Source organism: Lytechinus pictus, chromosome 15 (genome assembly GCF_037042905.1).
Source record: "Lytechinus pictus isolate F3 Inbred chromosome 15, Lp3.0, whole genome shotgun sequence".
Classification (NCBI taxonomy): Eukaryota; Metazoa; Echinodermata; class Echinoidea; order Temnopleuroida; family Toxopneustidae; genus Lytechinus; species Lytechinus pictus.
The window spans coordinates 11,648,939-11,793,117 of record NC_087259.1 but is presented as its reverse complement, the minus strand read 5'-3'; the positions used below and the strand labels follow the sequence as shown (position 1 = coordinate 11,793,117).

The window sequence follows — 144,179 nt, the reverse complement described above, 5'->3', positions numbered from 1 at the left end:
AGCATGTTATTATTATTTTTCCTCTAGATTTTTCCCTTTATAAACAACATACTGTTTTTCAAAATGTAGGGAAATGTAATTTATGTGAAAATGTGAGAAGGGAATGCATCTCTGACAGAAATGGACTAATGGGGCGTGGCAAGAAACTTGCAATTGATCGCAAATCAATTTTAGCTCTCATAATCAATTGAAAGTCATGCATTTCATAGCATATTTGCAATCGATTGATGGTCTCCTTCTCGCATCAACAAGTATACATTGATTTGCTTTAATTAAAATTGACCCATCACTGGTATATTTTCAACTGAAATTTGCAATTGATAGCAAATATTTTCTCGCAACACCCCCTAAGATTGTTTTCTTTATGAACATGTATGTAGTTTAAGCAGAGGCCTACTGCTGGTTGTTCTTGTCATCAGTCTAGAACAAAGGAATAATGAAAATGTAAATTTTATTGCCTTTCTACATGTATATGATGCATGTGTATTTATTGCCACTAAAAACTTTAAAGCATATTTCAACATATATAGATCAGGGGTGTGAGAGTTCAGATTTTAAGCTGATTTCAGATATTTTTGTTTTTATTTTCAGCTTAATTTCAGCATATTTTTTACTTTCCTCTGTGCAAAAAGTATGGGAGCTCTTTCTTTTTCGGACTTTTTCAACACTCTTCAGCTTTTTTCAGATCTTTTTATTTGTGACCACTCACATCCCTGATAGATAGAAACAATATGAGTCCAACCACATTTTTATGTATTGTTTCTTGAATTATAATGAACCTTCCATTCTATGAATTTTTGTGATTATATTTTTCTAAGACAGGGAACATAATGCCATGAAATATGTTTTGAAAATTTCTTGTTTTCATAAACTAATATGGAACATCACAAAGCCTGTAGCAGAGTTATTACTTGGCAGTGCAATACAAAGTCTATTTAGCACATTACCGATGTACATGTACTTTTGTTGTATGTCATGTTTAATTTATTAAATTCAATATTTCATGTGTATTATGGCTATTTATGTAATAGGTGTTATATTTTGTTTACTTTGTTGTAAAAATATGAATTAACTCATCAATAATTTATTTTATTCACATATCTTTATTATTAGTTTGCATTCATTGTTACGTTTTGTTCATTTTTTATGATCTCCTACAGACTTAAATATCTGGGATTTCTGGGATATTGTAAGAGATGTCATGTGAATCAAGCAATGCCCCTCTAGTGAAACTACAATAAGCAAGGTCTTCAATAATGTACTTCCCGCCTGGGTCCCGTACCTCTAATTTTAATAGCAACTGATATGTACATTTTTTTTATGATTGATTGTACACGAGTCATGCAATCAGTTGTTAAACATGGTCCATGTTCAATTGCTAGGCTTTGTGTGATGGGGAGTGTTTCATGAAACAAATAGTCATTGATTTTCACAGACACATTTGCTCCGAGCCAATCAGATGCAAAGATTTAAGTAGCTTATAACAATGGTCGTGAAGATCACTATTTGTTTCATAAAATGTTTCCCAAGTATAACCCATAGCAAACACAAAGTCATTGTAGACAGTATGAGCTCCACAAGTCTGCTAAAAACTGAATCTCGGTAGTCTGTATATATACTTGTAACTATTTATTGTTTAACAATGACAAGAATTTTATTTTTTATGATCCAAAATGTGTATGTATGTGTAGCATAATTACATGTATATTTGACACTTGGGAAATAGTGATTTTTTTGTCAAATAAGAAAGATTGAATTTGATATATTTTATGAAAAAAAGAAGAAAATGTGTCCTTCGCAAATCGTTGACTACTGCAGACACAGGGTTGCTTATTACTACTGTCAACTCCACGAAACAGACTCCATACCAACCTAATATATTACAATATTTCCAATTGATGCATCGGTCAAATGGGAGTCTGTTTCACTGGTGTGACATGTAATATTACAGTAAGAGAATTGTGAGAGTGATAATTGAAACTTGAGGAGAACATGAGAAAAGGGAATAAATGACAAGGAAAACTGCTTGTAAAGCCGGAGGCGAAAAGATAGTTGTGACGATGAACTTACAAATGTATATGTTTTAAGAATGACTCAATTATTAAAAAGAAAACACTTTCTAAGTATATGAAAACAAGAAATTAACATAAACAAGAACAAAAATTTGTATACATAGATCTTCCTTTTAATATCTATTTTCTTCATATATCACTCTTAATATGATGACCTTACAAATTTAGTATACATGACATAAGTAAATGCAAGTAATTGCTATAATTACATAAGCTACGATTATGTAGGATTACATCTCCACCAATCTATACTGTAAATCACATCAAATAACATGTTCACTATAATATTTACTGTATTGACAGAGGGCATCACATTGAGGCTTGTTATTGCACATAATGATAATCGTAATGAGATTCAAATCATAGAAAAGCTAAAATCCTACCACACCATCGGAACAAGTTGTAAGCAAGAAATGACATTCATAGTAATTCTATCAATAGATATGCATAGAGGAAACAGATTTTATATTTACAGTACCGGTACTCTTAAAGCACAACATTTGCCATGCTATTGATATCAGAAAACTTCTCAAACTAATGCTAGATCCAATTTAGAGATACCACCAGCCCACCATCTACGGTACGGTAGAAGAAATGATTAAGTATCGGCCAAGTCCCACAATTCCCTACCACCTTTCAGAAGAGGATCTGGGGCCCATTTCATAAAAGACTTGCAACTGTTGTAACTTTGCCATTATGGCAACTACCATGGAAACCTTGATTCTGATTGGCTGCTGAGCCCTGTTACCTTGGTAGTTGCCATTATAATAAAGTTACAACAGTTGCAAGTCCTTTATGAAATGGGGCCCTGGTGATGAATATCTTTAATAAAAGCTGGTGAAGTTGAAATTACAGCAGCACCAGAAGAGTATCTCAGCCCCTATTAAAACGAAACCTGCCATCAATCGCTAGGAATGGAGGAGGGGAGCAGTAAATGTTCCTTAACTCCCCAATTCAATAACAACCCATTTGCCAATGCCAATTGTGGTAATGATCTCAAAATGAGTTCGAACTTAATCAAATAAAATGCCCACCAAAGTGTTTGTATGTACAAAGAAAAAAACAAAGCCAAATGGCTCTGAAAGAGAACGTGTAATTGCTGAGAAAGTGTGCAAAATAACCATGTGATTTAATCAAATGTTGGGTATTTTGCCAAGCAATATTAATACACTGTCCCACATATACTTTTCTGTGTTAGTGATCATAAGTGTTGTCACTATTCAGTTAAGGTTTCATGGTTTCACAAAGTTTATGTTCATGTACCAGATGTAGATCTATGATAATAAGGTGACGACCTTGATTTTAAAGACTTTCTCATGAAATAATTGTGTGCTGCAACCACTTTCTCTTACCTTTAAAGAGTGAAAGTTAAAAATATCAAGTTTAAGTAGCAGTACTAGTAATAGTCAATTAAATATCACATTAATGCCTGAAGAAACTCTGATAGTGTATGTTTATGAACTGATTCATTTTACAATTTGGATTTAAGACTGATGACATTTCATGAAGATTTAACAATCCAACCGAAACCATTGCCTGCATTTAAAGAGGTACATTCAAATTAAGATCCACAAACATTAAATAGATTAGATAGAGATTAGGATAATGTAATTTTTCAGCTTTACATATTGAGTAAAGCAGTATACATCAACAAGTAATATATACTTATTACTATTAGGTATATATATGTTTTACACAGAGTTAGATTTACAGCATTAAAAGGGAGAGGATTATCTGAAAGAAAAATGCCAACAAAAATATCTAAATTTGAATACATTATATAGAAAGCCAATGCTCTACACATAACAATTTTTAAGTACATGAAGTAATAAATACTTTACATCGAGACTCCAAAAATTCCAAAATAAAAATTTACAAAAGCTGATGGAAATGGATACCGGGTATGAAGTCTATAGTTGCACCATAACAGCACCTATATTCAGTGGGTTCCCTTTCTTTCAAAAATGTTTATAATTACATGTATTCCCTAAATTGGGTGTATTTAAGCACTTCTCCAATTTACAAGCATTTCAATATTTCATATTTTACCCGGCCATAAACTGGTCCTAGCAAGAGCCCTGATCCTCTGAGAAAAAAAAAACATGGTTGCCTGGCCAGGTTGCGGAGATGGTGCATTGTATGATGTAGAGCAGCGATGGATCCCAATACATTTTCATGAAATGAAATTTAAAACACCAAAATGCTAACCTTTTACTCAGCTTATCATGGTTGTTTGATTCTTTTTACATATTTTTTTAACGTGACACTAGGGATAACTTGATTTCTATGAAAATCAATGCTGTAAGAGAAAAAAAACATTACTGTTTGCACCATATCATGAATTCAAAGAATAGTGAGTGGATAAAAACCAGTTCAGTCAGCATACATGTACATTACTACATTAGGATGAGATTCTTTTCAAGACTCAAATACAAATATATACATACATGTAAATCACATGATCTCTTTATACCCCTTTGACGAAAATCAAATACATTGCACAAGAGACCAATGATGATTTGGGATATGTGCTATTCAGTTATGTACCTGTACATGTAGTATATTTCTTCAAAGAAAGAATCAACGGGTGGTTTATTTTTTTCTGTTAGCCAAATATACTACCGGTAATTTAAAAAGTGAAATTGTTCAACAGATTCACAATTATTGCAATATTTAAGAAATAGCAACAAAGCAGTAATGTATCCTCAAGAATATGTAAGAATATGCCAAAGTGCCTGTATTTTGAGGTCATCATACATGACTCTTTTTATTTTAACAATTTTTTTTTAGATGATCTTTGTAGGTTTGCATGGTGGAGTTTATAACATGAAGAAGGTTTACGGTTCACCATGTGTAATATGAAGAAGGGAAGGAAATACAGGCAGCAAGATTGAAATGGAAAGACGAGATAGGATGAAAAGAGAAAATTAGAAGTATTCTTTTCTTGAAAGTGAGTGAAGTCCTGAAAAGGACTGTAAACCAGATAAGATGAGCTGAATATGGCTTGAGTAGTGATGGTTTGAGTATGGCAGGTTGAAGTGAAGAGAGCTTACTCAATTTTTTTTTTCATTATAGGTCAGGTTGTGAAAGAGAGAGAGAGAGAGATTAAAACCCTATCACCTGAATTTAACCAATCTAGGAACCATCATAATCCCCTTCATAAGAGCTTTCATCTGCTTTCCATACATCTTGCCCCTTCATATGAACATGAACAAGATCCATAGATTGAGCTAAGGACAGATGGAAAAACTAAGTTAACCGTACGACAGTTACAAGATCTGAAGAATCTTCACTCGGGTAAGAAATTTGGAATGCCTCGTATTAAAAATGGCAGCGACTCGGTGCAATCACCCATTGAAAATGTTTCATAATTTCAAACTAAACCATCTGGATTACCATACATCGGGGTGTGGACACAGCACAGGGAAAAGAGTATATTATGCTGTTCGAGTAGACAAGTAATGATAGAAAATGGGATATTTACACTTGCACGTACTAGGAATAAATAAACCATAGCTCACAAGCAGGTTATATATTATATATACATCATCTACTGTATACTCCTTGGTACACTGTTTTCACACTTTCCATTCAAACACAGAATACAGTTGTAATTTACTGAAACCCATCGGAACTCTACTGGAAATCTACAATGCGTCAAGCTAAAACTCTGCTACTCACACTGGAATGGTTATTCAGAATCAATATCTTTTTTTCGGCAAAAGAAGGAACGAAAGCAACGGAGAAACTTTCTCTCTATTTCCTCGGAGATGGTGATGATCGAGGGATGGAGATCTGTGCGTTGGGTTGGCCACCATCGGCTGGAGGTGATCGTTGGGTGATTCAGTTGCTGCTCAAATCACGCAGATCGGTCAAGAATCCCTCTGGTGTTAGGATGTGAGTTGAACCTGGAGATACAATGAAATAGATACAGATGCAACATCTGACATCAAATTGTAATGATAGTCATCATCAATTAAGACTATCATTAATAATAATAATAATAATAATAATAGCTGGATTTATAAAGCGCTTTTTGCCTGAGGATACAAAGCGCTGCTATTATTACCCCGGATTTAGCTCGAGCTACCATCACTGGCGCTCAGTGCATTCTAGGAAATGATCCTGCCTGGTACCCATTCACCTCACCTGGGTAGAGTGCAGCACAGTGTGGATAAATTTCTTGCTGAAGGAAAACACGCCATGGCGAGGATTCAAACCCACGACCCTCTGTTTGAAAGGCGAGAGTCTGAACCACTAGCCCTCGACGCGCCCATTAAAATCATCACAATGTCGAACTCCATGATCAATACAATTTACCATCGCCACAATCATCAGGACAAGCACTATCACCATCATCCCCACGATCAACACCACTACCGTCATCACTAGCACAATCACTATATACCATCGTCACTACCACCACCATCACTACTACCAATATCACCTCGTCATTACTACCATCATCATCACCACTAGTATATTGAGCCAATAGTTTTGAGGGGGGCAGACATGCCATAGGGGGCAATATTTTTTCACAAAATCAACCCTTTTGATACGAAAATCTTATTTGTGACTCATTTTGACAAAATATCAAGCAAAGAATGATATATTTTGCTCACTTTCCTTCCCATTTTATTTTTTTTCTCCTTTTTTCTTGGTCGCAAAACTTTTTTTTTCTTGGGGGGGGGGGGGGGAGGGGGGAATGGCCCCCAAGCCCCTCATCTGTACGCTAGCAATCATCGCTACCACAATCGCCACAACCAGCATCATCACCATTATGACTACAACTATCAAAGAGTCCCAGCATCATTACATGTCATATTGTGTGGAGCGTTGTGGCCCAGTGGATTAGTCTTCTGACTTTGAAACAGAGGGTCGTCGGATCGAATCCCAGCCATCCCAGCGCAATTTCCTTCAGCAAGAAACTCATCCACATTGTGCTGCACTCAACCCAGGCGAGGTGAATGGGTTCCCGGTAGGAAGAAATTCCTTGAATGCTTGAGCGCCTCGGCAGCTCAGCTAAAGCCGAGGTAATAATAATAGCAGAGCCCGCTGGGAGAATAGTTTTCGGAACTGAAGTGGCTACCCTGGGTAAATATACCTATATTATTATCATTATATTATTATCACAGTCAAGACTAACACCATCACCATTGCTATCATACTAGTAATCATAACTTCCACCCTAATAAAACTTACCAATATAGACCTCCCACTTGTTGAACTGCGGGTCCTTAGAGACCTCGTAAGCACACCTCATCTCAGAGTAGGATACACCTCCGATCACAAAGATGATAAGACGTGGTCCGGTCTTATAGTCCAGGGGGCCACGATCCTTGTGCCAGTTGCCATAGCGAGCACTGGAGTTGAAGAAAATCAAATGTTAATCTTAATAACAAAGATACCACTATAAAGAGAGACGTTTCACTAATGGTTAAGATAATGAAAGAGGCAAACTAATTGCATCATGTGTTCCTACCAAAAACATTCTTAGGCAATAATAATTACTCCAAATTACATTTTGACATTAATTTTGATGCAATACATCTTAACCTAAAATAAACTTAAGATCATGAATCGTATTTAGACAGGGTTGTAATAAAAAACGTTTTTTATTTAAAAAAACAAATAAAACGCTTTTTAATGTTTTAAAACGTTTTAAATCGTTTTAAAACGTTTTTTTCCCAACGAATGATGTAATTTTCTGTAAATCAATTAAATTGTACATTTAATACAGTATGATTTAAGCTCTTGATGTTTTAAATACATTTTTGGAGTATTAGTAAGAGATGACTACAATTTTTTTTACTGAATTTCCAACAGAAAAGAATTTTCCCCCAAATAACAAAATCAAGGAAATTGACATTTCATAAGTTTATTCCTCATACATATGATGTAGTCTCAGGGTTTTTTGAGTCTTGTCAATCTAGGGGTTGAGAAGAATTTGCACAATGTAAGAAAATGACATAATCTATAGACTATAGGCTTTCAATGCTTAATTTCATTTACTCAATATGCTTTATTTCATTTGAATCAATTATACAAATTTTAAGTAATAATAATGATAAAAGTCCGCTTTTATATCGCGCTTAATACATTGGAACGACATGTCTAAGCGCTTTAAAGATTTATTATTACCACAATCATCGGATTCAATCAGTCATTCCCGCACACAATGTATGCACATCCTCCATTCCCTGGGTAGTATTCAAGTCAGTCGCCAGTGAGGCGCACACAGTACTGGACAAGCTACAATGACTTTTACATTCTACCGGGTACCCATAAGTGCATGAAATACAAAATTGGGTTTAAATCTATAAATATTAGGCCCTTGAACTGCTTATTTCTTTAATTGAGGAATTCTGATCAAATTGTTTTTTTAATGTTTGTTTTAGCTGTTTTTTTTACATAATTCTAATCTACAGTTTTGTGGTTACTTTTGTGTTTTTTTGATCGGTTTTTTAATGGAAATTATTGGCAATAATTTTCCAATCATTAACAAAAAGTACAAATATTGATACAGATAAAAATGTTGGCGAAAAATTTGCATTGGCTTTATACATGAAATCACGATATTGAGCAATTCTGGTCTGTCATGCACTTGTAATATCATTGAGCTATTAATGTGTTGATAGCTCCATGGTAATATCATAACCACATATCCATGCATGTATCCAAAAAATAGTCTTGAACAATATGGCATGGCCCTGTTGTGCTTATGGATTTATCATAGAAATTTTTAAGGGGGCCATTACGGTCCCCTGGGAGTGTTAGGGTTAAAGGTCAAGTCCACCCCAGAAAAATGTTTGATTTGAATCAGTAGAAAAAATTCAAACAAGCATAATGCTGAAAATTTCATCAAAATTGGATGTAAAATAAGAAAGTTATAACATTTTAAAATTTCGCTTATTTTCACAAAACATTTATTACAACTCAGTGATGTGCAAATGAGAGAGTTGATAATGCCCCTCACTATTTTTTTTTTTAATTGTTTGAACAATACAATATTTCAATTTTTACAGATTTGATAATAATGACCAACTTGACTGAACCAAAAAATGTTAAAACAATGGTAGTTCCACACATGTTCAGGGAGGAAAAAAAGGTTTGCTAGCTGATTATCTTATACTGAATTAAATTACTTTTCTTCATCTTTACGAAGCGCAAAGTTTCACCTAATTTTGTGTGTACCTCAAGGTTACAATGTCAGTTATACAGTCTATTTGCAAAATATTATTATGTTTGTGCAACACTTCCATTTCATTCAAGTACTACTATTACATATTTGAGCTCATTTTAAATAGTGTTTCTTTCCCTGTCTAAAAGTGAGCACAACACTCAGATGTTTGTTAAAATGAGAATATTCTTAAATATGGATTGATGTGCACAATTGAACAGGAGGAAAGGAACATGACAAAGCAATGGAGAAAGGGAGAATAAGGGGGGAAAGAGAGAGGAGAAAAAGAGTGGTGTTGAGAAAGATATTTAGTTAGAAGAAAATAATAAACCAATTAAGAAATAAAAGTATAAAAAATAAATTCATGTAAAATCACATCCATGCATATTTATAACACACAAGTCTATGAGGTGTTTTAAAACGCGTTTTTTTGGTAAAAAAAACGGGTGTTTTAAAACGCGTTTTAAAACATGTTTTAAAACACACCATTTAAAACGCGCCAACCCTGTATTTAGACATTAATTTTGATGCAATACACCTCAACCTAAACTAAACTTAAGATCATGACTTCAGTCATTCTGAGACCAAATAATGTAAACAAATTAGACAGATTTCTAACTGCAAACAGAAAAAAATGTGTGACTCCCTGCATGCCAGATCAATACTACATTACCCACCCCAGTTCTCAAATCTTCAAATGACCCCAGTGACCTTTCATTTTTGTGCCCCCCCCAAAAAAAAAAATCAATCAGGGCTCCTTGTCTGTGGATTTGTAAGCTGTTAAAACATCCAACACCATCATCAAATTATTGTTTAAGTTTCAAGAACCGCTCTTTTGAAATCATAGCTTACCTCTTGGGTCCAGAGCTCCCAGTGCTTCCGGTGTTGTTCCTGCCCGACAAGAAAGGATAATCTCTGTCACTCAGCTTGTTGGCAATGGCATCCTGGATAAACAAATATAAGAAATAATGAAAAGAAAAATGCTTGGAATTTTGCCATGTACATGGGTCTTTTCCAAGCAGTAACAATGTGTGTGCCTGCCTGCGGATGCCGGTGTTGGATCCTGGTTTCAATCTGGGTTCCCTTATTTTCCAGCAATCGGTTATGTCAACTTCGTCGAAACCTATCTGTATCATAAAATAATTGTGTTCATACACACACTTCATTCTTCACCAAGCCATCCTCTCATTCTGTCACTCTATCATGTGTTTCACTCATGCCTCATTAGCTTAACTTCCGTTTTCATCTCCGTTCCCAGGCTCACCTTCATCATGTCTCCATCCCCCAGACCAATTGTGTAAACACTGACCATACTGTATTACCCAGCTATAAACAGTCCCTTGTTCTCTCCATCTAGTCTATGTACTTCCATTATCACCATGCTACTCGGAGAATATATAACCATGTACGGTGTATGAGGTTGTAGTTTAGTGGAGAATAAAGTCAGTTGTGATTGTGACTCCAAACCAAGCAGTCATGCCTAGTTATTGAGTTGAGATCAAGACAGAGTTCAAGTGTGTATTAGGGTCAGAATCTATATCATTACAATTATCATCCTTATCCTCACTATCATCACCATAGTAACCACCACCAACACCATCACTGTCATCATCATAATCATCATCACTACCACCACCACCGCCGCCATCACCATCATCATCATCCCCATCACCAATGTCATCATTAACATTTTTACTGCTACAATAATAATAATAATCATCATCAGCATCTTCACCACCATCACCAATGCCATCATCATTTTTACTGCTACAATCATCATCATCATCACCACCACCATCACCACTACCACCACCACAACAAATGCCATCATCATCATCATCACCATCATAATCATCACCATCACCAATGCCATCATCATTGTCATCATCATCATTATGATCTTACCTCCATGATATCTTTAATAACTGGAGTCCATCGTGACATCCTGTAAGTCTGTTCTGTTATGCGCTCCTTACGCTGCACGGGCTTGCTCTTACGGCTTCTCTGCTGCTCATAACAAAAGAAAGAGAGGAATATGAATCGAACGATCCTATCTGGAGAAATCCTGAACTGATTTGACTACCATCATATGTCAAAAGAGTCTATCAGGGAATATTTAGAATTAGAACTAAAAATATTTTGATATATATCAATCCATGACAATCGTTTGCTAGTGCCAATGGGGTGTTATTAGGAATCCATTTGTTATCAAATATATACAAAACAGTCCAAAGAATACAACAGGCATTACAATGACTAAGTTACAATGGCATGTAGCACTCTAGCATAGGCTTGAACGCATACATGTGAAAGGTTTAAAAGGATAACTTACATTGTGGATGATCTGTACGCCAAGCTGGGCCATGTTATTGACGATAGGTCTGTCTGTGTCAGGTATGGCAGCATGTTGAATCAGCTTATTCAGATTCTCTTCAGTGATACCCACTTTGCCATCTAATCAAAATAAAATAGAAAATACACTAACATGAAAGATTACATGTCAAATGATTCAGCAAGAAAATGATTGTTGAGAATTTAGCAAAATAAGCATGGCATTCCTGCCAAATGCTGGTCTTTTCCGTGCAATTATAATACACTGCCCCACATGCCCTCATCTGTGCTGATCGTTTTTTCCAGCTTAGATTTCATGATTTCACAAAGTGCATTTTAGGTAACTGTACCAGATCTAGATTTACGATGATAGTGGCATAACATTGGTTTTCCTTAATCCTGTTAATAACAGACGGATGACATAAACCACTTTTACTTTAAACAAGTGGAATGCCTCTGGCAGTCTCGCCTGCATTACACGATTCGATATAGCAGCAGTGCTGACTTTGAAAACAGCTATAGAATAATTATTCACAAAAGAAAACACTCGTATAATAATAAAATACTATGTCCGTTGACCCAAAATGACCTTGGACCATGATCATGTGATCTAAGACATGTGCAAAACATACTTGATTACCCTTATGTCTATGTTTCATGAACTACATGTGTAGATCCATAAACTTTCTAAGTTATGATGCCAATTCAACAAATACCCCAACACGGCCAAAGTTCATTGACCTTAAATGACCTTTGATCTTGGTCATTTGACCTGAATGGTGCACAGGATATTCAAGGATACATGGTTACTCGTATGTCAAAGTTTCATGAACTAGATCTATAAACTTTTTAAGTTATGATGACAATTCCACAAATACCCCCAACATTTCCAAAGTTCGTTGACCCTAAATGACCTTTGACCTTGATTGTGTGACCTGAAAATTGCACAGGATGTTCAGGGATACTTAGTTGCTCTCATGTCAAAGTTTCATGAACTAGATCCATAAATTTAAAAAAAGTTAGGATGACAATTCCACAAATACTGCCAAAATGGTCAAAGTTCGTTGACCCTAAGTGACCTTTGATCGTGGTCATGTGACCTGAAACTCGGGCAAGATGTTCAGTGATACACTATTACCCTTATGTCTCAGTTTCATGAACTAGGTCCATATACTTCCCAAGTTATGACAACATTTCAAAATCTTAACCTTAATTAAGATTTCGATATTGATTCCCCCATCATGGTCAAAGTTTGTTGACCCTAAGTGACCTTTGACCTTGGTCATGTGACCTGAAACTTGGGCAGGATGTTCAGTAATACTTGATTACCCTTATGTCTCAGTTTCATGAACTAGGTCCATATACTTTCCAAGTTATGACATTTCAAACACTTAACCTTGGTTAAGATTTCAATGTTGACGCCGCCGCCAACAGAAAAGCGGCGCCCTCTGCTATGCAGGCGAGACAAAAATGTAGAGCAGGATCACACGAATCTTCTCAGATGCAAATTTTTTTCCCATCCCCACCAATCACTACCCCTCTTAATCACATGTGGGTAACATTACCCTAATCTGGTTTTCTTTCGCCTGTTACTAGCATTCTAGATGAAATATGTGTGGCGTGAAACACGCATCATTCTAATGTAGAGCAGGATCACTGATCCCCCCTGACCATCATTCCCCCTCCCAATCACATGCCAGCAATATCATTCTCTGGTTTTCTTCCACCTGTTCTTAGCAGACCTGTGAAGTGTGAATCAAATACCATTCTCACTAATAATTTGAAGAGGATCACATGAAGCTTATCATACACTGATTCGCCTCCCCCACACCCTTCATCCCCCCCCCCCCGTCACATGTTGGTAACATTATTCCAATCTGTTTTTCTATCGCGTGTTAATAGAAGATACGTGAAATATGAGCAGACTGAAACATTTACCATTCTTACTTATAATGTAGAGCAGAATCACTCGAAGTTTATTATAAATGGACCCCCCCCCCCCCCGTTCCCCACCACTCAATCATCCTCCCAATCACACATCTGTAACATTATTCTGATCTAGTTTTCTTTCTGCCTGTTAATAGTAGATAGATGAAATATGTGCAATATGAGACACCTACCATTCTTACTAATAATGTAGAGCAGAATCACTCAAAGTTAATCACAAATGGACCCCCCCCCCATTCCCGCCCCTCACTCCCCCTCCTAATCACATGTCAGTAACTTTATTCATATCTGGTTTTCGTTCCACCTGTTGATAGTTTTATAGATGAAATGTCCGTGGAACACCTACCATTCTTACTAATAATGTAGAGAAGGATCACACGAAGCTTATCATACGCTGAGATCTTGGCATCAAGGAGGATGGGGACGATGTTGCGCATGTGATCTTTGACCTTCTCTCCATCGTAGTCCATACCCATAGCGAGATCCTGTTCAACGCGTACAAGCTTGTCAACGTTGTTCTTGTACTGATTCATGCACTCCTCTGCAAGCTTGAGTTGGGTAGTGTACTGTGAATGGATGGAAAATTATGCACTCCACAAGATTTACCTTACGTAACATATGTCATTTCACTCAATAGGTATAACCCAAAGTTAAAACTATATGTCTATTTTAAAATTATATGTCAGGCAAAAAACAAAATATTGTCAGGATAGCTCACAAAATTGCCTCAAAGATATAAAAAGTGAAAACTAGATGGATTCTTGACTATGCTAGTAGAGTTCATTCCTCTGTCATCGCCCTGTCAGAAATTTATTACAAACTTAACTTCAACAATAAAAAAAAAAAAAATCATAATCTGACCAGATTTTTCACTTTCATGAGAAAATATAATCCACCAAATCACACTTTTTGGCTATTGCATCTACTCATTACTGTGACAAGATATGACCTCTATGACCTTTGACTCCTAATCTAATTAGTTCTTCTATGCTCTTATCTGCATGGTGTGCTCAGTTCAAAGTTGATGCCTCATACAGATATCACAGAATGAGATAATTTCTGGTATATGACAGCTAAAATCACACCCAAAATACCACTAAAATGCAGACTTACATTGTGAAATCTTAAAATGATATAAACTCCATCCATAAGGAGCAATAGAAGTGTATAACTTTTTGTTTATTTTGATTTATCCAGTCATTTGTGAGTGAATCTGCACTTTAGTTGACACATCAACCTGTGATAGAAAGACGAGTAAAAAATAACAGTGACAATGTGTTCAATACATACCTTCCTTAATTCTTTCTGATACTGCGGCATCTTCTTGATCATCAGAGTCAGATCACGAACACTTGTCTGAAGAAAAAATAAATAAAGCAATACAATATCAATAAAAAAATTGCTATTCTCCATGGTGGAAATCACATATTCAATGTGTGTTGAAAACAAAATCCCAGGATTTGGCTGGAGCAACCTCGACAGAGGGAATTTTAATATGGATAGCTTATTTCATCAACTACTGAAGTAGAAATTCCTGTAAATAAGCAACCAGTGGACCTATGGCATTTCATGCCATCTGAGGGACCTGTAGCATGAAACTAAAAAAAAGGCAGCTTTGGAATTGCATGTGATCGTTTGTGAGGCAGAGTCTTACTATTATGACTATCCATTCTCTGCTTAAGTCAGGATAACAATATCTGTGCTTTACCTGTGGCAAAAGCGCTATATAAATCCAGCAATTATTCTTATTATTTAGTGTCATGTTTGCAAAATTACTGTAGATGCTGGATTAACAACTAAGAGCGTAGGAGTGAAAATTTGTGTTACGTGTGACTAAGCATCTTTTAAGCTGTATGCAGTGCGGTCCTCATGACGAAAAACCTCCATTTGAGAACACTATACCCCAGTTTTTCTCAATGAATTCTATTCTCCAAGTACGACAAACCCTACTGCCCCAAGCATGCAATGTAAGTATCAAAACACCTGTTTCTTGACCTCAGTCCGAAGATAACACAACAGCCCGAGCGCGGTCCGGGAAAACATGCCGCCATTTTTTATTCACTTACTTTCCTTATTTCGAGGTTGATTTTCTTCGTTCAAAATTGAAAATGGACTAACATTGAATTTCTGAATACGATATGCCTTTGAAAACGTGATTAAATATCGAATACAATAATTTCATTCCAAAGGTCCTTCTACAGGCAGAGAAGTCTTACGTAATAGCACAGCTGTTGTTTATCATTTTGTCCTTGGCTCAACGCTCATAATCTGGCCTGTGGGGATTACCTGGCCAAGCGGATGTTGATCAGGCGGGTGTTTCATAAAGCTGTTCGTAAGTTAAGAACGACTAGTGATCCTGTCTTGCGGTAAATGGTACAAACCATTGGCGATGATCACCAGTCGTTGTTAAAGTCGCTCTTAACTTACCAACAGCTTTATGAAACGACCCCCAGGGCTTGGAAATGATTTTTTAGATTTCAAATACAAATTGGGGTCTAATACCGCAGTTTGCAATCTGAACTGCGGTATTTCTGCAAACGGGGGTTTGACGTAATGCCTTGTGATACGAGGATGTGACACAACCCCCAGGATGTGCAGCCCATGAGGATGCGTCATCATATATTTGAGAGGACCACAGATCTCAGGCCTAGAACCATTGTGAGAATTGAGGTTGGGTGAGAAGGATTGAGAGTACACATAGCTGGCTCATGCATGGCGCAAAGCATCACTTTACCCAAAGTGTCACATATATATTCAGATATTCAAAATTAATTGTCATGCTCAAATAAAATAAATTACATTGGCATGAAAATTATATTCCGGCTGTTGGTATACCAAAAAACAAACATATAATAGATAATTACAAGAATAATGGCATTAAATAATATACAATACAAAATTACACAATGTCACAACTAAAGAAATAACACCCAATGATGATGATGATGATGATGATAAAGAGAATGATGACGATGATGATAAAGAGAATGATGACGATGATGATAATGACAATGATAATGAAGGTGATTATGATAATGGTTTTGATGAGAGTGATACTGATCACAATATTATGAAGAAAATGTTACCTTTTCCCCTCCTGATCCCATTTTCTTGCCTTGGGCGAATTCCTTGAACTGCTGAGTCACAGTCCTGGAGCAAGGGAGAATTTTACAACAAAAGACGTCATCATTCATGGCCAATTACGTATGATTTTCACCACAGCCTTACTAAGTCTAAGATATTAGGCTTGCTCAAGACTCCTGCATTCCGGGCTTCTGCTCATCCCCCCCCCCCCCGCCCTAAATCTCTTTCTCAGGCTTACATCATAGCAAATGCTTATATACATTACATGCAAAACCTGAAAAAAAAAAAAACACTGATCCACTTTGACCTCTTCTAATTTGCAATTGATTGCAGCCTAATTTTATGTGGCCAATGATAAATTGTCGGGTTTTTTTTTTGGCATAGGAAAAAAAAAAAATGTTCAATTTACAACTACTCCCAAAATTTGATTATCACATTTCAAGTATTCACCTCACACTCTATCTAACCCCTCCCTCAACTTTACATGATTCATTCTAAACCGAATCCTCATACTCTCTCCCTCAACTAGCTTCTTCCAAGCAGGCAATTTGTTGTTCAATTTTAATTTCGGGGGCTACTTTTTGCAAGTTACTTCCAAAATCTACAATGTTTGGTAAGATTTAACATGGCAATAAATGGGGATTTTCCAGGGATCTTTTTTTAAAAAGTTTCCAGGGGGCAGTTTTGAGCATTTCGAGGGCAGAATTGCCCCGAGCCGCCTGCCATGTATCTTTCACCTGTTTCTAAGTCCACTTTGGTCAGCCCCCCACCCCCCCCCCCCCCCCCCCGGAAAAAAAAAGTTGATGGTAACTCACTGTGATACTACAGCGATGTGCTGATGACGGAGGGCAACCCACATCTCATCTTTGTCATCCATTAAAACTTCACAGTCCGGAGCGCTACCACCCTGCTGCTCGTATCTAAAAACATTCAGAAAAACAAGAGAATTTGAAGATAACACAACAACAGACACATATTAGGAAGATGCTATTAGAAAATATTTACCATTGTTATATTAGGAGTGACAGATTTTAGACGATTGCAATAGTCAAATATGACTGATTGTCATTCAAAGCAAAGAAATAAGAAGATGACAACGCTATGGAAAAGTTGAAAACAATTCATTGCAAGCTATCAATTTTTTTTTCATATTAAAGAAAATCCTGATCATTGGTGTGATTTCAGGTTAAATCAAATATTTTAAATAATTTGAAGACCTTAAAAATCGCTTTTGTCGCTCTTTTTGTATGATAATAAAAAAAACAAACTTAACTCCCAATTTATTCTGATCCTAGTGTGATAATAAAGTTATGATTTCCCCTTTATAAGTCACAAAGCTAGATACGGATTTGAGCCAATACCCTGTACATCAGCATCAATAATAACAAAAACTTATTCATTTCTTTATTTGTTTATTTAGTAATTCATATATTTATTCATTCTTCATTCATTCATTCATTTATTTATTTATTTATTTATTTATCATATATTAAATTATATTTTGTGAAAATGGAAGAAAATACATGTACAATGTAGATGTTTATTTGAATTGAAATTTTTTTTTTTGGTATAATCATTAATTATCTGTATATTTGTTTATTTATTAATTGCTTTAGACATGGTCTCTTTAGTGCGTAAAAGAGTTGCTTTTTGAGAGAGCCCAGAGACATACCTATAGACATCGTTTTCAATGGGCAGCAGGTCATACGCCATAGCTTGGTAGGTGAGCTCGTGAAGGAGAGGGGAGACGGGGTCAAAGCCACGATCGATGACCAGGAGCTGTGATCGACGCTTCTCAGGACCCTCACCCATGCTGGGGTCATCGGCCTTGTAGGCGTCTAGCTTGTTCTGGATCATGTGGGCAAACTCCATGTTACGGTCAAACTCGCTGTTGGGATAATAAACATCAATTCAGATTACAGGTTTGAAGATAAATGAAAGTAGTTGCAGTAGACACTGATTTCATGAGGAAGTCTGTAGAATCAATGTTAGTTGTCATACCATTTTAGATCTAGATCTGATACAGTTACATGAAATGAACTTTGTGCAATTATAACATCTAAGCTGAAAAACGATCATACTGAGGATCACCAACACAGATAAGAACATGTCGGACAATAGTCAAAATTAGAATAGAATTTTGAGCTTGTTTTAGCATTTTTATTACGTACCGACAAATACACACAGAATATCATATTTGCCCTCCCTGTCTATCTATAGATATGGTAAAATTATTGAAAAAATTTGTGGAAAAAATTAGGTCAATGCTCAAGTACAGACTACCATTGACAGACTAGTACAAAACAAGGGACAGTGTCATTAAATTTTCCTACCATGGAAAAATTTGACCAGATTCTTCTTCAGAAAACAAAGGAGACATACCTTCTATAACGGATGGCGGGGTATTCACCGAGTGTTGAGCACAGGGTGGCTATCTGTTCAGCCATGCGTTCTACATACATTGGTCGTGTTTGTGATCGAGAAGGGTTGTAAAACACATTGAAGCTGTCCGGACAGTCAAGAGAGAACACCTACAAAAAGAAATTGGAGACAAGGGATAAATAATTATGAACCTCATCCACAAAACTTTGTACAACCTGCAACAATAAAATCGATCAATATCTTCAATAATAATTATGACAAAATTGGAGAGGTCAAATGTCAAATGTCAACACATAGACGGCATTGTAGTTTACTGCGTGGTCCATGTTGATCTAGCTGCTGGAGTTATTCTTATAGGGTGGGCTATCCAAATACATTTTCATGAAGGGCATTACTTGCAGAGATTCATACACTTGTCGTTAACTGTGCAATACTATTTTGCACAAAGCAGACCAAGAAACAGGTCTGCTATCAAAGGTCAAGTCCACCCCAGAAAAATGTTGATCTGAATAAGTAGAGAAAAATCAAACTAGCATTTTGCTGAAAATTTCATCAAAATCGGATGTAAAAGAAGAAAGTTATGTTTTTTTTTTTTAAGTTTTGCTTATTTTTTTTTACAAAACAGTGATATGCATAACTCAGTGACATGCAAATAAGTCAGTCGATGATGTCCATCACTCACTATTTCTCTTGTTTTTTATTGTTAGAATTATACAATATTTCATTTTTACAGATTTGACAATAAGGACCAACTTGACTGAACCATATAATATTAAACAATGCTAATTCCACATGTTCAGAGAGGAATTAATCGTTGTTTCACTTGACAATGAGGAGAAAATAAGAATATTTTATATTTCATATAATGAAATACAAAAGAAATAGTGAGTGGATGACGTCATCAGTCTCCTCATTTGCATACCGACCAGGATGTGCATATAACTGTTTTGTGAAAGTAAGCGAAACTTTAAAATGTCATAACTTTCTTATTTTACATCCGATTTTGATGAAATTTTCAGTCTTATGCTGGTTGGATTTTTCCCTTTTTATTAAAATCAACTTTTGGTTGGGATGGACTTGTCCTTTAAATAAAAAAGAACAATATGAATTCTGTGTTCTATTCCTACATGCTAGCTGTGCACATAGCCTTTCAACTCGTTGCCCTCCCTTGGGGTTAAGCATTCTATCACAGGGTTTGATAGAAAAAATTGCAAATGCAAGCAAGTCAAAGTCTTAGATGATGATAGATGGAATTGCACCGCGTTACATGACATGACATAGTTTTGACCAATAAGTGATTACAATCTTAGTATTAGGTTACTAATGAAAAATATATTTTAACATGTGAGCGCCAACCGACCATTCATTCACATGTATTTAGAATACTCATGAATATTCATAGAAGGGATTACCTGTGATTCATACGGTAGGAATGCAACGTTGATTTCCTTGAGTGTCTTGATAAACCGTTGAGCAGGGCTCTTGCATAATCTCCCAAACAATGCATCCTCACAAGCTGGGGAAAAAAAACATAACAACATCATGTATCTCATTATCTGATGACAGTGTAGATCCCTTTCACGTGATTGTTAGAGAGATTAACTTTGACAAGGCATCTATTTTTGTCTTACATGCAAAGATACAACTCGTCAGTGAAGATTGGTTATAAGTTAATATCATGGCTCATCATGGTTTCATTCAATTATGAAGATTCAAGGGATTATTTGATAAAACTAACAAAGCACAGCATTTAGTTCGGGTATTTCTTTGAAACAGTCAGCATCAGGACTGGTCTACAAGTATCTTACAAGGGAAGTCCTTCCTATTGTGCTCACAGATTAATACTCAATAGGTTGACAGATTGTGTTGCATGGGTCAGGCTTATAACTTTCAATAATATGTAATTGTCTTTCTCCACATGAACAAATTAAGAGTAAGTTATACAGTATGCTGAGGATGATATTCTTTTAATCTTATCCTAGGTCATGTAACATGCTAGAACAGGGAAAATACTCACTTTCTGTAAAGAAGATGTGAGCATATTTGTACTGAAGAGAGTTGATATCCTTGAAGTCTGCAATCAGCTGCATCACATTCTAAAATAGAAATATAACAGAAAAGGGAACTTTTGTTAGTTGTAAGAAATAGAATGTGCATGTAGGCTTCTTTCGGTGAAGAAAAAATAACAAAAGCAATCAAATGTCCAGAAAATCTATGCATCTGTTCAAATTAGGATATGCATATGGTGGAATTACTTGACTTGGCAGCTCAGTGGTAGAGCACCTGTCTCATTGTGGATTTGATCCCTGGCCGAGTCAAACCGAAGACTCGAACATGGGACCCCCTGCCTTCTCATTAGGCTCTCAAATTTTTAATAAAAGAGAAAGATACGTGTTACAATATGTTAGGCAAGGCCTGCTGGGACCACTAAAGTTGCTACCCTGGGCAAATAAGACTTATAATCATGTAAATTATACTATGTATCTTTTTTCAGAATTATCAAAGATGAACTCAGCAAAGAAATTGTGTATCCAAGAGTCTTGGTTTGGTGCTTCTATCCCATTTCAAACAAGGGCTCATTACATCTAATCCCATAGCATCAATTTCCTTCATATCTTATGAAATATTTGTATTATAAGGTAAAAAGAGTATTCAAAAGATACCTTTTCATTTGGCTGGATGATGTAGACACCTTCTAATCCCTTTAGAGGCTCTCTCTTCTTATTGATGTCTTCCACAACTATAAAATGACAACCATACAATTATAAAAGTTATCATGATCAAAAGCAATTAAGGACTTGTAAACAAATGTTCATACTGATGAAATACAAACACAAGATTCATGAGTTTCTTTTGTCTGATCATGTTTCTTTTTAGAATGTAATTTAAAATTGTCAAAATCTATTTCACATGCCAGAAAAGGAGCAAGAAGTACAAAGAAAGATTTGCATTGGTTAATGTGTTTTGTACTTGTTAAATAAGTATTCACATATGAGTTGTGATTGTACCCTGGAAAACACAAAATCTAAAGGAGACTACATGTAGAGCATTCTTGTACTTTTATATAAAAATATCTTTTTTTTAAGGATCACAAACAATAACTTCTATTAATAACTTTTCCTGTCAAATTAGGAAGAATGTATTTCAAAGCTCTTCAGATCTATGCCCTAGTATTCACCAAAAATGGCTGAAATATTGGGTGAAAACACTGTCCCATACACACATTCATGTGTGCAGAGCAATAACTCACACCAAAATAATTATTCTTGATGATTTTCAGGATTCCAGCATATCATTTACCGATCCGTTTGAGAGAGCTTCTTCCTAAATTTGATCTCAGAACCAAACTTTACATGTATAATTCATCTTTCTTTCTTTAAAAAAAATGTTTCTTATGAAGAAAAAGGTGAGAATCAAGGTACATACTAGTAATGCCTTCATCAGCTAGATCATGCATGCGAACACATGCTGATATCATTCTCATACTCAGCTGATCCAAGACCAAAACCTGAAAGGGGAGATAAATACATGAAAAGAAAAACGAGATGATCTTTCAAGGTTTGTATGGCGGGAAAAGAAAAATTGTTTATAATTTTTAAAGTTTTCTCTTACTTTGTATCAAAACTGCAGGTAAGCCTGCTGAGTTGATAGGAATCCAAACCCAATCAAGTAGTTCTCTGTTACTCAGAAAAAACCCAAAACATTAATCCTCTCAATGCAACGTGTCTTCCTCTGTAGCTAAAGGAATTGGAATACTATGTAAACTAAAAAAAAATCTTACCAGAGAAATCTCTTGTTATGATATATAATACATTGATTTTGCCATTTATTCACTACTGTAACCTCATTTGGGGGAATAGCTGCAAGACAAGGCTTGATCATATACTTTTATTGCAAAAGAAAGCGGTTAGAATTTGTTCAAAATCTGCATATCTTTCACATACAGACCCTCTTTTTTATCGTCTGAAAATATTTAAGATAAATGATATTGATAGTAATACTTTACAAATAGCACTGTTTATGTATCTATAGATATAATTATGACATGCTTCCTCCAGTATTCACGGATTTATTTTCATACAATAACAATTTACACTCATATCCAACAAGAACATGCAATAATATTCACTTAAACAATCCCAGGGCACTATTTGCATATAAAACACTATTAAAGACATCATGGACCTGATATTTGGAATGCATTACCAGATTCACTCAAGCTGGCAAGATCATTCCTTTAAACGAACTATAAAAGAATTGCAATTAAACCAATACCTAACAAATAAAAAAAAAGAAAGTCATTACCATTGTTATAATTATTTTAATTAGACATGTATAAATTAAAAATCAAACAACAAAATGTGTTATTTTCTCAAATTTCATGCTAAGGACCAAGCATCTCTCTTGCCCCCCCCCCCCCCTGTCCCTAATGCACTTGCACGTTTAATGACAATAGATATTAATTATTTTGGCTATTTTCCAGGGCGGTTACGTTTTCAAGCTTTGCTTTTGTGACGACCCTTACAACCATCCTATTTATTGTGTATCAGAAAATACCACTTAATATTTTTCTTTTATGTAAGATATATTTGATGATTTATATACGAAACTATTGTTCATTATCTTGATGTCAAAGTTCAGATATGTATTTTCTTGTCCAGACTTTTGTTATGAAATATGTTGCAAAAACCAATAAATGAAATGAAATGAAAAAGAGATTTTTGTTTTTAAAGTGAAAAAAAAAAGAAGTGGAAAATATTGAACTACTTATTTTTTATTCACATCAGCTGAAACTGAAATCTGATTTGTTGTAAAAAGCATACCGGTACTGTATGAAAACAATTTCACAATTTGTCAAATTTTGACGAGATATGCAGAAAATTCACTGCCACTACATGTACGTTTAAAAAAAACCAATGGAATTACATCACATTTTATGGGACAAGAACACATCAATAGTGTGTAAAGTTGTGTCATTGTGTAACTTATGGTTTATGAAAGTGCATTGTAAAACATTTGTCTAATAATGAAACATCTTCTCCATGGTATACAGTATGTGCATGTACAAATCAGAATCGGATTGTACTTACATTCTGGCACTTCCGCTTTCTGAGTGGAATGATGACATCATTCATAATACCTGGAAAGAGAAGAGATATACATGTTGTAGTGATTAAAAGTGCTTGTATACACAACAAAAAAAGTAAGTCCCCCCTTAAACAAACATCAATAATTTCCGAACCAATGCGAGTTTATAATATATTTTTACATGAGCGTGTAGGTAATTTTATAAGCTACCCTCTGAGTAAACGTTATGGACGTATTTCACTTCATGCTTCAGTGAGCAGTGTCAGAAGGCAAAAATGTCACTTTTCAAAAGTCACAAGCCAAATATCATGACTTTGATTCCATTTTATTGGAACTAATTCCACATTCTCATCATAAAAAAATAGTCAGAAGGCTTGTAAAAGGTACTCTCTAAAAGACGATACAACTTTTTTGGCTAAATTTCACGGTTGAATAAACACAAGTCAAAATTTGCTATAATTTTATTTTTTACACATTTATATCAATAATAAAAATGATAGAATATGATGACAGCTATTTTTGGAAGAGTTTCTTCAACATTATTCATCGTTTCACGGTTCAATGAACATTTATGGAAAACAAAAAATACGATTTTCAAATATCATAGGCAAGTATTGGTTCATTTTGGGAACTGAAAATGATCTTTTCTCAACTTTTTCTTTATGTTCATGACCAATTAACATGCTTCAATGATTCAAAGGTGTTTAATTAAATATCCATGCTTGAATGAACATGTGGAATGCGATTAGCTCTTTTTTACGTTATTGGAAAAAATGCAATTTGTTACTATGGATATCTGTCACAAACCTCCTTGCATAGTTCATTTGATTTGATTTTTATGAAAATCCCGATGTTTAATGCATCAGTGAGCACACAATATTTAAAAATTATGCAAATGAGAAGAAAGTTCAAGGCCTTGGCCCCACTCTGTGTCGTATCGAATGGTTATTTTGGTGTGCGCGCCTTTTGGATAGTGTTACTCTGAAGCCATGTACGAAGTTTCATGAAATAACTATTGGCAGAAGTAACAAAAACCGTCCATGAAACAAGCCCTCATTTCATATTTGTTAAAATTTTGACTTCGTCTCTCATAGACTTGTGTACATTATGGGTGCACATGTTTAAGAATAAGTAACCCCTTATTCAATATGGTGGAACTTTTTTTCACAGCTGTCTTTAGCAATGTCACTTGGCAGTAATGTTTATCAACCTATGGGCAGAATTCTGTGCAAAAATGAAATCGATTTGGTTATTTATGGATGAGTGAGCACGCATCAAAGTGGGAAAACTGGTATTTTCAATGTCACAGACTCATTTTAAAGGGTAATAAAGTGAAAATTGGGGGCAAATTCGGTTTCAAATAAGACTTAAATTGCTATTGTTTTATCATCCATCATTTCTATCACCACACACTTTCCGAACTTTAAACATTTTCATGGTTGAGCGAGCACATTTGAAAACTTAGGAATGAATACTCTTTATACTGCATAAATGTATTCTTTTCCTAACAATTTCTCATGATCAGTTTAATTTATGGACAAATCAGTGGTGGGTCCAGAATTTTAAAATGGGGGAGGGGCCTATAATCGGGGTAACCACCAACATTTTCAAATTTTAACATGATCTCACAAGTTGTAGAGGATACTACCATAAACCCCTATGATGATACGTCACAATACAGGGGCTGGGGAAGGGTTTTCAAAGTGGGGGAAGGGGGGGGGGGGGGGGCTGACCATGCAAAAATCACAATCGTGTGGTCATTTTTAAATTTTTGTACATGCTTTGGAAAAAAGTGGGGGGACTGAAGCTCCCCGCCCAGCCCCCTACCCCCTCGCTTCCGCGGCCCCTGCAATACATTGTGCTCACTCAACCATGAACATATGATATCAAAATTGTGTGTGGAGTGGCCAAATGATGGATATCAAAACAGCATAACACCATAAAATTCACCTAAAGACAACATTTGCCCAACTTTGTATTTGCACAATCTAAAAAATGACTCTTGTGACTTTCAAAAATGGTCATTTTTAATTCAATCTTTAATTACTCATGCATGACTCAACCGATCAATCTTATATTTCCCCAGGAGTTGCTTAATGAGTGTAGAAAACAACCTACGGAATATCATATCTCAAAATAATTCCGTTCAAAAGTTACAGCAATTTGATTTAGGGGGGACTTACTTTTTTTGTTGTGTATATATATGTACCTATACAAAATTTAAAGAGATACATGTACATGTAAATTCAGGCGCATAGCCAGGGGGGGCGGTGGGGGCGGTCGCCCCCCCCCCCCAAAAAAAAAAAAAAAAAAAAAAAAAAGGGAAAAGGGAGAAAAAGAAAAAAGTGAAGGGAGAAAAGGGAAGAAGGGTATAGCTCTTCTTTCTTTTTTGTCAAAACTAAAGAGTAAAAACCTAAACGAGATGTTCTTTTCTCTCTTCATAGAAAATTTTGCTTTCGCGCTCCGCGCGGGAAAAATATCTAAATTGCCTTTCCCCTTTGTTTCCCACACCTTTTTTTTCTACTACATTTTTCCCCTTCCCGGCCATGGGAATCGCATTCTTGCCAGAAATCATAAAGTATACATGGGTGTGAACAGTATGAGAAGTATTTTTTTAATTGCACTGACACAAAATTTCGGCTCTTCTGTTCAGAGCGGGTAAACCTTTATACCGTCACTCAATCACGAAGTCCCTATTTCTTCCGCTTTTCAGCAAGCAATTTTTTTGCAAAGTATCTGCTCAAAGGGGGAGCATTGAACTTGTACGTGCCGTTCTATATGCAAACGTTGGTATGATGAAACTTTATACTAAATTTATATCGCTGCACATCCATCTCCTGTCCTGTTTTGCACCATTGATTTGAAATTTTGAATATCAGAGAAGTTTCTTAATCATACAAAAGTGCTTAATATTATGAGCAAAATTACACTTTTTTTCTTCCAAAATAACTCACAGAAGTTTCTGTGCTTCGCGTGCATGGGAAAGGAAGAGTGCCTCTTCAAGCTTGATTCATCCGGCATCATCCCTTTCACATTTTGAGCTACATTTTTCTTCGTATTATTTATAGAAATATCAAAATAAGAGCAGGTTGAAGTTTAAGAGAAATTTCTAAAATTCAGAGCTTCAACGCCATTTGCGGGAAGAAATATTTCCTCCTTGCATATTCCCGCATCTACTCTTGTTTTGCGAGTTAAAGAAAACTAATGTGGCTAAAGTTTTTACAATCAAATCTGATGTGACTAAGGTAGGCATTTCATACCACTTATGTTAATAAAATGTCTTAGCTTTCGCGCTTCGCGCGGTAAGAGGAATTATTTTGAATTCCTCAATCTTTTCCCATTTTTGGGGTGCTCATCTTTTCTTTTGAAAAAAGGTTTTGTTTCTAATCACAGCAAGTCAAATGTATTCGAATTGATAAGGGTATTAGAGATGCAAGAGACGTCTTCTTTTGATTCAAATTTGATGAGATATCAAAAACTTCGCGCTCCGCGCTGGGGGGGGGGGGAAACTGTTGGCATGCTTCGCGTGCACTTACCGCCCCCTCCAAAATTAAATCCTGGCTACGCGGTTATGTAAATTTAGAAATACATTTTTTTCATGTACATGCATACAGAGAACATGCATTAGCATCATTGCTGGTATATATGTACTTGGCTGCTCACATACTATCAGGCATGCAATATTTTCCCAACAAGTCCTTATGTCGAGTTTTGCTTCATAAATGACTACCAGGTGGTTCACAAATCACGACTCTCGTCTGATTTTACGATCAATAAAATACCTGTAAGCAATATGATCTTTTGACCCCTTGATGACCTTTGACCTTGTCATCCTCATGACATGGACACACAAACATGTATGCTATTACTCAAGGATCATTTGTACCACATATACATTTATAAAAAAATTGATGCAGACATAAAGGAATGAACAAAAAATTGACCTTTTGACCCTTAGATGACCTTTGACCCAAGCACCCGCAATAACAAACATATGGTACCTGTATTAAACCCAAGGATTATTTGAACCAAGTGCAATCAAAATTGATGCATTAAAGAAATGAGAGCAAGTTGAACAAAAGGATGGATATGACCTCATATCATTTGACCGTTTGACCCCTAGGTGACCTTTAACCCCATTATCCTCATGGACACACGGATTGTTATCCAAGGATGAATAAAGAAATAGGAGCAAGTTGAACAAAAACTTTGTAACAGAGGTAACAGACTTTAGAACAGGGGTCCGTTGCAGAAAGAGTTGCGTTTAAACGCAAGTCAAAAAATCAATCGCAAGTCCCAAATGCGCTCTGTTGATTGGTTGAAAATCAAGTTGCGCATGATTTTTAGAGTTACAATTGATTGCAACTCTTTCTGCAACAGGCTCCTGAACAGTGTAACAGGAAAACTGGCTCCTAGGTCTCTGCCGAACTTTGTTCATGCGAGAAAAAATAAAGTGACAATCATCATTAAGGCAATAAGGAGGTGATTTACATGTAGTTTAAACAACGGTCCCAATACTTACACAGTAGGACCTATACATACAATCACAAGATGCATACATAGCTATTACAAGACAAGCCCACAGTACAGTATGTGTAATACCGATAGCAATAAATCTTGATGGAGAGAAAAATTTATTTCCTATGTAGTTTGTAGTACTATGCATCAAGCAAAATTTATATCAGACAGTTAAAAGGTTTTCCAACAGGGGTACTTAACAGAACAAAATCATGTTTTATTGGGTACTGTATGTATTCATTCAACATTAGAATCTGAAAAGTCACTTGCTAGTATTAAGTCAGTTGTGTACACTGTATGTAGACTCTTCAAGTTTCACAAACATGTACATGTACATGTATGTACTCAAATGGGGAAAATCAATTTCACATTGATCAATAGATATAAAACTGCTCCTGAAAATCTTACAATCATCTTGCTTTAGATCTTTGGGTCTTGCCTCTTGTTTTTACTTTAAATGAGTGTACTACAGTATATATAATCCCCATTTCCAATAGTGTTTGACAGTGTAAATTGTGTATACATGTCATGTACAAACACACATTTTTTTCTTCTTCTAAGTTTTAATTTAGCCCAAATTGTTACTACATGTACATGTACTGCTCCCAAGCATGTCTGAAAATGAGTAACAAGAATACATGAAGCAATGAATACTAAAAATCTGGGTGATGATATCATGGCATGCAACCTCAGAAAAGTTACATGTACATGTTAGCTTCATTTGTACTTGTGCAATCTGGCTGGCTTGGCACAATGGCAGATGGCCAACGAGCAAATTATTGATTTTCATACATTCACATGTCATTATTGAACTAGTATTTTCTAAATGCTACTGAAACTTGTCAGACTAGTCTATGGTTGTTTGAGGAGAAATCTAGAACTAAAAAAGAATAAAAACTGTACCGTACTGCTGAGCAAATATATCACGCTCCTCCATGTAGGTAAAAACTTGCTATTAATTATTCCTACATGTACTCTCAATACTCTTTACCATATCATTTTGTGACTTTTGTAAAGAGGGCAGGGTTTGGCTCAATTACAAGGAAATTTGAGTAATTGTATTTGAAATTTTGAAAGAGAAAGTAATTGAATAAATGTAATTGACTTCAATTACTGTCAATTACTTTTAATTACATTCAGTTACCACTGGCGTAAATCCGTGTTGATGGGTGGGGGGGATGACTGAAATATTTTGGCATTTTTTTGCAATCATGTTTTTAGATATGCAAGGAATTGTCATTGATATGTCCACAGTGGCGTACCGTGGGTCACGGCATTGGGGAGGGGGGCACCAGTAAAATTTTTGAATCACTAAGTGAGTGCGCGAAGCGCGCTAAGTTGCCAGTTATACTGACCTAATAGAGACATTTTAAGGACAATGTCATTAAACGGATATGTATCTCACTGATCAAATAATGCGAGCGCGAAGCGCGAGCTGAAATTTTTTATATTCACACCTAAAAAGGGACAATATAATCAAATTTGTGTAATCATGATAGGTACCTGTCTCGCTAAACAATGCGCGCGCGAAGTGCGAGCTGAAAACTTAGATAATTCAGACCTGAAGTGGGGCATTCTAAGGTTTCTTTGTAGGAATTAACTAGGACCATACGTATTTCATTAACCAAATGATGCGAGCGCGAAGCGCGAGCTGAAAATTTTTGATATTCAGATCAGAAGGGACATTTTAAGGACTGATTTTAGGAATTCATGAAGAGCAGACATATCTCACCAATCCACTAGTGCGAACGTAATCAGGGACAGGAAATGTTTCATATATAAGAAGACCTTAACATGGGGCAATCACTTTTGAGTCATGAAAAAGAAGCATATGTCATTACATAAAACAATGATAACTCAAGTGCTAGGAAATATATTTGGTTTATATTGACTTGAAAACGGGATGTCTTAGCACAACAGGATTATATATCTCGTTAAACAGACAATGCGAGCACCAGGAACAATAAAAAAGACGTAGGCCCTGGGCAAATTATGTTTCATAAAGTTGTAATGTAATGTAACATAACATAATTATAATATAATATAACATTATAATGAATATTTTCTTCTTTCCCACTACGTTTCTCTTCCTTTCTCCCTTTTTTCTCCTTTCCCCCTTTCCCCGTTTTTTTTTGTCAGCCGATGGGGGGGGGGGGGGGATGTGCCCCCCATGCCCCCCGTAGTTACGCCACTGTATGTCCATATGGCAAATACCCCTCCAATATTATTATCTTTTTTTACCCCATGATGGTTTAATGGTTTTATTAGAGATTACATTCAAAAATTTTTGACATTCCATCTTAATCCCTTCCCAAAGACCCCAACATTGATGAATTGGAAGAAACAGGGGTTTCTCTTCAATTTTATATAATAAGGACATTTATTCGTTTGGAAATGGTGAAATGGCTCTTTATTTGTATTTTATGATTCAATAATATTGTTTTATTTGTTAACTCTTTAAATGCCGTTGGCAGCTATGCGTGCCCTTAGCCCTCTAATGCCATTGGCACGTATGCGTGCCCAGATAACTTTATTTTTTTAAACCAATTTTACAGCCAGAAAATCAACACCATATTCTCTGTTTTTTATGTTGTTATACTGGCCAGAAATTCACAATTCATTTTATCATATAAAAAATAGTGGTTTACATAGACATTTTTTGAGTAAAATTGTATTTTTGCATCATTATTTTCAAGAGTTGATTTCGGATATTGCTGCGATCTGAATCAAGATTTCCCCTATTGACACGTGTGATATAACGGTTGTGTGTAGCAATACACGTACTTCTATGGGCAGAGCAAAGGCGAATGTGCGAAGACATTCAGCTCGGAATTGACCAATGACCGAGCGGTACGATGTTCCTCACCCAACACTACTCGCCCATTCGCTATTGTTACATGAATATTCATGAGCTATCGATCAGGTCTTTTGCAGGCCTGTATGGTAGTATTCTTGTGTCAAGGCTTTTTTCTGCCTGCAAATGTGCACGGTTTGGGGATTTTTTTTTTTTTTTTGGGGGGGGGGGCAGGGGAAAGGTCTTATACATTGTTTTTAGCATTGTCACAAAATTGTTCTCGTTATAAATATATTAGTAAAGAAGCCTGTCATTTCCAACTCTCGTCTGCGCACTGCAATCATCACACTCATTATTTATTTATTCATTTATTATTGTTATTAATATTATCATTATTAGTATTAGTTGAGAACACCAATGATTGATGCAATTTAATGTGTATAATTCTACATGTTTGTTACGTAACATTTATATTTATATTTTATTTCTGATTGTAAGCGCTGTGATACTTTTTGTGTATAAATAACCATTATTATTATTATTATTATTATAATTATTATTATCATTATTGTTATTGTTATTGTTATTATAATTATTATTATCATTATTCTTCTCTTTCACCTTCTTTTTAGTATAAAAGGGATGGTCCCGGCTGAAAGTATTTATAGTTTTATATACAAAGCAGAATTCACTGAGCAAAATACCGAAATTGTCATCAAAATCGGATAACAAATAACAAAGTTATTGAATTTCAAAGTTTAGTAATATTTTGTGAAAACAGTCATAAATATTATAATTATATATTATGTCATAAAATGATTGTAATCGTATCAATTTCATTTCCGCTGCAGCCAAACTCTCTCTTCATAAACTTAAGATCAGGTAAATAATGGTTCATATTCGTTTGTGTTTTTATAGCCCATACCATTATAAAAAAGAATTATTGATATTGTTACGCTTATTAATATCATATTCAAACTTCTCACAAAAATATTAATTGTTCAATTTTCTCCTCGAATAAAATAGGACGAAGAAAAAAGAGAGTGATAATTAACCCTTTGCGTGCGGGCCCGCGAATCCCGATACCTCTCCCTGCGGCGGAGCCGTTTTGGTACATTGCTGGTATTTGGATCTGTGGCGGTGTTTTCCGAATCAATTGCTAATTGCGCCAAACTAAAGTATTTTCAGGATTTTTACTAAATGTAAATATGAAAGAGCAGACATTTTTTTCTTTCTAGAAACAAAGGTATTGCTTCTCAAATCAACAGAATAGTTAAGAAATTTACGAGGAAAAAGTCGTGTTATTTTGTAAAATCTTCGCTTTTCCCCAAGTCATGATGACCGTTTTGATAGATTTAATTGTGACATACTTAATTTTTGAGAATAGGACCTCCCGCCTTCGGCACATATACGTTGGAATTATGGAATTCATAAATGGCTCATTATAACCATATTCACTTTATACTCCCTTTATGCCAGCAAAAAGATGATGGGTAAATTCCCCTACACGCTGAGCTCTTATGTCAAATGTGATATCATTATACTACTAAATGAAAAAAATGAATCAAGCAAATTTGATAACAACACCAAATAATGTACCAAGTTTGGTGGAAAAAATAAGCATCAAATTTGCATCGGTTACGGAAGAAACCTAAATATTATTTTGATCATCAACAAAATATATGATGTCAATGTGGCAAGGGCGAAATAAAAAGTATGATGTGTGTAACGAAGAAAAAAAAGAGAAAATGGGAGTGAGCGAATCAAGCGAGTAAACGCACTTTTCATGATCTTTTATTTACATAATTCTGTGAATGTCATGCATTTTCCGTAATGCTTTTTTTATTCTTCCTCATTTGTTTTATTAGCGAGAAATAATTTATATCAATCAATGCATAATTTCTTCCGATGTTCCGCTTTCTTTTGTTTCTCCCTTTTTGCCAGCAAAACGATGATGGGTAAATTCCCCTACACGCTGAGCTCATATGTCAAATCTGATATCATATACTACTAAATGAAAAAAAAAATGGATCAAGAAAATTTGATAACAACACCAAATTACGTACCAATTTTGGTGGAAAAAATAAGCATCAAATTTGCATCAGTTACGGAAAGAAACCTAAATATTATTTTGATATTCAACAAAATATATGATGTCAATGTGGCAAGGGCGAAATAAAAAGTATGATGTGTGTAAGGAAGAAAAACAAGAGAAAATGGGAGTGAGCGAATCAAGCGAGTAAACGCACTTTTCATGATCTTTTCACTTTTCATAATTCTGTGAATGTCAATTCTGTGAATTCTGTGAATGTCATGCATTTTCCGTAATGCTTTTTTTATTCTTCATTTGTTTTATTAGCGAGAAATAATTTATATCAATCAATGCATAATTTCTTCCGATGTTCCGCTTTCTTTTGTTTCTCCCTTTTTGCCAGCAAAAAGATAATGGGTATATTCCCCTACACGCTGAGCTCATATGGCAAATCTGGAAGCATAAACTGGATTACTACTAAATGGAAAAAAAATATATATCAAGCAAATTTAATAATTGGAAATGTAAATTGTACTAACATATCGAGTATGTTGATTGTGCATAAGTCCTACTGCATGAATATTGACAATGCACGGTATAAAGAAATTTAGTGGTGTCACTTATATATCATTTGAACAGCAAATAATGTCCATTTAATTTATTATTTCAGGGAAGGGGAAGTAAAAATAATCCTTACTAGATTGATATTTTAATGACGGGGTAATTATAAATATCACAAATAAAGAGGTGTAGAAAATATAATTTCTGATATTGTCGAAAGCAATATCTTACTTTTCTGATAGATGATCAATTACAAACATATTATTTGAATAAACAATCGTAAGGTTCAACAATTTATAAAGATCTAAATTTCTACAAATTGTTAGTAATTTCTACCTTCACACCCCATTGCTTCGTTATTTATGTTCCCTCTTTTATCTTTCAATTTCCTGTATTTTTGATTTGTCAAGGATTATATAGCCTATACATTTCTTCAATCTTAAATCTTATCTTTATCCTTTATTTCTAAATTTGCAAAATAGGCTTCAGCTACAAGTTAATTAAATTATTTTAAACTATTTGTTTTTCTTTATGCTTTTGATAAGTGGAAGTAACAATGCCAGTGTTTGTGCTGGTGGTCGTGGTGATGGAGGTGTGCTGTTTCCCCGTGATTTCATTCTCGACATTATCCATGCCATCTTTACCATCATCACTATCATCATCATCATCATCATTTAGATTACAGGAAATTTGACGCATATTGTCGATGCTAAATGTCTTAAAGTCGAAACAGTGTTGGGGAAAGAGACAGAGGAATCTTAATCTTGATCTCAACGGAGAGAAAAGCTATTGTGCGTATCGGAACCTTTGAAAGTATTCAATTGTCAAATCAAAAGACGCGCGCGTGGCACGATTTCTATGAACATCCTGTGCTAAATTGCTCTCCTCGATAATAGGTCAGGAGGGAGTGCAGATTAGACATTCCTCATGAAAGAGAGTCTGGGGATCTATTGTTCATGACTTGGTGGAATGAACAATAAAAATGCAGTCGCTATCAGACAGGTGGCTACTTTGCTCGCTTGCGGAATGAATGAAGCCTAAAGTTTGAAAATAATCAATTATTCAAAGACATAATATGCAATGGGGCCCTTTTTTTGTCTAAAATTTCCATTATATTTTCATATTCATATTGCATTATATTATCCACACGAAAAAGAATATCCGGCATGTATTGTCCATTCCTTGGCATGTACGAGATGCATAGTTGGCCCAGATTACAGTCTGTAAATTGTCAGAATACCAGTATTATAATGACTGTAATCACAAAATTCTAATTGCGTTATTATTCATTATGTTTATCTTAATTTTGGTTACCCTGGAAGCCGCGGGGGGGGGGGGGGGGGGGGTCTCTTACTTCAAAACGGCTCAACATTAACATTTTTTGACAGTTTAAAAATGAGTGTTCACAAATATCAACGTTCATAATATTTTAATACTTTGCCAAAAACGCCCATATTATTTTGTGGGATTTTACACCCCAAACCTGTTAGTATTGAATCTGTCCGATCCCTCTTTATCTATAATTCAATATATCATCTTTAGTTTTCTATATTTTGTCTCCTTCTGACTGGCAATAACTTTGTTACAGTCGAAAGCCCGTATAGTATGTACGACGAATCGACCCTGACAAAATATGGCCAAACTTTTCACTGATTCATGCTTTAGAACGATAGTTGAGTGGGTCGCAAATGTTTGTTGCCGACACTGGATAGAAATCGCCTACATTATCCAAAACAGTATATAGTTGAGTGCATCGCACACCACAACTCGTATCCAGGTTACGATTTTTCTAAAACATGTTTTGCATTACGACAATATTGACAAGAATTGAAATGACATAAAATTTACACTGCGCTAATAATTTTGTTTCCCCAATAGCGGTAGTTTCGGAATACCGCGCATTCTGAAAAATTACAGGGTCTTGTTTTGAAGACTACACGAATGTAAGGGTACGGTTGGCTGCACTGTGAAGATACATGGCTCCAATATATTATTGTGTGTGTTTGCGTGGGGATCGCAGCTGTGCTGTGATTGGTCACTTGATCGACGACAATGCCCTTTTTTGGAAAGGTCGGTTTCAATTTCGTGTGTATAAACCCTCTCACATTTCAGAGGAAATAACTTGAATAGCAAAATAGTATTTCATTAAAAAGAGCATTATTTTTCATATTTCTGTTTGTTCAATTTCATCAATAGATACGTAATTTGAAAGGGTAAACATTGAACTTTCATTTTATCCTCTTAATTTGTTGGTATCTCTATAATTACTGAGGTTATTTACTCTTTGAAATGTTCATGAAATCATAATTTTCTATGTTTTACTTATTGAAAAAAAACGATGTAAAATATTTCATCTTTTCTCAATTTTTCCGATTGCAAATATGAAAGGTCATAACATGATCATAAAGTTCATGAACCATGCATCATTTCATATGTAGAAGGTTTCATTATACAACGTACGGGTAAAGAGATATGACCGTTTTAAAATCGGTCTCTGCTTACGTTTCGGTCAATTTAGGATTCCCTCGAATATCCCTGGCACTAGAGGGGTATTGGGCATGGCATAGTAAGAGTTAAGCGGTATTTTAGGAAGAATTTTCACCAATAAAACAATTATCTCTTGTGATTTTTTTTTCATTTCTTTCGTAAAAAGTGGGGGGGATGTTTGTACAGGCCATCCCCCCCTCCTCGAAAAGTGGGGGGGATATATCCCCCCATCCCCCCCCCCGGGATTTACGCCAGTGTCAGTTACTTAATCACAATAAACTTACTTAATTTATAATTTAATTTCATGACCTTTTTCATGTCAACTACTAGAGCATCAAAGAGTGAAATACATGTAGGCAGAATCCATGCTCTTTAACATAACCTTCATAATGTCAGTTTCTCTGTAACTTAGAATTATGTCGAAATGTGTGGTACCAGTATACAGAATAGAAATTAATTTATTTCATTTATGACTTTTATAGAAAGTAATTGAAACTGTAATTAGCAAAATTGGTCATTGTAATTGAAAAATAATTGTAATTGAACATTTCTTCAATTACAATTACGTAATTGAAGAAATGTAATTGAGTCCGACCCTGAACCGGAAGGAGGCTCATACTTTTATTTTCTTGTTAGTTACATTTCGATCACAATTCTATTTTTCCCAAATATTTCAAACCTCCTCAATCAGCCTGTCTTTTAGAATGGGCTGATAATGATATTGAGGAAGTTTGAAATTTTTAGGGGAAATAAAATTGTGATCCGAATGTAAGTTGTAACTATGAAAATAAAATAAAATTTGATTCATGACGTGGAAAATGGGTGATCTGGCTTTATCAGGATTGGCAATGTGAACCTAACATTAAGTTATTAACTGCTTAAAATTTTAGTATGAGACTTTGTCAGTTTGCCTTCGGACACCCTACTCAGTACTTCCTCTCAGACTCTTCTCTATCCCCCCACCCCCCACCTCATCCTGAGTTCAGGATCTGTCCAGTAAAACCCCCGGGGGGGGGGGGCACTCGACCAAAAAAGTAGTAGGTATGTGCCGCGGGCGAGACAAAAAACGGGGGCCTTGGAGCGGGCTTATTGTAAAAAGGAGGGTCCTCGGAACGGGCTTCGGAACTACAAATGTTTGTGAAAACGGGGGTCCTTGGAACGGGTCGCCTGCGTGCGAGTGTGTATGCATCCCTATGGAACGTGCATGCAGCTAGCCGGGCGCGCTAGCGCAGAGGCGATGGTCGGAAAGCGAGCTGCGGCCGCTTTTCACCAAATTTGCGACCGGAACGGCGTAACGGAAAATATGCGAAGCCCTGGAGCGGATTTTTTTCTTCTTTTTTTCTCGAGAAGAAGAAAATGCTATGCTTTGGAGCGGCTTTCTTTGTTCTTTTTCTCAATAAGACAAAAATGCTATGCCTCGGAAAGGAAATTGGAGTGTAAAAATGGGGGTCCCCTCCGCGGCACATACCCACTATGCATTATATACTGAGTGCCCCCCCCCCCCCCCCCCCCCCCGGGGTAAAACCTCCCCCCTGCCTCTCTGATTTTCTCCTCTTAATTTTCTTTCTAATTTATCTAATTCTAAACTTCTCTACTCTCTAGATCTACCCGAAATAAATTCACCAATCTTCTTGCAAAATGGCAGGCCTGTGTTAGGCCTAAAATACAAAACTGCCACTATATTGAGCTGCACCATCATCTGGGCATCTATTCCATTGATTCACCCCTTTTGCAAAACACACACATTAATAAAACACACATTCATATTCACACAGCCACACTGCATGCACCGCACCGACCTGGCTCGCCAGCCGAGGCCCCTACCATACCGCTATCTGGCGCTAGCAATGCACTGCCACTGCACTGTGTACTGGTCAGTAGCAGAACGTTCACCGACAGTGACCTGTTCTGGCTATCTCTATAAACAAACGGCGGACAAAATTTATCGGAAAAAGTGCCAATAACTAATCTTAAAGAAACGTCTTCCGAAACATCCGACTTTTAAACGTTGGGAATACCTACAATGTTAAATAAAGGTGACATTACTTACGCTTGTTAACCAACGCCTTCAACGCCATTTTGCTTGTTTACCTCGTACGTGCGCGCAGATTCGTACCAGAGATTAACATTGCATTAGGTGCCAGCGCTGCGCTTTTTATCTTGACTGGTAATGATTTATTGCACTGACTTCTTCTATCGAGGAGATAGAAGAACGCCCGCGCGTTTCTACGAAAATAGAGATGAATCAAGATCATAGAGAATTTATACTAATATACATCTCTATGATCAAGATACATCGAATATAATAATGATATTAATAAGAATAAGAAGAAGATCGAAGAAGGAGAAAAAGAAGAAGAATATGCGCCTTTTATTTTTTTTTCATTTTCGTGACCCGACTCTTGTCTTGTACCTGAATTTTTGTTACATATTTTAGAACAAATATTCAAGGAACATGTTTCATAACTCGTCCACTAGACTCTATAAATCTATCTCTAGACATTCCATCGATCTCCATTTATCTCTATGATCTTATAGTATATAGGCCTACATCTCGACTCGATGTAAATTTGATCTTGAACAGCTTAATTTATTTATCCACCTCTATGACCGCTTTGAAATAGCCATTTTCCTCCATCTCCATCAATATCAGGGGCCGCGGAACGGTTTTCAAAGTGGGGGGGCTGAGCCAAAAGTGGGGGGGGGGGGGGTGGGGTGACCATGCAAAAAATCACAATCATATGCGCGCTGACGTCACAATGGATGAACAAGTGATTAATTAGCTGTGGGTATGAGCTGATTTTTCTCATCATCTGCACTCTAACTGCAGATCCGATGCGTTATTTCATGAAGCTAAGAAAATGGAATTATTCCATGGACCATTTTAAAAAATATCTCTACAATTTCAAAATACTTTACTCTGCAGTGCTGCCAAGAATCACGAATATGACCCCGAGTTTGAATAAATGGTAGAGTGGTTTTGATTTTTTCTTCACATAGATACAAAGCATTCGGCGCATTTTTGGTGTTTTAAAAAGCACATTTGCTCTAATAAAAATGCTGATAGCTTGAAAACAAGCACATGAACCCCTATTTTGTAATGTTTGTACCTCTTAGGTATACCTTCCTCTACAACTTTGCAAATTTTGGTGAAAATGACATGGATTTTGAATAAAGTGCAGCATTTATTGTACTTTTGTAGTTTGTTATTGAAATTTCACATTTTTGAGATTGGGTTTTTGTTATCTTTTACACCATTTCTAAGAACTGACAGTGCTGTTAGACTTAAAATTGCAAACAAATAGCACTATAAATAGATTATCCCTTCTAACGATACAATTATTAACTCTCTTGTGAAATTTGATGACTTTTTCATGTATTTTGACTGAGTAATAAAGATTTAAATTCATTGTAGTAATCTTGCGAGGTCTAAAAATGCCAAATTATTTTGAATGCGCAATTCTTAAGAACATCAATTTGGGTGAACTTTGAAGCTCTATATAGCAAAAAATCAAGCACATGGACCTATGTTAATTTTTGCATATTTCGAATATTAAGGTTCTAAGGTATCTATGTGCAAAGTTTGGTGAAAATGACATGGATTTCACTTTAACTGTGGAACGTCCTTAACATGGGGCAATCACTTTTGAGTCATGAAAAAGAAGCATATGTCACTACATAAAACAAATGATAACTCAAGTGCTAGGAAATATATTTGGTTTATATTGACTTGAAAACGGGATGTTTTAGTACAACAGGATTATATATATCTCGTTAAACAGACAATGCGAGCACCAGGAACAATAAAAAAAGACGTAAGCCCTGGGCAAATTATGTTTCATAAAGTTGTAATGTAACATAACATAATTATAATATAATATAACATTATAATGAATAATATTTTCTTCTTTCCCACTACGTACGTTTCTCTTCCTTTCTCCCTTTTTTCTCCTCCCCCCCCTTTCCCCGTTTTTTTTTGTCAGCCGATGGGGGGGGGGGGGGGGATGTGCCCCCCATGCCCCCCGTATAGTTACGCCACTGTATGTCCATATGGCAAATACCCCTCCAATATTATTATCTTTTTTTACCCCATGATGGTTTAATGGTTTTATTAGAGATTACATTCAAATTTGTTTGACATTCCATCTTAATCCCTTCCCAAAGACCCCAACATTGATGAATTGGAAGAAAAAGGGGGTTTCTCTTCAATGTTATAATAAGCACATAAGTATTTCGTTTGGAAATGGTGAAATGGCTCTTTATTTGCATTTTATGATTCAATAATATTGTTTTATTTGTTAAGCGGTATTTTAGGAAGAATTTTCACCAATAAAACAATTGTCTCTTATGATTTTTTTTTTCATTTCTTTCGTAAAAAGTGGGGGGGGGGGGGTGTTTGTACAGGCCATCCCCCCCCCCTCCTCGAAAAGTGGGGGGATATATCCCCCCATCCCCCCGGGATTTACGCCAGTGAATATACACATTTCAATAACAAATTGTATACAAAAATTATGATAATTTCTCAGCATTTCATATCAAACATAATAAAACATAAATAAGTCATAATGATTAACAGAGTATTTGAAAATTTTCACGTTAATGCCTCAGTCACACGTAGTACTCTGCGATTTTCCTCAGTGCATGCTGATTCCCACGGATCCCTTCCCATCTCCAATTTTTGTCTTACATCTCTACGGAAAAAGATGCGGTCGATACATTTTTGCCTCCACTTGCGGATAATCTCACAAAGCTATACGCGTTATTTCTTCTTTCGACTTGCGTAATCTAAAACTTGCGGACAGTTGCGTATATTTACGGACAGGTTTTGAAGGTTCCAGATAGTTGCGGATTGCGTCGAATAATTACGAACAACGTGGTTTACGAACGTCCCCTGCCAAAACAGTGTATATGTGAAAATAACTTTTCGCGAGTTATTACCTCCAAACGAATGACCCTTCAACATAAGATTTTAATCAATTCTGAACTAACTAAAAACAAATCAAGGTAGACTGTATTTTGCAATAAAAAAAAAGAATGACAAAAAATACAATCACAAATCGATAGCTATGTCAAACATTGGATTAGAAATGAGGAAACGAAGGAAGATGACAAATACAATTTGACTCAAAATGCAGATTATTGAATTGGAAAATGGTGTATGGGAAAACCCAAGGTAAGGCTTGTCAAAAATCCATCAACTGCTAATGCGCAGAACTGAAAGGGGTTGACCTCGATAGGTCTCTCGCCTTTGCCAATACATCCACTGCATATTGGTTTTACCTTTTTCCTGAAGTCATTACATTGATTTTTGTTGTATTGATTGTTTTCTTTTATCGCTAATATATTGTATGAATTCTTGTTCATTTTCCAATGAATATAAATAAAATTATTTTGAACTTGAATTTGAAAATTTCCCCAAGAAGCAAGGTGGTAGGGCTAGGGGAAGGCCAAAAAAAAAGGGTTGTTGGGGGCTCCCTTCCGCAAAAGGACGAGATTGTTCGCAGCATCCGTACCTGTCCGTAAACGGACGCAAGCGTTTGGATGCGAGTACTTGCGGGCAATTGCGAATACTTACGGTGGACGCAAATGAACGCAAATAGACGTGAGGTAAAAATATTTATGGATAATAATGTTTCCAAGCTATACGGATATTTACCTACACTTAGAGAAAGTTACGTTCAGTTACGATGACTTGCGTACGTCAGCATCTGTGGGCCGTGGCGACTCTCTGTGCAAAATTTTGAACTTTTCAGAATTTCGCAGGCTTGGCGCCGTGAGTCTGCATCAGTCACTCCGGGTTACGTCAACTTACGATCCTGCGAATGGCTGCGTCCATGCATGCTGCGTCCAATAATCCGAATGTATCCGTGGCGGACGTAAATCAACGTAAGTGACTGCGTGACTGTAATTTTTGAAATGTTGAAACAAATATATATATGGAAAAAAAAAATTACTTAGTAAAGGCGTAAATTGAAATGTGGGAGCCCGCCATCTTGAGCTTGGAGCTTGAAAACCGAACTACAGTATACGGTGCAATAAAAGAGCCTTATCTTTATTGCACAAATTGACATTTTATTCAGTCATTTTGTTCTCTCTATGATTCCTTCCAAAAAAAAAAACAGTTACCCATATGTAATAAAAAAAATTATATACGAATGTTATGAACGCAGTAGAAAATAATAAATTAAATTTAAAAAAAATAACAGCAATATAGCAAGAGAAAAAGTGGAAAGGAAAAATCAAATAGAGGTATTATACTGTTGATGAAAGTGAAAGTGCAAGTATGCGAGTAAACATGTGAGGGGGGTGGATTATCATTCTGTTGATGGATACATATAAATATTTTAGATATTTTAGGTATTATTGTGTATTTTTCTTTGGAACAGCTTTGGATGAACAAAGCGATGTGCATAATAATGTACATAACTTTATGTCATCAGCACCTTAATGTCTAATTGATTTGTGTGTCATCATTAGTTTTTGATTTATTAAATGAAAGTTTGTGGAATTTCCAGTTGGATAAGAGTAAAAGAAAGTGGAAAGTATCCCTTTTTTGCAGTCCTGCTTTTTTGTATTTAAACATTAAGATTGCGGCTTGAAATGCATATCTGACATTTTAAATGTCGTTAATTGAAAAAAAATGGATATGATTTAGCACGATATTGTTATCCTGTGCATATACGGACCATTTTTTGTAACAACTAAATTGGATTAGGTTTCGTTATACCGCAATTACCCAGAACAATATTGCAATATGATATATGAGGAAGACCAAAACATTATCAGGCAGAAAAGGATTTTTGCCGGTAATAAGTATTTTAATTTGGAAATTATCCCAACACGTTTCGATACAGAAGTTGTTATTTTGTGTAAATGATTATTCCAGGACATATATTCGTCAATAGTTACTCCTAAAAACTTTGGATGTTGGTGTATAAATAGAGGTATTATAATGTTGATGAAAGTGAAAGTGCAAGTATGCGAGTGAACATTTGAGGGGGGGGGGGGTGGATTATCATTCTTTTGTTGGATACATAGAAAGATGTTAGGTATTTTAGGTATTATAGTGTATTTTTCTTTGGAACAGCTTTGGATGAACAGAGCGATGTGCATAATAATGTACATAACTTTATGTCATCAGCACCTGAATGTCTAATTGATTTGTGTGTCATCATTAGTTTTTTATTTATCAAATGAAAGTTTGTGGAATGTCCAGTTGGATAAGAGTAAAAGGAAGTGGAAAGTATCCCTTTTTTTGCAGTCCTGCTTTTTTGTATTTAAACATTAAGATTGCGGCTTGAAATGCATATCTGACATTTTAAATGTCGTTAATTGAAAAAAATGGATATGATTTAGCACGATATTGTTATCCTGTGCATATACGGACCATTTTTTTGTAACAACTAAATTGGATTAGGTTTCGTTATACCGCAATTACCCAGAACAATATTGCAATATGATATATGAGGAAGACCAAAACATTATCAGGCAGAAAAGGATTTTTGCCGGTAATAAGTATTTTAATTTGGAAATTATCCCAACACCTTTCGATACGGAAGTTGTTATTTTGTGTAAATGATTATTCCAGGATTATATTCATCAATAGTTACTCCTAAAAACTTTGCCTGTTTTATGATTTCTGTAACAGGGATACTTTGTCAATGTTTATCGTTATTGCATTGTTAACTGCATGGGTTTAAAGTGCATAAAATGCATTTTGCTTATATTTAAGGACAACTTTTTGAACTTAAACCAGGTAGGCACTTCAGATAATTCTGCATTTAAAGTAAATGTACAATTTCTAGTTCCGTGTGAGAATGAAAAATATTACTATATACCTGGAGGATAAAAGATTATCAGGGGAAGTATTTGATATATCACTGACATACTGATTAGAAAAGGAGCGGTCCCAAAATTGACCCCTTGGGCACACCACATTCGACAGTTTCACACTCATCTTAGAAGGGTAACGTCGCCAGCCCCCACCCTGGAAGCCACCCCCCACGCACACACACACTGCAAAAACTGTGGCGTTGATCGGGTTTAGATGGACTACCGCACCATTGACTTGATTCTGGCGTAAATTGGTTGTGCTATATCAACATCTATGGGTATTATTATTGCAATACTTTGCCTGTTACTTTAACAGTAATTTTTTGGTGTTACGTTCGATCACGAGGGTGTAATTTAACACCTCATGTTGGGCCATCAAGGGATGCGAACTGGTGTCAATAATTTAACACCCGATAGTATGGTGCAAAAAGTAGGTGGACACTGCCTTATTGACTACCTCTCTTCTATCATTGATGTCCCTCTCCCGACAGGCCTATTATGTACTGTTGTCATTTATTTTCTTTTTTGGTCTTATCATATTGCTTATGGAACAAAACATATTGTAAATGTTTGAGATGGAAATAAACCATGTAAACGGAATGAAATGAAATCTATATTTTTAATAGTGAAACATCATTTCATGTATGTCAAGTGCAATCCTTTTTGTTCACCTGCAGAAAAGCATGCCAGAGTCAGAATACACATTGGTGTCCTTTCCGAATAAACAAGTGGATTAGTAAATAAAGTATTACAAGAGTTCATCGCCTACTCATCATTACCAACAGATCGGATAACAATAAAATGCTGGAACAATAACTACCGCCCACATAATGACGAGTCTGAAAGAGCCTCTGGTTAGGCTCTTTCATGATGGTAACCTTGACTTACATGGCCGACTACCATGCAGCCCAGCGATGTATGTCGGCGGTGCCACGGTGGGAAGGGGGGGGGGGTGGGGTTAAAGGTTTGGGAACATGGTATTTTATGTGTGCTAAACATCAGTGTGCTGGTGTGGATTACACTCTAAAAAAATATTGGGTAAAAATGCTCCATGAGGGTAATTATGTGTCCAACCAACATTGGGCATTTCTTTTGGGCATTTTTATTCATCCAGTGTGATGAAAAGTTTGCCCATTCTTAAGTACTTGCTGCTTATATTTTAACCTTACTGGACAATATGCTTCCCACATTGGGTAAAGTACTGCCCCAAATTAGATGGACACATAATTACCCTCGTGCTGGTTAAAATTTTACCCAATATTTTATTACAGTGTGTGAGGTCTATGGAGAGCCTCTCCGAAATGTTTCCCCAAGTTCCCCTTCTCAAATATTTTTTTTGGGTCGCTATGAGAATGCATGATAATATATTGTCATGAAATCGCCAAGTGGAGCTCCTATAACATCATCCCAAATACATTTGCAACTGATTACTATCAACAGTGGCGTAATGATATAACGTATCGCGCGAAAAATATATTATAAAAAGTTGCGATCGAGCGAAGCGAGCGAGCAAAAGGGGTGGGTGCAAGAATCCCCAAGCCCCCCCCCCCCCCATCTGTACGCCACTGATGATTAAATATTTAAAAGTTTCTTAAAACGCTCTGAAAGATGTAATCATTAAAAAAAATGAATAGCGTAAAGGGAATGTGTAAAAGAGCTTAAAAGAACTCCCTAAGTCCATTATTTCATTTCATTTATTGGCTTCCGTTTCACAATGTCGTACATAATAATGAACATAGCATAACAAAGTAAAGAATATTACAAAACATAACATCATATATAACATAATGAGATTTGATAAACACAATAAAAAAAATTAAGCTAGCTCAAATGATTTTTATATTTTAGAGTAAAATGGAGGGACCCCCCCCCCCCCCCCACAAAAAAAAAATGACTGTAACCCCTGGAACTTTCCCGTTTCATAATGTTTTTAAGTGAAATATCTATTCCATCTGACACATTTTTTTATCATAAGAATAAAAACATTTCGGACTTTATGAGATCTATAAGCCAGAAATAAAAAAAGAATGAATAAAAAACGACATATTTTTTCATCAAGAGCAATATAGGCCTTAAAGATAGCCAAACAATTGTGTTGGCCGAAGCAAGATGAAAAGTTGAGGTACGTCTGGTGAGATCATTATGGCCAAAATGAATGAAATTTGAAGACATTATTTATATATATATAAATTATATATAAATATAAAAAGGTGTATTTAGGGGTATATATATATGTATATATATATATATATATATATATATATATATATATATATAAATGTGTGAAGTTATACATGTACTACAGCTTTGGCAACTCTTTTATTTAAATATTGTGTGAAAGAAATGGATGAAGAGAACAATGGTAGGCGTAGCTTAAATCAAGGTTCCCCAGAGCTATCTACCCTTTTTGGAAAAATTGGTGATGCCGAAAAAATGTCTCTGCCGGGAATCGAACCCGGGCCCCCAGCTTTGAACGCTGGGATATGAATAAAAAGGGTAGATAGCTCTGGGGAACCTTGATTTAAGCTACGCCTACCATTGTTCTCTTCATCCATTTCTTTCACACTATATATATATATATATATACCCCTAAATACCCCTAAATACACATTTATAAATCATGCATAGCATAAGCATGAAGTGGCGCGTTTGTGCTATGTTTAGTTGATTTTGATTATGATAGATGGTATAATGCCATTCTATGTTATGTTTACATCATGACGCATAAAGTGTTGTGCAGTGCTTTGATGTTTAATGCTTTGAATACGGTTTCAAACACTGCCTTATAAATAGCGGCCACCCGCCATGATGACAACATCAGACGGTCTATTTGGAAGCAATGTGTTCAAGATCCTGACGATAATGGCCACCTTTCTCGGGACCTTTCTTCAGTGGTCATTTTCCTGTTCCCTTTTATGTACTTAATAGACATGTTTGATTGTCTAGTAATGCTTCACTTTGCCGAGTGTATAGAAACGAAAGAAAATTAGCCTATAAAATATGGTGACATGAAAACAACATCATGAAAATCACAAGAGTGTGAAAGGTCATCGCTGTGCCCCGTGAGCGAACTATAGTATCACGGCTTGTTAAGAAAAATGAATGAAATCAAAATAAAGCCGCCTTGAGGTATGTAGGATAATGAAGGTGTATGGCAAGCCTTTCCTTTAAAGAAAGGAGAGAAGAATTCAATATAATAGTCATTCCCGCTGAGAATAATGGAATATAAACCCGGGATATGAATACCATCATAGAAAACGACTGGCTGAAAGGACGTAAATCCCTATTCAACGGATATACGCATTCTTTATGACTGACAGAGTGTGGATTGATAATAGTGATCATTATTTTGGCAATGAACAAACCGCGATAAAGAATTACGCCAAACCTTGTTCTAGTGGCATATTTTCTTTGTATTGTTCTGTGGATGATAAGAATAGGAATAAAAGATTAAGGAGTGCCATGAATAGAATATCGTTGGAAGTATTTTTTATTTTCAAAATTTATGGAGAATCACCAAATGCAATCACAAAACTGTATCACGTCCCATATCGGGGCAGAAATGGATGTGGAGATTGAGGTCACCTACGAAACATGGAAAAAAAATAACATGTCCCATAAACTCCTGAAACAAATAAGCCCGAAAATAAGGTGATATAAGAAACAGGAACACAATGGGCCGATGTAATTAAGTTAAATGTTGATTTTAATTTCATACATTTCAAAAAAAAAAATTTTTAATATCTATTCATTATCACAGTAGCAAAGATAAGAGGCTTACTTTTCGCTCAGTATGCTGATCTTTACAACAAACTATATGAAATGAATATAAAGATTCTCTTAAAAAAGCAAACACATTTTAACGTCAAGCAAAAAAATATTACTATAAATCCAACTTTGACGACTACAAAAACGTTGGTAATCTTATCAATACTGAATAAAACTAGAAATATACCAGTCCACAAGTTCTTAATATGTGATGGAGAAGTCGCTACCGACTCCCTCCAATTGCAAATGCATTGAACAATTTCTTTGTTGAAATAGGCTCTAAGTTAGCCAATTTTTCTGTCCAATGTCATATAGATTTTAGAACATACCCGAACCAAACTCTAAATCTTTGATTTTGTCTCATGTAAGCATGGTAAGTCAACGGGAAATATGTAGGTATTGTATTAAGGCGTTTTTGACAAGGCCCCTAGTCTATAGACGAATGTTCTCCCGACCTAAAATTGTTAAATTAGTTATTCCATCAATCATTAAACATGTATGTCATAATATTATATGCAACCTATCACTTATTAATGGAGTATTTCCAGAACAAGACAGTATATAGTCACAATCACACAGGTGTTTAAAAATGGGGAGAAAAGAGAGGTTAATAATTATAGGCCCATATATCTCAATTTTTTGTTCAGTTTTTCCAGAAATATTGGAGTGATTTACAAAATAACCTAATTTTCTTGAAAATAGTAAATGTTTTTTGAATCACAATATGGTTTCCGTGGCAACCATTTAACTCAAATTGGCACTCCTTGAATTAACAATAAAATAATTGATTCTTTTAAACATGACTCATTTGCAATGTGAACATTTATTTGATTTATCAATTATTTGATTTATCAAAAGCTTTTGACATTATTGATCATACGATCTTGTTATCAAAGTTTAAGGGATCCTCCAGGTTGAAGATATTCATATGCCAATAAATAAAGTATAATTCACAAAGCAAAATGCTGGAAATTTGATCCAAATAGGATAACAAATATGAATGTTATTGAATTTTACAGATTTGCATTATTCCGGTAAAACAGCTCTAGGCATGTCTTCATGAATATTCAATGAGTGAATTAATAATGACATATTCCCTCTTGTTCTTTTGTATTTTATTATATAAAATTAGGTTTATTCAAACATTTTCTACCAAGTACTAATACAATTGGACTGAAAACTGATTAAGCGCATCAGTTATTTATTGCTGCAACTTATTTCATTATATTGGAGACATATCTTTTATACATATGAACGAATTAAACAGTTATGATTTCATGTGACACCATCAGCCGACCTAATGAATATTCGTGAGACGTGCATATAACTGTCTGCACAAAATATTGCTAAAATTTAAATTTCAATAACATTGTTACTGTTATCCGATTTTGATGAAATTTTCATCATTTTGCTCTGTGAATTTTACTCTATTTATTTAGATACAAATATCTTCAGCCCGGGGTATCCCTTTAATAATGGCATGTGTGGAATTGCATATGGCCCTTTTTTTGTAGTTACCTTTCCAATCGTAAACAATGCACAGAATATGTTCAGTCGGACTACATGACAATTACCTGTGGGGTGCCCCAAGGGTCATTACTTGGCCCCCTTCTTTTTATTTCTGTTTATTAATGACTTATATCGTTCATAAAAATCTTTTCTTTTCTCATATATGCTGATGATACCCCATGATACAAACTTTATATATTCTAATAGAAATCTTGATCGATTGCGTAATCTTGCGAACACTGAATTAGAAATGTTTGCCAATGGTTTAGTGGAAATGAGCTTACAATTAACTATAAAATGTAAGTATATGATATTCCAAAAGTCCACTAGGCATTTTGTATTCGATCACGTAGACTCGAGGTTAAACTGAACGATAACATTATTCTTAAAGTTGAAACGTCAAGATTTCCTGTTGTCACTGTTATCATGGTTTAGGTTAAGCTGGACAAATCATAAATGAGATTGAAAACAAATTAAATCTCTATTCTGTATTCAGAATATCATGTTATCGAACCCCATCGCGAGCTCGCATACTTTGGCAAGGCGTCAATCCACAATTTGTAACACTCCATTCTCTCAACGTAATTTAAGCTAAATGGGTATCCAGTAGGGCGCAAATGACAGTATTTTTCATTATCATTGTTACAAAATGTTAAACAATGATACCTTGTATCGATTATAATAGGTCTATAGAGATACAATTGCAACATTAAATTGTGAGAATACATCTTAACAGTTCGAATTCAACAACATTTTATGCAGTCATTAAAGACATTTTTATTGTTCTTGCCAGTTAATGTATGAATTACAAACGATCCATTTAACAGTTCTATCTGATATTACAAAACACATCTGGGAGTTCAAAGATTTTCTCAAAGAATTTCTTAATGAACTATAGGAACTCCATTTTTTGTTGTCCATATTTCGGAATGCATGACGATTTACGACCATGCAGCTATTTACTTCTTCCGAATAGAAAAGCGACCTTGATGTTGGCTCTTTAAGTTTGAATAAATCAGTATTTTCATTCATGTTGCACGAACTGCAAAATATTTGACCTCTCTGAAAAGAGGCCCTTCTCTATACACATGCACTATACAGATCAAGCAGCCCCTCAATCAACCCTCTCTTAGATATGATATTAACAGATATTAACAATAGCTTAACGCCATTGTATGAAATCAGTGAGGATAACGCCGCCGATAAAAAACAGCCTTTGTAAGAATCCAAAGTTGAGGTGCAACCTGTAGAGTCACAAGGGAGTGTCGACAAAATCACAGACCATAGAAGTGCATGGACAGGGAGACGCGAGAAAAAGGTGCGGTCGATTCTGACTAGTTCACTCGGTATTCGTACTCCGCGGACTTCGTTTCGTTTGGTCATTAATAGCAAGCATCATTGCTTGTATTTCTTTCTGACCAATTAACAAGTCATTAAAATGCAGTCTGCGATCCTAGCCGTGGGCGCTTTGGCATGTCTCCTGATCGGAGTATCAGCACAACTCGATGGTAAGTTGTAATGTCAATTATGTCTCGAAAAGGTTTTTGAAAATATGTTTTTGTATAAAAGTAAAATTATCAAGAAAAATACTTTTCGAAAGATGGTAGCTTTGAAGTTTGAATATGGTTCAACTTCTAATTTAAGCGGAATATACAACAAAAATCAAAAGTTTATCACACACACGAAAGGGTGCGATGAAGAGAGAGAGGGAGATAGGGAAGAGGGGAGGGGGTGCAATTCATGAAATAGGTCTAATATACCAGAAAAGTTACGTAACAATTTCATTTTTATTTCGGCGTTCTGGATTCCATTAATTTTTGTTTTTATTTAAATACTGAACATGCTTAAATGAACAATTTGAACGCAATTTTTACGTTTAGCAGTTTACTCCGAAAAGAGGGTCGGGCCTTTTCCCCAGTTCCACGGTTTCGCAGTACCTGCCCTTCCTTTCTATACTTAGGGAAACTCAGAGATAACAAAAAAAGTTAGAAATGAGTTTACGAACTACAAATAAGATTAAAAAAGAATAAACGGCAGAAAAGAAACCAAAAATTTCGTTTGAATGTATATGTGTCCTTTCCCTTTCATTTATTTGGATCCGGCGCCATTGTATTTACCTTTGAATACCACTTAATTCACATATGGACCAAAAGTGGGTCCAGCAAATATATTTATTTGCAGATTGTCCTTATTTTCAATGACGTCAGTGTCGCCGAAAAAGGTCTGTTATGCCCCACCCCTCCCCCTAATAAGAAATGACGAGCCCCCATCACTTGGCTACATATACGGATAAACACCGTTGTAAACATGACAAAATATTGTTAGAATCGAAACAACCGTAGAAAATCATATAAAGTAATCCGATTCGAAATAATGAATCACATCCGAACAAATAGACAGGAGAATTATCGAAGAGCGGCCAACCAATGTTTAAGATGAGTTGAACGAAAGGAATCGACATATCAACAATTGAAATGTAAACAATAGGCCTATTGAACTGAAACACAGGAAAAACGAAGGTCATTTGCGGTAAAAGGCATCAGCATGTTACTTCGTACGCCCCTCTCTGACGTCCCCGAAACCATGGCATATCGATAAAGACCTATACTTAAAGTTAAGAATAGCAGTCCACTTATGGCGGTATGCAACGGAAACGGGGGCTCTTTACTGGTTAATTATAGGTTGGTCTAAATTAGACCAAGAGTCAGTAAACCTCTTTACTTAGCACTTATTAATTTATTGCTCCTGCACTGTGTGTATTACTTTGGGTAGCAAGCTGTCACTATCTGGGCCAGTCAGTTGCAACCACCTGAACATCAAATAGATCTCCCAAACCCAAGAGGAATTCCGTGACAGGGTCTGCTTGGGACGGCCCTTTTTCTTCTTCCATAATTTGGTTGTCAAGCCATTGCAGTTTTAGGAGCATTGTACTGATGGTATTCCTTGGACATGATCTGCAAAACTTATCCTCCTTTCTTCCTTCTCCTTACTATAAAAGGCCATGTACCCGTCTTTTCCTATATATTCTTACATTGGTGACGCGATCCATGTTAGTGACCCAAAGCCCATTGGATCTTCCTAAGACAGTTCCTTTGGAAGGCACTCCGCTACTTTTAAATCTTAGCTGTCATTTCCCCTGCCCCATTATAGAGTTCAGTTGGAATCGAGGTCTGGCTTTGAGATAACATCTTTCCACTGGACTACACTGGTTCCTATTTCTGGACTTTTGAGACTCCGGTTGAGACCGTTTTACCCATATCGACCTCAATTGTAAGCATGCTTCTAAGATGGGTAAATCTTGGTGTATTCTTCTGTGGATATGGTGGATTACTGGTGACTACTAGTTTGTTTGTTTGCAATATTAATCCACTCCCTTTGATGCCTGCATAACCTTCATTTCCTGGCAGCTTATACCTTCAACTCAACCTCGGCTGAATTACCCTCCAGTGCGGCTGTGTCTCTTGAAGGATTTGTCGTGTCTTAGGTCTGGGAATCTTGCCCTTATTCTCTAAAAAAACAATTTATAGCGAATTTCCACAAGATTAGTGGGGCACTTGTTTTGTTGCTCCAGCATTTCCAGTGACTTTAATATCTGAATAGTTCATGTAAACTTGGCAAGTGTTCCTTTAAATGAGGTTTTTGGAGGCTCTATAATCACAAAATGTTTCAAATCGAATTATAAAAATCGTATCACCCTGTAAAATTTATTAAAGGCTGACACCCACGTATTGCTTACTCATCGACATCGTTATATATTCCTCATAATGTAGTTGACCTTCAACTTGCTCTGTACATTAAACATCAAAATGATAACATTGTTTTCATGCTCCATTGATAATAAGATTTAATGAGACATTGTCAGTTGCCAGCATTTCTGCCTTCGGCAATTTTGTCAGAAACATTTTTTGAGCTTGAGCAATGTGACCCCGCGCGCTTCCATCGGGTGGCTCCATTATTCGAAATATAATAGAATCTTGGTTGTTGAATGGATTCAATGGTAGTCTGTATCGAAGGGCACTTGCTACTGCGTGTGGTGTATAAAGCTAGGCATTTGGTCACGCAGGGGGAAGAGCTAGGATTTTACAAATAGGGTGGGGGCCACTGCTGGCGTAGCAATGGATTATCAGCAGGGGTGACAAAGGTGAGAAGGCAAAGCAACCGAGAGGAGAAAGGGAGTGGAAGCTGATAGCCAACTCACCGTGCCCCATCATGCCCATGGTCGTGAGATGTTACATTTTTTTGTTTGTCTTGCGTGAGTGACTGATCTTCTGCACAGTAATGCAGTTATAATTATTGGGGTTAGTGGAAATCGGAGTGACTACATCCCCCTAGAAATGAAAAGAAACAAACGAAAGACATACACAAAGGAAACAAAAAGAAACAACGGCTCCTCATTGCCCAAACCAGAACTTATTTTATTTAAAAATAAAACATATGTGATAAGCATGAAAAAAGGAAGTGAGAAGGTGAAATTGCTTATTCATTTATTTTGGCATGATGCGAGGGGCAATTTAAGTAACAAAAGGAAACCTTTTATTCAACAAGAAAATAACACAATACCTGTGTATTGGAGGGACTAGGGCGTCGATCCATGTTTCGGAGGGGGGGGGGGGCAACAGTGAACAAATATAAAAAATATTTGGCGCGCTAAATCATAATAATATTGCGGCGCACAAAGCACGCCGATTTTATTTATTTGTTTAACTTTTTCTTAATGTTTATTTGTATTTTAATGCCAAGTTTAATGGCTTTATATTTCATTTTAATGCAGTTCAAAACATACAATGTACTGCATATTACGATTTTTTTTTTCAAGATTATAGGGGGTGGAGTAAATGGATATGTTTGCCCTCGAAATTTCTATGGGGGCGATTGCCCGCCTGCATCTCCCACCCTGATCGACGCCTCTGAGTGGAAGAAACATAATGTCAACTTGCGACTATAGCTTTGTCGTAGATTCGGGTGCAAGTTTTTTTTTTTTTTTTGCAGGTGTTTCTGCATTTATTGAATATTCAATATATGAAACACAGTAATCATAATGAATATAAAGAAATAGAAAAATAAATGAAATAATTACAAATTGCGACGATTACATAATAGAAGAATGATTTACATAGATATACATGTAAGCAATAATATATAAAATAAAATGCAGTGGCTAGCTATCATAAGCAAAATGCTTGAGAGAATAGCAGCCAGAGGAAGGCAGCTACATGAAAATCATTGTAGAGAAAAATTCATGGGTCTATAATAATGATGTCACATAATTATTTGAAATGTTAAGAAAAAAAGGGGGAGAGGGTAAAGGGGTCAGGTGAAGTGGTGCAGATGTTGGTGCACGTGCAGGTGAGATTTTTACAAATACTTTGATACAAGAAACCTTTTTAACAAAGCTTTAAAGGAAAAAAGAGATGTAGCTTGTTTGATGTTATTCGGCAAAGTGTTCCAAACTTCAGGACCGTGATGACGTATTGTTTTAAGTTAGTTTTTCTTCCGAAAGACACGTCATCCATTTTGCATATGAAATATACAGAAACCTGTATATATCACAGCATCGTGGAAATGGAGCATAATTGATTGAGCGGAAATGGAAATGAGGGTGTCGAACATTCTGCTAAAACCAACGCTTGAAAAGTGTAAATCCCACATTATAGCCCACCCCCTTACACATTCAAGGATGTGATAAAAACAATGAAATCATTTTATTATTTACCTGTCTTTTCTTTTAAGTTGATATGCTAAACATTTTTTCGCGATGACTATTTATTGAGCTTTATTTTACATCAATATGAATATTTGGTAAATTATTATTCATCTCAGCCGGGGGATGGCAAGTTGAATCTCGCGAAAGGACATTTATTTTTCTAATACCCTATGGCGAAGGCGGTCGCATTGTTTACGTGTAGTGATATCCTGATCATGAGTCTCTTCGGTACGCATCTTGTCCATGATTGCACAAAATGCTAAGAATTTTCAAATTTCATGTCTAAATCCATCAAAAATCCAAAACTTTCACCCCACGTTTTGTGCTCGTATTTAATATTTTGTCCTAGTTATATACAATACCTTGTTTTTAGAAGTAAACCTCAAATATACTTAAACTTCTGTCCTTGTGACTTCCTCACCCCAAACTACAACAGACCCGCTTTTACCTCTTCGAGTGGCCGATCGGGTAAAGCGTGGATGGAAAATAATGTGTTCGCCTTCATCCTATCGGTAAAGATGAGGGCGCCCCAAGATAAGTTTAGAAACATACACTCTTAAAACAAACTACATTTAATTAATCATGACTATAGATCACTGGGTTAGCTTGGTGGAGCAGTAAGGTAGATGCAGATACTTAATGTTAAACATCGTGGAAAACTTACCATGCTTACGGTAAAAGTTGACTATTTTGCTAATCACATTTCACCGGAGCCCAGTCATTTTCTGAATAGAATATTGCAAAAAATGCGAAAAAGTGATTATTTTTCGTCATTTCATGGAGCTATTCAGTTTAACTATCGTGTTTGAGCATCGAGCTATTGTACAGTAGCTCCTTGGTTTGAGAGTGTAAAGACACTCATTGTGACGACACAACTGCTATCTAATAGTATGCAGCGCTTAGAAACATTTGTATTAAGCGCTATATAAATGTTGCATACTATTATCATTATTATTAATATCATGCTTTTCTTTCTCCTTTGAATTATCGCAGGATGTGATTCTGACCCGTGCGAGAGGGGAGTCTGTGCACCTTCCCAAGATCAATACATATGCGAGTGTCCGGACAGTGGAAATCCTCCATATTATCACGGAGTCAACTGCGAAGTCGGTAGTTTTTTCAGTAAGTGCATAGTGGCAAAATGTTCTTAAATTTGGGTTTTAGTAGGCACACATGTGTAGATTCCTTCAATAAGATACCAAAGACTAAAAAAGGGAATTGTGATTGCCGTTTCTGAATGATAAACTATGGATTTGATTGCAGGAGGAGTCATTTACTTACTCTTTAGAAAGGACTATTACCGATGATAGCTATGTTTAGATCACACATATTCGTATTTATTTCAATGATATTTATGTTTTATTTTCATTATTGATATTCTTCTTTTTCATCTTCTTCTTCTTCTTCTTCTTTACGTAATTGTTGTTATTATCATTACTATAATAATTACAATTATCATTATTAATATTAATATTATTATTATTATTACTATTGTTGTTATCATATCACTTGCATTATAGTATTGTTATCATTGTTGTTGCTGTTATTATAAAAAAAAAAAAAAAAAAATACAATTCATCGAGTGCGTCGTGGTCTAGTGGTTCTGACTCTCGCATTTGAAACAGAGGGTCGGGTGCTCGAATCGTAGCCATGGCGTATTTTCCTTCAGCAAGAAATTTATCCACACTGTGCTGCACTCGACCCAGAGGTGAATGGGTACCCGGCAGGAGTAATTCCTTGCATGCACTGAGCGCCGGTGATGGTAGCTCGAGCCAAAGCCGGGGTAATAATAGCAGCGCTTTGTATCCTCTGGCAAAAAGCGCTCTATAAATCCAGCTATTATTAATTTTAAAATGCTGATAATTTCATACAAATCTGATAACAAATAACAAACCTAATAAATTTTAAACTTCAGCAATATTTTGTGAAAAACAGTATCATGCACGTCGTCATGAATATTCATTAGGTGGGCTGATGATGTATCCATTATAATAACATAAGTTGATATCTAATATATTAAATCATTTGTCAATCCATTTTTTAAAGTACTTTAAGGACAAAATTTGAATAAACACTATTTCGTGTAAGAAAATGCAACAGAACAATCGGGGATGACATCATCAGTTTGCTCATGGAATATTCATGAAGACAGGCTTAGAACATTTCCACTGAAACAATGCACATCCTTAAAATATCATAACTTCGTTATTCATATTGTTCAGCCTTTGTACCAGTTAATGTAAATTCGATTCCCCTTAACGTCACGTGCTCGAGTCTATTCTTTTACGAAGTAAACCCCTTGGTCTCCCTCATTTTAATTCCTTCTATCATGCCTATGGTAGCATTTAGGTAGATTATTATTACTTTCATTGTTAGTATCACGGTTATTATCATAATCATCCTAAACATTATTATCATCATGATTATATTGACCTTTTCTTCTTCTTCTTATAATAATAACAAAGCAATATTGACTGGCCTTTAACGAAGTCTTAGGAAGAACAAAAAAGAAAACTGCGTCTCTAAACTCAATTCATATGATGGTTGTGTTATTGATGATCCTACTGTAATAGCAAATAGATTCAATCAATAGGGGAAGGCGGGGTAAGTTGTGTCACTTTTTGCATTTTGCATGATAGAATTGATATGACTAATAATATTGTAGAATAAGTACCTTGCCTTTAAATTTGATTCTTGGGAAATCTTTTCACCTATATACAACTTTCTATCCCCACGCTGAAAGTCGTTGTGACCTTTGAAAAAAACGATGTCAAGTGGCACAACTTGCCCCACCTGTGGGGTAAGTTGTGCAACCTTCCTGGGTAAGTTTAGCCACAAAAACTATGTACAAAAATGTATGCGGGAAGAACCAGAATGTCATTTTTTAAAATTTACAGTCTTTTCACTTGCTAATTCTCTATAAATACTAACATTCTCTAAAAGTAAAAGAACTGTCATGTGAATTAGCTCTTTTCTGCCTGCATATCGATGGCTTTTTAAGGTTTGGTTGTTTTTTATTTACATTACCTTAAGAATTACCATGGCTCAACTTGCCCCATGTTGGCCGGCTCAACTTACCCAAGTCCGAACTTAATGCAATAATTTCGCATCCACACATTTCTTATGCATCCATCATATAAAAGACTGTGACAAGAATGAAGATCCATACCTGGACTGACAATGTTGTTCTTATGTCTTTATTATAATTTTTATGTAAAGACGTGTGTGTGTAAAAAACACTTATCTATTTCACACTTTTTTTTACTTTTTTGGCTGAAATTCGTATTTTCCCCTCTAAAAAGTACTTTTTGTTCCAAAGTTGAAAACAATGTGGTGGGGTTAAGGGTTATGTAATGGGTCACCAATACATGACACCACCATAATGTCTGACTCATTCATTATTGGCATGGGGTGGTGGCTCAACTTGCCCCTATGCTCAACTTACCCCGCTTTCCCCTACTTTGTAATTATCGGAACTGAATCTACTGATTCACCAAATATTAACATTTCTCACTGCTTGAGTTACTTGAAAGATCATGTTTCTCAATCTATGTATTTTAAACCGATGGAAGAATATGAGATTTTAGTGGTAGTACATAAGCTTAATCAGGGGAAAAGTCCTGGTTATGATAATATTAGTACCATGATTGAAAAAAAAAACCAACAGCTTATCAATGTTACCACTTCATTTTATATTCAACTTGTCATTTGAATCTGGTGTAGTCTACCACATTGCCTTAATTAAGCTAACGTATCACCCATATATGAAAAGATCCGTGAAGATCTGTTTTGTAAATTACCGCCCAGTTTTAGTGTTACCTGTATTTTCGAAAAATTCTTCAACGTCTATTTTATTAACGTTTGCTTTCATTTATAGAAAAAATATAATTTTATCAAATTTTCAATATGGATTTAGATCCGGCCATTCAACCATATTAGCAGTCACTGGCTTCTTAGTTAGATTGGTCAATGCTCTTGACAATAAGAAGCATACCATTATTCTATATCTTGATATTTCAAAGGTCTTTGATTGTATCAATCTTCAATTACTATTAAATAAATTACAACTTTATGAAATTCGAGGGATAGTGTTTGACTGGATTAAGGATTACTTGAATAACAGAAGAAAGTTTGTAAATTATAATGGTTTTCACGCCAGCGAACTTCAAATTTCATGTGGAATTCCACAAGGTTCGATTTTGGGACCTCTAATTTTTAAATATACATTAATGATCATCCTAATGTCTCGATCGAAGAAAAAAATTGCGAATGATACAAATTGTTTTAGTGATCCAGATTTGATGTCACTTAAGATGAACATAGAAATCAGTACGGTTTTTGATTGGTATAAGGTTAATGGTTTACGGGTTAAACTAAATCCCTCAAAAAAAGTTTGGAAATCTGACTTTGATCGATAATCCCTCCTCGGTCTTAGTAAATACCAATGTTTAATTAATATAAATGAATAGAACATTTAACTCTCTTTAAAATGATGCCCTACATGATATGATTATGGTTCACATGGAGGTGCAGTGCCTTGAAATGTGGGGCAAGGTCAAAATTCAAAAGTTGCAAAATGACACAATATTGAAAGTCAATGATCTTTTTTCCGTGGTGATGAGTGAGTTTCCCAGCGGTTTCAGTTGACTTTGATCAATAATTCCTCATTGGTTTGAGTAAATATCAATGTGTAATTAATATAAATGAATAGATCATTTAATTTTCTTTAAAATGGTACCCTAAATGATATGATTATGGTTCACATGGAGGTGCAGTGCCCTGAAATGTGGGGCAAGGTCAAATTTCAAAAGTTGCAAAATGACATAATATTGAAAGTAACTGTTCCTTTTTTCGTGTTGATGAGTGAGTTTCTCAGCGATTTCTTTTAATCGTTTTCATGCACTTTAACATCAGCATTAACATGGAATCAAACTCACCTCTGCGCAAGCAAACACATAACAAACAAACAAACATGCATGGGTATTAATTTCAAACCACGACTCAAACCATATCATCTCACAGAACCATCACTACAGAAACAGGGGCTTAATTTGAATGGATTTTCATCTCTATTGACACAGACAAAGGAATCATGTTTTGTATTGACTCTTCATGACTATTTTTGCTCGTTTTGCAGCTTTTCAATTCAGACCTCATCCAACACTTTTGAATCCTTCTCATTTCATGATGGCATTATCATAACAAGCATGGTATCGTTTTAAAGAAAATTAAATGATCTTTTGAATTATATCACGTATGCATTGTGTAAAACTGGGAGTTGGGAGAAATTAATCATGTTAATGGCCAAACTCAGATTTCCAAACTTTTTTTGCTCGTTTTGCAGCTTTTCAATTCAGACCTCATCCAACACTTTTGAATTCTGCTGTTTTCGTGATGGCATGATCATAACAAGCATGGTATCATTTTAAAGAGAATTAAATGATCTTTAAATGATCTTTTGAACGATGTCAAATATGCATTGTGTAAAATTGAGAGTTGGGAGAAATTAATGGCCAAACACAGATTGTCAAACTTTTTTTGAGAGGTTTATATAAAACATAATGTATGCATTTTACTACTCCAATTACAAAGTATGATAGTAATTATTGATTTTTTTTGTATTACAGAAGCATGCCATGAAAGTCAGTGACGATGTTCATCATAGAGCACATACATAACTTTTTTATAAAATAATGTATTGACAAGTCAACTAGGTGACCTGCAACTTTTGCAAATCTATGTATAAATATACCAAAAGCCAATTACCACAATAATTTTCTAATTGGTACACCTTAAATGATTACATCCATAATTATGATAACAGGAAGTAAAAGATGTATCATAGTATTTATTTCAAAACAACCCTAGGGCAAAAGAGTGTTAGATACAGACTGAGCTCAAGTCCTCTGGAATGGTTTAGATGTTAATAAGAACAAATAATTAGAATCAGTCCAAAATTTCAAAAGGAACTTAAAAAATATATATGTTAAAAACAAAACCCTCTTCATCTGATATTTGAAAGATTGTACTGACCACCCTCTTGCCTTTTTTTTTATACTAGTAGTTGAACTTATGGTTAGTTAGGGGATAACACAGACAAACATATTTTGCTTTTGTATTCCCCTCCATGTACTTGTATATTTTCTTTGTATTTGTTTTCCTTTTTTGTATTCATTTTCAAATGGATGTATTGCCTTTGTAAGCTTTTACCAGTAGGCCCCTTCTGAAAAATAAATTGAACAGGAATTGAAATATACCCTATAATGCTGTCTTCTGGTTCATTTTTTGTCGAAATGATTTTCACTATATTGCTGGGATTCTTTGGATTTGTGTTTTTCAGTATATCAGTTCTTACATATTTCTGAAATCATATTGCAGCTCTTTGTCCCGGGGGACACGTCTTCGAGAACAACGTAACGCGGTCTTACGCTAACATTCCTCATAGCACAAACTGTTTCACCTTAATTGGCATCCCGAACGCAGCGTACATCGAGATACAATTCTCACAGTTTGACATCGAAGCGAATAAGGACGAACTTGCGATCGGGCCTGGTGCAACTGTGGATATAGGGCTCAGCAGTGCCCTCTCCTTGGATAACGACGCTCGACCGGTGAATGGCATCGTAAACATCACGGGATCAAGGGCATGGCTTAATATGTTTACCGACCCAAGTATTACGAGCGGCGGCTACACTTACAGAGTGTGGGCAGGTAAGCATTTTTATCTATTCAACCATATCAGTTCTCAGAACAGGATCTGAGATTCCCGGGAAAGGTCTTTATATTAATATATACGTCTCGGGGTCTATGATTGAAATTACCCGCTAACTGTAGTCGAAGAGAAAAAAATAAATGTCTTCTATACACCACTTGATAATCCTGTCTTTAAAGAAAATTTTATGCGCAAAAGGTTAACCCCAGATTTTTAAATTTCAAAATAAAACAGGGTCGACCCCTCGGCACCCTACTCCATTGCGTATATATGTATTCAACTTTTTGAGGAGCCAACACAGTAAAAATGCTGTTCAAACTTTCCATACAATGCTGCTTGCAAAACGAGCTTTACAATAGTTATTGAACAATTTAACCAAGTGTTTGAACTTGTTAACAACAAAGTTTGATTTTTAATTTCAACCTTTAAAGCTAAATGAACGTAGTTGCAGTAAAACACTGATTTCGTGAGAAAGTCAGTAAAACCAAGGTAAAATATTAATATATCATCGTGGATCTAGATCTGGTACAGTTACATAAACTGAACTTTGTTTAATCATAATATCTAGCTAAAAAACGATCACACTGAAGATCGCCTACACATATAGGCACACGTGGGACAGTGTATTATTATTGCTGGAATAAAGACCCGACGGAAGTGACCGAATCCGCGCTTATTTTGCTTATTTCTCAGCAATTACACAATTTCTTCCAGAATCCTTTGGCACATATTTTTTATTCATACAAACAGACACTTTGGTGATCATTATATTAAATTCTGTAAAAAGTCATTTTGAGATCGTTCCCAAAACTGGAATTTACCTTTAATACATTATTGTAAACCTCTTAGTAAACTTTTAATAACGTTTTTACTTTAAACCGCAGATTTCCGTTTTTGCGTACGGTCGTTTTTTTTCTTGAACATTCGTGGACGGGCATCGGCAAGGTGGAATTGATTGCGCAAGTGGAACTCCAATTTGGTGTCCCCCATGTCGGTTCTGTCCAATATCCATGGTGAACCCTTCGATTCGCTACTTGCTATTTAAATATTACATTTATTTTTGTCTTAAGAAACGTACGACTGCATCCCTGATCCATGCCAGAATGGCGCTACATGTGTGGATCTGATGAACGATTTCGAATGCATCTGTCCATCTGGATATACTGGCAAGATATGTGATATTGGTAGGTACTTAAACAACACTGAGTTGTTTCACATTTTCTTGATAATAAGAATAATAATAAGAATAATAATAATGAGAGCGCATTTCTTGTTTAGCGTATATCACATTAAGACATAACGTACCTGTGCGCTTCCAAAGGACTTTGATATGATTACCTTGAATAGCTTATTAGCTCAGTCTTGAACTAGGCAACTGTTACATGAGATGTTGCATGAGTGGCTTACTTAACTCTTGAATGACGAATAACTTTGAATGACTTTTTTCTTTTTCAAATCGTATTCATTTTAATAGTTGACATCTTGTTTATAGTAAAAATTGTTTTGATGTTGGTGTTGTTGAGCTGAAATTGAACAAAATTGAGAATTGAAGAAATAAAACCCCTTCAAATAACCATTAAACCTATTTAAACTTCTGCGGACTGTTTACCTCGGAAATTATACCCTAATGCGACGTTACTATGATCAATAACTTCTTTTTAAAAAGCCCTAGGGTTAATTTTCATAAAGAATTGTTGTAAAAATTGCAAAATTTTTATAAAAGGTTTCACCAAATGAATTTGAATGATTTTAGTAGCTTAAAACTCTTATTTCAAAATCAGTATCACATGTATTAATAAATGGACCCCGTGTTCATGATATAGTTTTCGGATGTGTTTTTGACTGCACATCTGTGTATCATATCTTATTTTCTCTCTTGACTAAATGTGATACGCAGAGCTTGACTTCTGTGGCAGCGGCCCATGTTTGAATGGTGGCACATGCAATGCTGACAGCAATGGATATGTATGCGATTGTGTCGCCGGATGGACGGGACTAAGATGTGGAACAAGTAGGTCCATTTATGGATGATTACGTGTGTGCATGTAGGTGGGTGTGGGTGTGTATGTGTGTGTGTGTGTGTGGGGGGGGGGTAATAGTACAATTCTCACCTCGTTAATAGTATTTGAAGGGGAAGTTCACCCTGACAAAAAGGTTATTGTAAAAAAAGCAGAAAACAAATATTGGTGAAGGTTTGAGGAAAATCCATCAGAGGATAAAAAAGTTATTAAAATTTAAATAATTTCATTTGTGACGTCATATGAGAGCAGTTTAATCATTTGAATAAATCTCATATTCTCAGAAAATGAAGAAAATTTTTATTGTACCTTTGGTATATCAATACACAAATAATTTCAATCCAGTTCCTAAAAAGAAAGTGAAAAATAAGTCATCAAGAACCATAAAAGAATTAAATTTATGCATTTTATATTACATAAATATGGGGCAGCTGTTTGTTATGATGTAATAAATAAGAAACTTGAATTCTAATAACTTTAATCTTTAATGGATTTTTCTCAGACCTTCACCAATGTTTTATATTATTTTTTCTGTTGTTTCTACTACAAACTTTTCGTAAGGGTGAACTTCCCCTTTAAAACAAACAAAGACAAATGAGATCAAAACCGTGGACTACAGGACAGTATAAACATTCAAAGGAAGATTTGCCAAACCCAGGCCAGGCCAGACCGAAAACAAAGTAAAGATCTGATGGCCGATGTTAATTTGGCATGCACAGAAAGGCATAACGAACAGCTGTTGGTGAAAGATTTCAGATCCTACATTTCAAATTGTGGAATTATTTTGCCAATAATTTAATTTTTGAAGAAATGTTAAAAACCGAATCGGACGATAGCAAGTGGGCAATATTCCCATCAATATCAGACGGTGAATAGTATATTTCAAAATATAAATTTTTGCATTACCTGATTATATTGACTCAATGTGAAATGAAGGCTGCAAGAAAATTGACAAGAAGACATATACCATTAGCCTGCTAGCCTACCTTTTACGTTACGACATTTAGACGAAGAAAAACAAAATCAAGAATTTAAAACATGGATTCATTCGTGTTTAAAGATTATGATGTTAGGGGAAATTCTATGAATTAACGATATGGTAATTTTAGAAAGTTAATGGTATAATAACACAATTTTATCTCTGATTTAAACCACAATAACAAAAATTGAGTGACGCCTCCCCGTTCAATAACCTTGAAGCAAATACATTTCGATCACGTTTTCAGATATCAACGAGTGTGCCAGTGATCCGTGTCAGAATGGAGCGACCTGTGTGGATGGTATTAACGAGTGGGCATGTACGTGTGCAGCTCAATATACTGGAGAAAGATGCGAGATTTGTAAGTCACATAATACACACGGTATCGGGGTTGGTACAATATCAGCACCCCTGAGGTGTTAAAAGAGTGTACACTGCAAAAACTCCGGTGTTGATTTAACACCAGCCTGGAATCTATATATGTCCACACCAGAGAAATGTTAAACAACACCACATTCGTTTTGGTCTAACACCAGATAGGTGTTTATACAACACCAATTAGTATTAAAACAGCATCGGTTTGATTCCAAACTGGTGTTGTTTCAATACTTCTCTGGTGTGGACATATATAAATTCCGGGCTGGTGTTAAATCAACACCGGAGTTTTTGCAGTGTAATTGTGTATATATTCTACACTAAGCACCCTGAACACGGAAAAGTGTGCAGAGATGAATTATTTCATGAAGGTCCTTTTTAAACGTTAAATATCATGCACCCTAACAGGGGCAAATTTGTACCTTTCAGGATGAGCATATTTTGGTGCAAATAATACCCCAAAGGTGCATATTTTCCCAATTAAGGTGCAAGTTACACCATAAGATTGATGCAGGTATTTCATTTACGGTGCAAACTTGAACCTTCATTTCTTAGTGTATATTATATATATATATATATATATATATATATATGTATATATTATATTATACATATATATATATAAACAAAGTGGAAATGTTCTTCTCGGAGTTGGTCCAATAAACAATTAAAAAAGAAATAAAAACTCCGTAATGAAAAGTATTTCACGAATTTTCGCCCAGAGGGCTTTGTCAAGTGATTTATTGATTGATAAATCACTTGACAAAGCCCTATGGGCGAAAATTCGTGAAATACTTTTCATTACGGAGTTTTTATTTCTTTTTTAATTATATATATATATATATATATATATATATATATATATATATATATATATATATATATGGGAATTTGATTGTAATGAAAAAGGAGATTAATAAATTACAAAGAGATGTGACCAGATTCAAGACATTAGAGATGAGGATAAAGAGAAAAGGAAGAAGTTCAGAAAAATGTGAAGTACAAGAAGAGGAAGAAGCAGCCCCATTAATCCATTAAGATTTTAACAACGGGGGGGGGGAAATAAATTTCGAAACGAGGATGAGTATGAAGAAAGTAAGAAAAGATATGGAAATGTAAACAAAATGTTGAAAAGGAGAGAGAGAGAGGGGGGGGGGAGAAAAAAAAATCACACCAATCCCAAAATGTACGACTGAGTCGCCACTGGCCTATGTGCTATACTGTTTCCAATTCAAACTTGATGTAAATATATCTTTCTTACATGGATACAGATATGTAGCATTTGCTAATTTTTTTTTTGCAGCTCTGAACGCATGCGGCATCGCACCATGTTACAACGGAGCAACTTGTATCAACGCTGGGCTGGACTACATTTGTGAATGTGTCCCTGGTTATACTGGAGACAATTGCGAAATTGGTACGTACATGAATTGTGCAACATATTACCATGCACATTATATTGTTTTAAGTATCCATGAATATTATAAAAATTTAAAACTACGGCACGCATGATAAACAAGATGGGAAAGCGTGAAAAGAACATATGGAACACATCAAGTTATGCCTGTGGGAGGATTCGAGCGGATCGACCTCACGAATCGGCAAGTATTTGAATTATAGTTTGCAAACAAGAAAAAAATATCACGCTGATACTGGTTGATTCGAGGGATACCTATCATAAACACTCAGTTACATATGGGCAATTCCATAAAATATGTACGCCCGACCCCTTATGACAGTCTGTAAAGCTGACCATGATTTGGTCAGTTAATGAAGTGAAATGAAACGTGATAAAAAAATGGGGCTCGGATGAACAAAAGGTTGATTATTTTACGGAATTGCCCATATTTTAAATTATGAGTGTATCGTCGGTTACAGCCCGATAGACCGCGGGTCCGATAGTCCGCGGGTCCGATAGTCCGCGGGTCCGATAGACCGCGGGTCCGATAGACCGCGGGTCCGATAGACCGCGGGTCCGATAGACCGCGGGTCCGATAGACCGCGGGTCCGATAGTCCGCGGGTCCGATAGACCGCGGGTCCGATAGTCCGCGGGTCCGATAGTCCGCGGTGTGTGTAAAATTATGATAAGAATATAGTGAGATCCAATGTCATCAAGAGGTCAAACGGTCAATGATACGAGTCCATGGGGTTCTATAACGATGACCGAATGGACAATCGCCCCCTGACAATATTATCCCCATATTTTTATCGTCGGGGACTGTTACCCCCCCCCCCCCGGAAATTTACCCTCTAGACGCCAATTACCCCTAGTACGGAGCCTTTCAAATGCCACTGACTTGACGACATGGCGAGATACTTTATCTTGCCATATCGACTAAATAAGCTTATTATGTCGGCATGGCGAGATACCTGCCAAGTCCACATATAAAAGTTATACGTCAACATGGTGAGATATTTTATCTTGCCAAGTCGACTTGTAACAAGTTATATGTCAACATGGCGATATATCGGGATTCTGGCCGGGACTTGTACACTTCAGATCTCGCCATGTCGACATATCGACTTGACAAGATAGAATATATCGCCATGTCGAAATAATAAGCTTATCAATTATACATGGCAAGATAAAGTATCACGCCATGTCGTCACGTCGATGGCATTTTAAAGGCTCCGTACTAAGGGTAATTATCCGGGGTAATTGTCTCGAGGGTAAATTTCTGGGGGTAACAGTCCCCGGCGGTAAAAATATGGGGATCATATTTTCCTTGAAGTAGTTGTCAGTGGATGATTGCCCTAATTTGGTTATTGTTATAGAACCCAGGCGCGGATCCAGGATTTGGTGAGAAGGGGGGGGGGCCCAAATTTGAGCTGATTCTTGGCGCCCATGTGTACTTTTCGAAAAATTGCGCCCACTCCCTTCCAGCCAGGCTAACTTAAGTGCCTTAAATGGATTTTGAATTATCTTATAATCACATTTTAAAAAGGCAATTAAAGACCACTCTTTTAATGTGTTCTTTAAAAAAAAATCCATGAATATAATAATGAAATATCAATGGGAGCGCGAAGCGCGAGCGATTTGGGGGGGGGGGTTCAATTTGGTTTAATTTCTCACGAGAGTAGGCCCTACTAGAATATTGTGTGAACGGGAGCTGTAGTTTCTTTGCTAGTTGTTTTAGAATAGCCTTCAATAATATTAATGATTGCTTCTTGGGAATAATGCAATCTCGAAGCAATCGACTCATTCTCCTCAATTGTGGCGTATTTATTCAGCATGGGTGCACGAGGGGGGGGGGGGGGGGTCTTGTTGAACTTTTGTAGAGGGCACCAAGATAACAACAATCAATGAAATGGGGGGGGGGGGTAGAAGTTAAAGAATATCTGAGATTTTATTTTAAAAAACACATTGAGGTATTTCACAAGGCCTAAATATATGAGAACGCGAAGCGCGATCTGATTTTTTTTTTTGATGTATTTCATACTGAAAGCCTAATTCCGGGGGCGGACCCAGCTTCCGCAAATGAGGGGGCGAATTTTTTCACCAATATTTTCCCCGATCGGCCGCTCAATGTTGATTTTTTTTTTTTTGGTTTCTTTGAAGGGGTTGTTCCAGTGGCGTAATAAGCCAATAATTTTGAGGGGGCTCGATATGGCGTATCGCATAAAATTAATAAGAAGTTTCTAGTGAGCGAAGCGAGCAAGCAAATATGCTGACATTTTTATTACAAAAATACAAGGTTGTGATAGATTTTGACATAATATTTGGAAAATAATATCATATTTCATCCTAATCCCTTTCCTTTTCTCTCTTTTTTTTTTTTTTTTTTTTTTTTTGGGGGGGGGGCAAAACACCCATGTCCTAACAGTCATTTCCTAGCTTTAATTTATAAACAACATAAATGTGTAATAATCTCATAAGCCCTATGCTAGCTAAAAAAAAAATGAAATTTCATGTATTTTGTCCAGAAAATTGAAAATTCTGGGCAATGTTTGTGAACCTGAACAGAACGCGTTATGTAACTACATAATTACCATGAGCGCGAAGCGCGATCAGAAGTGTTAAAGGACAAGCCCACCCCAACAAAAAGTTGCTTTGAATAGAAAGTGAAAAATTAAACAAACATAACACTGAAAATTTCATCAAAATCGGATGTAAAAAAAGAAAGTTAACATAACACATAACATTTTAAAGTTTTGCTTAATTTTTCAAAACATTTATATGCACATCCTGGTCGGTATGCAAATATGGGGACCGATGACATCACCCGCTCACTATTTCTATTGTATTTTATTATATGAAATATGAAATATTTTGATTTTCTCGTCATTGTCATGTGAAACAAAGTTTCATTCCTCCCTGAACACATTATTTTGTGGTTCAAGCAAGGGGGTCCTAATTGTCGAATTCATAAAAATTGTAATATTGTATTATTCAAACAATAGAAAACAAAAGAAATAGTGAGTGAGTAACATCATCGACTCTCTCATTTGCATATCACTGAGTTGAGCATAGAACTGTTTTTTTTTTCTTTAAATAAGCGAAACTTTAAAATGTCATAATAACTTATTTTACATCCGATTTTGATGAAGTTTTCAGCGTTATTCATGTTTGATTTTTCTCTATTTATTCAAATCAACATTTTTCTGGGGTGGACTTGACCTTTAAATATGCATTCTGGCCTAGTCGAAAAGGGACCTGTTAAGGACGTTTTGCAGTTAGCCATTAAGACGATATATATTTCAACGATTAAATAATGTGAGCGCGAAGCGCGAGCTGAACATTTTTGATATTCCAACCTAAAAAGATGAGATTTCAAACCCCCCAACAGGACGCTCGAGTCATGTTTTGTCAATCATGAAAAAGGATGGGTAATTTTTAGTGTCTTCATAATGCGAGCGCAAAGCGCGAGCAGAAAATTTTTGATATTCTGATCTGAAACTGAATAAGATCAAGCTGCGTATCTATAAAAAAAAACATGCGTGCGCGTGTTTTAGAGTTAGACAGAATCTGCATTCTGAATACATTTCATTTTTCATCATGAAAATCAATAATGCGATCGCAGAGCGCGAGTTGAAAATAATATTTGAAATTCCGATATGAAATGAGTCAATTTAAGCACTATTTACAGCACTTTGTATATAGGGAAATTGTGACGTCGATGTGGATAGCACTAAACTAAATAAATGTGGAGCGTTGTGGCCCAGTGGATTAGTCTTCGGACTTTGAAACAGAGGGTCGTGGGTTCGAATCCCAGCCATGGCGTAATTTCCTTCGGCAAGAAACTGATCCACAATGTGCTGCACTCAACCCAGGTGAGGTAAATGGGTACCGGTAGGAAGTAATTCCTTAAAAAGCTGTGTGCGCTATGAACGCCTAGCTTAGCCGGGTAATATAGGAGCGCCTTGAGCTATATGAGCACCTAACAAGGTGGATATGTGCGCAATATAAATACCCTATATTATTAAATAAATGATGCGAGCGCGAAGCGTGAGCTGATATTTTATTATTATTTTAACCTAGGATCGAGACATTTTAAGCCTAAGGATATTTTGTCATCATATAAGAATGATGACTATCTTCTATTTCTTTTCCTAAAACGTGTCGATATTTATTTATGAAAAAGGGACAACTTAGTTTATTATGAATTCATAACAATTTTATTTCATATTTATTAATCTAATAAGCCTAATGAGTGTGTGAAATTTGTTGACAGTGTATGAGGCCTGAAAACTGGAAATTTTAAGTATTTTTATAATCATGAATAGGATTCATTGGTTGATATATATTTAGCAAATAACGCGAGCGCAAATCGCAATCCGAAATGTTTAAATGGGGGGGGGGGGTGGGAATTTAAGTAGTTTGTTATATACAGTATAGGTGTACATAACTCACCAAAATGCGAGAGCACAGCGTGAGCATAGGCCTTCATTTTTTTTTAGAATCGAGACACCTGAAAAGGAATATTTAGATAATCTTATATGAAATACAAAAAGGCAAAAGGTAGGCCTACATAGCAAATAATGCGAGCGCACAAAATGTTGCAAATGTTGATTCACACCATAAAACGGACATTTCCCAGAGCACTTAAAAAAAAATTGGCAAATAAAACCAAAAAAATGAAAGATCGATGTCCGAGCTGAATTATGTTTTGTATATTGATTTCAAAACTTTATCTTTTGAACTATATTGACCGAGATATGTATCTCATCGAACAGGCAATGCGAGCGTGATGCGCGAGCGAAATTTTAATATAGTGACATTAAATATTAAAAAAAATATTTTTCAAGTCTTCTCCTGACCTTATTTTATTCACTCGTCTTCCTCCTTTTATCTTTCCCCTTCTTTTTGTCTGTCTTTCCCCGTTTTTCCCAATTTATTTGCTCCGTCAATAGGGGGAGGGGCTCTCGGGCCCCCTGGATTCGCCTATGTTAGTAGTTGTTATGATGAACACGATGCATATCTATTAAGAAATGAATGCGAGCGCGAAGCGCTAGCTGAAAACTTTTATAATGATGAAATGAAAAATACATTTTCAGTTGTCAGGTTAGAATATCAAATATTTTCAGCTTGTGCTTCTCGTTCTCTTAAAAAAAACTGTGAGGTCGAGATGCGTATATAACTAAACAATTTATTGATGCCAGCACGAAGCGCGAGCTCATTTTTTTATATACTGACTTAATAAGGACTAAGGTATAACTCCTATTCTAATTGCTTGTCCTTTTTCTCTTCGTTTTCTGTTTCTTACCCCTTTTTTTGCGCCACCATGGGGGGGGGGGGCAAAATCTTTGCCCCGTAGATCGGCCTATGTATGTTGACTTGAAAAACACTAACACTTACATGTAGGATTGATGCAGAGGATGCATACCTCATTGATGAAATATTGCGAGCGCGTAGCGCGAGCTGAATTTGATAATAACCCTTTTTTGTGACCCTGAACCGGATATCTATCTCGCTAAACAGACTTAAAACTCGAAAACATTGTTTTTGTCTATTATCGTAAAAACGGGATATTTTAATTCACCCGCATTGATTTAAGCTTTTTGGGCAGGACATATATTTCACTATAAACAGGCAATACGAGCAATGTTGCGCCCCCAGTCGAAAATGAATTTGCATGAAGCCCCCTAAGTTCAAGGTCAATTTGGCGCCCTCGGTTGAACATAAACTTGGCGCCCCCATGTGAAATATAACTTTGCCCTCCCCCCCCCCCCCTCTGAAACATGTATTTGTCGCATTAAGGTCAAAATTCAAATTAGCGCTCCTCTAGTTCGAACATCAATTTGGTGCCCCGCTAGATCGAACATCAATTCGGCGCTCCCATAGTTCGAACATCAATTTCGCGCCCCCCTCCCAGTTCAAACATCAGTTCGGCGCCCCGTAGTTCGAATGTTATTTTGGCGCCGCCTAGTTCGAACATCAAATCGACGTCCGGGCCAACATCTCCCTCTTTCGTTTCCCATCTCCTTTTCTTTCTTTCTTTTTTTTTCTTTCTCTTATCCTCATTCCCCTTCCTTTCTCTTTCTTTCCCCCTCTTCCTCTCCCCTTTTCTTATGTTCTTCTTTTCCTTCCTCCTCTCTCTCTCTCCTTTTCTTCTCTTTATTTTCCCCTTTTATTATCTTTTTTCTTGTCTTCCTTTCTCCCTTTTCTTCTCTTTCCCCCTATCTTTTCTTTCCCACTTTACTTCTATTTTTTCCCGTCTTTTCTTTCTCTCTTTTCTCTTTTTTCTTCTCTTCCTTCCCCCTTACTTTCTCCTTTTTTCTTCTCTTTTCCTCTATTCCCCTCTCTCTCTCTTTTCTTATCTTTCTTCCCATCTTCCTCTCTTTTTAAATATTATTCTCTTCCTTCCCCTTTTCTTTCTCCTTTCTTTTCCCTCTTCCGCTTTTTTCTTTTTCCCCCTTTTTTTCTTTTTCTTTCCTTTCCCCCTTTTTCTCTTTTATTTTTTTTCTTCTCTCCCTCTCCTTCCCCCTCTCTCTTTTTCTTCTCTTCTTTTCCCCTCTTCCCCTCGTCTCTCTCTCTTTTTTTCTTATCTTTCTTCCCATCTTCCTCTCTATTTAAATATTCTTCTCTTCCTTCCTCTTTTTTCTTCTTCTTTTTCCTCCTTTTCCTTTCTCCTTTCCTTTCTTCTCTTCCTTTTCCCTCCTCTCTTTTTTCTCTTCTCTTTCCCCCTTTTCTTCTCCGGCCTTTTTCCCGTCTTTTCTGTCTCTCTTTTCCTCTCTCTTTACTCTTTTTCTTCTCTTCCTTCCTCCCCCTTGCTCTTTTCTATGGCTTCTTTTCCCATCTTTCTCTCTCTCTTTTCCCCTCTTCCCCTCTTTTTTTTGAGCTGGGGGTGGGGGGGGGGGGGTGAGGCAGTTCCCCCTCAGCCCCCCATGGATCCGCACCGGATAGAACCACATGGTCTCGTATCATTTGACCTTTGGACCTCTCGATGACATTTGATACATCGATCTGATCATAATTTTACACACACTGCGGACTATCGGACCCGCGGTCTATCGGACCCGCGGTCTATCGGACCCGCGGACTATCGGACCCGCGGTCTATCGGACCCGCGGTCTATCGGACCCGCGGTCTATCGGGATGTCCCCGTATCGTCATGACATGTAGGAAAGAATATGCAGGCTTTTCCAAAATAATTTTTCCCCTTGGTGATCATAACATAGCTATGATGACATACAACGCACTATGTCCCCATAAAATGTAATCTCGTTTCGAGCCAAAATTTCGATAATTTGAATTTTGACCAGCACATTGACATCACTTTTGTATACCCCTACATGCCCTATGTATATGGGTATATGGAATGAAATTAAGGCTGATATTGAATAACTATCTTCTCGCTCGTGTCGTTGGTCCTATTTCGCTAAAAACATCTAACTTAATGTTCTGATATTCCCTTTTCTTCCAAAAGAATGGTTTGAAATGGATTTACCTTCAATGGCAAAATTTATTATAATTGCTGCAAAACAGATTATGAGATTTCGAAAGAGATTTTATGCTAAATCAGTGATTTAAAGTAAAAATTTGTACTAATCAAGATAGCAGAAAAGGGGTATTATTAATTTTAATGGTAATTATCTGCCTCTTTTACTATCACTTTTCTTATCATCATCTTCCCCATCATCATCATTACATCATCATCATCGTTGTATCATTATGATCATTTTCCCATTATCATTTACTTTTTACGTTGTTGTTTCTGTCAGCATCATCATCATCATCGTCGTTACCATAATCTTTCTCTCTATATATCTATATACATTTCTCTGTCTCTGCCTCTTACTCTCGTTCGTTCTCGTTATACCTTCTTCCCGAAAATGTTCCACCCCGTATGATCTCTGAATTCACCACTATTTCATTTCCCTCACATCTTTGGCAGATATCAACGAGTGTACCAGTCTTCCTTGTCAGAATGGAGCTACTTGTCTAAATCAAGTCAACCGGTATACCTGCCAGTGTAGACAAGGTTTCACTGGAATTAACTGTGAAGAAGGTGGGTTCTTCAAACCAATACCAGTTCTGGGGCCCGTTGCAGAAAGAGTTGCAATCAATCGCAACTCCAAAAATCAAGCGCAACTTGATTTTCAATCAATCAACAGCGCGCATTTTTGACTTGCGATTGATTTTTTGACTTGCGTTTAAACGCAACTCTTTCTGCAACGGGCCCCTGTGTACATTGCCCTTTATTGGCGACAATTACATTTTGCTTTTCAGTATAAAGTCCATTGTTGTCTAGTAGACTATGGCTTTATAAAATATTTCAACAATCGCCACGATCACGATTTACACCAGATGAAAATTCCTTTGCAAGAAAAAACTTCCTTTTATTTCCATTAACATGATTAACATGGTTAAAAAGGTCACATTTGACTTCATCATGATTTCTAACAGTACCTTTATGGTTAAGATTTTAAGAAAAAATAAGTCTAATTAATGCAAATCTGCATTTAAGAATTCGATCTCCCTTTGTCCCTAACCTAATATTTTTGTCGTATTTTGGAAATGATTATAGATGATTCCAATGAACATCAAATTATTTTATTTATTCGATGTTACAATCTTGTTTAAGAATTTTGAATGATTTCAGTTTTTCTCGCTTTCATTCGACCAGTCGGTTACTGCGATTTGGAGGGGCAATGGTACAATGAATGCAATGATCGTATCATCATCAGTCTTACTTCAACCGGGATGATTCTCGGTCATTACTCCAACAACATCGGACTTCTTACCGGCTATGTAGGTAAGCATTTAAAAACATATACTAATTTATGAGTTTAAAAGAAATATGAAACGGAAGAAAAACATATTTATTCGTCAAATTCATGTTGGTCGAAGGGATGATTGACTGGTATGTTTGCAGTAATGTTTATTCGTCATATATTTACGAAAAAAAATATATAAGGATGTTAGAACAAACTGTCCTTTCGGTAATTTTCCTCCGTTATTGATATGATCAATAAAGATTAATCGATGTATTTAACTAACTTGATAAATGAATGTGTACATGGACCTACTTCAAGGTGCCATATATGACCATGCATGGCGAATATTATTCTATGATATCCAAAGTTCAAATAATGATAATATTAATAGTGATGATAATGATGATGCTTCTGCTGCTGATGATGATACTACTACTACTAATATTAACGACGATGATGATGATATTTAAAGAGAGCTTTGTATGAATGTTTTAAAGCGGGCAGCTGGGCTGACTTACTTATTAAACACAACGAATACATTTTAACCAAAAAAAAGAAAGATAAACCCATACTATATAATAACAAAAGAAGTGAGTTTTAAGTAACGATTGGATATTTTGACAGAGTAAAGTATTGTACTCAATGAATTATTCGGAATGGACAATTAACAAAAGCTGTGAATTTCATTTGTGAAGAGAGTCAAACATAATATCAAAAATCTAATTCAATTTTGATATGATAGCACCGAACGTGATGGTGGGATATGCCAACCAGAACTGCGACTTTCCTTCTTTCGGGTTCGTTGTGTCAACTGACAATGGAAAGTCTACCACCAGCTGGTCTGGACAGTGCCACCTATGCGGAGGGGAAGAAGTCCTCTACCTTACCTGGACCAATACCATGAGGGTCAGCACCTGTATGGACATCAAGACTGCTACACAGTAAGAATAGATTCAATCCGAAGATAAACTGTCAAAGCCATCGGTTTGGGATAAACCCAGTGCAATTCCGTTATGGGACCAGCGACCTCCAAAACCGACAATAAGTCGTCCATTGTTAATTTAGAGAATTTTGTAGTGATAAAAAAAAGTAAAATCCAAGTTTTGAAATATATATTCACAAGAAATTCAGCGAGAGGTTAAAAAAATGAGAAAACAAGGTTTGACGTTCATGGTTCACTCAAACATGCCTTATCCATTGGACCACATGCATGGCATGAGATGTGTCCATTGTTATCTCGGTGAAACTTCCACGAAGTCTGCAAAATATGGTGTTAAAGAAATTATTGTATCTTCTCTTTTAAACAACTTAATGAAAAAGATGAATTACTCTCTCATATTATATAATTTTCTCATTTTGCAATTGGAAGACCAAATTACTATTTTGTTTAAATATAGAGAACATTCTCTGGCGAGTCATTGATAATGATAAAAATAATGATAACAATAATAATAATTATAACAATAATGATAATAATATATGACATTTAAAGAGTTAGTTACATCGTTGGTTTTGAGGTAGATGGTCACACACGGCGGATACTACAGAGACTGCTCTAACAGAATATGTGGATAATACTTGTCAGATTATATAAGGGGGACCCCGTATCCGGGGTTATGTTAAGAGGGCGAGTGCCAATCCTTGACTTCCCCGAAGGGATTCGGTCTTGGTTGGTACCTACCATTTTGCAAGATGTGCCCCTTAAAGGAGTGAAACATATTCTATTTTTTTGCTTTATCAAGTTACATGATATTGACGTTTATTTCCCTTTTTATACCGAGGCCCCATCCCAACCTTTCGAAATGCTGACCGTTGTGGAAAAATACAATTTTAAGTGGATGCAAAGCAGAGAAAAGGCGCCAAGGTCTTGATTACCCCAAAACATAGATGTCCAGAATCTAGTAAAAATATAGTTCTACGGGTCTGTAGGGTAAAGCGGGGATGCACATTTTTCCCCCAGAAACAAACTGCCCTAAACGTGGTACCTAAAAAAATAGCGAAACATCAAACTTTTCATATTGGAATGTAAAATAACTACATGTAGTGGTCATTTGAAACAGGCATGTTGTTTGTAATTTGAAAGCAGATCAACTGACCCTGAAATTTTGACATACACCATGTATAGGCCTACTGTGTTTGTTCTCATCATACTGCATGGTGTAGACCATTAAAGGGATGCTCCGGGCTGAAAATAATATGATGTAAACAAATGGAAAAAATCAGACAAACAAAACACTCAAAATTCTATCAAAATCGGACAAGGAATGACAAAGTTATGGCATTTTAAAGATTTGCATTATTCCCGTGAAACAGTTCTAATATTTAATCAGGTTTAGAATACAAGTGTTTAATGCTGAAATTGTATGGCTGTTTGTCCATAATCTGCGTATGAGCTTATTTCTCGTACGGTCATTTCTATAACAAAAAAAATTACCTAAAAACAGGGCCGTAGCCAGAAGCATTTTGTTGGGGGGGGGTGTACCAGCTAATTTTGCCAACTAAATTTGGCGTGACAGCGCCAACGTGAGCACAGGGGGAGTCTGATGGGGGATGTGCCCCCCCTACAATAATCACATGCTAAAAGATTTTGAATTTTTAGAATTGAATTAGTGGCATTTGGTGAATACTTTAAGGTAAATTATACAAAGATATACAAAGATATTTGCACTTTAAAAATAAACATTTTGGATCAAAATAGAAAGGCTAGTGTGCCGTAGTTGCTAACTTGCAGTATAATGATATACCCTATGCATTAATAATATCAAAATCAAAGATTTGTTAATTTTTAATTGACCTTCTGTGCAAGATGTCTCAACTAAAATTTCAAGAGTGCTACTGCTAACAGTGGCGTACCGTGGGTCACGGCATGGGGGGGGGGGGGGCACCAGCAAAAATTTAGAGTCATTAAGTGGGCGCACGAAGCGCGCTCAATTGCCAGGTATACTGACCTGATAGGGACATTTTAAGGACTGTGCCATTAAAAGGATATGTATCTTAGTGATCAAATAATGCGAGCGCGAAGCGTGAGCTGAAAATGTTTGATATTCAGTCCTAAAAAGGGACATAATAAGCAAAGTTTTGTAATCATGATACGTACCTGTCTTACAAAACAAACAATGCGAGCGCGAAGCGCGAGCTGAAATTTTTTGTATAACTTAACCCTAAAAAGGGACATTTTCAGGACTATCTTTTGGAATTTATGAAGTGCGTACGTATCTCATCATAGTCATCTAATGCGAGCGCCAAGCGTTTGCTGATTTTGTTAGAATTACACTGGCACATGAAGCACTTTTTGTGGTCATTGTAATCATGAATATGATACGTATTTCACTAATGAAATATTGCGGGCGAGAAGCGCGAGCTGACAATTTTTGAAATTCAGACCTGAAGAGGGACATTCTATGGCTTGTTTGTAGGAATTTACTATTTCACTAATTAAGTGATGCGAGCGCGAAGCGCGAGCTGAAAATTTGTTATAATTAGATCAGAAAAAGGGACATTTTAAGGACTGTCTTTAGGAATTCGTGCACTGCAAAAACGCCGGTGTTGATTTAACACCAGCCCGGTATCTATATCGGTCCACACCAATGCGAACGTAAGCACAGACTAGAAATGTTTTATTAAGGCCTTAAAAGGGGGCAATCACTTTAAGTATATAGTCATGAAAAAAGCATATGTCACTACATAAAACAATGATAACTTGAAGTGCAAGGAGATAGTTTGGTGCATAATCTTTATGGGCTTAAAATACAACAGGACTATATATCTCATTAGTCAGACAATGCGAGCACCAGGAATGATGCAACCCCAACCTGCCCCCATCCCCACCCTAAGCACATTCTGACACCATAAATAAATAAAAAAGTTTAGTAAAAATAACTTAGAACATTTTTGTGTTTTTTGCCAACTGCAAACTTGTAGACAAGTCTACAAGTTGTAGACTTGTCTTCATGAATTTGCCAACTGCAAAGTTACCAGTTTTTTAAAGTCATGTGTTCTGTTCTTTTCAGATCTGAAACGGGGCAGTACTTGTACATCACTTTGCTGACTGGTAGAGCGTATAGTGTTCTGCCACTTTAATAGGCCCACTTTATAATTTGCCAACTATACTTTGGCTTTGATTATTCAACTTAAACCTTGGAAATTCATCCCACCCAATATTTATGTAGCTAGTCTTGCCTCTAATTTTACAAAACTAATGTGTTTGTTAAATCGTCAATAATTGTGGTATAATTTGCAAACTAACAAGCTTGTTCATATTGGGGGAGGACCGGGGGCTTACTTTGTGTGTTATTATAGCTCCATCTGTTTTGTACTTAGTATTTTGCTGACTAGAAAGGCTCTAAGCCTGGCTACATGGACTTGGATTTGCCAATTGGTTGTCTTTACTCTAAAAGTCGTAACCTTCTTCGAAGTTAGTACCCCTATTTTTCTTTCCTTTTCTTTCTTTCTTTCTTTCTTTCTTTCTTTCTTTCTTTCTTTCTTTCTTTCTTTCTTTCTTTCTTTCTTTCTTTCTTTCTTTCTTTCTTTCTTTCTTTCTTTCTTTCTCTCTTTCCCCCCTCTCTCTCCCTTTCTTTCTTTCTTTTTCTCCCCTATCCTCCATTTTGCCAACTGGTACATGATTTTGCCGACTGCCACGAATGTTGGGGGGGTGTCACACCCCCCCATACCCCCCCTCTAGCTACGGCCCTGCCTAAAAACATTCAATATCTTGAAAATCTGACATTCCCACCCGAAAAGCGACTTACAATCACATTTTAACTCGACTTTCTTTCGGATGAGATCAATATTCCTAAAGATATTGGCAAAATACCGACAAAATTGTCACCTCGTTCCGGGAAAAATAAATTCAAACTTTTCGACAAGCAAGCAGACATCACAAACATAAGGAAGGTATAATGCGCTATTCTTACCGATTCTAAAGCATTTTGATGTCCATCCGAAATCTCCACCGTCTTAACGTGCGCAAAATAAGGTCACCCTTTTTTCAGAACTATGTCCAGTACAGCGAGGACTCGTCAAGCGGCGTAGAATTTTGCAGTTCCCAGATCGGCAATATTCCTTGACCTACTTGGCATGTCGGTCAATAAATATTTGATACCCGATCTTTCTATCACTTTGGTTCATATCATTTAAATTTGTGCTGTGTAAAATATAAATATTTTGTGATTAAATCTTACCCTGCGGATTTTTGTTTAATGTGTGCGAAGTTTGGACACCCATCATGTATTGTTTCGGCACCCGACCACAGCGTCATGGAACTTTTGTTATGTTGCTGTGTACCCGTGATGATGATGATGATGATTACGAAGAATAACCTTCTATTATTAATTTTTTCTACTTTCAGTATCGGACAGGACCGATGGACCCGCTACAAACAGAGCCAGGCTCCTCGTGAAAACAATGAAATCGGAGATTGACTTGATGTCAGGAATAAATAAATGAATAAAGGGAATATTGTCAGCATGGGGGCGGGGTTCAAGGGTGTTTACCTTGGTTTTTTCTTATTTAACTACTAAGAAATTGACCCCGAAAATTGTTTAGTCATACTGGATTTGTTCAGATAAAACCTTACCTGATTCGTATAGAATGAGCACTAGTCGCACAAAATATCTAGTACATTTCATCACTCGGCCAATAACACTGAATTGATTATTATGTAAAGGATCTAAATAAAAGATTCGATTCGTTTTTAGAGTGTTAACTTTATGCATACAGAAGATCTAAACATGGAAAATATTTGTTCTTCCATCTGTGTGTATTAAACAAAATGTCTTTTGTAAATAGAGATTTGTAGGTTTGGGTTATCAAGTTTACATTCATTCGTCCATTCATTTATTCATACATTCATTCATTCATTCATTAATTCAATAAGAGTAACGAGTTACAGCTATGGGAGCAACGGTTTTACTGTTTACTTTTTATTCTACCCAGAGTCGATCGTATTTGTACTCTACGTGCCCTATTTAATTTTGTAAAAAAACAAAAAAAAAATGCTCAGAATTGGCACTGAGGCATTTATAGTGTTAAAAGAAAACGGTTCCGGGATTTTTCTCAAAGAAAACAATTTTACTTGTATGCTTATATTGTTACAGCTGCATGTCCAGCTCCCATATTTTAAGCTAGTCAATACCGGGGTAAAATTATTCTTTTTCTTTTTATTAAAATTATCATATATTCCCTTTCTTCAAATAGTGTACTGTCTACTTGTAAATAGTTTTTTGGACGGGGATTACAAACAGAAATCAATATTAGTTTAAATGACTGAAATATATAGTGCTTATATCACTATACATGTAACTTGTTTTTACTTTATGCACGTCACAGTGCTGAATGTTTACGTTTAAAGTTCGACTTTAGCATGTTTAGCGTATCGATGCATTTTGCCATAATGATTATGGGAAGACGATTTATCCACTGGCGGATCCAGGGGTGGGGGACAAAGCCGGCCCGTGCTCCCCCCCCCCTTTGAGAGGCACAATTAAAATTTGTAATGAAAAAAATGCCGTTAAAACAGAAGTGTGCCTCCCCCCCCGAAAGTTAAGAACACTTTTTTGCTTGTCAATTTTTTTCGTGGACGAAATGTCCTCAGGCTTATTTTTTGTTGAAAACCTTTTTTTTATTTTTTATTTTATAATTTATCTTTTTTTGCTTGTCAAATTTTTCCCCGAAAAAATGTGCCCCCCCCTTTTGGAAAATCGTGGATCCGCCCATGGATTTATCATCTGACTTTCACCGTATTAGGGAGTTTTCACTCTGAGACCTACGGATGATTCAATAACAGAGTAAATGTATCGCAATATCCATCACATGACAAAGAATGGCTGGGAGTTCTATGTCGAAAGTTGGTGAACCGTAACTCCAGTTTCATCCTAAGTTTCAGAGCTGACGATAAATTGCATATACGTCTCTTGTTTTTAATCACTTGTTTATAAGAAGAAATGTGTCGTCTTGTATTTCGTGTCTAAATTATACGGACAAGTTATACAACTAAATTATACGGACAAACTTAAAAAACAAACAAACAATATACAGTACTATTCGTGAATCTTTGGTGGAAAGAATCAATAAGCAGTCTTTCAATGGAAATAAATATATTATATTTCTTTCTTGAAATTTGAAGTATGTTCACATTATGATTAATACTAACAATGTTCGAATGTTGATGTCGTAAAATGCAACCGATTCAGAGTTGGCACCCTATGAAAGTGCGAGATGAGGGGAATTCACATGAGAGAGATAGAGAGAGAGGGGGGGCAAGGGAGGTGGGGGAAGTGTGTTTGAGGGTGGTGCGTGAGGAAAGAGTTAAAAAGTATACGTGTGTGATGGGGTGTGTGCATGAGAGAGAGCAGTGGCGTACCTAGGATTTTCCACAGGGGGGGCAAAACCGTCCGCCAAAAAAATTGACAAGCAAAAAAAAAAAAAAAAAAAAAAGGTCTTCGATCACAAATCAAGGATTTCGTACCAGAAAAAAATTGACAAGCAAAAAAAAAAAAAAAAAAAAAAGGTCTTCAAGCTCGTCAGGGGGCATTGAAGGTTTTAAAGCTCGTCAGGGGGGGGCAAAAAAGGTTTTTCAAGCACGTCAGGGGGGGGCAAAGATACGTTTTTGCATGGGTTGTGACTCGTCAGGGGGGGCAGAGTGCCCCCCCCTGCCCCCCCCCGTAGGTACGCTAGTGAGAGAGAGGTATATTGTGTATGAGGGTGTGTATGTGGGAGAGAGAGGGATTTAAAGTGTGCAGGGATGATGACGTGTGTGCGTGTCATGTGTGCATGAATGTGTGTGAGAAAGAGGAAATTCAGGGAAAAGTGTGTATGTGTTTATGCATGTGAGAGAAAGAGATTAAAGTATGTATTTTGAAGGTGTGAATGTGTGAGAGAGACAAAGAGAGAAATATGACGAGTATTACACTCATAAAAATTCAGGATCATTCTAAAAAGTTAGCTTTATCTGCCTCAGAATACTAAAGCATGTTCGCTTGCTAATATTAGCACAATAAGTGTCCATAATTGGGCGCGCGTGGATCGGCAAAGTATATGAACAAGCTTCGGCGACCGACGACAGACATAAATGACACAATCGCCTCACATGATGCAAGTGGATTAATACATTTTTAGATCCTCTCTCATCTGTTCATGGACTGAATAGCTTCCCTCAGTAACTCAAGGTATCTATCAATTGGTAACCGCATCAATGGCCTCAATCACTCGCACAGGGTCCTACTCTACCACAATATCTCTCAAGATGGTTCCATCAGTTGCCTTCCAATCATGGTCTGATATCTTGATAAGTGTTGTTGGAATCTTGGTAATCATCGCCACCATAACTGGAAATACCTTGGTCATACTGTCCTACCGTCAGGATCGCAACATTCGAAACATACCAGGTAATCGATTTATCCTCAGTCTTTCCGTTGCTGATTTAATGGTCGGGTGTGTATCAATACCCGTTTACCTGCAACACTCAATATTGAAGAGATGGTTCCTCGGTGACACCCTTTGCAAGCTCTACCTGGCGTTCGATTACTTCGTGGTCACTGTAGGAGTGATGAGTTTGATCAACATAAGTCTTGATCGGTATTGGATTGTGATCAAGAAATTGAGATACCGATCCTTTCAAACCACGCGGAGATCAAGGATGATGATCGCGGTAAGTTGGGTTGTACCCCTTGTAGTTATCCCTACAATTCTGTTATCGTGGCCCTCAATCTTCGGGGAAGAAGACCATGATCTGGAAACCTGCGACACTTCCCAGATGGTCGATGGTTCCCTAGGTGGGGTCATTGTCACCATACAGGTCATACTGCCCTCGTTTTGTATTTTGTATCTGAACATTACATTATTCATACGGATTTGTTTACAAGACAGGCGTTTTAGAGGGGATCGGAAAAGCAGCTCTCATAGTAAAATAAATTTTAGCACTGCAGCTAGTGCAGATAGGAATGGGACACGAATAGACATCGAGACAGGTGGCGTTGAAATTGATAAAACGAATAACACAAAAATGGAAGGATACAGCTCCGGAGAGTGCAACGCGCATGGAAACAGCATCAACCAAGGTTTCACCGAATCTGATTATGATTTCGATGAAGAACGTGATGAAAGAAAAAACGGAACCGATGAGTTCAAGAATACCGTCCCATCAATCAGCGGTGCCCTAGAACAACCAAGAGGAGAAGATGACCAATGTGATATCAAGGAAGCCGATACCATACCCACAAAGGACATTCTTAAGGCATCTGTATCTATGGATATTCCAGCTAGAAGAAGTGACGGAAAAGTCGTTTCTATAAGTATGTACCCTCACAAAAAGCATGAGCATTTAGACCTGGATCCAAAAGAGAAGAAGTCTTCAGTTCGATTCCGTATCCACGAAAATCGCCAGGTATCACGGATCCAACATGCTGCCCTTATGCTGAGTACGTTGGTTCTTGTTTTTTTTATCTGTTGGACGCCATTTGCTGTGGTTAAGATATATGATTCTTTTTCTGGAAGAGGCTCCGTGCCTCCTTTAGTCACCACACTAACGGGGGACCTCGTGTGGTTGAACTCGACGATCAATCCGATCATTTATGCAGTTACAAATCCACGGTTCCGAAAGAATTTCATTCGACTTATCCACCTCAGGTCATGCTGCCAAAGACACTAAATTCACTATCGTGATTTGATTAAAATTTTAGTCTTGAAAAATGAATACAGAAATCCTCTAATTCCACTCCATTGGATTATGAGCTGTTTTGAAAACTTAGGTGATGCTGATCATGGTGATGGCATTAGAATTTAGGAATCGAAATTTTGTCCACTAACAATAAGAACAAAAATGGATTGACACGTAATTCAATTGCTGCAACTCATTTTGTTACAGAGCAAATCTATCATGCACTCTTGTATGAAATTATGACATAATTATGATTTCATGTAATAACATGAGAAAATTGAAGTGGGGACATGACATCATCAACTTCCGAAGTGCATATTCATGAAGACATGCATAAAACTGTGTCACCGAAATAATACAAATATTTGATATGTCATAAATTTGTTATTCCTTGTCCGATTTCGATGAAAATATCAGCGTGTTGCTCTATTTATTTAGATATAATTATTTCAGCCCAAAGCACCCTTTAAAAAATCGGAACATGCTGCTTTTGATTTTAGCCAGTCTTCTTGGGAAAAATGGTTCACATAAAAAGAAGGGTTTATTTGTTTGTATTTATTTCCATATTAAACACAAATACTAATGCTCCAAAATCACCATTATACAAATAAACATCATGGAGGGCTTAAGTAAGAATTTCATGCATGGGATAAATTTGGAACAAATCTTAAGGCCATCGCACACCTAACGACTGATCCACGATCCGATTATGGAACAATTCGAACTTTGTTCATTTTATTGAAAATCTGAATGAAAAGTATCTTTTTATTTGAGGTTCAAATTAACTGAAAGAGCACCAATATTTGGATGATTGCAAGCCTTTATTTTAGAGTAAATGCCAAATTAGCTCCAAATAGTAGCCAATCGTACGATTGCTATGACGTCATTACGACTAGATATAAAATTATTTTATTGTAACAAGTATGATAGCAGGTTTGAACATTTAGGTAATAACATGATAATTTAGGTAATAACATAAAATTTAGGTAATAACATGAGAATAATCATTCGTACGATGATTTAAAACATTACACAGTAAGATATTCCATGTCTCAATAATAACGTAAAATTCTACTACGTTTTATTCCCAGGGGCGTTCGACCCAATTTCGGGAATAAAACGTCGTAGAATTATTGAGACATGTGGCGGAAAGTTCATTCCAGTGGCACTCTATTGTGCCACTGCTCTTCAGTTATGTAAGGTATGTGTATAATAAACGCAATATAATAGAAACCAAATGATCAAGATTGAATAATAATTTCACTGAAAAAATATGTACTAAAGCAAGGTTGTTGAGCTGTAAGCCTCAATAACCCTTTTGGCTGTAATATCTGATAACGTGGTAGATTTCAGCCGATCATTATCTTTGATTAGGATCCTTATCACCCTTTTAGGATATTGATAGATAATGTGGCGGGAAGTCTTTGATGCCATTGTATGTCAAAGGTCTGTGTATTATACAAAAATGATTGGCCACATCTAATAATCATATTACTGGAAAAATATATGCAAAAGCAAGAGCTGATGTGCGTATTGTCTAATACACGTACAAAATGAGGGCTTATTTTAGCTTCTAATGGATTAAACGAAATGGCGGTAGCTTCGGGGGCCTGACAACGCAGTTATATTCACTGAGGTGACGTCAAAACATCGAATATACCAAATGCGATCCTCGCAGCTATGATCACGTGATGGCGTATTGACCTATCACTGATTCGAACCTACATAAGCTATGTAATATTTATTTTTAATTCATCTTGCTTCCTGTTATAACAGTTATGGCTTACTACAATAATATGATGCTAGATTTCTTTATCTGCATATATATGGTGTAAAAATGTTGCAATGTACTCTGGTAGTAATTGTAATCTAATCTAAACTACCAGACCTATATAATACACCCCCTGTAAACTCTTCAGAAATTAATTCACATTGTCTGCACTTGATATTTAAAATGTACTTCGTTATGATTCACTTCATTATGTAGAAAGGAATAAAAAAAGGTTTGAGAAACAGACCAATCAATAATATATTCTCGGTCAATATTGATGGCAGTGGTGATGGTAAAGGTGATGATGATAGTTATGATAACGATTATTGCCAAAGTATCGTTAAATCATCAAGTTCTTCTGATTATCATCTTCAATATAAAATGCTGGGGCTCATTATTTTCATCATTACTCTCATGTAAGATCAATCATTACGAGATTGTATGCGATGTGATTCGCCGCAATTACCTAAATGATCCCGAGTTGCATTAGCCAATTCAGAATTCATCTCCTTAATACATGATTGATGGTCATATGAATATAACCAAGAACCCTTCATTTAGGCGCTTCGATAAACGCTTCTTTTTCTGTGAGCTCTTCTAATTGCAGCCTTGCATACGTCATGTAGGTGTCCAGTAATGTTGTTTCTCACCATCCATCAAGTATAATTTGAAAGATTTTAAATCCGTGCGACGGCCAAATGATATGCTGTCAAATTTTGTAATAATACAAATTTTCGACCAATTAATGATGTCAATCATTAGGTTATTAGAGACCACACAGGAAGGGAACGAGAAGGAGTTTCATGAAATGTGGCAAAAAATATGTGTAATTTGCCTTTTTATATACTGGTAATCTAACGTTATTAAATTGCATCTATTCAAAGTTGTAATCTGCGTGGTACCGGGTCTTCCTTACAACTATCTTTGTAACTAGGGTGGGTCGTTACCATATTCTTTGTTATTTTGATATTGCCTTTTAAGCAATTATAATTCAGTTTTATTTTCCTTATATCATGTATATAGAGCCCATGAGAATTGGAATGAATCAGTGCGGAAAAGATAGCCATAGGTTTGCCACATGAGCAACAGCAATATAAGAACACGGTCACGTGATTGGCCGATAGATGATGTACCATCGAACTGTTATCGAAGGATCTGTAACCGAAAACTAGTTTAATGGAAAGGTCCCCTAAATATTTATTCCAAGTGTAAATTGATTCGATTCACTATTAATCTCTATCTTATCGAGACATAAAGAAAAACTGTAATGCTTTTCATACATACATGGAAAAAGATTTGGATATTAACTATTATTACACTAAAAAGAAAAGAAAAATTCATAACCATAAAAAAAAAAAAATTTGAATTAAACCATTTTGAATGTTAATTATTGTCTACAACTGTATGAATGTCAAGTTATCTGTTAGACTCTCCGCCACGGACTTTATTTAATTTAGTGATTGTTTTTTTTCGTTTGTTGTTATATTGATCATGAGATCAATAAAACACTTGATTCTATATGTAAACATAATCTCTATCGTTACTCTCACATCTCTAGTTAATCACTCAAATGTAAATTTGAGATCGGTATCCGCCATCATTTCTTGGTACCATTCGTCGAAGGCCTCGTTCTGTGCTACAGTGAAGAATTGCTTCCAACGATAATTCACTCCTAGACGAAAAGGGGGAATGTGTAAACGGGAAATAAACAGAACATGATTTCGAAATTTGAAAACAAGAAAAAGATTACACATGATCATGGTGGAATGGGATTATTGTTTTTAGGATATACGTCTACTGAAAATATAATAATTATGTAAAATAAATGAAACCGCGAATTATAGATTTGCTATAACGTATTCACAAATACAAACTCAAATGATCTGTCCGTGTACAGCGTAGAGTCCCTTCTTTAACCTAGTATAACCAAGATGATTCCCCATTTATGCATGGGTAATTAAAACAATATGAAGAATGAAATTCACTTATTGGATGATGGTGGTTTTTGAGTGCTGATTTGCAAAAAAAGCTTTACCTTTCGGATTTGTTATGATATCACTACATAAATGTATATATATATATATATATATATATATATATATCACTCTTGTCACTGTGCTCTTGTCACTGTGAGCTTTATTGTATCCCTGAAGATGACGTTTGTTTAACGTCGAAAATTTTGAATTCAAAATAAACTGTTGGAACTAAGTACAATGCATTACCACTTTGCCTCATTAATATATATATATATATATATATATAAATATATATATATATATGTGTAAAGTTATACATGTACAACAGCTTTGGCAACTCTTGGGGAACCTTGATTTAAGCTACGCCTACCATTGTTCTCTTCATCAATTTCTTTACAATATTTAAATAAAAGAGTTGCCAAAGCTGTTGTACATGTATAAGTTTACACATTTGTATACTTTCTCCCATACGTGTACTGTATCAAAGCAATAGCTTTGATCCAGCTGAAGCATGGCGGCTTGTCATTGTTCGAAACCCACCTTCACCCGACAAAGGAAATTATAATTGGTATAGTGTCGAAAATCTGTCTATCTGACGGTCAAGCGAATCGGGGTCGCCCTAGCCACTAACCCGTCTCTGTGGTCTAGTGGTTAAGGCCCCGGGTTCGATTCCCGGCAGAGACATTTTTTCGGCATCACCAATTTTTCTAAAGGGTAGATAGCTCTGGGGAACCTTGATTTAAGCTACGCCTACCATTGTTCTCTTCATCCATTTCTTTACTAAATATATATATATATATATATATATATGTGTGTGTGTGTGTGTGTATATATATTCATTTATATATTCAATATTTATATATATTTCTACATATAAAATAATTCAAAATTTTATTTAAAATATATGATTACTATAACGGGAACTTAATTGACAGTCAAATGTGAAATACTGAATTTACCTTTATTTAGAAAGGCGTACTCGCCTCCGTATTTGACATAGTTAATTTTTCCACTCTCCGCCAATTTCCCGAAAGTAGCTTTCTGTGAGTCAATATGGCTAAACTTTACCACTTTTTGTAGATTCTCCTCCGACAGAGGGTGACCAATATGATTGGCGATTTTCTCGATGTATTTTGCGGGTTCCTTTGAATGAAATAAAAATTATGTAAAGTGATAACATGACAACAATTATTAGGCTTTGCCTATTATGGTATCAAAATGAATATCACCCCGCAATAAACAATGTAATAATAAAAGAAATCAAAATTTGGTGTGCCAACTTAATAGATACACGCTCTACACACACACACACACACCCGTTTCACGCACACATTCACCCACACGCGTGCTAAACGCACATCAATCCTTATCGTTCTCTCTTTCAACACACCGTGAGACACACACGATCACTGTGGAACAGAATGGGGACTAAAGGCCCGTGGCCCCCAAGGAGGTAAACAAATGTGCTCACTCGATTCACTCGCTCTCATCTTTCTAGAGCTATTGCTCCATTCGCCATATCCCTTTGTTCGTGTCACTGGCGTAAAGATGGGGGCTCGGGGGCCATGGGCCGAACAACATTTCCATGACCAAGAAGGAAAAAATGAATCTCCGATCGGCCATTCTCTCTTCTTAGATCAAAAGGTCTGCGAGTAATTTCTGTTGTATACGTAGGATCACTGTAAAATGTTCCTATATAATTTGTTAGGGGCCTAAATACCAGCTTGGAGTTGATGCAACAGAAAGCTGCAGTGCGAGCTCTTACGGGAGCTACTTAAACAACAAAAAGCATGCACTCACACGTACATGTTCACAAACCTTGAAATACGATAATATTAGTACCATTATAACCATCGTTAATCAATCTTTGTATTCTGATAGATAGGCAAAAGTGATCCCAGTTCATATTTTCACAAAAAACACAAACATAATATTTGTCAACCCTTATTGTTCTAATGTATAAATATTGCTTTAAACTCCTTTCGTAATCAGGTCTATATCTATTTCGGTGATCGTTAACGAGTGATTTCATCTGACCTGTGGTGACCAAAATAATATACAACTTACCTTCTTCAGATCCTCGTAGAAAAGAAAAAAGATATTCTTGTGTTCTCTAAGCTCCCAGAAGGTACGAACGTGCACCGGCCATGGGCCCCATTGCATTTCTGACGAAAGAATAAAAAGAACAAATGTTCTGGTCTTGCCTTTAATAGAGCATTTTAGCGATCCCTTCGCAGACGCTTTCAATAACGCAGAGAATCTTCTGTCGAAAGCCCGAATCATAACAAAACAGCCTTTCTCGAAAATCGTGTGAATCAAAATAGCAGTATCGTCCTGGACTCTGGACAAACGACATATTATGTGCAGTTTTTTTGTCCGGTCCGAATACTAGGACAAAGTGCTGTCCCGGTCAACCAACTTTCGACAATGACCTCTAATCTGTCTAAATTTGACTGTCCTTTTCAAAAGATTTTGAACGTTGCAGAAAGCGTCTGCGAAGTGGAAATACCATAATAGCGCATTTCTAAAGAAAAATAAAGAACAAAGATGACAAAGAAAGGCTCGTTTATTAAATTCCATCGTAGGGGTACATGCCTATAATAATAACGCCATATTTTACCTAGGGTAGCCACTTCAGTTTTGAAAACTGTTCTCCCAACCGGCCCTGCTTAACATAATAATGTTATCATTCATTTACCCGTAATTCATGTAATAGTCTTGTAACTCTAAGTAATCTTATTAGGACCTTTTCTAGAAATATACATTATTATATTGGGGTGTGCGGGGCGATTCAGCTCACCACGCGATTTTCTCCTTTGCTGTGATGGAATATATAATAATAATAATAATGCATATTTAGAGGCGCTAAAAACAAAAAGTACCGTATACATTTTGTTGATGGTATGATGACAACCAACCTGTACGTAACAACATACTTTGGCGACAGGTCATGTGCTCGAAATCATAGAAACTTACTACGACTTATCCGTTTCGATGCTATATGAGTAAAAAATATTTCAGGTTAATCTTAGCTTTCAATGGACTCTCATGGATGCAGTTGTTGAAAGAAAGGTGTGAAATTTGCCAACTATAATATGCCCTTATTTATGAACATAATGCTTATAACCCTGCAGAAATATCCTTGTAAACATGACATGACATGCTTAGTATATTGGTATATATGTATACTTGTGCTAAATCATTAATCTTGTCACAGGTTATTAAAGTAGTAGTAGCCGTTTTTCAACATTAACAAAATATTTGGTGGTTTTGAATACATCATTTGTTTTATATATCACTGTTTTCCTTAACTCGTCCCGCCTAAAGGGTTAACTTGCCCCACCCGGAGGCAGCGGAAATTTTCTTTACGGCTCGTTCTTGTCAAAACCTTGTATATCCCGCCAAATATTAGGTTGATAAGCCCCTTTCACAATTGGTGGTGCAACTGCTTACAACCGTTGCGATTGTGTGCAACATACCCAGGTAACAATACAGCGTTGGACCAACGTTGGATCAACGTTGGGAAATTTTTTCCCAACGTTGGCAGGCAAACGTTGCATCATCGATAGAAGTGCACGCGCATACATCGTCAGACCGACAACATTTCCAACGTCAGTTCAACGTTGTCCAGCAACAATGTTTCAACGTTGTCTGGCAACGTTGATCCAATGTTGGCTAAATAGTCAAATACAACATTGCTACAACGTTGGTAAGCAACGTTGCATCATCGATAGAAGTGCACGTCCATACATCGTCAGACCAACAACATTTCCAACGTCAGTTCAACGTTGTCCACCATCAATGCTCCAACGTTGGTATAATGTCGGCTGAGTCATCAATAACAGCGTTGCTGCAACGTTGATGGGCAACGTTGAAGCAGCGATGGACGTGCACGTGCATACATCGTCAGTCCAACTATGTTTACAACGTGGGTTCAACGCTGTCCAGCAACAATGGTCCAACGTTGTCTGGCAACATTGCTCCAACGTTATTCCAACGTATGGCAGTAATTAACAAAACATTAATTGGTTTCAAGGTGAAGTCCACCATTACAACTCTATATTCTAATCTTTATCATCATGTCTTATCCTATCCTAAAATCCTACATCCTAATTTTATATCCTATTCCTATCATCCTACACCTATCCACTGTATCCTGTCATTGACTCCTATATATAGAGCAACTTTGCTATACTTGGCAGAATACAGTTAATATCATTTTCCACACTTAACCTTGAATATTTCACTTAGAATAATATGTTTTGATTATAAATGATATGGTAATGGAGCCACATACTTTTCTGAAACTTTTCATGGTGGATATATTGAATAAACATAAATACTCTAATTATTATAGCAATATTACCAAAATGTTTGGTCATTTACTGATGTAATGAATATTCATGAGTGCATAATCTTTATGTCCAGATGAGGCAGGTATGGCAGCGTTGGTCCAATGTTGGTCCAACGTTGGGTGACGTTGATCCAACGTTGGTATAATGTTGGTCCAATGTTGATGGAAAGTTGATTCAACTTTAGTCCAATGTTAGTCCAACGTTGGCGTAAACGTTGATTCAATGTTTGTCTAATATCGGTTAAATGTTGTTGTAATGTTGATTCTTTGTTGGTCTAATTTTAAACAAATCCAACGATGCGCCATCTCCATCAAACAGTTTTCAACACTGTGCCATCATCATCTGTAACCTGTTCATGATTCTATAAAAAAACATTACAACTATTATTACAGCTATTCATTTCTTTTCATTCTTTCTGTTACAAGTCTCTTCACATAATTAAGAGGAATCAAGAGAATTACGTGTGATATTTATTGATGCCTTTGTAGCATTCAAACTTGTTTGACATCCTCTTTTTCTCAAACAAGACTAATACCAAAAAACATATGCATATGTAATAAGAATTAAGATGTATTACATTTTCTTGCGAGTTGCAATCTCTGTTTCTGTCTACAATTGTTTAATGACTCGGTATGCAATGCCAATTGCAACGTCAGTAATCATCACAAAAACTCACCTATGTAATAATAATACAGGTATATTTACCCAGGGAAGCCGCTTCAGTTCCGAAAACTGTTCTCCCAGCGGGCCCTGCTATTATTATTACCCCGGCTTTAGCTGGGCTGCCTAGGCGCTCAAAGCATTCAAGGAATTTCTTCCTACCGGGTACCCATTCATCTCACCTGGGTTGAGTGCAGCACAGTGTGGATAAATTTCTTGCTGAAGGAAATTACGCCATGGCTGGGATTCGAACCCACGACCCTCTGTTTCAAAGTCCGAAGACTAATCCACTGGGCCACAACGCTCCACTTGCAGTAATTGCAGTCTCTCAGTATTTACAAAATCTAAAAAGGAGGTCGCGTAACTTGGCCTCACTCAGAGTAACGTAGCTACTGCCTCTTTTTGATTAAGATAGAAGTCAACTGATATCTCAATATGCATGGCCATGGCCTAGTTTCACTCGTGCCATAACTATTAAATGATATTCCAGCGTCAAGTGTAGCATGCCTCACATAGCAACTACAGCTTTGACTGCAGTTGGAAAACACTCGGTCCAGGCTAGGCCAGGCAGGACCGACCAGGTCAATTCAAGGCAGCGTATAATAAATAAGGCAGGAATGCCAGGTAGCAAGTCATTGGGTGATTTCAAGTACGGTGTACGGTGTTGAGAGCGTGAAAGGGCTGCTGAACTGAGCTCCAACACCAAGCGTAATATCATTTTTCATTGAAATGTATTAAAACTCCTATGATTTGCTCTCATCTTAAATGTAAAAGAATTAAAAAGATAATTTTACGGAGATGGTTTGTCGTGTTCGCCCCCTGTTCGTGAGCTACAGTTCATCAACACCAACACTGAACTTTAAATCACGATTCTCCCAATCCCTGGAGGTCGGTGTTGCTGAATGGGGAAATTGCATGTAGATCATCAACACCAAGCAGCCACAGTGCAGTGTTGGGTTCAGCAGATGACAATCAACACCAGCCTTAAACACAAACTGCCGGAAATACACCATATTTTCCGAGGTCAATCACAACACCAGCCTGATTCAAGTACGGTGTTGTCACAACACCAACACCAGATTTCAACACTGTACTTGAAATTATTGAAATCACCCAATGACTGTTGCCTTACCCTTTGTATCGCATACTCGTTCCCACTCACACGTATTGCGAGGTTAGTATTAGTCACTCACACAAGCTAATTACGAGGTTAGTTAGTATGTTATACTGTGCAGTGACTGGTGTTAAGTACTACTTTACTACTACTTACACGAATATACTAGCGTCGGACTGTACGCGCACAGAAGCTGACTCCGTGATCTTTCGGAGGGGATCAATGGTTGCAGTTACCGATTATCTGCAAGTGCAAATAAAATTCCACAGTAGATTGTAGGTCCTAAATATGCAGCTTATAAGTACTGTTCCAGATCAGTAGATATTCTGGAATTTAATTGTCTATATCCAGTCCAAATTCTGCCAGATTCTTCAAGTTCAAAATTAAAGGAAGCAGACTACACAGACATGACAGAAGGAGTCCGACGTCGCGACTAATTCTGCGCATCAGAATAGTATGGTATTTTTAAATAGGCACATTTGATGCTTGTATTTCCTTCTTCAATTTCTTCTATAGTTATGTGACGGTAGGCCTATGACATATCTCGTACTTATTGTGAAAGGCCTAGCCAGCTGCAAAGGACGAGGGCGTTTCTGGAAATTCTGGTCTTGAACTACATTTTTTTTCTTGTTTTTCTCCTTTATTTTCTATATTAATCGACACATTTGCATCCCCCGGTGCATGCAGCCTCTCTATTCTACCCCATCTTTATTTTTGTTTTCCCCTTAGACTTAGTTTTAGTTCCTCTTTCCCTTCCCATTATTTTCCTTCTCTCTCGATTTCTTTTCCCCTTATTGCTGGGGGATACCAAGGGTGACATGGATAGACAAGCAAACTTACTTGATCGACCCCCCCCCCCTTGGCCCCATTGGAAATTATGCGAGTAGTCGTCTGTATATCATTATCAATTCTCCAATGAACCAGTTTCTAACGTTCTCAACACTGTGTATATTATGCCGGGATATTATGTTGACTGTCAAACAAATATCCAACAAATTATAGTTTCCAACATTGTGTCAATGTTAACTGTCAACAACTCTCCAATAAACTATTCCAATTACGCTGTCCACGTTGTGCCATTGTCCGTTGTTCAACAACTCTCCATCAAACTAGTTCCCAACTTTGTCAACGTTGTGCCATTGTCGACTGTCCAACAAATCTCCAAGAAAATAGTTTCCAACGTTGTTCCTTTGTCGGTTGTTCAGCAACTCTCCATCGAACTAGTTTCCGACGTAGTCAACGCTGTGCATTTGTTGGCTGTTCAACACCTATCCAATCAAACACGCGTTTCCAACGTTGTGACGTTGTTGGCTGTCCAACAAATCTCCAACACACTAGTTTCCAATGTTGTGCCATTGTCTGTTGTTCAACAACTTTCCAACGTTGCCAACGATGTGTCATCGTCGACTATCCTACTGATCTCCAATCTACCAGTTTCCAACGTTGTGCCAGTGTCAGTTGTTCAACAACTTTCCATCTATCTAGTTTCCAGCTTTATCAACGTTGTGTCATTGTATACTATCTAACTAATCTCCAATCTACCAGTTTCCAACGTTGTGCCATCGTCGACTATCCAACAAATCTCCATCGAACTAGTTTCTAGCTTTGACAACGTTGTGCCATAGTTGGTTGTTCAACAACTTTCCATCGAACTAGTTTCCAACGTTGCCAACCTTGTGTCATCGTCGACTATCCAACTAATCTCCAACCTACTAGATTCCATCGTTGTGCCATTGTCGACTGTCCAACAACTCTCCAACTAACAAGTTTCCAACGTTGCCAACGTCGTGTCATTGTTGATTGTTCAACAACTTTCCAGCGAACTAGTTTCCAACGTTGCCAACGTTGTGTCTTTGCTGGCTGTCAACAACTATCCAATCAAACGTGTCTCCAACGTTGTGACATTGTCGACTGTCCAACAACTCTCCAACTTACTAGTCTCCAACGTTGTGCCATTGTCGACCGTCCAACAAATCTCCAACAAACTAGTTTCCAACTTTGTCAACGTTGTGCAATTGTCGGTTGTTCAACAACTTTCCAGCGAACTAGTTTCCAACGTTGCCAACGTTGTGCCTTTGCTGGCTGTTCAACAACTATCCAATCAAACGTGTTTCCCACGTTGTGACATTGTCGACTGTCCAACAACTATCCAACTAACAAGTTTCCAACGTTGCCAACGTCGTGTCATTGTTGATTGTTCAACAACTTTCCAGCGAACTAGTTTCCAACGTTGCCAACGTTGTGTCTTTGCTGGCTGTCAACAACTATCCAATCAAACGTGTCTCCAACGTTGTGACATTGTCGACTGTCCAACAACTCTCCAACTTACTAGTCTCCAACGTTGTGCCATTGTCGACCGTCCAACAAATCTCCAACAAACTAGTTTCCAACTTTGTCAACGTTGTGCAATTGTCGGTTGTTCAACAACTTTCCAGCGAACTAGTTTCCAACGTTGCCAACGTTGTGTCTTTGCTGGCTGTCAACAACTATCCAATCAAACGTGTCTCCAACGTTGTGACATTGTCGACTGTCCAACAACTCTCCAACTTACTAGTCTCCAACGTTGTGCCATTGTCGACCGTCCAACAAATCTCCAACAAACTAGTTTCCAACTTTGTCAACGTTGTGCAATTGTCGGTTGTTCAACAACTTTCCAGCGAACTAGTTTCCAACGTTGCCAACGTTGTGCCTTTGCTGGCTGTTCAACAACTATCCAATCAAACGTGTTTCCCACGTTGTGACATTGTCGACTGTCCAACAACTATCCAACTAACAAGTTTCCAACGTTGCCAACGTCGTGTCATTGTTGATTGTCCATCATCTTTCCATCAAACTAGTTTTCAACGTCGATTCAACGTTAATCCATCAAGTTTTTCCAACGTCCAACGGCTTTCAAGTTTCCAACGTGGAGCCAACGTTGGCTTGTTACCTGGGTAATTGTGACCAAATGATCGCAAACGATCGCGAGAGCGATTGTGAAATCACCTATACTTAAGACTTATAAGACTTTATCTATGAAAAGACACGACCTTCCCGCCTAAGAATGACCTCTCCAGGACTAAATATTTACTGGTCACAAAGATCGCTAAATTAAATGGCCATCAAAGATCATCGTTGCATGCGCATTTCTCTCTGTAGACTGACATGGAAACAATCAGAATTGCTCTTTCAAATTAGCGATTGATCGGTAACCTTTGTGTTACGGGGCCCAGAAGAGAAGAAAAAAATGACGCGAACTCGCCCCGCTCTCCCCTATATATTTTTGTCATTGGTCATGTTGGTTGGGTAGGTTGAAAAATCTTAGCCAAGTGTGAATAACAAATTAACGTTAGTGCTTTTGCTAGGTTTGGGATAATGAACATTGATGACTACAAAAGTATGGAAATTAAGCCTAATTTCAATCAAACAGAAAATGAATAATGTACTATACAATATTATCACGTAATCAAGATCATATGGGGGTAATTACTGCCATCGACAAACTGCTCAATCGCTGTATCCATTTTCAGTGGAATTGCTGGATTCTTCCCGACGAATTGGAACCATGATACTATCATGTCCTTGGGATTACGGGCCATGTAAACGATCTGTATAATCACAAGGAATGAGAATTGAGAGAGAGAGAGAAACACGAGTTAAAGTTATATTTCGTACAATCCTAGGCTGATTCAATGTTAACGATTCGTTCACTCTCATTATGTTCAGGGAAGCGACAGTGTGCGACAAGTTGTCAGATCTGACAACTTTCCTGAAGTTGATTTGCTGAGATAAGCACTGTAACTGCCGGATAAAATGAGACCTTCCACGAAAAGCTCCCCAGGATTGAATTTGAATGTCTGCGTTCAACACAATTACATACATTCCAATTGAACATTAGTCTACAAATGTAGACCCACATCTACAGTGTGTGTACCTCAGCTGATTCAACAAGTCTGCATAGCAGACTAGGTCTACTGAGGCTGCAGATGTCTCTGAAATTATGGGTGGGTGGGACTTATTGAGACCGTGGGAACAAGATTTCCCAAGAAGAAGCAGACTCTGAAATGGCTCGCTTCGCTCGCCCTTTCAGGCTGGTTTGCTTCGCAAACCAGCAGATCCCACCTCACGAGCCATTCAGAGTCTGCATAGCAGACTAATTGAACATGGTGACGAAAAGTGACACTTGTATGTTTTTAAATTTAGTATTGGGAGCGTATAGGTTATGAGCAAAAAAGGATATTTGTAGGGACTGCAGTGAAATTATGAAGCTCTTCAAATTATTTACGTATTGATTTCAAAGAGTATATAGCAGGGGCGGATCCTTTGCTTTTTTTACCCATATTTTCCCCGATCGGCCGCAGGGCTCAAAGTTGGTTTTCATTTGTTTCTTTGAAGGGGTCCTATATTTTTAAGCTTTATTCTCACAAAACATGAATAAATAATAATCTCATATAAGCCATAATCGAATAGTACGAGCGCGAAGCGCGAGCTAATTGTTCATGAAATTCATATTTTTTGTCCTGAAAATTGAACATTCTGAGCAATGATTGTGATCGTGAACAAGATGTGTATGTAAATAATTACTGCGAGCGCGAATCACGACCAGAAATTATAGGTTCTGGGGCCTGTTGCAGAAAGAGAGGTGCTTCATTGGCTGAAAATCAAGTTGCACAATATTTTTTTAGTTGCGTTTGATTGCAACTATTTCTGCAACGGGCCCCTGGCCTGATGGAAAACAGACCTTAAGGACTGTTTGTAGACACACATGAAAACGATACATATTTCAGCAAGCAAATAATGCGAGCGCGAAGCGCGAGCTGATTTTTTTTGACATTTTGACCTAAAACATTGGACATTCTAAGCACTTTTTGTAATCATAAACAGGAAAGGTATATACATGTAACTAAACATTTCATGCGAGCGCGAAGCGCGAGCGAAAGAAACGAGATTTAGACATAAAAACGGGACACACTACTCATGTTTCGTAAATCACGAAAAATATGATTAATTGGGTATCTTCCTACATTAATAACGCGAGCGCAAAGAGCGAGAATTTTTTTTTTGATATTCTGATATGAATCTGGATAATTTAAGTACGTTTTGAATAAAGAACAAACTGCGTATTTATTGTGTGCGCGTATTTTTGAGATTTAGACCTAGAATCTTGGCACTCTAAAAACAATTTCTTTTATTACACTGTTAAAAAAATTATTCTTAAAATAAAAGAAGTTCCAGACCTGCAGCAGAGTCTCGAGAACACCTGTAATCTTACCAGATTGCGTAATCTTACAGGAAAATGGTATTTGGTGTATGGAACCTTACAAATTTCCTTAAAGCAAACAGCCATTTCCCCTTTTTAAAAATTTTGACATTTTTATTACAAAAATCCAAGTTCGTGATAGATTTTAATATAATATTTGGAAAATAATATTATATTTCACCCTTTTCCCTTTCTTTTTCTCTTTTTATTCGTGATCGTGAAATTTCTCCTTTTTTTGGGGGGGGGGGGGCAAAACGCCCATGTCCTAACAGTAATTTCTTAGCTTTATTCTTATAACATAAATGTGTAATAATTTCATAAGCCCTATTAAAATAGTGTGACCTAAACAAATTTGAAATTTCATGTATTTTGTCCTGGAAACTTGTCGATATTCCATTCTGAAAAAGGGGCAATTTTCTTTATTAAATTAATATCTTATTTATTAATTTAATAAGCCTAATGAAAACGCGAAATCTGTTAATTTATTATGGCCTGAAAACTGGACATTTCACGCACTTTTGTAATCATAAAATAAGATGCATGGGTTAATATATTTTCAACAATCAATGCGAGCGCAAATCGCGAGGCCGAAATTTTTGATAAACTGTCATGAAATGCTGATTTTTAGTAGTTTGTTATAAAATTAATATTGAGATATACATATCAAATCACCAATCAAAATGCGAGCGTGCAGCGCTAGCTATTACGTTTTGACAATTTGACCTGAATAGGGATATTTGACAACTTTATGGAATACAGGAAAATAATAGGTACCTGACAAATCAAATTTTGCGAACGCGCAGCGCGAGCAGAAAATGTCAATATTCAGAAGATAAAACATAAATTCTTACAGAGCACTTTTTAAAAATCAATCTGTAAATGAAACAAAATAATGAAAGTTCGAATATCCGCGCTGAAATATGTTTTGGATATTAACTACAAAATTTGATATTTAAGCTCCATATTGAGCAAGATAAATAAATCAGGCAATGCGAGCGCGAAGCGCGAGCGAAAATTTTATACTGTACAGTTATGAGTGGCATGCAAGATTTTAAAAATTATTTACCAAGTCTTCCCCTCATCTTATTTTATTCACTTGCCTTCCTCCTCTTATGTTTCCCCTTCTTTTTTTCTCCTCTCTTTTCCCTTCTTTTTCTTTCCCCCTTTTGTCTTTTTTTTGCTCCGCCAATAGGGAGGGGGGCGGGCCCCTCGGCTCCCCCTGGATCCGCCTATGCTCTGGATCAGCCCGTATCACCAGGGATCTCATCCGGAGTGATCCTGGATTTGAATTGGGACATTCTTTTTCTATAAACGACTAAAAAGTGACACCGTAATTTACATCCATGCTTTGCTCGGATAGGTCATTTACTAATGATACTCACATCAAGCGTTTAATTCAGGATGACAGGTCGACCAGTGAGGTAAAGTAACGCCAGAGGTCATCCCTGATAACAAACCTATTGTTAGCTCGTATAGACCCAGTGATCAATTTTCAAGGAGGGAGTATTATGAGTTGATAAAACTCATGAAAATGAAATCTTACAGGACAAACCTTAGATTTGAGTATGTCACGTGGTAAAAGATCATACTGCAGATGCGTGAGCATGGCTCTTGGAGAGGGCGCCCTCTCGATAACGTCTAAGAACGGGGACATATCAAGAGGGTGGAGTTTCTCTTCTTCCTTGGTTTGAGGAAAATATTGATCTAAGTTGATCATCTCTACAGTGTTGCAGTATAGAGATCGGTCTATTTTGTCTGGGTCACCACCGCTGAGGATAAGGCCAATAATCTCCATCATCCAATGTGTACCTATTGGTCAAAATGGCAAGGTCGAACGTCTTAAATGATGCATCATAACTTTCGCATTGAAATACTGACGTAATTTCACAGCCTCATAATAACTGGGCATTTTCTTGAACTTCAATACATCATGCATGATTTTTTTTTAAATATGAATCACTATTGAAAATAGGGTAAAGAATAATATTCTATCAATGGGCGAACGTACCTCTAATGTACGAGTAGTGTTCGTTGCAAATTTCTTTATAGCTTTTCAAATCGTGCTTATGAATATTCATGATGTGTAGTCATTGACTAAATAAACCCTATTCTGACGCCAGGAATAAATGTTTGTAGAAAAAAAAATCACCCTCTCCTTACCGGCTTTGGGGTAAGTCAGAATCCAGATGTCATCGTCTCGCACTTGAAAGGACTTAAGTCGTTCAATACTGGAGTCTAGGACGACGTTGGGATACATGATGCCTTTATGTTCGTGTTGTCTCCAATAGTTGGGAACGTCCCCTTTGATCTCCATAATCAAGGTAGAAGTTATTCTGAAAGGGATAATTTTGCGAATGAAGTATTAAAATCGCACAGCCATATTTAGTTTTGGAGGTTGGAAATGACAATGAACAGCTACGAGGTATTGTCGAAAATCGGTGAACTGCAACAACAGTTCGTCCGAAGATTTTGAGCTGATGAAAATTTACAAATATGTCGTTTGTCCAGAGTCCAAGGCCGGCCGCACAGAAACGTCGTTAGTCAAACAGAGCGCAAACAGTAAGCCCAGTCACATCTTTCGGATTGTGAAGTCAAAACATTTATTTTGATGTGTAAGTAATGCATTGTCGCATCGCTACCACAATACCGGTTGTAACACGGCCTCTGTTAGCGCTAACAACGTTTCTGTGCGGTCGGTAAAGGACAAAACTGAGGCTTTTATTCACCAACTTTCGACGAAGTCTTCTTGGTTACTCATTTTCATGAAGGGATTTTGATAGTATTCCCACTTGTGTGTCCGGACAGGTCGTGCGCATACGGGCAATCGATTTACGTTAACGGGAAAATTTCAATCAATTTTTAGTACAAACTGTTAGGGAATATTATAGAGAAAAAAAAACTCAAGAAGATTACAACTATTGAATTTATATTTTTTCTGTAATCCATAGGCAAAGAGAAGGCTCTAAAATTTAAAAGTGTCCGGACACCCCACCTCATCCTACATGTTCTTGGTATGAAAAACCCCTATTACCTTAACATGAACAGAAAGGGTTCATTGCAGAAGGAATCTTAATCTCGCTGACATTAAAACTGCTAGACATTCGTTTGACCACGAACCCTAAGGAGATTTGGCAGGGCTATTGATCTAATTATGGCCGCCGTTTTCTTTTCCTATTTGATTAAAGGTTGCCAATGACGTCCTTCAGTGGCGTACACATATGTCTTCATATTTGGGGCGTGGGTTAGTCCATATCGGACAATGTATGAATGAATGTGTGTGGGTGCGAGCGTGCGTGTGTGTACGTATTAGTGTGTGCAATGACGTCATAAGGAAAACATCTTAGGTGCAGATATTGGCATATGGGGCACAACTTTCTTAAATGGTTGACCCTTCAAAATTTATCTATTTATCATTAAATTTGTTTTGATTTATGTTTGGCTATTTTCTCAATTTCTTTCTTTCTTTATTTATTCATTCATTTGTCTATTTTTGGGCTTCTCCAAGTACGACCCGTGAGACTCTACTGATTTTTGTCCCTTTAAGGAAAAAGTTAGAGAATCCCCGGTTGCCGTTTCTGTTTCCCATTCAGTAAATAATACAGGTAGGGGAATATAAATTCCCGAAATATAGCATTTTTACCAATTTAGAAAAGTTCAACTTTTACTAAAATTCATGTTTTCAGACACCATTTCAATAATATCTCTCAATCAAAAGCACATTTCATGGTCAAGAAATTTAAAAGGACAAGTCCACCCCAACTAAAAAATTGATCTGAATAAAACGAGAAAATTCCAACAAACATAACACTGAAAATTTCATCAAAATCAGATGTAAAATAAGAAAGTTATGACATTTTAAAATTTTGCCTAATTTCATAAAACAGTTTTATGCACATCCTGATCGGTATGCAAATAATGAGAATGATGACGTCATCCACTCACTATTTCTTTTGTATTTTATTGTATGAAATATGAAATATTCGAAATTTCTCCTGATTGTCAAGTGAAACAACGATTTACTCCCCCCTAACATGTGGAATAAGCATTGTTCAATACTATATGGTTTAGTCAAGTCGGTCCTTATTGTCCAATCTGTAAAAAATGAAATAATATATTATTCAAACAATAAAAAACTAAATAAATAGTGAGTGAGGGACATCATCGACTATCTCACCGAGTTGTGCATATCAATGTTTTGTGAAAAACAAACGAAACTTTAAAATGTCATAACTTTCTTATTTTACATCCGATTTTGATGAAATTTTCAGTGTTATGCTAGTTTGATTTTTCTCTATTTATTCAAATCAACATTTTTCTGGGGTGAACTTGACCTTTAAATTATTGAAAACTATTTGTCCCAATTCACATTGTACATAACGTCGCCTTGGTAGCATATGAGCGTTAAGTAATTTCACGCGCGCAAAAACGATTTCGAGAAAATCGGATGTAAAGTTATTTCCGTTTTCTAAAATTGGCCTCGCAGAGACTTGGTTGCATTCATCGTCCCCTCCCATTTTCATTATCGATAAGTGCAAATTTAACTATATACAGTGGTGCTAAAAAGTTAGTGACCCCCTCCAGAAAATGAACATATTTCAAGTGTTTAAGTTCTGCCATATTTTAGATATTTAATTGTGAAGTCAGGTGATAATATTACATTCAATATATATAGTGTGTTTCTCTGGCTCGCCAAACATTTATAGCGTTGTTGTCTCCATTCTACTCTCAGCATGAAGCAGTGCATTTTCTGGTGTGGTTCACAACTTTCAAGCACCACTGTATAGGGCTCACATGAGTATTACAGACCCCCATTCACTCACGTGTTAAATCATAGCTCATCAAAAAATCATCAAAAATCAATCCTTCGATAGATTTTGCTTTAATTCACTGACATTAGTCACAATTAACAGTACATTGAGACTTGATAGGGGAGAGTGGGGTAATCCCGAACGCGGGGTAATCCCGAACATCTTAATGTCTATAGGAGAGGTGAGGTTCTGCTGTCACGGCATAATAGCCGTAACACAGAATGTTGTCTGACTTCCTATGCACGGATCTGTTGACTGGTCTCTTCCGATTAAAGAATAATCGGGAAAATGCATATGACAGATTTTCGTTTTTTTACGTTTCCTTCATTGAAGAATGAAGAGTGGGGTAATCCCAAACGCGGGGTAATCCCGAACATCTCATAAGAGAGGTGAGGTTCTGCTGTCACGACATAATAGCCGTAACACAGAATGTTGTCTGACTTCCCATGCAGGGATCTGTTGACTTGTCTTCTCCGATTAAAGAATAATCGAAAAGAATCCAAATTACATATCTTTACTTGTTTATGTTTCCACGAATAGCGTTCGCGATTACCCTGTGGCCCGGAAGTGCGGGGTAATCCCGAAAATCTGCGTTTTGTACTATAAATTCTAAAGCAATGCTTGATGTCGAATAAAGACGTTGTTACAGTCAATGTATGGTGTGTTTTTATCAAATTATGTACTAGTTTTGGAATAAGGCTCACTTTGATTCTTGCTATCGCTCTGATCAGAAAGGTGTTCGTCATTACCCCACTTCCCCCTATGTCAATCGGGTACTTGTCCAGCTCAATCAAAAGTTAAATGGCCTGAAATAAGACTAACCATAATTTCGGCCAGTTCATTGCCAGAAAAACCCGAACTGCATTGTGGGTAATAATAATTAAAATGAAATACAAAAATGCAGTCTAGCCTCCCCAAAGGCCTTAATTATGAAAGAGTATAAACATGACATTGTTTCTATCATTTATATTTTGATATACAAACATTTTGTCTATTTTTAAAGAATTATTTTAATTAATAAAGTCATGTGATCTTTACTTACGCCTGTCCGGCATGCTTTGCGCGCGGTTGAATTACTCTCATGTGCCCTGTAGATCGTAAAGTTGGCAAGGGGGAGGTGTCACTCTCTATGTTCATAAAAAATTGAATTACAAACTAAAACATGATATTGAACTTGAAAGTGCAGAATCTAAATTGTATTCGTAAAAATTTCCAACACCAAAAATAAGAATAAAATAATCGGTGAAGTTTATAGACCCATAATCAGTGAAGCACAAACATTTTCAAATGACTTGGAAAGAAAGAAATATTTTACTTTGGGCGACTTTGACATTTCATGTTCCTATACTACCCTCGGTTAACTTTGTACTAACTTATTGTCATCTTTTCGACCTCAACATCTGATAAATAAATCTACAAGAATTACGAACATATCCCGGACAATACTTAATATGTTTTCTAATGCATTGGATAAAAACGATAATGGAATAATATACTATGACATTTCAGACAATGCATATCTAAATATTGAGGATATTAACATTTACCAAAAAGCCATATTTAGGTTCAAATTTTGCAATTAATACTATTCCGATTCAATTTCGCAATCTTTTTTTTAAATCTACAACAAAGATATGCATACTTATCCAGCACGACATTCAACAGATATTTTAACCAACCCCAGAATATTGATCAGTCATAATAGTCAGAGGCCTTAGCATAATTTTGGGGACAGAATTTACAAAAGCGCAATTTTTTGCATGTGGGTCCCTGGTATCAAAAGCATTAATTCTAGATGGGTGCCCCGAAATCGGTGAAGGGCACCCTATTTTAAAATGCTAATTAATGCAAATTTTATGCAAAAAAACTCATAATCCACCATATCTCACTAAAAATAATTTTCAAATGCCCAATTTTTGTGTACTTAGGTCTTCTTCTACTAAATATTCAACTGCATATCGATTTTTATAAAATTGGTGAGTATGAATCATTTCTTAAGGTTAATTTATGCAAATTTTATGCTAATTATACGCAAAAACACATTTTATCATATCTCGACATATATAATTGTCAAAATCACAATCATTTTTCCACATGTGTCACTGGTATCAAAAGCATTAATTCTTGATAGGAAATGACTGGAAACCTATTTCATAATGCTAATTTATGCAAAATTATGCAAAATAACACTATTCATCGTAAATTACTGTATAATGTATAGTACAGACCTAAACTTTTCTAGAAGCTTTTTTTTTGGAGGGGGGGGGGGTATTTGGGATTTTGATGGGGCATCAAATCTAGATTGATTTGTGTACAGTTCCCGAATAAGAATCCATTTTCAATGTTAATTAATCCGACCGGATTTACGCTAGTGTGTAGGGAGTGAGAATGGGGGACAGGATTTAAAATGGAAGGCCGTTCAAAGAGGGGTCTGTTTCCCGTAAGATGAATTTGCATCAAATTTGCTTCAATAAGCAGCACATACTATTTATGCAGAATTATTTCCATTATAGCAGAAATAATTAGCATATCATAATTAGCAAAATAGCATATGTTTTTAAATGAATTTGTTATCAATAGCATACATATTTTGTGGGAAAGATACAGGTTTTCTTCCATATTTTGGCCTCTTTTCACTGTAATATTTGCTTAGTCATTGGAATACAGCTTCATACATACATTATTGTTAATTTACATAATATAACACACTTTTGCATGGAAACAGGATTTTCAATAGCATGTTTTGCTGGTAAAATTGAAGCTTTTGAGCTGATAGAGGTACTTCAATGTTTGGCCCCTATTCCACTGTTAATACCCATTGGAATGGGACTAATTTATACATACATGTATAAAATAATTGCTAATTTACATAAATTAGCACATTTTGCATGAAGACGGGATTTTTAATAGCACGTTTAATAGGGAAAATTAAAGATATCGATCTGATAGAGATTTTCTTTAAGATTGGTTTCTCTTTATTCCTTTTTACTAATTTTTACTATTCATGCATAAATTAACTGCTAATTTAATAAATTAACATATTTTTGCATGAAGACACAATTTTCAATATCATGTTTGATAAGGAAGTTTAAAGCTATTGACCTGAAAGAGACTTTCCCAAAAGTTTGGTATCTCTTTATTAATGAATTCCTATTGGCATATGGCTTCATGCATAAATTACTGCTAATTTGCATAAATTAGCATATTTTTGCATAAAGATGCAATTTTCAACACTATGTTCTGTGAGAAAAATTAAAGCTATTGACCTGATAGAGACTTTCCTAAAGTAAATTACTAAAGTTTGGTTTCTTTTTTTATCAACTTTTATTAATTGATTCCTATAGGCATATGGCTCCATGCATAAATTACTGCTAATTTACATAAATTAGCATATTTTTGCATGAAAAAATGAAGTTATTGATTTAATAGTGACGTATGGAAAGTTTGGTGCTTTGTGTGTACAGGGCCACAGTCAACCGCGTAGCCAGGACTTCATTTTGGAGGGGGCGGTAAATGCACGCGAAGCGTGCCAACACTTACAGAGCGCGCGAAGCGCGCTCCCTAGGGGGTGGGTGCAGGGAGGGTGAGTTTCCCCCTCCCGCGCGAAGCGCGGAGCTTTTGGTGTTTCATAAATTAAATTGAAAAGGAGCCGTCTCTCTTGTCTCTAGTACCTATATCAGCTCCAATTCAGTTGACTATATTGTGATTTTGAACCTTGTTTTCATGAACCTTGCTTTCAAAAGTGATTGTATACGCACAAAAAAGGTAATGGAGGAAATTAAAATAATAATAACCCCGCGCAAAGCGTGGAAGCTAAAACGTTTTATCAATTTTTTTGCCATGAAAAGGGTCCCGAGAAACGAGTATTCTCAAAAATATATTGAATACTTCCCTTGGAAAGATCAGATTTGATTACAAACAATTTAGCGACAGTGCATATCTTTAACTCGCAAAACAGAGGAGAAGAAGTGTATATACCAGGTGGAAGATATTCCTCCCCGCGCAGAGCAATGAAACTCTGAAATTTCAAAGGGCGGACGTTTCATCAAATGCAGATAGGCCTATCTCTAATACCCCATCGGCTCTAATTCAATTGATTTTCTAAGATTATTGAACTTCATTACAAAGAAAATAATGCTCAAAAAGTTGAAACTTCTGTGATTTATTGAAATTATATAAAAAAGGATGCCTAATTTCTTTGACTAATCCTGAAGCGCTTCATTTTGAAATATAAAGAAACTTAGGTGTCATTCAAAATTTCAAACTGAGGGCGCAAAACATGACAGGAGATGAATGTGCAGGGAAATAACATGAAGTTTAATAGAATTTGATAAAAAAAATATTGTACTTTTTTATTTAGTATATACGACACGAATTTTATACCTTCCTCTTTTTAAATCAGGAAACTGTTGGCCCCAAAATTATTGTTGTTTAGTAATGAGCTGAAAAGCGGGAGAAGTTGACTTTATGGAGGTGACGGCAGAAATTGATATAAAGATTTTACCCGCCCGGAACCGACCCGGCCAGAAGTTGCGCGATCAATCAAAAAAAGATAACTTCATATATTTCGGTGTAACTTTACTCTAATTCCATGCCCTAATGTATACATTTGAACTTTAACTGGCAAGAAACACATATAGCTGAGGTGGAAAAACAGGGTTAGAGAAAGGGTGGGGGAAACAAAGGAGAACTTCAATATTGTCATTTAACCGCGCGCAGCGCGGAAGCAAAATTCATATTTAGAGCAAGAGTGAAGGAGTTTAATTCTCTTTTGAGAAAAAAAAATTATAAAAAGAAAAAAAAAAACACAAAGCTACCTTTCTTCCCTTTCCTCCCTTCCCTTTTCCTTTTCTCCTCTCTTTTTCCCCCTTTTTTTTTTTTCTTTTTGGGGACGTTTTGGGGGGGGGCGACCGCCCCCACCGCCCCCCCTGGCTACGCGCCTGGCCACAGTACAACAATGAAGACCAGAAATACGTGATGAGTGCAGTTCTGTTATTTATTTCATTGCCGTTAGTCTCGGCTGTAGTTGTACGTAGCTCGTAGTATATACAAAGTGACAATAAAAAAAACCCTGAAAAATACAATCAAGAAAAAAGGTGTCATAAGATTTGGGCTCATAAAAATATGACAGAATTTACTTTCATAGGTCACTTGAAGGCAAATAATAACATGCAGTTTATACGATGATTACAACATGTTATATAAGTTGCATATCAAATGAAATTATCCTTTCAACTGCATACCAATCTATGCTGTTCTAGTGATTACTTAATAAATCTTGAATTACGTCTCGACTTCATTTGTGTTTACACGAGAGCTTGTTTACATTTTGTATTATTACCAATTTATGAACATCATCTGAACTACCAAATCCATGCATGTCTAACATCAAGATTTCAAGATCCATTTATAATTCAATAAGAGCTAAGAAATCATTGTGCTTCAAATAAAGTCAAATGACTCAAACACTCAACTGTATAGCATAACCTAAATTAGAGCATATAACATTTCTTGTATTTCAAATGTGACAAACAGAAATAAATTCATAGATCCATTCTACTGAAACGTACCCAAGGGCTCGAAGACAACACACCCACTGAGCAACCGTCTAAGAGGTACCAATCTCACTGCAGAGCAGAGTCATGCACTGTCCTTCAATAAAACATGTCAAAATATGCAAATGACTACATAGTCATAGAAATATGAACTCTTTTTTTTTCACTTAATTGACATTACATACCTACTCAAGCTTATGAACCTGAAGGATATAGTCTCCAAAAACCTTGTAACAACTTTGCCTAAACAAGATGTATTTCTCAATAAAAGTTTCCCTTCTCACCACAGTAATATCTAACTCATGGGCGCCGCCATCTTTATTCTATTGTTTACATCTGTAGCGCCATCAACGCTCATGTGCCTACGACAAGTCTCGTCTGAGATTAAACCCATACCTATATTGTACCTGATAAATCTCTGCATTTACTCATCTTCTGTAACACAAATAAATACAACTATTTCTGTGATTCTTTCTATCATCGGTTACTTACTAAAATCTACTTAAAATCTCAAATCTCTCTTTACAAAGTACCAAGAATATTTTCCAATAAATTATAATAAAACCTCGTGATATCAACGGAATTTCTGACACTCAAAAGCATTTCCCAATTATTCAATGCGATACGAAGAAATTGTATCTATTCTAACAGTAAGGCATGTTATGCAACTAATCTTCCATAATTCTTTTGGATCCTTCACATTTCCTGATATTAACACCAAAATGTTTGCATAATTTGTAGAGAAACACTATAAAATATTTAAGTTCACTTACTCACTAATACTGCTTTGAATTAAGACACTCAAACTTCGCAAGCGAGTCGCAACCTTGGACATTGCACCGTGCTACGTCTGTTAACGACCTTGGCTCGAACTCGTGTGTCTGTGTCAACGCCCAATGCAATGCCACAGCACATCACACGCATTCCACGAGGGCAGTATCTTAATTTACATACACAACTTAATTTGCATGCGTACAAACCAAAATCTCTTTCAGACTAACTAATTTGCATGTGCGGTAACCCAAAATATCAAAGACGATAATTAGCATGCTCATTTAGTCAAAAACATGCGCACTGAGCAAATACATGTACGAACAAATTCAAAAAGCTACAAAATAGTCCATTTTCCTACATTAAACTCTGTCCCCAAAACTTCAAATTATGGGCCTAAGGCCCCTGACTGTAAGACTATACGCCACAATGGCCCTGATATTTGGAATGTCTCGCCATATATTATATTATTTAGTATACAGTCTGCATCTTTTATCTCTTTTAACGTTTCATAAAAAAAAATCTTATCTTTAAGCACGCAAAAATGTATCACCTGCACGCACTTGTATTTTTTTAGCAAATTTTTTTTTATCTTATTCTTATCTCTCCCACCATTATGACCAAGTTTCTAAATTTTGATATTTTCTATTTCATGACATCATTTTGTTAAATTTAATTCATCATGGCTCCCATGTAGCCTTACCCCCTGGCTGCTATACTGAGTCAAGATGTTTCCTGCTGATCATAGCTGGTGTGGCCCCTGCATTTACCCGACAATCTATTTCACATCCTTTTTTATGATACAGCTCTAGGTCTTTGACATGATTTATATTTTCGGTTGTCACATTTAAAAAGTATTCATTTATACAATTTTTATAGTACAAAGATTTTAATTTGTTCGTGAATAAAAGGCAGAAACATCGGCCAAATATACATATGGTTTGCACATGCATGTATAATACTTATAAAAGTCAATCTACAAAATAACTTTCTGCAATATATAAACCTTCAAATCATTTGCCCGTCTGCTTCAAAATTAATTTACCCATTCAGGTAAATTCACGCCCTATAATTCTACTTTCCTTATAAAATTTGCAGTACAAGATACAGACACAATATAAATGTAGAGCGATGTATCAAGAGACGTGAACGTAGATTCGCACATTTTTTGGGGGGATATGAATAGTACTAACTAACAGAGAAAAATTAAGTTTGTTTTACCTTGTTTTGTAGAATAGAGAGGTCACAATTGGCTAAACTTCGATCAATGATCCTCTTTCATAGAGTGGAATATTCAGTCATTCTACATACCAATATCATGTACAGTTGCACGTAGTAAGTAAGCGTAGTTTCATATTTGTAATATTTGTTTAATGTCAATAAAGTATAAATTACACGTCCCTATGTGCGAAGTTTATTTAATTCAGTCCTTGACCTGATAAATATGCCGCTATAAACGATATCGAAACATCTTAGTACATCACGTCGTGATCACGAGTTGATAGGAGCACTACAAATATCATTGACGTGAACGTACACAAAATATAAAACAATCACGGGCGGATCAAATAATATAATTGTGAGCGAGGGGGTGGTTTAGAGGTGTTAAAGACGAAAAAAATGAACTTGAATGATTTATGTGCATATAGTCTTAATCTGCATGCACCCATTTATATACATATATAAACACACATCAACGTACATACACATAGGCGGATCCAGGGGGCCGAGGGGCCCGGGCCTCCCTTATTGGCGGAGCAGAAAAAGGGGGAAAAGAAAAAAAAAAGAAAAAGAAGGGAAAAGAGAGGATAAAAAAATAATTTAGTTATCTTTTTCATAATTACAAGAAGTGCTTAGAATTTCCATTCTTCAGGTAAAAATGGCAAAAATTTTCAGCGCGCGCTTCGCGCGCGCATTATTTGATTGTTGAAATTTGTAACGTTTTCATGGCTAACTGCAAGCAGCCGTTAATAAATTATTTTTTTTATCAGATCAAAACGTGTATTAAAAAGTTCTGCTTGCGCTTACAGTAATTATTTAGTTGGATACACATCTCGTTCAGGATCACAAACATTGCCCAGAATGTTTAAATTTTAGGACAAAATACATTAAATAAAAAATGGCTCGCGCTTCGCGCTCACACTATTTAATTAAGGCTTATGAGATTATCATATATTGATGGTGATTTATAAGAATAAAGCTCAGAAGTGACTATTAGGACTAGCCTACCCCTTCAAAAAAAACAAAAATCAACTTCGAGCGGCCGATCAGGGAAAATGTGGCTGAAAAAAATTCCGCCCCCCCCCCCTATTGGCGAAGGCTTGATCCGCCCCTGCATACATACACACAAACATGCATAACGTATTGTTGGCCTATAGCCCAAGGAATCATCCTTAAGGTATGAAGCCGTGTCAAAACCACTAATATAGCTTCATATTAAACTGTACATAAAATCAAATAACTGTATGCAAATTATAACCATTCAAGTTTATAAAATATATTCATGGTTGTCTGCTATTAAATTAAGGTACCAGTTTTATTCAACTCATCACCAAGAATACTTAACTTTCGACTTTATCATTCAACTTTCCTTGCCAAGTTTGCAGTAATTCACAGGCTATTTTGTTAAATACAATGAGAGAGAGAAAAAAAGGAAGATTGTTTTACCCTTTTGCATAAGAGAAGGGTATACAAATCCAAAACGCCGTTCAACTTTCTCATCCCAAGGAACAAAAAACCAACTATACACATACCTTTAGACACATGCAGTGTGAATATTGCAATACCTGTATAATAAAACATCCATGTTGCCACAAAACGTGGCTCAGATTGGGAAGACTGGAGTATAAACGATATTTTGAAAGTATTCCGACATTGCGGGACAATAGATCCAAAACGCGCATTTTACCCCATTTTTAAAGTGTTGTTCTGTTTTTAGTTGAAAAAGTCCACATTCATGACATCATAATGATGTATTGAAATCATGCCAATAGTATAAGAACATAATATTCCACGGTAACTTTGCGAACATCGATTAGAGTCACGCCATTATAATTTTTTTCGCCAGGCGACAAAATGAAATTTCCTGCCACTGTATTTTCGATACAGCATATCGCCATTTAGACACATCATTTATTTAGTTATTTTTTTTATTTATTTATTTATTTCCGTTTTATTTCAGCAGGGTAGCCCTTTCAGTTACAGAACTGCTCTACCAAGGAGCCCTGCACAACAAACCCAAATATATATAAATAACAATTTACACAAAAATAACAGAAGAAGAGAATAAAAAAGAACCTTTACTTCATAATATAAACAAAACAATAACGAATCAAATTATTTTACATAACTCATTTACATACAATCTGTTACATACATTCATTCTTTTTACATCTTGTCCATATAACATAAACTATTTTATATGAAGAGTACTAGTGATGCCTACTTCATAAAATAATTTAAAAATAACGACCATTTCTGATGAAATTTCTCACATGGATTGTTTTTCACAAAAATGTACTTTTCTAAAACAAAGTATCGCTGAATTTCACTTTTAAGTAGATTAAAATTAGGTAATTTATTATTCATTTTCATTTTATATATATGAAAGCGAGAAACTAATAGAATGGTATTTAAAGCACAAAAATTAAATGATCTAATTCCAAATAAACACAATTCTTGATCAAGCTGTAAATTAATATTTGAAAGTTCTCTTAACCATTGTAAAAGTTTGTTCCAAAATAATAAAGTTATCGGACATTCAGAGAACAAATGAATTAATGTTTCTTCTTCAAGTTTACAAAAAGAACATAATCCTGAATCAATTTTATTTATATTTAAAATAAATGAATTAACTCCCAAAATTTTGTGAATGAGCCGAAACTGAAACCATCTTAATTTAGTGTCTGTTGTACATTTCTGAGGAATGTTGTAAACTACAGACCAGACATCTTGACTGTAATGAACATTTAGTTTTGTAGTCCATTTATCTATAAACTCCCTTGTTACCTTTTTAACAGAAACTAGCTTGTCGTTAATATTCCTCGATCCTTTTTTGTCTTTTCAAAGAAAATTAAAGTGGAAAGGTTTACTTTAAAAGGTTGAGTAATTACTTTCGATAAAATTGTCAGAAAAGAACCAAAAGACTGTTTAATAGCACTCACTACACCACCGTATTCTATAAAGTTTGTACGAACATTGAATCTTTCTCTAAATTCATTTAACGAAAGAAATTTCCCTGAATCATCCAAAATATCATTTATAAATCTCACTCCCTTCTTTGCCCAATGATGATAAAATATACAATCACCACCAATTTTAACTCTATCGTTAAACCATATAGAGTTTGTCATTACTTCGTAACAGTTTTGAGGAACATGAGAGGAACAAATATTACCCCAAGCTAGTAAAACATCTATCCAAATTTATTTGTTTTGATTAGGATATAATACGTTACAAATTTGTTGTGAACCGCCTTCAATATAAAATAATGTAGGTACGTTAACTGTTTTTATAAAAAGGTTACACCACTGCATACTGTCTGCTCTTAAAATTCTCCTTATCCATGTCACTTTAAGTGCATGGATATATTTGAACATCAACCATTTTTACCCCACCTTTACCATAATCTTGAATCATTTGGTTTCTAGTTACTCTATCAATACCTTTCCAAATGAACTTGTAAAGAATTCTATTAAGATCATTGATAACTTCTATTGGTGGATTTGGAATAGTTAAAATCAAATATGTTAACTTTGAAAGGAGGAGATATTTTACAACAGTGACCCTTCCTCATACAGTAGGGTTTCTTCTAGACCATTGACTTATTAATTTTTTTATTGAAAGAAACACTTTATCATAGTTTAGAGAAACCATTTCATCTAATTTACTTGAGAAAAGAAGATAAAAGATAAAATTAAGCCTGGAATATTGTCAATTTCAGCACTATGCAACAAATCATACATCAGTATAATGTTTCTTTCAGCAATACAAGCTGACGCAAGTTACATAACTGCTCTACCAAGGGGCCCTGCACAAAAAACCCAAATACATATAAATAACAATTTACACACAAAAAACTTAAAACTACATACTTAACTACAAATATTTACTCAAGTAAAATCACATTAAATCAAAATTAAAAAACTAAAATCACATATAAGCAGATTATTTATATTAAGTTTAAATTAAATCTAAAATAAAACAAGTATAATCTTTACATTAAATCAGAGAAAATTAAGTTTGTTTTACCTTGTTTTGTAGAATAGAGAGGTCACAATTGGCTAAACTTCGATCAATGATCCTCTTTCATAGAGTGGAATATTCGGTCATTGTACATACCAATAGCATGTACAGTTGCACGTAGTAAGTAAGCGTAGTTTCATATTTGTAATATTTTTTTAATGTCAATAAAGTCAAACACAGTTAGCACCCTTATGGCCCTAACACCTAGCGCAGCTAGGCTACGTGGCATAAAAGTTAGTCTTTTTAAAGGGTAACTTGCATCGAATCCTTGATTTTGATTGGCTACTGATCATCGTATACTATCATGACCATGGGAGTTACTACTTAAAGGCAAAGTTACCCAAGTTTTACTTGGTACAGCGGCAACGAAGGTTGGCATTATTTCTAAAGTAGATAGACATGGTGGAACAACCTTAAGGATTCTTTGTGATGACGTAATCAGTATTCCGACGCAGTTTTGGAAGAACCAACGTATTTAATCTATCACAAAATAAATCCATTTGATGTATGTCTCAATTTATTTTACTCTATCATAAATCAATTTGATGCATGTCTCCATTAATTTTACTTTATCATAAATCAATTTGATGCATGTCTCCATTAATGTTACTCTATCATAAATCCATTTGATGTATGTTTCCATTTATTTTACTCGAACATAAATCCATTTGATGCATGTCTCTATTTATTTTACTCTAACATAAATCCATTTGATGCATGTCTCCATTTATTTGTAGCCAGGGGATACGATGAAATGTCATGCCAGCACTCGTATATACCGTGTGAGGAAAAAAACTTGACACCTCACGATTCCCCAATTTAAGAAAGAAAATATGCCATGAACACAATAGTTATTAGTGCGTCCCCCAAAAAAAGAAACTGGGTTTCCCTCATATTTTTCCTTCAAAGGCAAATTAATCATGATATTTCATTTACATCATCGTACTCAATTATTCCTCTACATGTTGATACCTAATGTGACGAACACTTCACGCATTAATAAATTTTATGTCAAAATCAGTTTGCGCAGAAAAATTGGACACGATTGATTAGTGATACGACAGCCGTGCTGACTTGACGATTGACTCATTAGCATTTCTTTTGTATTCTTTGTTAAGTTTCTTTCCCTGAAATGAGTGTGGATTCAGATTAGCACGTGAGTTTCTGCGCAAATCGTTTCTGATAGGCCTCAACATTTGTTTGTAACCTGTCATGCGTGAATGATTTGTTAAGCTGTCGGTCTCAAATTAAATATGAAATTCCACTCTACATAAGTATCAAATTCATAGTAAAAAATATTTAATGATTGTGAAATCCACCTCTGAAAACGGGTTTCCTTTTTGTGGGACCCACTGTATATGGCCTAAAAGAGTAACTTCTCCCAAATAATTTGATACCATATGTGGTATCCGGTATGTGTTAACGTTTAGAAGATCAGGAGTTATTCTTTGCAGTGATGTAAATTTTGATTTGCGAAGGAGACAGGCATGACAGCAATGAATGAATCCAGATGTCAGTGATGTTATAATCCTACGAGCGCTGGCGGATCCAAGGGGGTGGGCAGCACATCAGGCTCGTGCCCCCTTTTTGAGAGTCATAATCAAAATTTTCAATGTAAATATGTCATTTTTACCCCAGTGTGCCCCCCTTTGAAAGCTAGGACTTTTTTTTTTGCTTGTAAAAAATTTCTGCAGTTGAAATGACCTTAAATTTTAGGTGAAAACTTTTTTTTTTGGCTTCTCAAATTCTTTTTCAGACGAAATGACCTTAAATTTTAGGTGAAAACAGTTTTTTTTTGCTTGTCAAATTTTCATCGGGAAAATGTGCCCCAACTTTTGGAAAATACTTGATCCGCCCCTGCCTACATATTAAAATCCATATCAAAACACATATTTAATAATTTTCATTAAAATTGTTTAACAAACAATGTTTAGTATCAATTCTCAAGTTAATTCATTGAAAAGGGATTTGCAAGTATGTTTACTAACTCATGTAGGATCATGTCATTGGCATCTGGATTCATTCATTGAAGTCATGCCTTACTTTGGGGCAAATCTAAAATTTACATCACTGCAAAGAGTACCTAGTATTATGCAATACCATTGGCGATTTTCTCATTAGGCTATTCCTTTGAATGAAATTGATAAAAAAGCAATTACTGACGCAACAATGATCATAATGACATCAACAGAAACCACACCGCTGTATTTTAAATGACTGATTATAGGGCTTGGTCTCATAATTAATGAAACAATGTTCCTATGACAAATCCTAATATTTGAAATGAAGAAGAATTGACGGTTTTCTAGCCCATCACACATAGCAAATTACACGTCCCTATGTGTGAAGTTCATTTAATTCAGTCATTGACCTGATGAATGTGCCACTATAAACGATATCGAAACATCTTAGTACATCACGTCGTGATCAAGAGTTGATAGGAGCACTACAAATATAATTGACGTGAACGTACACAAAACATAAAACAATCGTGATAACAGGGGCGGATCAAATAATAAGTCGTGAGCGGGGGTGGGATGGTTGAAGGTGTTAACGATGCAAAAAATGAAGTTATATTCTTTATAGGATATACTTTTAATCTCCACGAACCCATGCATTTCATATACAGATATAAACACACATCAACGTCCATACATACACACAAACATTTTATTTAATTCATTTCTATATTCAATTAAAAACAACATAATCATCAAATCACAAACTAGAATATATAATGTATATCACATACAGATAAAAAATGGAAAGAAAGTGAGAGAAGGTTATATACATATTTTCTTTAATATATTGATTGAAGGATTTTATTGATTGATTGAAGGATTTTATTGAAAATATCCATTCTCGCAGTCGCAGTCCAAAGACTGAATTGCAATTTCACATACATGTGAAAAGCTAGATAGCAAATTTGAGCGCTTGTCGTATACACGTATATAGTTGGCCCATAGCCTAAGGAATCATCCTCAAGGTATGAAGCCGTGTCAAAACCATTGAATATATCTTGATAGTAATAAACTTTACATAAAAACAAATAACTGCATGCAAATTATACCCATTCAAATTTATATATCATATTCATAATCGTCTGCTTTTCTAATATAATGTACCAGTTTAAATCAACTCATCCCCAAGAATACTCAACTTTCCGACTTTATTGTTTAACTTTCCTTACCAAGTATTTGCAGTATTTTGCAGGCAAGTAAGGCCTATAGGTGCATTTACATTAAGAGAAAATCGACATAAGAAAGATTTTTCCTAGTTTCATTATATTGAAAGAAACAATGAGAGAGAGAGAGAGAGAAAAAAAAAAGGAGCTTGTTTTATCTTTTTGCATAAGAGAAGGGAATACAAATCCAAAACGCCGTTCAACTGTCTCATCCCAAGGAACTATAAAACCTAACTATACTACGTACCTTTAGACACATGCAGTATGAATATTGCAATACCTGTAATATCTGCAATGCCATAACAAATCTTTCGACCGGTGAACATGATAATAAAATATCCATGTTACCATAAAACATGGCTCAGATTGGGAAGACTGGAGTGTAAACAATATTTTGTAAGCATTGTGACATTGCGGGACAATTCATCCATAACGCGCATTTTACCCCCATTTTTTAAGTGTTGTTCTGTTTTAAGTTGAAAAAGTCCGCATTCATGACATCATAATGATGTATTGAAATCGTGTTAATAATATCAGATCATAATATTCCACGGTAACTTTGCGAACATCAATTTGAGTCACCCCATTATGATACTAATATTTTGTTATCTCACAAGAACTTACCAGAATTAATAAATATAATGAATTTAGAATTAAATAAAGTTCCATCATGGTTTAAATGTAATAAATTATCTCTTAACATAAGTAAAACTCATATTATGCATTTTCAATCATCTCATAGAAATAAAAATTTTACACAAGATATAAAAATTGATAATGTGCCTTTAGATAAAAAATAATACGTAAAATTCCTTGGTATCACAATAGACAAGCATTTATCATGGACTCCGCACATAAGCAACGTGTCTTCCTCTGTAGCTAAAGGAATTGGAATACTATGTAGACTAAAAAAAATCTTACCAGAGAAATCTCTTGTTATGATATATAATACATTGATTTTACCATATATTCACTACTGTAACCTCATTTGGGGGAATAGCTGCAAGACAACTGAAGGCTTAATCATATACTTTTATCATGTTATTTGCAAAAGAAAGCGGTTAGAATTTGTTCAAAATCTGCATATCTTTCACATACAGACCCTCTTTTTATCGTCTGAAAATATTTAAGATAAATGATATTAATACTTTACAAATAGCACTGTTTATGTATAGATATAATTACGACATGCTTCCTCCAGTATTCACGGATTTATTTTCATAAAATAACAATTTACACTCATATCCAACAAGAACATGCAATAATATTCACTTAAACAATCCCAGGACACTATTTGCACATAAAACACTGAGACATCATGGACCTGATATTTGGAATGCATTGCCAGATTCACTCAAGCTGACAAGATCATTTTATTGCTTTAAACGAACAATAAAAGAAATGCAATTAAACCAATACCTAACAAATTAAAAAAAGAAAATCATTGCCATTGTTATCATTATTTTAATTAGACATTGACGTTTATCTAGAACATGTATAAATTAAAATCTAACAACAAAACGTGTTATTTTCTAAAATTCCATGCTAAGGACCAAGCATCTCCCTCCCCCCCCCAGTCCCTCATGCACCTGCACGTTTAATGACAATATATATTAATTATTTTGGCTATATTCCAGGGTTGTTACGTTTTCCAGCTTTGCTTTTGTGACGACCCTTGCAACCATCCTATTTATTGTGTAACAGAAAATACCACTTAATGATTTTCATTTATGTAAGATATGTTTGAGGATTTATATACAAAACTATTGTTCATTATCTTGATGTCAAGTTTCAGATATGTATTTTCTTGTCCAGAACTTTGTTATGAAAAATGTTGCAAAAACCAATAAATGAAATGAAATGATTGTTTTCGAAATGAAATTTCCTGCCACTGCATTTTCGCATACAGCAAATCGCCATTTAGACACATCATCATCGCTTTATTTTACATAATCATGATTAGAGACACTCCTACAAATTGTTTAAGGAAATGGCAAGTACAAGTACGTAATCCTTCATTGGAATGAAATCTGCGCTGTCACCAAGATTTAACCAAAGGAAAAATTTTACAAAATTTTATAATAATCAAGAATAGACATAAATCACTGGGGCACGATTATGGATATAGGCTGACAAGTCAAGCCAGAAATTGGAGGTATCCGTTCACCATTGGAGAATATTTCTTAACAAAGTATTTTGCACTGCCTGAAGTATTTTCGACCTTGTTATGTTATATTTATCATATTATGTACAATTGTGAAACGGAAATCAATAAATCAAATCAAGTCTATAGTTACTGAATTTTTGAGTTCCAATCGCCAAATTGTATACCAGTTTTGTAGGTCATCTTGGATTTTTCTTTAAAACAAACAATTACGTTCCTATTTTTGCCCCAGTAAATGGACAAAGTTTAATAAATACATCTGTCACTCTGACTTTTTAGTTTATTAGTAGAAATTTATTGCAACCATTATCTACAAGTAGACAAATTCTGAAACAAAGCCTACTCCACTCGGGTCTATCAAAAGTGCCCGACCCGTTTTTCGTAAGAATGTGGAAATAATTGAATTTCATGAAAATTCCAAGATGGCCGCGAAAATGCAACTTTTTGAACCTATGGTACACTACGTGGCTCTAATAACAACAAACTCCATTAACTAGACACTGCAGGCAAATAAAAAGACCCATTTTAATGGGATAATGATTCATCCCTTAAGGCCTGGTCACATCGCCCGAGCTTTGTTGGAGCGTTCCTTTAACGGTAGGGAGAGGGGGTGAATTTCGACAACTCTCGTCACCGAGCACAAATGGGGGGGGGGGGGGGCACGGGCGTTGCTTTAGCGGAGCACCGCTGAAGCCGGCGTTGCTTTAGCGTTGGTTTAACGGTAGCGACCCTTGGTTTAGCGGTGACGCGAGCGTTGATAGAGCGGCGTTCTGCGCATGCGGGGTTGGCTCGGCGGGGGTTTAAGGTTGGTTTAGCGGCATATACCGCTTTTGACTACGGAGCTGAACGGATCGCCTCGATAGAAGTTCTGATAGATTCCAAATGGGTTCCTGGTCGATTTCTCCCCGTATTTATAGCAAAATGCCGACACCTCCATACCAACGCCAAACCAGTCATCACGGCAATGGATCGCTGCTTCAACGCCCGACACAGTTCCAGCAATCTCATGTCCGATCGTAAAACGCTTACAACCGCTCCTCCAAAGTTTGTGCAACGTTTAATCAACGCCCAGGAAAAGCTGGCGAAGCAGCGGTGGTCTAGCGTTCAAGATTTCTGCGTTGGCCTCACGAACCCAAGCGTCCACGAACTTGCGTCTAGCGGTGCCAAATTTTGACTGGGCGTTGTTGGAGCTGTAGTGAACTTTGCCGGAGCGGAAAATTGCCCGCTCCTCACCTCTCGCAATATTTTGTGCAGTTCTAAACTTTCGGAGCGATAAGAGGGACTATCAACGGTGGCCGAGCATATACGACGTTGCCTCCACGGGAGCCAACTTCTGCTAAACGGTGGTGAACGGTAACGAGCGGTGATGATTTTTTTTTCACCGCTCCAGGAATGCTCCAGCTAAGTTTTGTTGCTGTGACCAGGCCTTTTATAACTCAGTGCCGCCTTTTTTCCGGAATCTTGTTTTGGAACGATTCGAAATTTCGTTGGTAACAAGAAAAGGTTTTAAAGTCTCTGGTTGGCGGAGGTAGAGGTAATGATTGTGCGGTCGAAATGTTATCGAAAGACGTGTAACCAAAAACGGGTTTTATGAAAAATAGCCCTGAATAAATTGTTTCGAACTTAAGTTCCAGATTCATTAGATTCCTTTAATAATGGTATCTACGCCGGGAATGAGGTCTGCGTTTATTCACTCGAATGTAAACTTGAGATCGGTGTCCGCCATCTTATCTTGATACCATTCGTCGAAGGCCTCGTTCTGTGCTACAGTGAAGAATTGCTTCCAACGATAACTCACTCCTAGATGAAAAGGAGGAATGTGCATATGCATGGGAATAAACAGAACATGATTTCGATATTTGAAAACTAGGAAAAGATTTATACATGTTCATGGTGTCATGATTATTGTTTTAGGATGTATACGTCTACTGGGAAAAATATATGCATATTATAAAATGAAACTGAAAATCATCGGTGATTTTTAATAACTTCATCATAAATACAAAAGTCAAATGACCTATTTTGAAAAGTGTAGATCGAGTTCCCTCCATTAAAACATAAAAACTAAGATGATTCCTCATCCACGCATGAGTGATTAAAACAACTTGAATAATGGATGCCAAACAGATACTCGGCGGGCAGTATCTGAATTTCCAAAAGAAAATAAAACTATAGCCTCGTTCATACGTGGATACCTAGTCGGTGTAAAACTTGAAATTATGTATCGAATGAAAATTCAAAGATATTTATCTTATCACGCCCAAGTAGGCTGTTCGTGTCAGAATACCGTCGGAGGGAGCCCATTCTGAGGATATTTCAGTATATAGTGCCCGTCTGGACAGGAGATACGAGCCGGTCGGAGTGTGGACAGCAGTCGGAGTATCTATGCACAGAGTTTCTATGACCTAACGACCTCGCTTAAAACTTCCGGAGTCAAATTGCCATGTTGACATTTTGTGTAGTACATGTGCAGTGCAGTTCGAAGTAGAAATTAAGCTCTGTTGTGTGATACTAATAAGATAATGTAGACGAAAATATGGTAGGGAAAGAAACGCGGGGCAAATTGAGTAGAACAGGAGACCAAGGCTTAATAGCCATATGGAGAGAGCCTGAGACCAGTTCCGAAAGTTACTCTGACCCCCTCGATGGCCCCTGCGAGGTCATGGTAAGATGAAATCCTTTGAAATTTAATCAATGCCCAATAGAATTTTACTCCAACTAGGAACCAACGTCTGAACGAATTGGTCGGGGGAAGGTCGGAGTAAATCTGTCCAGACGGACACTACTCCGACCTTTCCTCCGACCTTACTCCGAATGGGCTTCCTCCCGACCTTATACCCCGACCTAAAGAGCCTTTGTCTGAATAAAGATAAATAACATGTTCATGATGATAGATATCTGCTCTTAGTTTTGATAATAGAAAATTGTCAAGAAATAACAAAGTTGTATTTCTTTGACATAATGTTTCAACTTCCATGATTTTATTAAAACAAATGCGGTTCTACAGATTCCCTACTATAGCATTCGCACGGATAACGAATGACCTCATGCATGGCTGATCGTCAAGAAAACGGAGTGTTGGGTATTGAAATCTATTAATTTTATGATGTTATTTTATTAAGTTATGATGAATCATCGTTAATTCTCGGTTCAGTGATCTTGGAGGGATTTTTTTTTTTTTGGGGGGGGGGGAGATAATGACCATAGTTCCAAATGTTATTGAAAAATATGCCTATGAATATTGCAACGTGACCTAGAATGATAATCAAACTTAAAAATACTGAAGTTACCTTTATTTAGGAAAGCTAATTCGCCTGAAGCTTTTACGTAGTTGACTTTTCCATTTTCCTCCAATTTCTTGAAAGTAGCTTTCTGCGAGTCAATATGGCTAAACTTTACCACTCTCTGTAGAACCTCCTCCGACAGAGGGTGACCAATGCCATTGGCGATTTTCTCAATGTATTTTGCTGGTTCCTGAATAGAGTAAGTATTATGCAAACTGTAACAAATAGGATTAGACTTTGTCTTTGTCATCAATATAAATATAACCAAACCTTTATACAATGTTTCTGTTTCTGTTATGGTAACTGCCGTAGGAACTCGATAGAATAGCTACCTGCTGGTATAAACGCCAAGCTGGCTTAACCACTTAAAGAGTCTAAGTTAATCGGGTATAGTGGCTGAGGCGTCAGAAATTACTCTCGGGTCTTTTTTTGTTTGTAAATCTAAGTGAAGACAGAGGCTGAGCGGGGATTCGAACTCAAAGCCTCATTACGATAATGAGACCAATGCTTTATCAACTAGACCACATGACACGTTACGCGATAATAAAATAAACACCCAAATTTGAATTGCCAACTGAAAAGACCGTGACTCGCGCTATATAGACGAACCCCCACCAACATGCACACACAACCCTTCCACAAACATAGAACCACGGAAATCCAGTGCGTGTGTGCTCTGTACTTGCAAAAACGTGGGTAAAATTTGGGATCCGTTTAAACCATTGTCATTCAAGCTTTGCGTTACGCCAGTCTTGAGCGATCGCAGATCGTATTCACATAAAAGCTCCAAGAAACATACATCAACATTACCCTGAATTCCATTTGTAATCAGGCCTATATCAACGATATCTATAATAGTTCCCGAGTGATTTCAGCTGCATTGGTTCATCAAATATACAACTTGCCTTCTTCAAATCCTCATAGAAAATAAAAGTGACATTCTCGTGATCTTTAAGCTCCCAGAACGTACGAACATGTACTGGCCATGGTCCCCATTGCATTTCTGTTGATAGAATAAACATAACAAAGATTAAGGTCTTTCCTAAATACCGCATCTCTGAAGAAAGAAAATAAGAACAAAGAAGTAAAAAGAAAATGTTGGTTTGTAAAGTCCCGTCGTACGCGTACACATAGTATTTGCCTAGCGTTCGTATTGGCCTATATATATATTTATATATATATATATATATATATATATATATATATATATGTTTTTTGTTATCTTACTGTAATCCTTCTGTTCTGTACCATTTGTTACCCTTTATTTACTTTGTTGTTATTACGATTTTATTTGTATGGTTTTGTTCTATTTTGTTTGTTTCAATGCATTAAAGGCCTGATGAAGGCCCTACTGGCCGAAAGCTAGCAATAAATGAGATACTTGAAGCTACGTCTAGCGTCAATGCTTGAATTATTTACGCATATACATAGAACATGACGCACTGCAACACACGTTGTGCAAAGGACCCTCTTCCTTTATATATATATATATATATATATATATATATATATATATATATATATATATATATATATATATATATATATATATGTATATATATTGTGACGGAATCGGCGGGAGGGGGTCCGCCGGCAGCTCGCTCTTGTCATGATGCCTGCTGCCGGCGGGTGTTTGCCGCGTCGATTTCCAAACTTTAGTCGCGGATCCGTTTGGCAGAGATATACTGCCGCAGTTGACACTTGCACAAGCCTCGATCCTGCCAGTACCTCCACCGATCAATCTCCAGACGGCTACACTCTTTGCTGTCAGTTCAAACAGCTCACCCGACCAAATGAATCTAGCTTGTGTAGTTAAGCTCTCTCGACGATATGCATCTGGTTCCTGTAATTTAAGATTCCTCGACCATAGGTATAGGTCCTTCTGTAGTCAAGCCCCCGCGACCATACCCATGGACTCTGCTGTACATGTAATTTCCTCCGTCGTCTGCTCCAGACTTCGAACCGTCCGTTTGTTTCAGACCAGTAACCACGTCAGTTCAGTACAGAAACCACGTCTGCTCCGTACTGCAACCACGTCTGAATTCAGTACAGCAACCATGCATGTCTGATTCCGTACTGCAACCAGGTCTGTTCAGTACAACAACCACGCCTGATTCCGTACTGCAACAACTTCTGTTCAGTACGTCAACCACGTCTGAACTCCGTACTACAACTATCGATATCTTTTCAGTACCGGAAACTACGTCTGGTTCTTCGACCATATGAATGGGTCCTTCTGCAGTCAGGCTCTCACGACCATACCCATTGGCTCTGCTCCTACTTGTAGTTTCCACCGTTGTCTGCTCCAGGCCTCCGACCGTCTGCTTCAGACCAGCAACCATCCGCTTCAGACCAATCCGTCTGCTCCGGACCACCAGCCGTCTGCTCCAGACTCCGAACCGTCCGCTCCAGACCATCCAGACTACCAAATGAGCAAGCCCTGGTATAGTCTCTTGCTGGCGTGCAAAAGACCCAACATGCAAGGAAATCTCACCACAGTCGTCGCCTAGGACTAGAAGTCCATCCTAGGTTTCCCCGTGGAAAGACATGCGAACGATCATATAGATCATTTCGTTCGCATCCGACTTTATTTATTGGATCGTGGATCCAAATCAATCTGCATACTTTACGTGCAATGTATCCCGTGGGCGCCGTATTTCAACAGATCATCGGTAAAACCTCACGAGGTCACAAACTTAACGTACTTGTCATGCTTCTGTTACAGTTAATCTCTCGTACAATTTTAGATCAGCTATAACCATGATAACTTTACTCTCCGAAATCGGATATGCATGAATGACACATCAAATTAAAGCATTTATTTAGTTCAAGCTAGTGGTAACCAAATTAAGCAGCTATATCTCTCCAGGAATTAATAATTTCACAAAAACTGTACAAAACATGCAAAACTTTCATGATTTTTTAAATCTATGTCATTATTAGCGTAGAAGCATGCATGGAATATCGCCAGCTACGACAAGAACATTATAAATCAACCAAAGATAATTTTCTAAGCACGAAATAAAAACAAGAAAGATACATGGTGTACCGTGAAACCTATTACACTGAAATAAAACCCATTTCGTGACACAACTCAAGGCTCGGCCCCTGAGCGTCATTTAACAACATCATAAACTGTAACACGTTAACAAATCATACCCATGTGTATCCAGCAATCCATTGTGTCTTTTCTCCAGATACTATAACAATACGCATAAAGGAGTCCTCACAAACTAATGTTGAGGTTTGACAAACACAACTGCTTAAGTCCACAGAAAACCCTTAAACAATTCGGCATAAAGAATAATGTCCAGGGTACATGATGACATGCCTTCTTATTTTCCGTATATCTGGAAGGCCTTAGTGTTCCAAATCGGCGTCTTCGTCCCTGTCTCTGATTAGTGGGTTGGAGGCAGATGAGTCGTACTGCCACACGTCTTTTGAAGCACCAGTGTATGGTTTGTGCCAATCTGCATGGACAATGAATGACCTCGATCTTGGAGAAAGTTGCAAGCGGAAAGTCACATCCGATAGTTTAGTAACCACCAAGTATGGTCCAAGCCATCTGGGTTGGAGCGTTGGTGCAAGGCCCTTCTCTCTAGTCTTCTTCCTCATCCACACAAACTCTCCAGGGTGAAATTTGACTGATTCAGTTGCTTTGTCATAGTGTTGCTTCTGGCGACTGGCTACATGCAGTAGACATCTAGAAGCCATGGACAATGTGCAAGTTTCATCTCGATTAGGCTTGTTGTCAAGTTTCTTGGCCGTGTAGATAGGACGTATGTCATTGTCTTCTTCTTGCCAGTCAGCTATCTCCTGTGAGCTCTGGTCAGTGATGGTTTCCAGTTGTACCTGTTCCTGAATGTCGTCATTGGTTCGTCCACACTGTCGACATGGTCGTCTTGACATACCATCTGCGTTACCATGTTTACGACCTTCTCGATGCTCAATTTCGATGTAAAATTCTGAAATTATCTCCATCCATCTGGCCATCTGTCCTTTTGGGTCTTTGAACTTGGTTAACCAGCGGAGAGAGCCATGGTCTGTTCGAACCCGGACTGGTCTTCCGCATAGGTATGGTCTAAATTGTTTCAGGAACATTACAATGGCCAAGAGTTCCTTCCGTGTAACGCAATAGTTTCTCTCTGGCCTGTTGAAAGTCTTGCTGCCATAGGCAATAACCTTTTCTTCGCCATCCTGGATTTGGGATTACACTGCATCAGCTGCATAATCACTTGCGTCCGTGTCCAGTACAAACTGTCCCTCTGGTTGTGGATAAGCAAGAATAGGTGGTGACACCAACCAATCCTTGAACTCTTGGAATGAAGCCTGACATCGATCTGTCCATTCTAACTTATGGTTCTTTTCAGTAAGGTCTTGTAGTGGTCTTGCGATGTCAGAGAAGTTTCTGATGAAACGTCTATAGTAAGATACCTGGCCGAGAAAGCTTCTAACTTCTCCAACCATGGTTGGTTCTGGCCACCTCTGAACAGCTTCCAATTCGTCCGGTTCCGTTGCTACTCCTTTTGCTGAAACCACATGTCCTAGGAAATGAACGCTGGTGTTGAATAAGTGACATTTTGATGGTTTCAGCTTGAGGCCTGCTTGGCGTAATCTCTGAAATACCACCCTCAGTCGTTCCAGTTCAGCTTCCACGGACTTGGCATGAGCTATCACATCGTCAAGATATACAAGTAGGGTATCCCATTGGAGTCCTGCTAACACACGATCCATCAATCTGCTAAAGGTTGCAGGTGCGTTTGATAACCCAAACGACATTACTTTCCAAGAGTAGAGGGCGCCATTGGCAATAAACGCCGACTTCTATTTGGCATCTTCAGTTAGTGATCCTAATGAGTCATCAATTCTAGGCAGCGGGTAGGCATCCTTAATCGTCTCTGCATTGAGTTGACGGTAGACAACACACAATCTGTGGCTGCCATCTTTCTTTTTGACCAGTACGATGTTAAATGCCCATGGTCACTGGCTCAATCAGGCCTTGAGCTAGTAGATACTTTACTTGCTCGTCTATTTCTTTCCTCTGCGTCATGGGATGTCTCCTCTGGGCTTGACGTATTGGTTTCGGAGTACCAGTATCTATGCTGTGTTGGACAAAACTGGTCTGTCCAAGATCCGACGGTCCTGTAGAGAAAACATCTGTATTTTCAACCAGCAGTTCTTTTATTAAGTTATGGCATTGGGCTGGCACTTCGTCAGTACTGCGGACAAAGAGGTCATTCAAATGTTCTGGTATGTCTTTGTTGGTATTTGTCTCATTTGGCTCGGCAAGGTTGCACATTTCCATGCTCACCTCTTCCAGCCGTGACAATGAAGCAATGACAGTGCCTGCCTGTATGATCCTTTGTTCCTCTGTTGGGTTGAACACCCAAACAGGTAGTACATCTTCATCTGCCTTTGCAACAGATCTGGCGACGATGAGTCCTTTCTTGATTAGTTCTGTTGGATTTGCAAGTGGTTCTACTAATCCATCACCTAGTGACACTTTTCTGCACTTCAAGCATTGACATTCCTCTGATCCTCTATTGAGATCCATCTGCTTGTAGTACAACACTTGTCACTGGTAGTAATTCTGTTCTTCTGATTTCCTCTATCTGGTCAAACACTTTCTCTCCAATGAGAGTGTTGGTAGCTCCATTGTCAACCCAACCAGTCATGTTAATTCTTGTCCATTTACTTTGCCTTGAAGGTAAATCCCTTCTCTCTTGGTATCTAGAGTCGCCCCGACTGTGGTTTGTTCCTCTTTCTTTTGTCCTCTTGTTCCTATTTTCTCTTGTCCATCTGGAGTCGCTCCGACTCTGGTTTGTTCCTCTTTTTCTTGTTCTCTTGTTCCTCTTTTCTCTTGTCCATCTAGAGTCGTTCATACTCTGGTTTGTTCCTCCTTCTCTCTTATATTGTTCGTCATTTTCCTTTCGGGTACTTGAAAAGATGCAGTTCCTCGTTTCATTTTCTTTGGATATGGGCAGTTTTTCCTCCAATGCCCCAATCCATTGCAGTTGAAACACCTTTGTTCCTCTTGTTCATCAATCTTTGATTTATTTGGTTCCTCTCTTTTTTCTTGTGGCTCTACGCCATCCGTTCTTGATTCATGATTCTTGGTCCTGATTTTTGTTTCCTTTGTCTTGTCTCTTTCATCCAAGGCGTCTATGACAGCCTTTACTATCTTGTCGATAGTTGGATTCCTTGGTTGATGTTCCCGCACTGCTGCAACTTCACACTCCTGCTCTTCCAGAGCTCGGCTGTACCTTGTTGTCCGCTTCACTTCATTCCTCTGACCCTCCATTCTCAAAAAGGCCTCTGTGTTTAAAGCAGCTTCCACATCATCATCCAATGTGCGAGGTTGAGCACGGAACAATCCCCCTCTTATTTCTGGTGTTACTATGGCATCTAGGAAATGCCCTCGGGCAAGCCGATCTTGCTCCTTTCGTCAAATTCGGGATATGCCAATCCACACAGCTCCCGTATTCTTTGTCCTATTTCCTGGAGACTTTCCTTTGGTTGGCGAAGACGTTGCCTCAACTCCGCCAGGTATACCTCAGCTTTGCCTCCTAGGCCAAACCTGTTTCTGAGCCTGTATACCAACTCGTCGTATGTCAACACCACTCCAGGTTGCTGGGTCAACAACTTCACACCAGAGCCCCTCAGACTTGCAGCAAGAAACTGAACTGCTTCCCTTTTTTGTCCATCCGTTTACTCCAGCACAGGCCTCAAAGTGATGCAAATAATCTTCGACAGGTGTCCGTCCATCAAATCTGTCCGGTACCAGATGTGGTCGTCTGCCAATCATAGCATCAAAATTAGCCATCCTTAATATGTGGGGAAAAACTGTGGGGATGTAAAATGAACACCAGGTCTTGCAGGAGACGATCGTTTCATCTGCTCTCTGGGCGTTGAGCTGAATCCAGCCTGCTTTGCCCCTTCCATCTGTGAGTCATACCTTGGTCCTCTATCCGTTTGTCCACTCACAGTTGGGGGAATATCATGTCCACTGGATTCTGCACCGGGTGCTTGCCTTATGGACAATCTTAACTGCTCCATCATTTGGTCAATTTCAGTTATGCTCCTCTCTAAGTGCGTCATCATCTCTCATTGCGTCGGTCGATGCTGCATATTTCCTTGCTGTGCCATTGTCACTGGATCCCACTTCTGACACCACGTTTGACGGAATCGATGGGAGGGGGGTCCGCCGGCAGCTCGCTCTGGTCAGGATGCCTGCTGCTGGCTGGTGTTTGCCGCGTCGATTTCCAAGCTTTAGTCGCGGATCCGTTTGGCAGAGATATACTGCCGCAGTGTACCACCGCCAATCAATCTCCAGACGGCTACACTCTTTGCTGTCAGTTCAAACAGCTCACCCGACTACATGAATCTAGCTTGTGTAGTTAAGCTCTCTCGACGATATGCATCTGGTTCCTGTAATTTAAGATTCCTCGACCATAGGTATAGGTCCTTCTGTAGTCAAGCCCCCACGACCATACCCATGGACTCTGCTGTGCATGTAATTTCCTCCGTCGTCTGCTCCAGACTTCGAACCGTCCGTATGTTTCAGACCACGTCAGTTCAGTACAGAAACCACGTCTGCTCCGTACTGCAACCACGTCTGAAATGCATGTCTGATTCCGTACTGCCACCAGGTCTACCAGCCGTCTGCTCCAGACTCCGAACCGTCTGCTCCAGACCAACCAGACTACCAAAAGAGCAAACCCTGGTATAGTCTCTTGCTTGCTTGCAAAAGACCCAACAAACAAGGAAATCTCACTACAGTCGTCGCCTAGGACTAGAAGTCCATCCTATGTTTCCCCGTGGAAAGACATGCGAACGATCATATAAATCATTTCGTTCGCATCCAACTTTATTTATTGGATCGCGGATCCAAATCAATCTGCATACTTTACGTGCAATCCACCACGTGTGCGCCGTATTTCAACAGATCATGGACAAAGCCTCACGATGCCACAAACTTAACGTACTTTTGCATTAATTATACAATTTATGTTACAGTTAACCTCTGGTACAATCTTAGATCAGCTATAACTTTACTCTCCGAAATCGGATATGCATAAATGACATATCAAATTAAGGCATTTATTTAGTTCAAGCTAGTGGTAACCAAATTAACCAGTTAAATCTCTCCAGGAAATAATAATTCCACAAAAACTGTACAGAACATGCAAAACTTTCATGTTTTTTATCTACGCCATATTAGCGTAGAAGCATGCATCGAACAGCTTTGGCAACTCTTTTATTTAAATATTTTGTGAAAGAAATGGATGAAGAGAACAATGGTAGGCGTAGCTTAAATCAAGGCTCCCCTGAGCTATCTTTGGTGATGCCGAAAAATTGTCTCTGCCGGGAATCGAACCCGGGCCCCCCAGCTTTGAACGCCAGTACCTTAACCACTAGACCACAGAGACGGGTTCGTGGCTAAGGCGACCCCGATCCGATTGACCGTCAGATTTCCTTTGTCGGGTGTAGGGGGGTTTTGAACAATGACAAGCCACCATGCCTCAGCTGGATCAAAGCTATTGCTTTGATACAGTACACGTCTGGGAGAAAGTATACACATGTGTGAAATTATACATGTACAACAGCTTTGGCAACTCTTTTATTCAAATATTTTGTGAAAGAAATGAATGATGAGAATAATGGTAGGCGTAGCTTAAATCAAGGTTCCCCAGAGCTATCTGCCCTTTGGAAAAATTGTACATGTAGAATTTCACACACGTGTATACTTTATTTCATACGTGTACTGTATCAAAGCAATAGCCTTGATACAGCTAAGGCATGGCGGCTTGGCATTGTTTTAAACCCACCTACACCCGACAAAGGAAATTATAATTGGTATAGTGTCGAAAATCTGTCTATCTGACGGTCAGTCGGTTCGGGTCGCCCTAGCCACTAACCAGTCTCTGTGGTCTAGTGGTTAAGGTACCGGCGTTCGAAGCTGGTGGCTCAGGTTCGATTCCCGGCAGAGACATTTTTTCTGCATCACCAATTTTTCCAAAGGACAGATAGCTCTGGGGAACCTTGATTTAAGCTACGCCTACCATTGTTCTCTTTATCCATTTCTTTCACAAAATATTTAAATAAAAGAGTTGCCAAAGCTGTTGTACATGTATAATTTCACACACATGTATAATTTCACACACATATACATGTATATATATATATAATGAAGGTCTTGCGTCGGTTGTGGTAGTATAAAGCAAAATACAAGATGAATAAAACAACCGTAGAGAGAAAAGTTGATCAAATTTTCGCCCATAGGGCATCATCAGGAAATGATTAATTTATTAGTCAACAGCACCAATATATATATATATATATATATATATATATATATATATATATATATATATATATATATATATATAGGCCAATAAGAACGATAGGCATATACTATGTGTACGCGTACGACGGGACATCACAAACCAACCTTTTCTTCATTTATCATGTTCATATGGTCAGTGATATTTCTGCTATGTTTGGGATAATCTAGAGTAAGGAATATTCAAAGTTCGTAAAGATAAGCTAAAGATCCTGCATTATCCAGCATTTTCTCTTGTGTTCCATCTCCTTAACTCCAGTCTTGATTTCAGCTTCAGCTGATTGATAAGCACTTAAGCCGTTTATGATAATGATGCAAGCTTGATAAAAATCGCGAAATCAGTAAAAGAATAATTTTACATATGATATTCCTGAACTACAACAACAACAACAACAACATATCAGATCAAAGCAGTAATGATAACAGGGGCGGATTGACTAGTTGAGGCAGTGATGTGTAAAACAATTTTGCCAGGCAAGCAAAAAGTGGGTCTTGGGTTCCAGGCCCTTTGTCCATCATTCGCCCTGAATAATGATGAACCATTATGACTTCAAATGGATGGGAATAAGGCCCAATTCCAATCAAACAGAGAAAATAAATACATTATGAATATTATACAATCTTATCACGTAATTGAGATCAAATGGGGGTAATTACTGCCATCGACAAACTCTTCAATCGCCTTTTCCATGGTCAGTGGCCTTTCTGGAAACTTCCCGAAGAATTGGAACCATGATACTATCAAATCCTTGGGATTTCGGGCAAGGTAGACGATCTGTATGGTATTTTCAAGGCATGAGAAACAACAACATGAGTCAAAGTTATATTTCGTTCCACATTTGTATAATAATAATGATTCAGTTTTCTATATTGCCTTTTCCCCGAGATACATAGCGATTTGAGATGCCACATTCCTAGTTAGCCAGGGTCAGCCATCCTCCGGACCACCGTCCACATGTGATCAAATCTGGGGTGACCGGACCGGACTTGGATAAATCGCATTGCCGTATAGATCCTCGAGGATCCGTGCTTATAACTGGGGCTTTTTTCTGACTGGGAATGCGTACGCATTTATTCGGACACATATTTAACGCAGTCTTCTAAAGTCAAATATTTGAATTGGGACATTCTTTCCGAAGCAATTGAAAAGGTGACACCGTAATTTACATCCATGATTAATGTGATAGACCATTTACTACCTTACCATTATTCAAAAAGCGTTTGTTTCGGGATGACTGGTCGACCAATGAGGTAATTACAAAGCAATCATTGGCTCTACCCACTGATCAATTTCCAAGCATGTGTACTTCAGGTTCAAACTTTTCAGCAAAAATGAAATCTTACAAGACAAACCTTAGATTTGAGGATGTCACGTGGTAAAAGATCAAACTGCAGATGCGTGAGCATGGCTCTTGGGGAGGGCGCCCTCTCGATAACGTCTAAGAACGGGGACATGTCAAGAGGGTGAAGCTTCTCTTCTTCCTTGGTTTGGGGGAAACGTTGATCTAAGTTGATCATCTCTACAGTATTGCAGTATAGAGATCGGTCTATTTTGTCTGGGTCACCACCGCTGAGGATAAGGCCAATAATCTCCATCATCCAATGTGTACCTATTGATCAAAGTGGCAAGGTCGTAGTTTTTAAATGCTGCTTCATAACTTTCGCAATGAAATACGATGTGCATGGCTTTTTTTTTTATAAATCACTATTGGAAATAGGGTAACGAGATTCATTGAATGGGCGAATATACCTGTAGTGTTCGTTGCCTATATATCTTAGCTTATAATAGTAATATGTAATAATGTGAGAAATTAGTAATTCGTTTGTATAAATGAATCTGACCTCAGAGCGCTGTAACTTTAGGCAGCCATAACGAGGGGCGAAATTCTTTTCCTACGACTGTTCGACCTTTGTATCTTTAATTACCTTTGAATTAGGCTACAAGACTTTGACTGGTAGTTTGTTGGCAGTCTTGGTTCAATTTTTATTTCAAATTAAGTTAATTCTCGCATATTTTGGGGATTCGAACCCTCAAACTTGTCATTGTAAGCGTGAGGATATTTTTGCCACGCTTTCCAGTTGCTCGAGCCTTTGCCATAATTTACAGCCTCGTGCTTAGGAATATAATTAATAATATGGACCATGTGTAGCGCAGCTACTATATTAATATACTCTACTGCCTTTAACATCTAGTATCATAATCATTATTACCACGGCTGTAGCCGAGCCGCCATACAGGCGCTCAAGCTTTTGAGGAATTTCTTCCTACTGGGTATACCCAATCCCATTCATCTCACCTGGGTTGAGTGCAGCACAATGTGGGTATTTTTCTTGTTGAACGAAAACACGCCATGGGTGGGAATCGAACCCACGCCCCCGGGGGGGGCACTCGACCAAAAAAGTGGTAGGGGTGTGCCGCGGGCGAGACAAAAAAACGGGGGCCTTGGAGCGGGCTCATTGTAAAAAGGAGGGTCCTCGGAACGGGCTTCAGAACTACAAATGTTTGTGAAAACGGGGGTCCTTGGAACGGGTCGCCTGCGTGCGAGTGCGTATGCATCCCTATGGAACGTACTTGCAGCTAGCCCGGCGGCACGACTGACGGGCGCGCTAGCGCAGAGGCGATGGTCGGACAGCGAGCTGCGGCCGCTTTTCACCAAAATTGCGACCGGAACGGCGTCACGGAAAATATGCGAAGCCCTGGAGCGGAATTTTGTCTTCTTTTTTCTCGAGAAGAAGAAAATGCTATGCTCTGGAGCGGCTTTCTTTGTTCTTTTTCTCAATAAGTCAAAAATGCTATGCCTCGGAACGGAAATTTGAGTGTAAAAATGGGGGTCCCCTCCGCGGCACATACCCACTATGCATTACATACTGAGTGCCCCCCCCCCCCCGGGCCCACGCCCCTCAGATTGAAAGACGAGAGCCGTAAGCACAAGACCACGACGTCCCACACGATTTGGTGTCTTTAACAAAATAAAACCTATTTTGGCACCTGGAAGAAAAGTTTGTAGAAAAAAATCTCTCTCTCCTTACCGGCTTTGGGAAAAGTCACAATCCAGATGTCATCGTCTCGTACTTGAAAAGACTTAAGTCGATCAATACTGGAATCTAGGACGATGTTGGGATACACTATTCCCTTGTATTCATGCTGACCCTTAAAGTAGGGAATGTTCCCCGTGTCCTCCATATGAAGGGAGTTGCTCTGAAAGGGATAATGAAGCGAATTGAAATCACCAGGAAGGCAGAAGTAATCCACGTTTTTATCGGCCAGTTCGTAGACAAAATCTTAACATGAACATGTGATGTTCATTGCGGAAGGAATCTTAAACTCGTTGCATGATATTAAAATTATTGGACGATTGCTTGACAGTGAACCCTAAGGAGAATGGACAGGGCTATTGATCATATGGGCGCCGACATTTAGTGTTTATCTACTTGAATAAAGGTTGTAGACAGGTCTTCATCGGGGGGGGGGGGAGATTTTAAATCGGCCAATGAACGTATTTGTCGGTTGATAGATAGTGTTTTTGGCATATCCGTCAGTTTTTAAAATTATTGTCTCCTTCTTTAAGAACAACCAGAATTTTTTATACATTATTTTGTCTGAAAAATAGACCCACAAAACAATGCTTGTATTTCCATAATTTCATTAAATAAACGTGTTTTCGCCGGTTTCCCACAGAAGCTATCGCATGGTTAACAAAAGACTTCATGAATGGCTGATCGTCAACAAAACGGAGTGTCGAGTGAGTTTGAACGCTAGCCTGTAAAACCTCTTCATTTTATGAAATTATTGAAATTCAAGCCTTATTTCAAATAACCAGAACTTTCTTATTTCTTGACCATTTTCTGTAATTGAGGTATCAAATTAAAGAGCAGATATTGAACTTTTTAGAAATGTGATTTTCTTTTTGAAACCCAGATACAGCCCGCCAAATGACTTTTTGGTATCCTTTCTTCAAATTGTTTTTGCTCACTCATGCGTGAATGAGGAATAATCTAAGTAATATCGGATGAAAGAGAAGATTCTAAGCTTTACATTGGTAGGTCATTTGTCTATTGTATTTGTGATTAAGTTATGATAAATCATCGATAAATCTCGGTTTCGTTTTTTGTGGGACGCACTGTAAAGCCCTTCAGGTCATAAGCCATAGGAATCCATTGCCTTTTGCTTTTAAATCGTACACCTTCAGGTGAATTCACGCACCCTATAATTCTACTTTCTTTACCCAATTCGCATTATAAGATAGACATACGGTATGCAAGTCATGTAGAGGGCTGTATCAAGAGACATGAACGTGGATTCACCCACTTTCGTCTTAAATATAAATAGTGGCAAAGAAAAGGAAAGCTTAATTTTACCTTTTATGCAGAAAAGGAAGAGGTCAAAATTGGCTAAACGGCGATCGGAGTGAAAAACCTAAAAGACATACCAATATATCTTGTAGTTGTATAGATACACGTAGTTAGTGTATTTTAATGGTTGTAAAAAATATATGTCAATAAAATGATGCCCTTTGGATAGTAAACATTGTAAGCATCTAAAAGGCCCTAAAACCTGGCATAGATATAGGCCTCGTTCAAGGGCGGAAATCTCTCCCCAAAGGTAGGGGACCAGTGGCTGGAAAATTTGACAAGCAAAAAAAAAAAGGTCATCACCTCAAATTTAAATTCGACATTAATAAATTTGACAATCAAAAAAAAAAAAAAAGGTTATCACCCAAAAAGTAAGGTCATCTCGTCCAAAATACATTTATTTCGATTTTTTTTCGATTTTGAATGATGTATTTCTTTCCATCATAAAAGACAAAAAATAGAAGGGGGACAATTGATATTGTGTCCCCACTACTATTTTGGGTAGGGGGACGCGTCCCCCCCTGCCCCCCCCCCTGGGATTTCCGCCCATGGCCCCGTTGCAAAAAAATAGCAATAAGCATGTGTGTGATAAATCCCAACGTTTAGCATATATGTACTACAAATGTTATATCCCTGCATCACGAGAGTATGGTTATAATACGCCAGTTTATGACTTTTGAATATTGTGATAAATTTGTTCATCGACCAATAAAACATCCTTTGAATGCGCTGGCGTGGGGGGGGGGGGCATAATCCGCCTAGCATCTTTGGGGAAGCGGAGATAATTTGTAAAACAAATATAGGCATACCCTATAAAGTGTACGATGAGTTACTGATGACATTGACCAAATCAATGCAATTGATGAAACACAGAGGCAAGTTAGGACAGCAATAGTTACCACACACTTCACAATTTCATCCATAACAATCTCATAAATATTAAAAAAATTAATTTTGCTCAAAATTTTGAATGTTGCATCATCTCCCAATATAATCTTAAAGATTATTCAAAATCTTCCTTTTTTCCTTTTAATTTGCATCCTTGTAATATTTCCGTGTCTTTTTTTTGGGGGGGTGGGGGAGTCTATATTGTGGCCTGTGATGGCCTAAAATCATTTCATAAAGCACCTTCAATCCAGATAATGGTGATCCTTTTTTATTATTCCATTCTCACCTTTAACCAGTGAGCAAATGAGTTTTCATTGAAAAAACATGGACTGTTTAATACGTATATGCTCTTTATAATTCTTTTTTCTTCTACAGTTTAATTTATCGATGACCCTTTCAAGGCTCTCCCACTACGCTCGCTTGCTGCATTTCTCCAACAATTTCACACCCCTTGGAAGACGATTTTGGTCGTCATTCTGTCTTCTAGCTATTCAAAATTTGCACGCTCACTTCGCTCACTCGCATATATTATAATTTTCTTATTTTTCATCCGATTTTGATGAAATTTTCAGCACTATGCTAGTTTGATTTTTCTCTATATTTATTCGAGTCAGCATTTTCCTGGGGTGGACTTGACCTTTAAGTGAAATGTATTACTTTATATCCCAACAAATCCATTACAATATAGCCATCGAAAAAATTGTGATAGACCTTTAACTAAAAGATGATAGAATAATATAATGTACTCATTTACAGTATATTCATACGTATAAATTACCCATGATGTGATAATTACCTACCAATTGAAAGAATTTTTGGACATGTTATTTTGCCTTCCAACTACTGAAAATTTGCTCGCTCGCTTCGCTTGCATATCAATATTAACTGTAAAAATCATGACAGATTTTTAACTGAAATATGATAGTATAATGTTCACATTTACAGTGTATGCCCGTGATGTGATGATTATACGCGACTTGAAAGAGGTTTTTGGACACCATTTTGACTTCCAGCTACTGAAAATTTGCTCGCTCGCTTCGCCCGCTCTCATATTATTATTAACTTATCATTATCAGCCATCGAAAAAAAATCGTTATAGGCCTTTCACTGGAAGATGGTAGTATTATGTACACTGTTATGTACCCGCGTATACATAGCTCTTGGTGTAGGGGTGTCCCAAAAAAATTGAATTTTCATGTCAATATATTGCTATCGTGCCCCACTGCTCGGACCAGATTTCCCCCAGTGGTGTTATAGTAACTTGCATGTAACCCACGACTGTGATTGACTATTCATCATCGTAACCATCATTAACATGGGAGTTGCTATACTGAAAGGCAAAGTTTATACAATATAAAGTTTTATTTGGTACGGCGAAGGTTGGCATTACGTCGAAAGTAATACCTTGGTCACATTTGCTCTACGGCGGCCGTAACATTTTATGTACCAGCTACATATAGGTGGTTTGTATAAAATGAATAAAACGGCTGTTTTCGACTCGCCGTACGGCCGCCGTAGAGCAAATGTGACCGAGGTATAATAATCACAATGATTTTCTTTGTGATGACGTCATCATTTGGGGAAAAAAATATATTTTACTCCATTACAAGAAAAATCCACTTGATACGTGATTCCATTTTTGTAGCCAGGCGACACAAAGAAATACCCTGTCATAGCTTGTACGGTACTTCCTTCAGCAAGAAATTTACCCACGTTGCCATGGTTGTGCTCCACTCAATTCAGGCGAGGTGAATGGGTACCCGACAAGATGCACTTGAATGCACTGAGCGCTGAAAGGCAGCTCGAGCTACAGCCAGGACGGTAATAATGACAACAACAATGCGCCCAAGAATGATAATAATAATTGGCATTTATATAGCGCTTTATCAATCTACGACTGTTCAAAGCGCTTCACAATTATTTTTACCCGGTCACTGGATTCATAGCATTCCAAGCAGCCTGTTAGGCGCAAACTTGCTAAACCAACCACAATGACGGTTGTTTCCTACCGGTACCCAATTAGCACCTGTGTGAGAGTGACAAATGTGGATTGACGCCTTGTCAAAGGGCGCTAGGCCATGGTGGGATTCGAACACACGACCCTCTGATTACAAGGCGAGAGTCAGAACCGCTACACCACGGCGCTTCCACGCTTCCAAGAATAGACTATTTCTAGATAAATGGCGCTATATATAACTGGCTATTATTAATATTATTATTATTATATTATTATCATTATTATTATTGTTATCATCATCATTATTATTCGTCTTCTTTTCGTATATATATATATATAATATTCATACCTTGGTCTGCTCGGTATGCAACCTTTGGTTTCACACGGTCGGCGATCTTCAGATAGACACGTCAGGCATTGAGCACTCTTGGAAACCTCAACCAGTCTTATACCAAGTGAATGAAGAGAACCTTAAATAAAGTTTTCCCAGAGCTATCTCCCCTTTGGAAACATAAAAAAAAAGCTTAAAGAATCGTCAATATTTTATCACGCTCATTTCGTAAGTCCCAATTTTGTGATTTGCCTCATACCCCAAAATTAATATCAAACTTAATTAAGACAGGAGAGGCGGTGGGGGCGGTAGCCCCCCCCCCCTTAAAAAAGGCGAAGAGAGAAAAGGGAAGAAGGGTATAGCTTTATTGTTTTTCTTTTTTTTTTGTAAAAAGAATGTAAACCTAAACGAGGCGCTATTCTCTCTCTTTTAGGTCAGGATATAATAAAATAAAAAAAAACAGCTCACGCTTCGCGCTCGCATTACACAGATGAATTACGTATCCTTTTCATTAATTCCTACAAAAAGTCCTCAAAATTTTCCCTTTCTGGTAAGTATATCAACAATTTCCGCTCACCCGTCCTGATTGCATTAATTCCTCAGATACGTATCCGATCGTGATATTACATCTCCCTAAAATGTAACGATTGCAGGTCTCAACACCAATAATTTTCAGCTCGCGCTTTGCGATCGCATTAATTGTTTAGATATACATCATGTTAATGATTACAAAAAGTGCTTAGAATTTTCATTAAGATCTTAATATTTTAGAAATAGGCTGGTGCTTTGCCTTCGTATAAGGTCGATCTATTACTAAGATACCTATCATCTCTTTCCTAAAGAAGGGTCTTTTACATGTTCGTTTTTCAGGTCTGAATATCAATAATTTTCAGCTCGCGCTTAGCGCTCGCATTCATTGTTTACTTTAGATACGAACCCTGTTCATAATTAGAAAATAAAAACAAAAACGTAATATATTCCGTCTCAACGTCTTGATATTAAAAAATATTCACACTCGCATTGATTTTACGTTTTATTTTGACAGGTTGAGTTCAGAATATGTACATATGTATGTATAAACCCCTCAAAAAAGTTCTGCAACTCAAGTTTGAAGGGTAATAAATTTATTATTATGCCATCACCATACGCCTACTATGTGGTATCATTAAAAAGCATGATTATTGGTCTATCCAATGATGTGTCATTTGTAATGCTAATATTATCATGAAATGCAAAGGCTTGATAAATAAGCAGCAATGTCATAAACTTAATGTTGCAAATTAATTTCTAAGCCTGAATCTCCAATTGTTTCGAGGATGGACTGAGTTTGAATGATACTGTTGTACTGATGCGTAAAAGTCCACACATGATGTATACTCATGGTAACGGATTGAATGTGTTAGGAATAATGTTGATCCCTGTCATTTCAAAAAGTTTAAGATGTTGAATTTACAAAAGATGAGAATGTTGGTTCCATTGTTGTTGAACATTTCAAATTTATGAAAGCTTTTACTTCAAGCAAACACTAAATCATGCAAAGAGTCGATACACATCTCTTCAACAACACAAACCATTCCTTTCAACTGTAATAAAACACTAATGAAAACACCCAAACCTTCACTGTCACCTGCATCCTAGGCAGAATTGTTAAGAAATGGAGAAAACAATGCAATTTGCAACATTTCATTTCTGACTTTGCCCTTTATTCAGGGTAATTGCACATTTCATGATCACAACAAATGGCAAATCCAATGATAGCAGTTTCACCTTTAATACTTCAGTAACAACAAATAGATAATCCTTCAAACTTCAGTTGCAGAACTTATCTATTAAAGAGGTTTATTATTTTTTTATATCGAACTATGAAATTATGTTTGTGAACTTAACTGAGCAAATGATAGTACGTATCAAAGCTTCACATACATTGCCTTTTCTACCCTTTTTATGTATTTATTCATTTTGATTTTATATCTATTATTTATGATAGGCCAATA

General features: G+C 36.8%; 4 protein-coding genes across 7 annotated transcripts; 1 reads left to right on the top strand and 3 right to left on the bottom strand.

Moving 5' to 3' along the window:
- Window positions 1-2,163: 2,163 nt before the first annotated feature.
- Window positions 2,164-24,131, bottom strand: LOC129278347 (syntaxin-binding protein 1-like). Its single transcript, XM_064110360.1, has 16 exons — window positions 24,087-24,131; window positions 22,423-22,504; window positions 21,660-21,736; window positions 21,014-21,092; window positions 20,409-20,512; window positions 18,997-19,145; window positions 18,287-18,502; window positions 17,430-17,534; window positions 16,617-16,680; window positions 14,821-14,886; window positions 13,877-14,096; window positions 11,585-11,706; window positions 11,158-11,259; window positions 10,105-10,196; window positions 7,275-7,435; window positions 2,164-5,980 (listed from the first exon to the last, which is right to left on the bottom strand). The coding sequence occupies exons 1-16, from the start codon at window positions 24,129-24,131 to the stop codon at window positions 5,916-5,918; spliced, it is 1,749 nt and encodes a 582-aa protein (XP_063966430.1). The 3' UTR covers window positions 2,164-5,915.
- Window positions 24,132-50,625: 26,494 nt separating this feature from the next.
- On the top strand, window positions 50,626-82,649 carry LOC129277763 (fibropellin-1-like). Its single transcript, XM_054913927.2, has 11 exons — window positions 50,626-51,094; window positions 56,284-56,412; window positions 61,669-62,001; window positions 63,073-63,186; window positions 63,900-64,013; window positions 65,247-65,360; window positions 66,678-66,791; window positions 74,711-74,824; window positions 75,443-75,571; window positions 76,276-76,474; window positions 80,881-82,649. Exons 1-11 carry the CDS (start codon window positions 51,025-51,027, stop codon window positions 80,951-80,953), a joined length of 1,503 nt encoding a protein of 500 aa, XP_054769902.2. The 5' UTR covers window positions 50,626-51,024; the 3' UTR covers window positions 80,954-82,649.
- Window positions 82,650-85,368: 2,719 nt separating this feature from the next.
- On the bottom strand, window positions 85,369-112,724 carry LOC129278346 (sulfotransferase 1C4-like). Of its 4 annotated transcripts, none has more exons than XM_064110464.1 (8): window positions 112,659-112,724; window positions 106,485-106,569; window positions 102,464-102,636; window positions 101,856-102,112; window positions 98,534-98,651; window positions 91,003-91,100; window positions 89,895-90,078; window positions 85,369-88,631 (listed from the first exon to the last, which is right to left on the bottom strand). In XM_064110464.1, exons 3-8 carry the CDS (start codon window positions 102,615-102,617, stop codon window positions 88,522-88,524), a joined length of 921 nt encoding a protein of 306 aa, XP_063966534.1. In that variant the 5' UTR covers window positions 102,618-102,636; window positions 106,485-106,569; window positions 112,659-112,724; the 3' UTR covers window positions 85,369-88,521. The 4 variants fall into 4 exon arrangements, with proteins under 4 accessions (XP_063966534.1, XP_063966533.1, XP_063966532.1 ...); XM_064110463.1 differs by lacking the exons at window positions 106,485-106,569; window positions 112,659-112,724 and adding exons at window positions 110,682-110,763; window positions 111,440-111,548; XM_064110462.1 differs by lacking the exons at window positions 106,485-106,569; window positions 112,659-112,724 and adding an exon at window positions 111,440-111,545.
- Window positions 112,725-121,195: 8,471 nt separating this feature from the next.
- Window positions 121,196-139,084, bottom strand: LOC129278345 (sulfotransferase 1C4-like). The gene is made up of 7 exons (XM_064110292.1): window positions 139,016-139,084; window positions 137,687-137,855; window positions 136,010-136,266; window positions 135,314-135,431; window positions 126,219-126,316; window positions 125,320-125,503; window positions 121,196-123,829 (listed from the first exon to the last, which is right to left on the bottom strand). Exons 2-7 carry the CDS (start codon window positions 137,838-137,840, stop codon window positions 123,720-123,722), a joined length of 921 nt encoding a protein of 306 aa, XP_063966362.1. The 5' UTR covers window positions 137,841-137,855; window positions 139,016-139,084; the 3' UTR covers window positions 121,196-123,719.
- Window positions 139,085-144,179: the final 5,095 nt, after the last annotated feature.

Bases quoted from the DNA above. Each gene is read 5' to 3' on its own strand.
- LOC129278345 (XM_064110292.1), bottom strand. From the start codon at position 137,840: ATGGAGGACACGGGGAACATTCCCTACTTTAAGGGTCAGCATGAATAC. The intron at 135,432-136,009 runs GTTTGTCTTGTA...AATACCATACAG, and splicing joins GTGACATCCTCAAATCTAAG to ATCGTCTACCTTGCCCGAAA. The intron at 125,504-126,218 runs GCAAGTTGTATA...TACTCTATTCAG, and splicing joins TCTATGAGGATTTGAAGAAG to GAACCAGCAAAATACATTGA.
- LOC129278347 (XM_064110360.1), bottom strand. From the start codon at position 24,131: ATGAATGATGTCATCATTCCACTCAGAAAGCGGAAGTGCCAGAAT. The intron at 14,097-14,820 runs GTATGTATTGAA...ATCCATTCACAG, and splicing joins ATCAGAAAGAATTAAGGAAG to TACACTACCCAACTCAAGCT. The intron at 5,981-7,274 runs GTAAGTTTTATT...TTGTATCTCCAG, and splicing joins CAAGTGGGAGGTCTATATTG to GTTCAACTCACATCCTAACA.
- LOC129277763 (XM_054913927.2), top strand. From the start codon at position 51,025: ATGCAGTCTGCGATCCTAGCCGTGGGCGCTTTGGCATGTCTCCTGATC. The intron at 51,095-56,283 runs GTAAGTTGTAAT...GAATTATCGCAG, and splicing joins AGTATCAGCACAACTCGATG to GATGTGATTCTGACCCGTGC. The intron at 76,475-80,880 runs GTAAGAATAGAT...TTCTACTTTCAG, and splicing joins GACATCAAGACTGCTACACA to TATCGGACAGGACCGATGGA.
- LOC129278346 (XM_064110462.1), bottom strand. From the start codon at position 111,501: ATGTCCAAGGTTGCGACTCGCTTGCGAAGTTTGAGTGTCTTAATTCAA. The intron at 102,113-102,463 runs GTAAGGAGAGGG...TTTGACCAATAG, and splicing joins TCTGACTTACCCCAAAGCCG to GTACACATTGGATGATGGAG. The intron at 90,079-91,002 runs GTAAGTTGTATA...TTTCATTCAAAG, and splicing joins TCTACGAGGATCTGAAGAAG to GAACCCGCAAAATACATCGA.